This window comes from Balaenoptera acutorostrata, chromosome 6 (assembly GCF_949987535.1).
Source record: "Balaenoptera acutorostrata chromosome 6, mBalAcu1.1, whole genome shotgun sequence".
NCBI classification, from domain to species: domain Eukaryota; kingdom Metazoa; phylum Chordata; class Mammalia; order Artiodactyla; family Balaenopteridae; genus Balaenoptera; species Balaenoptera acutorostrata.
In genome coordinates, this window is record NC_080069.1 from 109,001,449 (window position 1) to 109,145,627 (window position 144,179).

Below are 144,179 nucleotides of genomic sequence, written 5' to 3' on the forward strand. Positions count from 1 at the left end.
TCTAGCTGTAACTATCCCAGATGGTGAGAGCTTCAACTTCCCTTCTCCTTTCCATTGTCAAACTCTAAGCTAGAACCATACTGGGCGTGGGTTTCTAGGAAATGCAGTTTGTTTTTTTTCCCCCACGATGCAAAGGATACTTAGAAGCGGGTAGTAGTGATGTGAGCTGACAACAGTCATTGGAATATTACTCTTTTATTTCCACTGCCCTGAATAATGTGGAAGTGCAGTGTATATTTATGCATTCCAGTGATACTCTGTTCCAGAATACTTTAACCTGAGGTTTATGGACTTCTAGGAGGACAGTACTTGGTCTTTAGAGGGTTTGAATGGATGCTAATAACCCCCTCCCATCAGTGGGAGAAGACATGAAGATATCACTACGGTTACTGAAGAATTCCAGGATCCCTCAGAGAGACCCATCTTACCACTATGTCTGCTAGACTCTGTGCTCCTTCAGTGCTGAGGGCTTTACCTTTTTCATATACCTCAGAGCTTTGCACAGTATCTGACACAGAGTAAGCTTTCAATAAATGTGTGTGAAATCAGTAATTAAGGTAATGAACACATATAACATTCTTCACAGTTAAAATGCAGAATAGGCATCATTATTGTTTTTTAAATCCAGCTACCCATAGTTAATAACATACTCAAGTTTTACATCAAACCATTTCCAATATGTTCCTGCCAAATCTATCTCAGCACCAGGTGCTGAAAGAGATTAGACCATTGTGCCGATAACCAGGTAATGCCATCATTCCTGATAAAAGAATGCAAGGTTCAAAAGTCAGAAGGAAAAAGAGAGTAAGCCAGGGTCATAGACTGTGGCCCCTGCACTCTGCCCATAAGGTCATGTCTGCAGAGCTTCAGTCCAACTTGCCAATGAGAACTGCATTCCCCCTGACTATCCCTCCCTGCTCTCTGTCTCATGTATTGTTCTGCTCCCTCAATACCTGGGAAGTCCTAAAGACTGAGACACAGTGGCTGACTCATGATCACCTTAAGTCAAACCACGCTCGAGGGCCCTCTTAGCATCACTAGAATTTAGAACATATGGGTTCAAGTCCTAACACTGCCCTTCCTGTCAACTTCAGAGAACCACTTGACGTGTCTGCATTTTAGTTTTCCACTCTCTAAAATGGGCATAATGAAGGCTATTCTAGTAAATAAGCAGACAGATGCAAAATAGTTCAATTTATTATTATTACATGTCTAGAAAATGTAAACTGTTAACGACAGCATTTATCAAGCACACCCCAGGATCCTTATAGTTTGTCAGAGCCTGGAAAATTTAACTCTTGGCTTAAATGAGTTAGTCAACATCTAATTTGGAGATCTAAAACGTCAATAGTTACTGAATAGTGAGCTGAAACTAATATCTCCCCCACAAACTGTAACTCGGCCAACACTTTTTTATGAGCTTAATAGCTTCTGATTAGCTGGCTTTCTATTTTTCCCTTCCCAACTTCCTTTGCCAGCTAAAACCTAAATCCCTGAAAATCTGAACTGAGCGTGCCAGGCACAATTCTGATGGACATAAACAATCTTGGGATTTAGTTAAGGCCTCTTGTGTCTGAGCTAAGCATTCATCATCCTTGGGATTCCAGGAAGGCCCTAGAAACTCACTTCCTTCACCCCCTCAATTCTCTAATCTCTGATCTCCTTGAAGCAATATTACATGGTTAGCAAAGACCACAGTGTATACAGGGAGCCCACAACTATGCAAACAGGTAAATTTGCTTATTTTCCCTGTTCAGTCCATCATTTTGGCAAATCTCTCTCCAGACCTCAGTTTCCTTACCTAGAAAATGAGGATAATGGTTACCAGCTTGCCAACCTTAGAGGCTGTTAAGAGAGAATGAGTAGTTTTTCCTGGGACATTAGAAAATGTTTCATAGGTATGCCATTTTAGTTAGAATTTGAAGGATAAAAAAGAAGTGACCATTGGAGAAGGTGGGCAAGATTTTGCAAGATTTAGATATTTGCTGTTGGAGGTAAATCAAATATCACCACTAGAGAAGATCAACAAAAGAAATACCAGAAATCAAGCCATGAAAAGATGAAAATCTACAGCATGTTCAGATAAGAGAGAGAACTTTGATACACTTGGATTTTCTGGTGATTCAGGAGAGCAACTGAAGACTGGAAAATTGTAATTAAGACAACTGTGAAGGTCTCTAATGCCATGGTAGGTATACAGAATTTATATTGTACTGGAGAACTCTCTTTTTAACATTTTTTATAGTTTAAAAGTGTGTGTGTGTATATATATATATATATATATATATATAATTATATGTAGTCTTTAGAGAATTAATTTATCAGCTGTGTGAAAGATTCAATATAAAAGTATCCCCCAAAGTGTATTCTTAAGGCACAAGTTCAACTAGTTATTAAAAGGTGTCTCACCTACAAACCTACAAACACAACCACATGGTTATCACAGATAGTAGTTATACAAAAAAATATTTGTTGGAAGAATGAATGAGTTTAGGTTAGTAAATTTTAGGTTCAGCCAAGCTAATTAAGCTTTTTGTTATTGATTTTTCTTGTTTTGCTGATTTAGCTATTGGACTTTCTATGACATCTAATACACTGATATGCTTGATGAATCTCTAAGAGGAGAGAGAATAGGTTAGCTTTCATAATTTTACTTGTCATGGAACTTCTTTCATCATGTATCCCATGGGCACCAGTGTTTGATGGAAAACACCATGGGAAATGTTAGATTAAAAAGAGAAACTGTAGGCAATGAGCCCTTACAAGAAGCAATTTAGATGACTCAGGAGACCAAGCAGTACACCTGAACTACAACAGTGCCAGAAGGACTGGAGAAGAAGAAAGGCTTAGGGGCCACACTACGAAAGTAATCTGGACAAGAATTAATGATTCACTGATGTGAGATGGAAGAATCAAAATGATTCCTGAGTTTTTAATTTCAGGAAAATTGTGGTCTTATTCTATTTATATAATTTGACACTGAAGTAATTTATTTATGAAAATCTATTAGAGTTGAAGTGTTCCTTTTTCTTTTCATTGCTTTCAAGAAGTATCCAAAAGTGAGAAAAGTAAAAATGCCTTGAAATTGGCACTCACCTGCATGGTGTAGATATAGATAGATGACAGACGGGTAGATAGATACATAGATCGATAGGGTATAGATTTGTGTTTGTGTGTGTGTGTGTCCCAATAGTTCCTAAAATATGCATATATATGTGTAAGGTTATTGTAGCAATTTATTTATAATCTACAGAAATTTTTAAAAACCCAAATGTCAAAGAATAGAAAATTAAAATTGATTACACCAACACAATAGCATACTGAGAAGCCATTAAAAATCATGTCTTACGAGAAAACTTCAGAACATATTAAAGAAAAACCTCCCATGGTATAACTTAAGTGTGAAAAAGAAGAGGTGTTATAAATCAGAATATACTAACAAGAATTTTGTTAAGGAAAATATGTTTGCCTTATATGCATAGAAAAACAACCATATGAAAATACAACAATATTTTAACAGTAGTTTTATTCAGACAGCAAATTAGTTGTAACTTTTAGTTTTGTCTGCATTGAATTTTCCAAATGCCCATGTGGTATTTATTAAGCAGGCAAGATTTTTAATGGGACAATTTTTTTAGCATAATTTTGATTATTATTATTTCCAGAAAATACATATTAATTTTGTCATTGACTTTTCTATCCTTCCTTCCATCCTTTCCGCTACCCACGCATCTATCCATCCATACATATCTTTAATAAAGAAACACTGAGTCCACACTGTGTGCCAAGTTCTTTTCTAGGCTGCTAGGATAAATAGTTGAGTCCTCCATCTAGGCATTCCCAGACACTAAGTTACTGGTAGAGAGCCAGCATCAACCAGCTTAGTGCATTTCTGGCCCCAGGGTTTGCTCAAGGCAGGAAGCACATCAAGCTCAGGAGAAGGGACATTTGGCTCTCAAGAGCTAGCTGTGCAGAGACTGAAAACAGTCACAGATAAATCCTTCATATGTACAAAGTTGGGAAGGGTGAGAGCTAATATCTTTGATGTAGTGAGGAAGCAACATGTTGACAATTATAAGAAATTGGGATAGGTGCCAAAGGTGAGGGCTATGGGAACCTAAGAGAAGTTGTTATTAACTTGAAAAGTCAATGGAATCTTCAATAGTGTAAACTCTCCAGGGAATAGGGAGATATGGTTATTTGAAATTATGGGTCTGATGGAAATGGCAACCAGATGATGCAACTCTTCTTCTGTGCTCAGGTGAGACTGTGTATAGGTGGACAGCTCCAAATTAATGGGTTAAAAACTACTGACTTGGCCATGAAGAGGTCACCATGGAAATGTCATATATAATAAAGGCACTGAGTAAAACCTGTTACTCAGTAGAACTGAGTAAAAAACAAGAGGGTCTTTTTGTGGTGACTGTGGCTGCCAACCTGGTTTGTGGACACATGTTAATCCCTCTGAGAAGTCCCCAAAAAGCTAAGAAGCGGGGAGGGTGAGCTGGGGGCGGGGGGTGAGTCACTGTGAGACAGAAACTGAGCCACTGTAATTTGAACATAAATGTCAACGAGATCGCTATTGTCCTCCTAGGCTGGGAAAGACTCTGATTTATGAGCTGTGCATACGGAGAAGGACTGAGCCAAAGCTGGAACTCCTGTTCATTACGTGCCCCCACAGAGGCCTGCCTTCCCATGTCCCAAATATGACTCTTTTTCCACCATCTGCTCTTTTGCACTTGACAATCAGACCAAGTTAAGGGAGATCGTAGGCTATTAATTCTTTTTTCTTCCCACCACCAGCCCTTTTTATTACACTGGGAGGTAAGACTAGTTCTTTTACTTGTTAAAATTTTTCTCTCGTTGAGTTTTGGATAGGGTTTGGAGGTTGGGAGATGAAAGGAAGGAAATGGGATTAAAATGTAGGTCAACTGGGAAGTTATTTACAAATGTCTGGGACAAGAGAACAAAGGGATACTCAGCCCACTGCTTGGAGGGGGCCCAAAAGGTAGATGTAAGGAAGGACAACTGCTTTCTGTGCAAGAGTCACCTCTTTTGGGGTCAAAGCCACTTTCCTGAGTTGCTGAAGCAAATCTTTATTTTTTCCTAAAACTCAACAGACAGCGTCTTCAGAACCTAATTTGATTTTGATTGATTTTTGAAACTTGAAACACTTCTAAACTAATTTTCAGTATATTACTCTTGTCAACGCTTAAAGATTTTGTCAGGAGGAATTTGCTGAACAGACACAGTAATTTTGTTTCTCATTCTGGCGTATCACCCCTAAAGAGGAAACCCGGGGAGGGGGTGGCTCTGTTACTACAGCTGCTGCTATTAGAATATACATTGCAATTACTGTGCTGCTATTTTGGGGGCCTTCTGAAACAGTTCATGCTGCAACTCTGGGGAGTTGGAAGTCTTGAAATAAGAATCACGGAATCGTCGACTCCTCTTAGGTCAGACCTGGGATCTCTTGGGTCAGAGGAGGGACTCGAGGGCCGTAAAGGAGAAGGGATTCAGCCAAGGTCATAGAGCAATTTCGTGGCAGACCTGGGGCTGGAAAACACCTTCACACTTTTAGCCTGTTTCTCTCCCCAGTCCATCAAGAAGCACAGAAGCTAAGTCAGCCCTGCAGTGGTCATCGCCCACGTTGGGATTTATTAAATAAATACACCAGGGACAACTTCCATGGGAGAAGGAGCATCAAATTGCAGTCGATACACCAATCGATGGGCAGTAAAAGCCACTCAAAGCCCAGCACAGTGTCGCCCCTTACAAAGCTCAGGAACTGTGTTAACCCTGTCTCCCCTCTGTCTCACCAGTCAGCAGATCCATCGGCGGCCCATTGGAAATAGCAGTGACATTACGAGATAATAACCTCTGCTCACGCCGGCATTATGCTGGAAGGGCCATCGAAGAGTGGTTTCCTTTTATTGCTTTTCACCCGCCACCCAGGGTCTATGGCACACGGACAGATGGACGGGCTCATCTTACAAATCAGCAATGGGAACAAACAAGCAATCTTTGCTCAAGGCAGAGCCTTCCAAGTGCGCACCTGCGGTTGCCTGGGTAAAAACATTGGCAGATGCAAAGCAGAGAATTATTCAGGAGGGGGGCAGAATGTATAAAGGGTTGGCCTATTGTGTGGACAAACAGGTTCAAGGACTTTCGTCTGCTGCAAGAGTACGTTGATGCAGTGGGGTGGGGGTGGGGGGTTAAGTGTAAAGAGAAATGGCATTAGGAGCAGAGGAGAAACTGGAGATTCTAGAGCTCTGTTTTAGCTGTTTAAACGTGTTTCTCAAGTTACAGTGGCCTTTAGATAGATACAAAGAGGTCAAATTAATATGCATTTATTTATTAACACATTCCCAATACATTTCTACTTATGTAACAAGATGACCATGGGTGAAATTGTACCCCCACATTTTTGGAATTCTGGGTAAACAGAGAATGAAAAAGGAATGGGGTCATTGATATTTTAAGAAAAAAGTGGTTTTTAAGACTAAATATTAGATACTTGGGAATGTACTGATATCCAGCTACCCTATGACTATATCACTGGGGCCATGGAGCCAGATCATTCCTTTTGGGTAGAAGCAAGGCTTTCCCTGAAGGAATTGGCTGTTTCTACTCTCAAAGAGTGCTGAAGAGAGGTGGAGACAGGAATGCAAGAACATAGGAGGTGGGATGGAGAATGCAGTGAGGGGGAATGGTCTGTCTTTCTCTGGATCTAGGAGTCCAAGCTGCAAAGAAAACTGGATTACTTCCAGTGGCAGGACCTAGCCATGTGAAGATTCAGTGGGACCAAGGCAGAAGGCCAGGACTGTAGTATGGGTCTGGGCCTGTGCTGTAATTGTAAATTAATCTCTGCAGTTACTTCTTTTCTATATGTATTATCCTTTAGATAAACTTCTAAATACATTATAGCCTAATCTCTACCACTGTAGAAAATTAAGGAAATGGCTGGGCCTAATTATGGGGCTCTCCAAACAAAGGAGCCTGGAATTTGGGGGCAAGTCTCCTCCTGAGGCCAGAGTGACGAAGTACTGTGGTCACCCTCAAAGGGAAGGGTAGCTGTGTCCAGTGGAAGGTTAATCTCCCTAGGACAGCAGCTGTGTGGTGACAGGTGTGCTATCTACGGGAAAAGGATGCCTGAGAGCTGCTCCTTGGCACCCTTTAGGCAGAGACTTAGGGAGTCCTCAAGAACCACCCAGGAGATGTTTTGAGGGGGTTACTTTGGGGGCAGGTGGGTGCTTAGACCAGTGTCAGTAATGGTAGAAAAAGATCTAAACATTCATCAGTCCAAAGCCTCAGGAACTTCCCAGTTTCTCTGGGAAGGCAAGGCATGTATAAATGAAAAGATTTCTAAAAATATTTACATAAACACGCCAAGCCTCATAGGAATGGTAGAAAACTCTCAGTGGTGTAGCGGTTCTGGGAATTGAGAGATCTCTGGGGTTGGGTTTGTTGTAGATGCAGCCTAGAATATATGGGAAATGGGCTAAACATGATAATGTAGAATTTAGGTGGGGTAGAGCTCCCCTAAGTAGTGTCCTGGGACCTGCAACATCAAAATCACTGGGGAACTTGTTAGAACTGAAAATTCATGGGCCCCGACCCCTCGGTTCTACTGGATCAGGAACCCTGGTCGGGGAGCCCAGTAATCTGTGTTTTAAGAAGCACCCCCCGCCCCCAATTCTGATGGCCATTCACATTTGAGGACAACTGAAGCATGGAATGTGGTATAAAGTGGGGTAAAGAAGTTTGGGCAAAAGTGCTTTTGCCATCAACTGTGCTGCAGCTATAAAAGAGTCAAACAATGGAGTTAGTAATTACCAGAGTTTAATACCAATAATAGAATTTGCTTTTATACCTTCCTGTGGCTCAAAAAATATTCTACTATTTGTATTACAGGTACACATTACTCCAGTTTTATAGATGAAGCAACTGAGGGTCAAAGAGTATCGTTACTTGTTCAAAATCACAAGAGTGATAAGCAGGAGAGGAAAGAGAAGCCCTGGACTTCTGACGGTTAATTCAGTAATCTTTCCTACACCTCGCTGTCTATATCCTCCTTTCCTGTTGATGAGATGTATTCAGGAATCTCCTAAATTTTTAGAATTTCCCTAGCATGAGGCTAGCATCTTGCATGACACCTCTGAAGACTGACAGTGACTTCTGGAACGCTCTGTTGAGAAGGATTCTCAGCATGCTCTGGAGTCAGTGGGAAAGAGTGCTGTTATGGATTAATGATGTCTGTTGTGACCATCATATGGGAGGTGGCAGCCTATGTGCAATATGTATGAATATCCCCTGCTTACAAAGTCATCTTGGTCTGGGTTTCACTCCATTTTTTGGTTAGGACCTGGGAAGTACAACTGCAGAGGAGGAAAATCTGGTTATGAGGGTTAAATAGGGATGGGCTGATGAAGGGAATGATCATTCTCACCTGTCTTTCTATTATCTCATTAGCCATTATGGTTCATACTAATTCCAACCAGCTTTCTCCAATTTGGAGAGAAACTATCAAAAAACCTCACACTGTGACTTCATCTCAGAAATCTATGCCTTGAAAATGCAAGACATGTTCTAAATGACACATTTTTTATGCCAATTTTAGGGAAAGATTCATATGTGCAATGTCTGCCAGTCCTCTTGAAAAGCCCCAATATTGTCCTCTTAGGAATGAGTGGAAACCTTCCATTTTGCTGGCTTTGTTCTACTAACCCACCCCTAAAAAAATTAAAAAGCAAACAAATAATCACACAAAGACAATACAATCAACCAACCAAAAAAAAGCATCAAGTGCTTGGGAACATCTGATTGTTATTGTTGGGTGTGAGTTGCAAGCTCAGGCTCAGTTTTAAATTGCTCCCAGTTGCCACTTTGCACTGAACAAACAGACCAAACCTTTGTCCAAATCATGTGTGACAGAGCAATATTTTCATTCTCTATAAAGCCAGCAATGAACATTAGCTTTCCCTCTGGCTCTTGCTAATTTCCAGGGATTTTGCTGCAATTTGGAGAAAGGCTTCTCTCCACGGAGGCCATGGTTTCCAGCCCCTGTTGGCTTCCTGGCACTGCTCTCCAATCATCCTCCTACCCTTTGCTAATATCATATCTGCAATCATTACTCCATTTTGCTGCGATTTTAATTAGAGGACATGTGGTATCTTTTAATATTCTTCTGCACATTGAGGCTCCTGAGCACTTGTTACCAACCACTGCCTCAATATAATTTAGAAGCTGTGGCTTCGTAAGCAAGTCCTCCAATCTTTTGATATTAAATTTTCAAGTTAATCTCTGCTGTATGCATCACTGGTGATTATCTTGGCCTAAATTATACATCCTTCTTAAAGTTGGAAAACAACAGTCTTTCCCATCTGACAGTGGATCTATTCAGATACCTTTATCTCTAAGAAGTTTGTTTTTAACCCTCTATGGTTATAAACAGGGATCTCTGGGTGTTCAGGCTTGTTTGCTCTCATCCCACATGTGGCTACCACAAGAAAAAAAACCGATCCTGTGAGTCCCCTCCTGGTCCCTCTTGTGGCTTCCCATTGTCTCCAGGAAAAACCTACACCCCCATTTATCCTTCAAAATATACATAGTTTAAATATCAAGTGAGAACGATATGACTATAACTGTATTATTAGGAAAAATGTATGTAGTTAACTCATAATTGCGTTCATGTTATTCCTCAAAGGGAGATTATATGGTACAGTGGGGTGCACACAATCTCCGGACTCAGAAGGACTCAGATTCAATTCCAGTATTCGACATATTCTACTTGCCCCACTTCTAGCAAATTGCTTCCCTTTTCTACACCTCAATTTTTTATTGTCAGAACTCACAGGGTTGCTATGCCAGCACGTACTAGTTCTCAGAGGCAACCTTTCTTTCCCTCTAAATTCAACCCTCAAGGCTTAAATGATTGAATTTAAATATGGACAATCAGGCAAAGTAAAAGAAAAATTCTTGGAGCTTTTGTAGTTTTATTTCTGGAAGCAGGGTTGAGAAGAGCAAATAACCTTCATGGATCAAGCATAAAGAAAGAAGGTGACATTAGATAATTTATCCAATACCCTGTATGTGGTTCTGTGGGATCTTCCAAACTGGGGACAGGATCTGTTCTCTTGGTTTCATGTGGGCCCTTTAACTCCTGGCTTAGAAATGTACTGTACAATTATAATTCTTCTCTTAGCTTTGAAGTACCCAAGTGAAGCCACTGTCCCATTAAATGATACAACAATCTTCCAGCAAAAAAAGAACAAGACAATCTGCAACTTTTCAATGTCTAAAAAGTGTGATAACATAGCAATCAAATGTAAGTGGAAATCTGGATCCATCAAGTCTCCAGACAATTATGGTTTATCATTAAGCTCAGGCCAAAGTATGACCAAAAAAGGGGGGACTGAGAATTCAAACCAAAATCATTCCCTGTCCTTGTATTTGACAATACTAGAGATAGTCATACTTTCCTCTCTCTGGGCTAAACAACTCTGGGATGTTGTATGCTTACCTGTTTCTTTGCTAAACAATTCTGAGAATAAAAATAATAATAATAATTTAATTGCTTGCTCCAGGAAATACACGCTCATGGAAGATAAGACTGTGAACCAACTAAACAGCTTACTTTTCAAGATTGATACCCTACTCATCAAGAATTACTTCAAGACCCTCACTTCACTGTGCCTATCAATACAAATCTATGATGTCACAATCTCTGCCCTAACCCAGCAGATTTCCATCTTGCAAGACCTGCCTTACAGTCACCCACCCCAGGCCCTAAAACCTTATATACTTCTATTTTGAAAACAGCGCTAAGACTCTGTCTTCTTTCCTGCACTAAATCTAATAAACTTAGCTTTTCTTGATCAATTGACTTTTTTTGTGGTCTTGTGGGGAATGAAGAGTTGACTCCGTAAAGTACTTTATTATAAGACTAATTGTTTTTAACTTGTAAAAAATGTGTCTTCTACTTTTTAAACTTCTCATTTATTTCCCCGAGATGTATTTTTTTTGAGTGCCAGGGATGACCCTAGATATGGAAAACAGACTGTCCCTGCTTTTATTCTGCTTACTAGCATATACTTTCTGATAAGGAAATAAATATATTTTTTAAAAGATGATAAAAATAATTATATCATTACAATTGAATTAAGTATGTTAAAGGGAAGTTGCAGAGTGCTAAGAAAGCATGTCAAAGGGGAACCTCCTTTAGTTTTGTGTGGAGGTGTGTGCTGAAGAGGAGGGAGAGCATCCCTGAGCAGGTAGCATTTGAAGTAAGACAAGAAGTCCAAGTGGAGAAGTACCACTGACAGAAGTGATAGGATGTCCAATGGCTCAATGTCAGAACAAGCTTGGCTTGGTGTAAAGACAGGGTGAAGGCCAATCGAGTGTACCCATAGGCAGTGGGAGGGAACTTCACTAGAGGTCATATTAATCAGAATTGTCAGACATGGAAGATATTTATACTTGTATGTTAGTTGGTGAAGACTGTTCTGTCAATTCTAGCAAGTCTGTGACTCTAAGACATGCAACATTTCACATCCAACATCTGGAGATTTTGTCCTTGTTAGCATATTTTTGTTTTCTCTTCTGAAACTGTCTGGTCCCTCTCTCTACCTTTACCTTCTTCTCATGCTTTACCAAACTTCTTCAACCCCCTGTATTTGTTCTGTTCCCTTTGCTATACTTTATCTAGGACAGGATCCCAACAGCCAATATTCCACCTTATTTGGAGCCTCTTGGGGACTAGAGGAGTTCTTGCCTCCATGGTGTAAGTCCTTTGAAGACAGACTTTAAAAGGACATAGTCAATGAACTCTTTCTACAGCTGAAGTAACCTAATGCATTATTGACTCTTTCCAGACGTGAGGTCCCCACTGCTGCCAGCATTAATGAAGGAACTTTTCCTAGTTCACAAAAGTTAATGGGCCTCTGACTTTGCTCAACTTCTTCCTGGAGTGGTTTCCTCCCTGGGGAAGTATGATTGCCTCAACTGCATCTTAAGTTCGAGGTGACTTCCGCTGCAGGAACATAAAAAGAGTGTATGTTTGTAGAATGATTGTAGCTGTTTGGAATTTGTTAGGTGCTCATGCCATTGGACAATGAGATTCATGTTCTTCACACAAAACCTCAATGTTTTCTATTATAAAATTTAATGCAGGATTTTAAAAACTTTATTTTAAAAAGGCTGAAACCTATTCTTATTCAGAAGCCCAGCATAAAAAACAGACAAAAGCAAAGCAGTTCTGCTGAAAGCAAGGGAAGGACTGAGAGCCACCATACTACATACCCCTTTAGTGCTGCCAGCTGCCCAGAACCACAGAAGAACCCAAGGTTGAAACAACCCTGCTTGACTCTGGGTTGGGGCAAAATAGTTGACTGCAGAAACCAAAACCCATCAATAATGAACACTTAGACATTCTCAACCAAATGATGCAAATTTTCTTCTAAATGCATAGCCCAGCCTGTCAGAAAAAAAGGGAAATCTCCCAGTGCCATGAATAAAAATGGAACTACAAATGAGAGTAGAAATGCAGGTGCTAACACCACAGCTGGGAGTGAGTGTGGTCCCTAAACTAGAGGCTAGGGAGTTTAACACATATTCAGAGACAGCAGATATGACCTTGGGCTCACCAGGGGTAAAGATGAGAATTGATTCTAAGTTTCATTAAACTGGGACTCCCTCATGAAAAGAAGAGTGTATTCAAAACCATCCTTCAGCATAGTAAAAATTTAAGAAAACATGTCCGTCTGTCACTAGTCTCTGGATGGAAAAAGCATCTTCCAAGAATCTGTGAAATTAAAATCATAACCCTGTTTCACTTTTGGGTGTAGGGTTTGAATTTAAACATCTTTATGATTTGTGAAGCCACAAGCTTAGCTATTAACGTACTAATGATCCCTGGTCTTTGGTCTTATTTGGGTACCTGGAAAATTCCTATACAGTTCCTTGCTAGAGAGATATGCTCTCAACTCAGACTGCAAAGGAAGAGGAGTTTAGAACTTCAAATTACAAAACACAAGAGGAAATATTCCAGCATGAACAGGAGGCAACAGATAAAAGAAACAGCTGATATAGATCTGCTACCATTTCAACTAATAGAAACATATGATATAAAGTATAAGTATGTTTTTTAAATAAGGGTATACAAAGGGAATTCAAACCATAAGAAATTACCAAAATACATGAAAAATAGCAGGAAGATTAAAAATAAATATTAATATAGTCATTTGATAGCAAATACTTATCACACTAGTAGAATAGCAGCTTAGACATAGCCAAAGAGAACTGATGAACAGGACTTTGGCTCCTTATCTGTCAACTATGAACCAATCCCTAGAATGCTGTGCCAGTTTCTCCCATGGGCTTGAAAATAACCTGGGCCAAGGAGACATAGATTAAAGCAGATACTACTTCCTGTGTACATTCTTATAGGACTGTCCTTAATCATCCATTTAGCAAAATAGCCTTGAAATTCTTTGATGTTAGAAGGATTCTACAACTTTTCCTCAGAAACAAGTGCCCATTTGCTAACAGACTCTGAAATTTTAAGGTCTGCTCTGGCTCGGATAAGATTTGGTCTTTTGTTCTGACATTTCTGACTTTGGAACATAACATTTCCTTGTTTATGACCTGGTCTGCAACCTTCTTTAATGGACACAAGATGCATTAATACATTTATGGACAAAGCATTGTTAGCAAAATTCCCATTCTGGGATAATAATCTAACTCATGCAAAAACTGATCAACCCTGTCAATTTTCACGCTTTCCTGAAAACTAGCAGTCTCCTAAGCCAACGGAATAGCAAATATTCTTCACTATTTCTTTTAATCTTAACTGTAATCTTCATAAATAGGTACCTTTTTTTTTTCATTTTACAGATAAGGAAAATGAGGCCTGCAGAGGCCAAGTGGATTATTCTAATATAAGCAGATCCCAGTCTTTAACAGCAAAGCTCATGTGCTCAACCATTATACTTTCCTTGAATTCTGAATCATGATTAACGTTTAAACAGGTTTAACATTGAAATTCTGAGCATCCATGCTGGAGTGATAAGAACAGCTGCCAAATGAATTCGAATGTTTTGTTTGTTTTGTTTTGTTTTATTTTTTACCAAATCCAGTAGTAAAGAACAGAAACTAACAGGAAAATTCAAACCTACCACCTCCTACTAGGGTCTGCTGTTCTATTGAAACACAGCTGCTGGAAACCCTCAATTCAAATTTGATCCAAGGTTCAACTCAGGGAAAAAATATGTCTCTCCCCAGGCTCCTCCAAGACCTCCTTAGCTACACAGAACAGTGGTTGTGTTTAACGACACTGAGTTCATCACTGAGAAAGAGACAGTCGGGCAGCAAGGACATAGGGATTATAGAAAGCAACTTCCTTGTCAGGGTAAATACAAAATAAGTGTCAGAAAGGAAATAGAAAGCATCGCAGGACATGGGTGCAGAGAGGGCTCCACCAAAGGAACAATAAAAAAAATTGACTTTAAGGGGTTTGTCTATCTCTTTTATTTTTCTCCACAGCAAACCTTTTTCTGGGTCTTTAATCTCACTCTACTACATCTCTAGGATCAAATAAAGGAAAAGTGAAATATCCATGTGCTTACAGCTTTATGGTCTTCTAGGTCTCCTTTTTGTTGAGTTTCTGTTATTAATACTAATTTCATTAGGATAATCACTGCTTATGCGGCTACTATTTTCTGATCCCTCTGCACATTGCTGGTACTGAGCTAGTTTCTTTAGTTGTATTAGTGCATGTGAATATAACAGTTCTGCAAGATAACCGTTAATGTTTCCCTTTTATAGATAAGGAAGTGAAACTGAAAGAGGTTAACCTGTAGATGGAAGGACTGGAAATGGTCCCTCTTTCTGTGGTCCACGCTCTTAATTACCAGGATATATTATACCTGTCCACATCAACAGGTGTCAAGTAACCTTACCAAAGAGGGTGCTATGGTAAACAGTTTTGGGAAATGCCAGGTTAATAATAATTAAACTGCTTAAATATGAAAATATGCATGAGAGATCTCCCAAAGGAGGAGTGGATGTAGAATTACTTGCCAAATTTATTCGACTACTGGGTCTTTTTTCACAGCACATCTCATAAGACAACTGTTCTGCAAAACACACGTTGGGAAATGCTGTTACAGACTGATAGTTCAATGGAGTAAACTCTACTTAATAATTATTTCTAAAACATAGGTTCTCACAGTAGGCAAAATCAGGCAATCAGCCCTCTTATAGAACATTATCTTCGCTAGACTTCTTTCTGCCTGCATGTGCTGTTAGTTTCACTGAACATCTGGAAGAGACCTGTCTTCATATAACTCCATGCTGTGTGGGGAATGTTAATGGCACTCACACTTTACCCTGCAAGAAATTTCATGATTCTCTTTCTCACTTTTTTTTTCTCAAACATTAAGGGACATTTTTATTCAGCCAGAGACATTTAACAGAGCCACTCAATTGGTATCTTTCAGAGTCCTTTCCGTGAACTCAACTTTCAAAACTAAAACGTGTGAAGAAATTACCAAAAAAAAAAAAAGCAAACCACGATGTGACATAATAAATTTTATCAAACAGTGAAAAAAAAATCTTACCAAGCTTCTCACAAGTGGCCAGCCATTCCTAAAATGGTTTCCCTGACCTGGACTAAGCATACAATTGACATTCACAACTTGCTTCTGCCCATATTTCCCTCAAGCTATCGGTCATTACTATCGTGGAGATAATCAATAATGAAATGGGAGAAAGATTGATTGAATGTGGAAAATGGAGAGTCGTTCTCTGACAGATGTGGAGAAAGAGGCCCAAAATGTTAAAGGGAAGTGAGGATGCTGTCTTTGTTCAATATTGGACCTAGGAAACAGCCTGTGGGATTTTCCAGCTCTTCAACAGTCTATGTTTGTGGAATAAGAAAAAAAGAGGGAGAATTCTATTCACTCTGCCCTTTGAGACTTTGGAGTTCTTACAAATAACACAGTCACTCCTGCACCCTGGAATCATAAAATGCATGAGTAATATGACCCTGAAGATCGTTAATACAAGGATTTTAAGCACTGTGTTCCATGGAGCCATAGGTGAGATGCAAAGAGACCTCTGGAGAGAAAGGCTTCAGACCTCCCCATCATTCACTTCAATGAACACGAATCCATGTTCCTACTGGGGAAAAAATTGAAATTTCATTAAGGTGGGACTTCTAGCCAACATGGTGTTTGGGGTTCATGCCATTTTCTCCATAATCTGTTTCAAATACCCGAAATGTCAGAAAATAGGTTTTTAATTGAATTATTACAGAAGCATATTCAAAATAGAGGCTGGGAGGAATATGGGAGGCTGAGAAGAGGTAGGATTTGACCAAAGGAAGCAGAAGCTCCAGAGACTTGTAGGTAAATACCGATAGCACTAGTAGGCAAAGGGGCAGCAGTAGGGGTGTTTCATACCCCTGGATGTGAATACCAAGCACGCATGGGAAGGAGGAAATTGATAGGGGCTGAAAGGTGGCCAGGCTCTGTGAAACATCCCTACTACTCCAGGCCTTCAGATCAGCTGTGGTCAGAGGAACCATTTCTAGATGGGAGACAAGGCAGAAACAGAATAGTCAGCAATTCCAGAGAGACAGTGGGAGAAGCTCTTCTCCTGCTGCTACCTATCACCCAATTCTTAATCTTACTGGAAACAGCAAAGGAAAGACCTCAGTAGAAGCTTCCAGCCTTAGAAGAGTCAGCTGACGGTCTTGAAGTTGAACTCAACTGTGAACATAAGCTTGTAGGCAAGGATTACAGAATATGTGAGCACTAGCACTATAAAAGGGAAACAACAGAGAAACACAGAGCTGATAGGAAAAGCAGAAAAGAAATTTATAATAAGCATAATTACCATTCTCAGTGAAAAAAGAAAGTAGAGCTCACATGAAGCAAAACCAAGAGACTGCATAAAAGAGGAAGCAGGGGATCTTTGTAATCAAATGAAAATGGTTATATAATGGAAATATTAGTAGGAACGACAAGAGAGATAGACTGAACATTAGAATATACAGAGTCAAGGAGAAATTGGTGATCTGGAAGCTGTAAAAATCTCCCAGAATATTTCTCTGCTATGTGAGATGCACACCCAGATCCCCTTCAAAAAGGATTAAAAGTCCAGCTGTAGGGGGAGTGCTTAGCTGACTGTCTTCAGTTGTTGGCTTCATAAGTGGCTACCTCGGCATTTGAGTCAAGGTCATGCTATTCTCAGACCAGCCCCCAGCCAATGCTTTAGCAAGGCAGTGGTAATGTGGGGCTCCTTTTGAGGAGCAGTTTGCTCTGGAGTACCTTTTGGGCTGACAGGGACTGTCTGGTAAGTACAGTATTCTGACAGCTCCCCCCTTTCCCCTGATCCTACCATGCCCTTTTGATATCACAGGTGTAGTGTAACTCCTCATTAAATTTTTTGCACTCTTAATTTCACCACAACATCTGATTCCTGGAAAACCAAAGCTGCCACAGCATCAGGAAGGTGTAAGGAAATGGAAAGTATAAAAGAGAAGCTAAGAAACATGGAGCATGAATATACAGGTGTGGTAGGCAGAACATGTGAGTATATTACAAAATAAATTTAAATAGGAATGATACATCCAACTAAATTATAATTTAAATATGAGAGAAAATAATGATATTTACAGACAAACCAGGACTTAGGAAATTACCAGCAAAAATATTTCTAAAGAATGATTAGAGTATATACTTAAGGAATAATGAATACAGAAGGACAGAATGATAGGTAATGAGTACTTATGAGAAAAGAAACTAATGACACATTGGTGCCTCCACTAGACATGAAAAATATACATATATACATATTTACTGTAACAATCTGGAATTAAAATTCCAATGATTCCAACTACATAATGAGAGTTGGAGATGAAAGCATAACTAAATTTTGTGTCTTGGATACATGGAAGCTGTAGACACTGATTAACATTAGATGTTGTTAGAAAAAATAAATAAAATGCTTAGTAACAATTTAGGGAAGGCACAAAAATAATAGAAACAGAATATGTAACTTTCAAACTAGAAAAGGGAAAAATAGAAACAGAATATTATCAATTTAACAGAAGCAGGAATTTTTTAAAAATAGAATGGTAAAGAAAAAAATTAATAAAAAAGAGATCCAGTAATATGGTACTTATAAGAAATATTTCTTTCAAAATAAAAAGAAAACACATATACACCATGACATATAAATTTTAAAAATGGCTTGGATAGCAATATTAATATCAGATAGACTGAAATTTAGGGCTAAAAAAGTGAGAAAAGAGAATATTTCATATTAATAAACCTAACAATACAGCCAGAAGACGAAACATGTATGACCTTTGTCTCCAGCTAACAAGCTTGACAGATAAAGGCCAAATGAAGTTTCTGCAAATTCCAAAAAAATCGTACATTATACTGACATTCTCTGATAAAGAAAAAATAAAATTGGAAATGAGATAAGATGGTCAGTAAAATCTTGATATCATGGACAAAAATTCTTATTATCAAAAGTGTTTCTGTTGTCAAGAACTTTGAAAAACAATGCTTTGATCTCGTATTAGTGGTAAGGGTCACTGAGAACTGCAGACACTCAAGTGGTTTGGACAAGGTCCAACAATATCGATATAGTCAAGCACCCAGGTGTTCAAGCCCAAACAAAACAGCAAAACCCAGCTGCTGAAATGTCATATCAACAATATCCAACTGGAGAAAATATTTTGCTTTTTCTTTAAATATAAATTGTGGGGGCTTCCCTGGTGGTGCAGTGGTTGAGAGTCTGCCTGCCAATGCAGGGGACACAGGTTCGAGCCCTTGTCTGGGAAGATCCCACATGCCACGGAGCAACTGGGCCCGTGAGCCACAACTACTGAGCCTGCGCATCTGGAGCCTGTGCTCCGCGACAAGAGAGACCGTGATAGTGAGAGGCCCGCGCACCGCGATGAAGAGTGGCCCCCACTTGCCTCAACTAGAGAAAGCCCTCGCACAGAAACAAAGACCCAACACAGCCATAAATTAAAAAAAATAAAAATAAATAAAAATTAAAAATATATATATATAAATTGTGTAAGGGTGAAACATAAAACGAAATTAAACAAGCAAATGGAACACAAACAGAGAAGATCCAGATTCTGCTCTCAGTGCTGTGTCTCTCATGTGGAATAAGGGCCTCTGATTTCAAAGTGAGTGTCAAGAAGGCTGGGAGAAAATTAAACCCTAAAAAATCACCAGATTTCTGGGATAATCCTGAATAATGGAAACTGACTAGGAAGATGTAGTGTTCACGCTCAAGTTAAAGAATCATTTTACCAGTGTGCAATGCTACAAAAGCAGGCATTTTTTCTTGTTAGGCTTCTTGGTAGTTTACACCAGTAAATTTGTATGCTTATTTTTTTCCTTTAGGTGCAACTTTTCCCATGTAAGTTTCAAATTTAGAGAATGGTGTGGTTAGGATGATCAACAGTGCCACATGTTCTAAAGGGCAAAATAAACAAAGAATAGAAAAAAATTGCCTTTACCAGTGGGGAACTACTGCTATCTTGGTGAGACATCAACATCAGAAAAGACCAGGCATAAAACTTGCCTTGGGGAATTAGAGGAATTAAGTGGGAAGGATGTGGAAGCAAACTGCCATATATATATATACACATACACACACATACATATATATATATACACATATATATATATATATTTTTTTTTTTTTTGGAAAAGTTAGGCCAAATAAGGGATAAGAGAATAGAATAATAACTCAGGGTTATAATGAGGTCAGATGAAGTCTTTTGAAAATAATTAAATGACTTGTAATATTTTTGAAGGATGAGGGAGAAGACATGATGGATAGATTGGTTTAATGTGGAAGCCTCTGGAGATGGGAGGTACCAGTAAAGTTGTAGATTCACCTGAGGAAGGTTTAAAGGATGTAAGAGAGAACCAGGCATGTGACTCAGTAACAGTGTGGCCATGATGATTGCTGACGGAGACCAAAAGAACCTGGTTTTCTGTGGGGTCAAGAGAATTATGTAACTATGAATATTCAATATTTATAGGATCATTACCATCACCATGATCATCATTGATACTGATATCTTTGAGGAAAGCAGAAGGCCTTGGCAACCTGTAAGTTGCTGCTGATGTCCTAAACTTGGTATAATTGGGAGGGGACCTCACACACGTGCTTGTGTGTGCATACATGAACACACACATACATACACACACACAATAAGGCTGCAAAGAGAATGGTATTTTGGCTTTCTGGAAGTGAAAGACGTAAAAAACAATCTCTAACGCCCCACGCCCTTCTTTCTGTCTTGGGAAAAATTAGGTAAGACATGGTTCAGGGTAATATACAGGGATGCATTTCTAAAATAGCAGCCTGATATATGTATGGAGTGAGAATAAGCTGAAGGCAGGCAGATGGAAAAAAGAGTTGTGTGGAACTCTGGGAGAAGGGCTGTTTTAATAAGGTGCTATTGAATTAGAATTTAAGAGTAGTAGTCTAGTCCTGTTACTTCCACAAGCTATGGCAAGTCACGTATCCTCTCTACTTCAGTTTCCTCGCTTGAAATAGAGGAGCCTGGCCTGACTCATCTCCAAGGTCCCTTGAAACTCATTCTACTCCCAGTACCACTGCTTCATTAATTGTATAGCTTTAGATTCATTTGGACTTATTATGTAACCATTTTGGATTTCAGGTTACACACACATACACGCACACACACATTGACTTTGGTTCTATTCAGCATCAAAATTCTATGAGGTGGGGCTTCCCTGGTGGCGCAGTGGTTGAGAATCTGCCTGCCAATGCAGGGGACACGGGTTCGAGCCCTGGTCTGGGAAGATCCCACATGCCACGGAGCAACTGGGCCCGTGAGCCACAATTACTGAGCCTGCGCGTCTGGAGCCTGTGCTCCGCAACAAGAGAGGCCGCGATGGTGAGAGGCCTGCGCACCGCGATGAAGAGTGGTCCCCACTTGCCGCAACTAGAGAAAGCCCTCGCACAGAAACGAAGACTCAACACAGTCATAAATAAATAAATAAATAAATAAAAGAACGTGAATTTCTTTCAAAAAAAAAAATTCTATTAGGTGCACGTATCTTTTCAAATTAACATTTTTGTTTTCTTCATACATATACTCAAGAGTAGAATTGCTGGATCATATGGTAGTTCTATTTTTAATTTTTTGAGGAACCTCCATACTGTTTTCCACAGCAGCTGCACCAGTGTACATTCCCACCAGCAGCACACCAGGGGTCCCTTTTCTCCACGTCCTCGACAACATTGGTTATTTGTGGTCTTTTTGATGACAGCCATTCTGACAGGTGTGACGTGATACCTCACTGTGGTTGAGATTTGCATTCCCTGATGATTAGTGATGTTGAGCATCTTTTCATATGCCTGTTGACCATCTGCATGTATTCTTTGGAAAAATGTCTATTCAGGTCTTCTGACCATTTTTAATCAGGTTGTTTGCTTTGTTGATGTTGCACTGTATGAGCTGTTTATATATATTATGGATATTAACCCTTATTGGTCATATCATTGACAAATCTTTTCTCCCATTCAGTAGGTTGCCTTTTCATTTTGTCGATGGTTTCCTTTGCTGTGCAAAAGCTTTTAAGTTTAATTAGGTCCCATTTGCTTATTTTTGTTTTCATTTCCTTTGCTTTAGGAGACAGATCCAAATAATACTGCTTAGATTTATGTCAAAGAGTGTTCAGCAGCATTATTTACAGTAGTTAAGATATGGCAGCAACCTAAGTGTCCATTGATAGATGAATGGATAAAGAAGATGTTTTATATATATATATATATATATATATATATATATATATATATATATATATATATAGTGGAATACTATGCAGCCATAAAAAGAATGAAATTTTGCCATTTGCAATGACATGGATGGACTTGGAGGCTATTATGCTTAGTGAGATAAATCAGACAGACAAATACTGTATGATATCACTTATATGTGGAATATAAAAAATAAAACAAACTAGTGAATATAACAAAAAAGAAACAGATTCACACATAGAGAGAACAAACTAGTGGTTACCAGTAAGGAGAGGGAAGGGGGAGGTGCAAGATTGGGGTAGGGGATTAAGAGGTACAAACTACTATGTATAAAATAAATAAGCAAGGATATATTGTACAGTACAGGGAATATAACCAATATTTTATAATAATTATAAATGGAGTATAAACTTTAAAAATTGTGAATCACTATATTGTACACCTGAAAATTACGTAATATTGTAAACTAACTACACCTTGATTAAAAAACTAAAAAATTGAATACCATGAGGATGTCATGTACATCAATTATTTAATGAGTGCATTATATGCCAGTCAGTGTACTAAGCCATTACTACATTTTTAGTTTTTTTTTTTAATTCTGAAAACAACTCTGGGAGAACTTTGGAGACTGATATTACTACACCCCTTTTTAAGTATGAAAACGTAAAGTTCAGTGCAATCTGCTGCGCAGGCAAGCTCTAGAATTCAAAACTGTATCTGCCTGGTTCCAAAATCCATCCTTTAAACCACTCACAATGTTAGTCTGTTGGGTCACAAAATAGGATGAAATGTAATTCCTTTTCTTGATGTATGTTTCAACCCTAACTGAAGACAACTCAGTGACCCAGACCTTTTCCTTGTTCAATTGTAAGAGGCCTGTGGTGGTATATCAGTGAAGGTGAATAGAAAAAAACAGGGAAACCTTCATAGAAACATTTATCTAACAATCCAGCTTGCAGTATATTTTCCAGACACGTGTAACAGATAAATGTATCCTCTCCTCTTAAATGAGAATATCTATTGAAAAATATCATTAGTGCAATCATTGGACTAAATGAAAATTATACCAAACGGGCTCAGATTTATATGGATGCATACATTCAGCAATTTCATGGAAAATTGCTTCCAAAATTACATCCCTAAAAGGGACCCCCATTAATAATGTTCCTTGAGGCCACATAAATTCCTCCAGGATCTTTTGCTTTGTGCGATTAGATGCACTAGAAAGCATCTGGCTGCTTAGACTTAGACTTAGTTAATAAAAACAAAGTGGGATTTTTTAATAATGACTCCAAGTTTGCCATGACACAGTAGATGCTCCCACAACCAAAGGAAGACGTGTCTCCACTGAGAAAATTTGACCCAAATCTATAAAGACATGATAGGGATAATGATAATAAATATTTAAACAGCACTTTACTGTTTACTAAATGTATCCAACTCCATAAACTCTTGAAATCTTCAGAGCAACTCTGAGAGGTGGATGAAATGTCTTTATCATTCTCTTTGTAGCAATGAAATAAAGTCTCAGAGATGGTGGTTGATCTGGTCAAGGGTAGTACTAGTATGTAGTATAGCTGGGTTGAACTTTCCTAATTATGAAAGGAAAGGAAATGAAATTTTTAAAATATTTATTATGGATCCAGAGCTGGGTCAGAATTTTACATATTATTTCATCCAATGCTTCACATTATTTTAATAATGGGCTCTGTCATAAGGACAGAGAGAGAGAGAGAGAGTGAACACACAAGAGCAAGGATGAGTGTGAAAAGGAGAGTGAGAGATAAAGAGAGTTGTCCAAGGTCACACATTCATTTTCTAATAAATATTTATTGAAATGTCATGAGGTGTTCTTGGTTCACGGGATACAGTGATAAGTTGAACACATGACACATGTTAGTAAAGGTAGGGGTCAGAATTTAAACCCCGTTCATATGAACAGAGAGCCTTCTTTTTCCTTCACTGACCGACAGAGATCTACTACGTTCCTTTGCATTTCTTAACTACAAGTATAGCATATCCTGTGGAAGACCACAGATGGGTATTTGCATTTCTGCAGCCTGTCTGGAAGACCCAAAAATGTCAAAATTCCTAGTCATGGCAAAATAGTGGTGGCATTTAAAGCAGGACTTGGGGAATAGAATTTGGGCTGAGTGTGTCTTGTTTGCTGTTTCCAGGTTGATGACTTCCTCCTCATTGGTTGGGCTGGCAGGGGAGCAGACTTTTCTTTCTTCCCTTTGGATTAGGTACCTGAACATAATGGCTGATTCCTTTTCAGTTCAAGTGATAGACACATGACAGCGATAGAGCAAGATTGTGATGACAGTCCAGAAAGAACTAGGCAGAAAGAGATTGTGGTTGGACTTTGTGTCAGTCTCCTTGAACCTCCTTGAACGCAAGGTGTCTTTTTCCGGTCAGAGGCCTCAGAATCTGAAGGTATCATTAGTAACAGAATTCAAGAAACTTCAGGGGAAAAAAAGTGTCTTGTACATTTCTGCCTCATTGACTTTCCATCTCATTTCCAATCTCATCTGAAAACATACCTTTTTCTCTCCTGACCTAATCTGCTACTTGCCCTCGTCTACGGCTATTATTTAACTGGAATATATGTGATCACTTTAACAAAGGTATTTAACTTCACGGGGTTTTTGAGATGTTGTTTTTAATAGTTTTATGTTGAAAATGTAGGTGGCTGAGGTTCTTAACCAGGAAGGGTCTTTACGAAAGCCCCATCAAGCTTTTATCTAGGAGAGAGTTCCCTAGTCTTTTAAACCCAGGCCCCCAAGGAGATTGGCTGAGCTTTAAATTTATACCTTCTGTTATGAAAATAAAAGGATTTCATTTTAGTTTCCAAATATGCATTTGTAATATTTATTATGCCCTTCCAAATTATACCACGTTTTCCACCCCACCTTCCTGAAAAATTACATCATGACCCACCCCCCAACCCAGTTGCAAATCTTAGCTTTACCACTTTATAGTATTGTGAACCTAGACAGGTTACTTAAATACACGAAGTCTCAGTTTTCTCACCATCAAAATGGGAATTATATATTTATATAATTAATATAAAATTAATTATTTATGGGAGGGTTCTCCCATAATTAAATAAAATTCTGTCTAGAAATCTCCTTGTATAATGAAAGAGTTGAATTCATGTTGGTTCTTACTGAGTGGAGGAGCATGTAGGATTCTTGCCCAACTTAAAATCAGACTAGTTCTTATTATAATAGAATGTAAACTCCTTGAATAATGAGTCACTGTCTGTTTAATGCTATATCCCCAGCGCTTAAAATTATGAGGGGCGCATAATAGGCAATCAGACTCCTGTGAATGAATGAATATCTCTCACCATTACACAGTTGCTTTACAACTTACAAAGCACTCACAAATCTATGATCTCATTTGATCCCCTCAGCAGTGTTACACACAAATATGGCAAATCATTCTAAGTGCACCAGCAAAAAGGGATAATTCACTATAAATCCTGTTGCCTTGGGATTCTGCCCAGAGATCCATGCTAGAGTCTGGTTCAACCATGATGCTGTCCTTCTCATCATCCATAGTCAGTAACCAAGTTCTAACAGTTCTGCCTCCTAGTTTTTTCTTAAAATACTACTGTTGCCACTGACATAGATCAAGTGGTTGTAGCCACCTGAACTGCTGCAGCTAGTTTTGTTGTCTGACTGCCTTCTGGATGTCACTGCCACTCACTCAGTTGCTCATTCTGCAAGTATTTATGAAGCATGTACACTGAGAAAGGCACTCTGTTAGGTCCGCAGAGGCAGTGGTAAACCAGATATGGCCCTTGCTCTTATGCATCTTCTTATATTCTAGTGGGTCTTGGACATTAGGTTGGCCCCTCTCTATTGTCTAGTGACCACCCTCATCCAAGTGCATACAGGATTCCTGGACATGGAATTCACAGTCCTTCACTCTCAGTTATCTCTTCACCTCTCCAACATCATCTCCTTAACAATCTATTGGGCTTTCTGCCATGCATCTTGACATGTAACACTCAATTCCCTAATTAACTGTTTTTTTTCTATTCCAAGAATATGCCATGCTTTTCCATGCTCCTGAATTTAGCGTTTTCTACATATGGAAACACTTCTGTTCAAGCCACTCTTGCTGCTTCTCTATCAGAAGTAACCGTAACAGTAATAGCTACACTTAGATTTCTCTCTGAGAAGCACAAGGCTAGTATTATATGTGAGTGTATGTAGATACACCCACAGACATAATTTAATCTCATTTAATTCTTAAAAGACCATTTTATTTATGAGAAAACTGAAACGGAAAATGAGAAATTAATTAACTTACCCAAGGTCACACAGAGAGCCAGTGGCAAGAGTATTGTTCCAAACCTGGTCTGACTCTAAAACCCATATTCTTAACTGTTCTGCTTTATGACAAGTGAGCTTCTAGTCATCCTTCAAGGCCTAATCCAAGGGCACCTCATCTCTGAAATCTTCCCTGACTCGTCTAGGCAAAGAGAACCATTCTGTCCTTTACATTTACTTTACATGTATCTCTATGGTGGCACATTTTCCATTTATTGTATATAAACATTTGCACTCATTACCTGCTTAAAAGTCTATTTCTGTTTGAAATCATTAAGTTAGATGTATTTATCCCCATAGTCCATGAGTTTAGTACAGTATACAGTCAGTACTAGGTGCTCAATAAGTGGATGAAGAATGAACGACTGGCTGAAGCAGTACTTCCTGTTGGGAGCGGAGAGTCAATAATAGAGAAATCAGTGGGAGAGGTAGGTGGCTGCAGTGAATGAAGGCTCTGACTACCAGGTCATCATGCATGAGTTTGACCTGATTTGAGAGAAATACCCAATCAAAAATTGCTTGTAACAGTGGAGACAAAGTAAAATCAAAAACAAAACTTCTGCTCGTTGCATTTTACATTTTTCATCCAGTTGTTTTGGCATTGCACTGACACTCAGAGCTACAGGTCAGGGCTAAGTTCACCTGGGCTTAATTGGAAACTGCATAAGCTTGTTTTGGAAATGCTCTAGGGAGCGGCTGACCAAGAGACCTTTGCTATCAACTTGAAACATAGCTGCATGAGGGAGGATTTAAAGAATAAAAACTCACTGTGTTTTTTAGCAATGTGCCTTCCATTTCCCTTGGCTGTGTTTGGTAGTTTATTTTTTAGTTAAAGACATCAAATGGAGACAACATGCACTGATTTGGTTTAAAGGCTGTTTTAGGAGTAATGCAAAAGCACATAGCCCATCAGCAGAAGACTGATTACACTAATGGCTCCAACCCTTTGCCCCTCAAATCCATACCCTTTGCCCCATAGCTTTGCTGTGCCTCCCACTCTGTCTCTGGACCTTGTCGTATGACTGGGCGGGTGAGCAACCATCCTGTCTTGCCCTGCACTGTTGTTAGCTTTGAAGATCTCACATTCTGGAAATTTCTTTCATCTCAGGGAAATCCCTCACTCAGAAAAATCAGGATGGTTGATCACCCTACTGGCCAAAGGGATATGCCACAAGCAGAGACTAGGAAAGACCTCGCTAAGTAGGCTTGTCTTCTCTTGTGCCTGCTCCATCACCATGTAAACATACCCAACGTATCCTGCAGGAGAATTAGAAACACGAGGGAGAGCCAAGTTATTCCAATGACCCCTGACCAGGACAGCCTAGGTTTGCTGCCAACCTAAGGACTCATAGGCCCTGTGAATAACACAGAGATACATTAGATATGGATCCAGGCCACAGAGACAGTTAAATATGCAAATATAAGCAAAATAATATGTAGCATATAATTTCTGCCTTCACATACCTGAAGGACATCATTAGAAGAGAGAGCACATTCAGTTTGTTCTATGCTAGCTGGGTGAAATTATGACCAGTGTGTAGAATGTATACAAAGACAAATGCAGATAAAATTAGATTTCTTCATGAGGAAGAAATTTCTAGCAATTACAGCTATTCAACCCTGTCCAAAATTGGCTCCTTAGTGAAGTAATGAGTTGGCCATCGGTGGGGACAAGGATGTAGAGGCTGGAAAGTGAGATGACAAAGCTGCTGTAAAGTATTCAGCTCAACTGATATTTATTGAACGTCTCAAATGCATTGAGCATTAAACCAAGCTCTGGGCTGTTTTCAGCACAGGACTTGTGCACAGGTCTCGTGCCCATAAAGCCAGTCCTGGCTGAGGGTAAGATATTCCAGATAGAGGAATTAGTTCATACAAATGCATGGAGACATGCAGAGGCCTGATGTGTTTGGTATCTTGTTAGATTATGCAGTGTGTACATGGATACAGTGTTTATATGGGTTTGCAGGTGCTACTATGGAGATGGGCAACAAAACAGAAGAGATGGTGATTTTGTATTGTGTCAATTTAGCTAAGCTGGTACTGAATTTCCAAGGATTCCCTTCCCTGAAAAATTCAGGGTTACTGTGGGCCACAGGAGACATTTTACACAACGTTTGAAAGGAGGAAGTGAAGTAGTCACCATATTCTGTTTAGACCTAGAAAGTCTGTGCAGGACACCAGGGGCTGTGGCCAACCATCCACATTGTTGCTTATCTCCTAGTTTATCCTGAGGCAGCAGCAGCCCTGCAGCTCCTTCCGCTCCCATCAGATCTCCTTCTTCAGCTTCTCCAGCTTCTCATAAGGAAGGGCACCGGCTTCTCCTGCAGGTTACGCACACATCCCATCAAATTTGGAGAGCTGGAGGCACTGAGAGCCCAACGTAGGTTCCACGTCATCCTTGTGGGTCCAGGTTGCCTTGCAGGTTCCAGTGTGTCCTTCCTCTTCCCCGCTTCATGTCCATTTTTTCTTTCTTGACTGCCAGCCATGCAGACCTCAGGCCACTGTACCATGTTCCAAAGAAACTGCCTTTCACAGACTGTATAACCAGCATCCAGACCTATATAAGGTCAGCTTCTTATAATAACTCCTTGATTCCAGATCACTTCTAGTGGTTCTGCTTCTCTGATCAAACCTTGATTGGTACTTAGAGGCCCCAGAAGGTAGATTGCATGAGAAAACCTTTTATTTAAAAAAAATTTTTTTTAACTTTTTTATTTTTTATTTTATTTATTTTTGGCCTCATTGGGTCTTTGTTGCTGTGAGTGGGCTTTCTCTAGTTGCAGCAAACAAGGGCTACTCTTTGTGGCAATGTGCGGGCTTCTCATAGCGGTGGCTTCTCTTGTTGCAAAGCACAGGCTCTAGGTGCGGTCTTCAGTAGTTGTGGCATGCGGGCTCAGTAGTTGTGGTACACGGGCTTAGTTGCTCCGCGGCATGTGGGATCTTCCCAGATCAGGGCTCGAACCTGTGTCCCCTGCATTGGCAGGCAGATTCTTAACCACTGCACCACCAGGGATGTCCAAGAAAACCTTTTGAAAAGGCAGCCAACACATGGTTAAAAGCACAGGTTATGGAGTCAGACCTAACTTGAGTTTGTAAATCCAACTCCTAACAGCCTCTTTACTAGTTGTGTCACCTTAGTTTGTGTGACAGGCAGCCTGCAAGATGGCCCCCAATGTCCTCTACCTTCTGGTAAATACCCCGTATAGTCCTCTCTCCTACTGTTTCAGGGTTGGTGTGTGTCACTGACAGAGAATACTGCACAAGTGATGGTATGTCACTTCTGAGTCGAGGTCATAAAAGACACTGCTCTCGATTTACTTTCCCTCTTTTGGTTTACTTACTCTGGGGAAAGTCAGACATCATGTTGTGAGGAGAGGCCCATAGGGTGAAGTTAGCCTCTTGCTAACAACCATGTGACTGGATTTCAAAGTCAATCCTCAACTCCAGTTGAGCCTTGAGATGACTTCAGTGCTGAGCAACCTTCACTGAAAACTCATGAGAGACTCAGAGCCTGAACCACCTACCTAACCTGCTCCCAGATTCCTGACTCCCAGAAACTGTGTGAGGTAATAATTATTATTTGAAGCTGCTAAATATTGGGGTCATTTGTTATGCAGCAATAAATAACCAATAACCAATTCAGTAAATAACCAATTAATTTCCTCAAAAGTAAAGTGGGGATAACTGTAATATCCACTTCATTGGGTTGTTATCAAGATGAACAGCAAAAATATATATACAGTATTTAATGTTGTATTTGGCATGTGGTAAATGTATAAATGAATGTTGTTCCTACTGTTACTGCTGTTAATGTTATTATTATTATTGGTCTCTCTTCCAAACTTGGCATTCTAGGATTCCTTCACTGCAGCCTATATTGATGGGTGAAGCCTTCAGGGAGGAGGGGATAGTTGTATTGGATCTGAAAACATACCCTCTCATAAATTTATGGTGCCTGCCACCTGAAAATCACTGTGGGTATGGTGGGGGATAGGCATGGAGAAGAACAGTTCTATACCTGGGTTCTGCTAAGTTTTTTTTCTCAGTGCAGGAAGGACCCACATAGCCTTTATCTCAAAGAGCCCTAACTTGGATTCAGATGGCAGCCGATAAACATCAGCTCATGTAAGTCCACCAATGGCCCAAGGGCTGGAGAATATTAAAGGTTGGGAATTAAAATCTGAGCCTGCTTGCCTGGGAAATTAACTCAGTTGGTGATGGAGAGTTATTGGAAAGTCACAAGAAACGTGGACACCTTTCCAGGACTTGATGGTGCAGACAAATTGAATGGCATTTAACATATCTAATTGTTAATGAAATGGAGTATTAATTTTGGAGTGTTAATTCCTTCCCTTCAGCAGTAGCTGCTTGCTTTGACTGGAAGTATTTGCATCCAAATAATAAAACACTGGGACTTAAAGAGGTTTTCTAGATGAGTTCAGCCCTCTACTTTTACAAATGAGGAAACAGGATTGGAAAAATTACAGGTACAGAGATAAATAATAGTGCTGAATCCCCTACCTTATTCTTTCCTGAAGGGACCCTGGGTGGGGGGGGTGTTAAGGGGTGGAAGGAATGTGGAGTTTCTTTGACTTCTTAGTATCACTCAAGAGTTATGAGCACAGATAGATGTGGAAATCACACAGGACTGGGTCAGATTTCACCTTCACTGCTGGCTGACCACTTCACTGCTTGCTTACTGATTTTGGATGAGCAAACTTGCCTTAATAAATTTTAATAAAACTTAATAAACGTATTTTCTCTAAGTCTCAGTTTTCTCATCTATAAAACAGGAATAACAACATGTATTTTGTCACAGAACATTATGAGGATTCAAGAAATGCTGGGCCCACAGGATGTGCCCCATATTTATAGATTTAACATGCTTTATTTAATATGTGGATTCTCAATATTATAGCCTGCATACTAGGCAGAAACAGAATATGTGAATATTGTTGAGGATGTCCTTCGGAATTAGAAGCTTTGCTTAAAATTTTTCAGTGAATCAAGTCAAATTGCAAAGTATCAAAAGTGATAACATTTCCTACAACAATCATCACTTTTTAGTTTTGTAATCCTTGAGGGCCAAGCCACCTTTTCCCGTGTTGATTTTTTTTTTAAATATTTACTTATTTAGTTGGTTGCACCGGGTCTTAGTTGCAGCAGGCGGACTCCTTAGTTGTGGCATGTGAACTCTTAGCTGTGGCATGCATATGGGATCTAGTTCCCTGACCAGGGATCGAACCCAGGCCCCCTGCATTGGGAGCGTGGAGTCTTACCAACTGAGCCACCAGGGAAGTCCCCCATGTTGATTTAATACAATAAAAGAAGATAAGTTCAGGGGCTCCTTAGGAGGAGAGGGATATCCATCAACAGAGATTGAAGACCACCTTCCCCATAATTAATAACATGTACCCAGAGTATTTATTATTCTGAGCGCTTGATCCTCAACAATTTGAGAATTAACTCTCCCTTGGTTTTCTGAATCCTACCATCTTTACTTTGCTCTTTTTCCTTTGGTGACAAGTCATCTCTCTAAAGAGCTTGGGATCTTTATCCTATCAATGTTCCCCCATTCATGTTCTTATTCTTTAGGAAATAACCAAAACTCAGGCCTAGCTCTCTAGTGTGAAGGAGTAGGACGATTCACAGAAGGCAGGAAGGACATGAAATAAGGCAGGTCCAGAAGGATAATAGAGAAATAGGAGCGGGGGGCTGGATTTAAGCCACTGAAAGGATTAGTGAGAAGAAGGCTGGATCCAATGCAGAGAAATTGAGTCCTAAATAATTTGCTAAAGCAGGGGCTCTAAAACTAGGAAGCAAACAAGGTGGAATTGCAAGATAGGGCTTGGGAATATGGACAATCCATGTAATGACCCAAAACAGGACAAGCCATGACTGCTTTGTAACCATTGCTTTTAGCTACTCCTCTTGCGGGGAGGGGAGATTCAAATGGACCTTGTTGAGTGAGGGCTCAACATATACATGGAATATTATTTGTGTTACTTGAATTTATTCATCAGAAAACTTGAAGTAGGCATTACTCTTTCCATTATCCAGTTAATAAAATTAAAGCTCAAAGTACTCGATTCCCTACTGTTCTATAATTAGTGAATACTGGAGTCAAGACTTGAATGCTGGACCTATATCTGTATAAGTACTAAGCCTGGATTCAATCTGCTATGTAAGGATATAAGTGGAGTTCAATTAGAATTGCAGATAGGAATTAAGTAGCTCTAGTTTGATACCCATGTGCAGTGGTATTGGGGGCAAGTAGAATGAGAACCAAGATGGTCATCTTGTAGCAGGTTAACAAGCCTATCTTTGGTACCCTTCTAACATTGTGATGGGAAGACTGTCCATCATTATTCTGAGTCTTGAGAATCTGGAATGAAGGCTCACAGTTCATGGCAAGACTTTTATCTTTGGGGAAAGAATAGACTACATTCGAGTTGAACCCAGTACAGTTTTGTTCACAAACTTTCCCCTAGAAGGTGGAGAAGTGGTGAAGGGTGTTTAGAACGATTTTAAACAAAGATTAGATCAAGACAATTTAACTTCACTCTCACTGGGCAAGTGATGAGAAGGATAATTGGGAAATTCCCTGGCAGTCCAGTGGTAAGGACTCGCACTTCCACTACAGGGGGCAAAAAAGAAGGATACTTGAATAGTTTCAAAAGTCCTGAGTTTGAATCTTTGTTCTGCCATTAACCAACGGTGTCATTTGCAGCCCAGTTTCATTTCTCTGTACTTACCCTCTTCTTTGAAAGGTGGAACATATCTGCCCCACTTAATATCACAAAGTTCTTATGAAGAAATAGAATGGAGTGTTTGTGAAATAATTTTGTAAACTCACTGTGCACATGTAGAGGTGACAACTTTCCTTTAATAATAACACCCAAGGTCACCATTCAACTAGAACTAGAGGATGCCTAGGAAAAAGGAAATCAGTACTTATACTCTATATCTAGAGTCAAGAAGACAGCAGCATTGCCTGTGAGAACTGTGAACTGAAGGTCAAGGTGTCCGAGCTGCCTCTCATCTTGTCTACTCATTAGCAAGGTGAGCCTGGGCAATCATCCCTTCACCTCTCTGATGCTCACTTTCTTAAATACAGGGGATCACCTAAAACCTAGAAGACTGGTTCTCAACTGTCGATGAAAAATGTTGCCTGCTGTATCAGTAAACAGAGGATGTTGCAGCCATCAAGCTTTCAGCCACTACAGCCGCCTCAACTGTGCACCCTTAGGGAATACAGGATGGAGAAAAACAGGATACTTATCGGCCCTAGATAGCTAAGGTGCATATCAAAGGAATGATTTCAATGAGCCCAGATTCTTGCATCTTCCCATACAGAGAAAAGTGCTAAATTCATTAACTTGAGATGTCTGTTTCTTTTTTCTTTTCTTTTTTTTTTTTTTTTTTAGGCCGTGCTGTGAGGCATATGGGATCTTAGTTCCCTGACTAGGGATTGAACCTGAGCCCCCTGCAGTGGAAGATCAGAGTCTTAACCACTGGACACCCAGTGAAGTCCCAGGTTTTCTTTAATTAACAGTAATCTTTTGACTATCTGGGGGTTTTGTTGCAAAAATTCCTATATATCTTGGCTCCTCCCTTACTTCTTCAGACCAGTCCCTTAGAGCTATCTCAGAGGCTGTCTCCCAGCCATAAGCCCTCAGTATATCTGTCTAATAAAATATAATTCTCAACTTTTAGGTTGTACAATTTTTTCAGTCCACACAACCTTGGCTGCAAATTAGACCCCCGTGGTGCTTTCAAAAGCCTGATGCCCAGGAGGAACCCCGGACTAATTAAGCCTGAATTTCTGAGGATAGGATAAGGCATCGGTATTTTTGAAGCTCCCCAGGTTTCAAACATAACCCTGTTTAAGAACCACTGATCATCTGATGATTTTAAATTCAGAGGACTTTCATGGCTAATATTCTAGTATTTTAAGAGAACTTCTGGATATCTCCAGGTTGGTCTATCTCCAGTTTCTTAGGAGAGTTCAGTTATGTCACTGAGAATCACACACAACAGTTGTAGTAGTTTCCTAGACCTGCCATAACAAAGCACCACAAACCAGGTGGCTTAGACAACAGAAATATATTGTCTTACAGACCTGGATGTTAACAGTCCTAGATAAGGTGTCAGCAGGGGTGGTTCCTTCAGAGGGCTGTGAGGAAGAATCTGTTACAGGCCTCTCCCTTTGTTTCTGGTGGTTCCCTGGCAATCTTTGTCATTCCTTGTCTTGTAGAAGCATTGCCCAAATCTCTGCCTTCGTCTTCACGTGGCATTCTCCCTGTGTATGTCTGTGTCCAAATCTCCCCTTTTTATAAGGACACCAGTCATCAGCTTAAGGGCTCAACCTACTGCAGTATGACCATATCTTAACAACATCAACAGAGACTCTATTTCCAAATAAGGTCACAAGCTGTGAGGTACTGGAGGTTAGGACTTCAGCTTGTGAATTTTAGCTGGGGGGAGCACAATTGAATCCATCACACCAGTACCTGGTTTTCAGCAATGGGGAAGGACCTGGATGGTGGCAGGTGACCTCTTGAAACCTCCATGGCTGGTTCCTAAGGAGGACTTATTCTCAGGCACAACACAACACACTCTTAACCTCTCCCAGAGCTCCAGCCCCCCACCCTTGCTAGGTCCTTAGAATACTATGCCCCCTGACTGTCCCCTCGTGTCTTGTCCAGTGATCCCTTGCCAGCCAGGGAGACCCTGGCCCCTTCATTTGCCAGTTTAGGAATTTTCCTTTAAACATCTCAGCCCCCCTGCCAACCACCTCTAGTTATTAAAATGCAGCTCAGGATGTCTCACTCTGGCTGTTACATTATCATTCCTCGTTAGAGACTCCTCCGGGGCCTGAGACATTCCTGCACTGACTTTATAATTACAAAGTCAATTTCTAAACAGACATTTGCAAATAAGTCAATTTAAATACTGAGATTTACAAACAATAATTAAGCAGTAGCTTCCTTTTTAAAATATCTTTATATATAATTAATGCCTGTGGGCTTTTCATTTTACCTTGCAACTGGGTAGTTTGCAATTGTTTGTTGAGCTAAAGTGTTCTCTGAAAGCAAATCAAAGCACTGGGGAGATTTTGGAAGCAATTGAGGAAAGGGTTTTTCCTCTTCCTTCATCCCTGCTTCACCTGATTGGCTGTACTTCCCATCAGTTGGGAATATGATGGGGGAGGGAGGGTGGAGAAGAAGCATTTTCTGCAGTAACAACAGCAACAACAACACAGGGTTCTGGTCCAGCAACAGACTGACTAACACGGCTTCTTAAGATATACAGTCAGGGAGTCTCTTCACTCTGGAAATCTCAGCTCTCTCTAATTTTGGAATTATCTACACTGAGAGAGCTCTCTGTAGCTTGACAGTGCTTCTTCTGGCTTTAAAAAATCTATAATGAATCCCTGGCACCCGTAGTATAATGTCCTGACCCTGCCATTCATGGTCCTTCACAATCTGGTCCTACTCTTTCTTTTAACAAGATTTTTGAAAACCTACTAGGTGCTAGGGAAAATACCAAGTAACAAGGACATACTGGTAAACAAGGCACAGTCTATTTTAAGGTCAGAAATCCTGAAAAAAATACTTTTATGATGAATGTTACAAAAAGGGAAGTAAGAGGAGATCTAGGCTCGTCTGGAGACTTCTTTTAAGAAAGTGATATTTAAGCTGAAGTCTCAAGGATGAGTTGACATAAACAAGGTAAAGATTGAGGGCAAAGGGTTATTCAAGGTAGAGAGAAAAGCCTGTTAGAACTCATAAAGATGAGAGAACAAAAAGATTGCTTGTGAAACAAAAAGTGGGCTTGAGAGGTAGCTAAAGTAAAGAGAGGATAGGAAATGAGGTGTAAGATGAATCTAGACAGAGAAGCATGGAATAGAACCTTGAAGGCCTTGTTGGCCAGGAAGGAATTTGAACTTTGTCCCAAGGACAAGAGGGAGCCATAGAAGGGTTTCAGGAAGTGATGTGACCAGTTCAGCTTATGCTGCCCAGCTGTGTGCTCAAGCCATACTAAACAAGCCTTCCAAGACAGTAGGAGAATCCAGAAACTCTTGAGTTGTCTGTCTCCCCAAGCTTTCTTCCAACGAAGATGTTCTTGCTAGTATTTTCAACCCAGCTAAATACCTCAACATCCTTAATTCTCATTCAGAAGTCACAGGCTCTTTGAAGTGTCTTTAATACCACTACCGCTGCCCTATAGAATGGATTGCCTAATCAGTGCTTCCAAAACATTTTGTTCAACTCGCTAATTTAACTTATACTATGCATATTTATATATGCACATAATAATGCAACTCAATGAATACATATATATGCAACTCTCTCATTCAACTTCTAATATGCATGTTAGTGGCAAAAACATCCATTATTTTCAAGTTAGTATAGGTATACAATACTCAGCAAGATATTAGCAAATAGTAAACACTTACACATGGTTTATTACTATCATCATCAAATGTGACCAACAGATAAAACCACAAGAATTTTTCAGTGAGAGTTCCCATAGGTGCTGGGACAGGAGCTGGGATGTTTTGCCTTCAGAATATCCTCAAGCACAGCCATAATTTCTCTTACTCTATTGGCAATCCCATTCAGTTCATGGAAAAAGAACTTCTGTAAAGCTCCCCCTCAGATAGAATGAAGCTGATGGAGGTCAGCATTCCCCAGAAGAGAGGTTGAGATTCAAGACTCCAGAGTCTATGACAAGTCAGAGTCACTGATAGCTCTTATCAAGGTGTTGACATTCTCAGCTTAAAATACAGGCAGGGGAATCCCACTGACCAATAGGACCCTGTTTCACCTCTGTCTCAAAGATAAATGTCTTTCTCTTTTCCCAGGTCCATTCTTATTAGAAATTCAGGTACAATTCAGGTTTGGGATATGGGCCCTAGAAAAGTCAGCTCCGCTCTACTAAGTACAAGGCCACCCTGGGGAAACTAAGGGTATGACCCACAGAGGGATTTCCACTACCTCACTGAGTCTGTCCCTTCTTTCCTTCCTTCCTTCCTTCCTCCCTCCCTCCCTCCTTCCCATCCTTTCTTCCTTCCTTTCTCCCTCCCATCCTTCCTTCCTTCTTTCCTCCCTCCCTTCCTTTCTTCCTTGATGCAACTGTCTGGGACAATCAGATATTTGTTCTGATTAAGATCACTCTGAAATTTGTTCTTTAATCTAGGTAAACAGAAACGTATTAATCTTGATTCCTACCCCAGACTGATTTAACAATCAGAACCTTTGAGGGTAGGCACAGGCCTGGGCATTTTTTACATCTCCTGAGGTGATTCAATGATCAGGATGAGACCCACTAGTCTAGATCACCATTCACTGAAAATTAGCTTTACTCTGATTCAGTCTCCTGTGCCACGTACAGTAATCCAAGCTGGGAATCTAATGCAGACAGACAGACTGAAGACCTCATTTTGGTGACCTCTTGTCTTTGTCAGCCATTGAAAGACTCAAGGAAGTGCTCAAGACAATGAGGGGAGAACAGGAGCAGCATTCCAGTTTCACATCATTTTTGGCAGTTTTGAACCAGTCTTGCCACATCTGAGCGAGCACATTCTTCTGCAAGAATCCTACTGGCATACTTTTCAGTCCTTCTCCCTTCCCCACTCTCCTCCCTCTTAGTCATTCTTTTCTATCTTCCTTTCTGGTTTCCTTCCACTGCTCCCAAGAGCCCAAAGGCACCAGAATGGGGACAGAGAGTGTGGACAGATCATTATGGTTGTGGTCATTGCATGCCACTGGAAGACTCACTTCATTTTTCTGCATCTTCCCCCCATATTTAGTAGATTGGATTAGATAGGATTATACCTCCCTTCCAACACTAACATTTTATATCATGCTGATTTATATTTTGTTATTTTCTATTCTTCTTCTTCCCTCTCCTTCACCTCCTCTCTCTGGTTAAGCTTTTGAAAATTGAATTTTGAATAAATGGAGGATAGCCATTTCAGCCCTTTTTGTACCTACTTTTGGTCCAACTTCAAAGGTTCACAACAAAGCAGAAAACTATGGTACAGAGAGTCAACACTCATAGCTAAATGGAAATGTCCCATTTCACTCCATTTACTGGGATTTCATTTGTATCATCTTCCCTGTTGGGTATGGACTTCCATTTTCCTATCCCTTCACATTCTTCTCACCTTCATCATCCAGCTCAGATTTCTCTTATACCATGAACATTTCTTGATCATTCAAGCCCTCTTTGAACTTTCTTTCCTTTGGCCAACTGCATCTCTTACAACTGAACCCTAAAACATAACACTTAAATACAGTTTCCTATCCCTTTGTTTGGTGTTGTGTGTTTGTGACACTATCTAAGCCTTGTGAAGGTTAATTATGTTATAAGATGCTGGAAGATAGAAACTTCCTTCTTTTCTTGTTTTCATTTCTCAGATGTCAAGCACAAGGTTAAGCATGCAATGTGCACTTAAGACAGAATTCATGAATATTACAAGTTTCTCAACTTAGAAATAATCTATCTCAATCCCCATAATTTACACACAAAATAAGTCTCAGAGAGGAAAAATGACTCTAAGTGAGTTAATGACTGAGTTTGACTAAAAGCAAGGTCTCCTCCATCCATTTCATTTTCTATATTATTTATTGTTTGTTTTATTTCTGCAATACCTGGGGGGCATGACCCAGGTCCTCAAAAGTACAGGTCACTTAACCCATTGTACTTCCACTTTTGTATACCTTAAAAGAGATATATCTCACTAAGATATATTTCTGATGCCCTTCAGTAAGTCCATTTTAAATTAATGTGTTAGTTTAGTGGTCCACATAGATACCTCCTTTGTTAAACAGGCAATAATGGTATAACAGGAACTTTCAGCTTAGAATCTAAAGATCTGCTTTCAGTTCTCTGCTTGTTCATGACAAACTTTAGAAGCTTAGGCACATTACTTCACTTCTCTGAACTTACATATCCTCACCCATAAAACAGAGCATAAATATCCTCATTTAACAAAATACTGTAAAGTTTGGATGAGGTAATATTTGTCCTTTGTTAATGGTGATGAGTCACAGAAATATCAAATATGGTTCTTTTCACTATTATTAATAAATAATAATAAAGTATAAAAATATGTACACCAGTTAGGGAAGCAGCACCCTAATTTTGCTTCTTGAGACTTTACTAAGCAGGCAGGAAGCCATCATCAATATTGGAGACAATTACATATACCTCTTTTCTTCTCCTTGTGTGTGTGTGAGACCCATAACTTAAAACACTTGCTGCTATTCAGCACAAAAACAAATAGCAAAGCAACTCTGGCTGTGATGTATTTCACAGCATAACTTAGACTTGCCACCATTCTGTTAAATTATGAATATCTATCACTTGATGGAGTCAATGCTTTTATCTGGAATGAGGAAGGAGGGAGGCAAAGAGGTTGGGGTTGGAGAAGAAAAAAACATAAGAAGATGCAGTTGCTATAGCGATTAACAATGGGTATCCTTCCAACAGAGTTTAGGGATGCTGATGCAGCTAAAACAAATGTTTGTGTTTGGACACAGTGGAGACTGTGACGGATTATGGCGCCTTGGCCTTGAGACTTGATGTAATCCAATTCTAAATACATCATAAATCTAAGTGTAGACTGGTAAGGCAAGAAGAATACCAATTCAGGCCAAGCAGCAGCAAGCGGGTAGTGGTGGCCAGGATTGATTATGTGGTGTGAAGCAGGGAGGGGTGTCAGGAGGAGGACCGTGACCAGCCTGCAGGGATGTACTTCTCTTCTAGCCTTAGCCAACCCCTGACTGAGCTGCCAGGCCTCAGTAGTATGAATGAGAGATCACTGCTGAATTAGCCACAAGGCCAGGCATTCTGCTGCCTCCTAAATTTTCTTGGATGAAAGGATTTTTCATCATTAAAGGTGCTGAACTGCTAATGTTTGGGCTAGTTTCATGAGTCCCTCACTTGGAAGGACCCAAAAGTCAGCCTGAGAATTTCTCACCGGCCTTGGAGTTAAGACCCTTTTATATGGAATAACCATTTACTTGTATGAAGGGGTTACAGGAACAAAGACAATTGTTAATGTAATGCTGACATCCTTTCTCATTTTCTGTTTCCTAAGATAAAAAGGCAATGAGTGAAGGGTGAAATGGAGAACCCACATGCTAGCTTTATGGACACTGGAAAGACAGAGCTACTCTTGGGAGAAAGGGAAGGATCTAGAAGGGTGGGTGCAGAGACTGAGAACAAGATGAGCCATCACGGGCTGGGTGAGTTTGAAAGAAGAATTTTAGCAAGTTTGGAGAGTGGAGGGAATAGTTAACAGTTGATGGAAAAGTTAAAGATTTGAGATTTATGGAGTAGCCAAACATTATTCGGTTTCATTCTAGAAGACACATCTGGGATTTGGCATTAAAAAGTGCAATATTCAGATTCAACTCAGATTAAGTCATCACCCTGCAACTGAGCCAAGAGTGTATTTTCTTTGTGGCTGCCAAGTTAATGCACGTATGGTACATGGGGTAGATGTGAACCAATATGGGCAACAGTGGTCCTGAGGATGCCTCCTCATTGACAGAGGGATACTGCAGATGCCTCTGTGAGGTCAGAATTATGGTATATGGGCAATAGAGTTTAAAAGTGGAGGTTCACTAAATTGAGGAAGTCTAAAGGACAGTATTGTGGAACAGCAGATGCAAAGACAGGGTAAGATGTGGGTAAGGCAGGGTAAGAGATTTACTGGGGAAGAAATGCCTATGAAGGATAAAGGGGAGGGGGCAGGAGAGGGCAGGGAGAGCCTTCAGATTGGGATGGAGGTATAACACCAGGGCAGGAGGAGAGGCAGGAAGGAGGGTTGGGTAAGAACAGTCTCAGATTGCAGTTGTTTAAGGAGGTTTCCAGAAGGGCCCAAATCACCCATTACAGGAGTCCTGCATCTCACAGGAATGGGGTAGCATTAGTACCTTCATTGTGTGCAGTCACTGGCTGGGAGCATCCCATGGAATGTGTGACCTCTGAGGTGATGGAGCCAGTGTGACAATGGCCGAGGCCATCTGTCAATTAGGTTCCCCAAAGCAGGAGATTTGGGCCATATATTTGCATGGCTACCACAGTGAATTTAGGTTACACATATTTATTGTTTTAACCTGGCTCCTATGAATGTTCAATATCTTAAAGAATTATAGACCATTTTTTCAAAAGGGAGAGGTGGTCAGTAGTAGACATAATGGACTAACCCAAGGCTTTTCACTGGCCAAATTTTGAAGACAAAATCCCTGAGAATTAAGCTCCATCTCTGGGGTATTCCATCAAGCACACTTTGGAACCAATATTACAAGCTACAGTATAGTAGCATTTTATGTGAATTTGAATTTTGCAAATTAGAAATACCATCACATAAAGTATCAGTGTCTCACTTTATGCACAATATTTAACACTACATGACTTGCTCAAATTAAAAACAATTCATCAAGAATTTCATAATTTCAAAGTTGGCTTAGTGAGTTATAAACTGTGTCTTTGATAGGGCCACCAAGCAGCATGACTTTTGCTGTTAAACAGGAAGGCCTAACACCCTTTAATCATGACCTAGCATCTTTAATTATGTAATGTTTCTAAAGTTACAGTGCTTGTACAAAAAAAAAAAATCTATGCATCTTCTTTTACTCCAAGAAATTTAACAATGTACAGGGATAACTAGAATGCATGTGAGAAGAAAAAACAAACAAATGAAACACTGAGTTGTACATAAAACTTGCAGTGAACCAAGAGGTGGAGGAAGGAGAAGAAATCATGGCAATTAAGTGAGTCTACAGGGTTTGGGATTAGGATTTATTTATGCACTCTGTGCAATCTATTTTGGCAGTGGACTGCCTGACTGAACCTCCTAAAATGAATGAAGAGGGGCTGGGATGTTTGTGTCTGGTTGATAGCTGCACATTGTCAGGAAAGAGACTTAACGAGCTGCATACTCTTCCGAACTGGAGGGACTTCTGCGGCTGGTAAATGGGCAGCAGGTGGTGGAAGATGGCTTGGAGGAGGATCAGAAACTCCTAGATCAGGTCAGTACAGTACCAATTTACAGCCAAGAGTTACACAACTATTTCAGACTTCACCACCTATATGAGATGCCTGAATTTGTGCTGTTAGTAAAGCTAATTAGAGAAAGGGGAAAAGGGGGGGAAAAAGGTGATCATAATGTCTCCCTGGGAACAAGTCAAGTAAGAGAACTCAGACTGAAACTCCAGATAATATATAAGAATCTGGAGGTGCTAAAGCCTGTTGAATTTGGATTCCCTAAAATGTGACCCAGGTAGACGTGGATATGTGGTTTCAACTCCATCAACTGATGCCACAAAGACTGCCAGAAGCTCCATCTCCTGAATCATTTCCACTATGGAAAATTGGCCCCAGTGGAGAATGTTCCCTGGCATACTGTAGACCCAAGCATGGATGGGAGAATGTCAGGGATAAACTGGAGATGCAAAGGAACACCAAGTCAGCCATGGTAACTGGGGGACAACAAAGTTGACAGACATTCTATCTTCCTTTTCTAAGGAGGAATAGAACCAGGATTGGGAGGGGACTGAATCTGAAAGCCAACATGGTTGCTACTCTGGACTTGTCTAAGTTATTCACACCTCAGTTGGTTAGACATGACTTTAATGGACACAGTCAATGTTTATCCCTTAGAAAACCTCACTGGACCCTGTAGGAGAATGAGAAGAAAGGCCAGGAAGGAGGGGGTTCAAGCTATGAATGAGAAAATGGATCTACAGGTGGCACAAGTAGACATGTTCCTCTTTTTGAGGAGGTTTTTGAATATTTCACTGAAGGTTTATAATAAAATGTGAGTATTCAGATGCTATCGTCTTTCCTGCCTTCTATGAGAGGGATACTCAGGTTTAATGGGTGAAATGAAGAACTGGAGGAAGCGGAAAGATCAACTTGTTTAAACAGGAAGGGCAGAGAAGTATTCTTAGGATAAAATGATAGATCCATATAAGAGGTGTAAAGTTCAGCATGGGCTAAACGTTAAAGATTTTGCGGCTTTGGAAAAGGGAAAATATTTAGGGACTATCTGTTACTCATTTTAAGTATAAGAAAAATGCGTTGAGAAAAATTACTTTAAGGAGCTCTTTTCCTCTAAGTATTTATTTTAATTTAATTAAATTTATTTTTTATACAGCAAGTTCTTATTAGTTATCAATTTTATACATATTAGTGTATACATGTTAATCCCAATCTCCCAGTTCATCTCACCACAACCCCCCACACCCACTTTCCCCCCTTGGTGCCCATACGTTTGTTCTCTACATCTGTGTCTCTATTTCTGCTGTGCAAACCAGTTCATCTGTACCATTTTTCTAGATTCCACATATATGTGTTAATACACGGTATTTGTTTTTCTCTTTCTGACTTACTTCACTCTGTATGACAGTCTCTAGGTCCATCCATGTCTCTACAAATGACCTAATTTCATTCCTTTTTATGGCTGAGTAATATTCCATTATATATACATACCACATCTTCTTTATCCATTTGTATGTCGATGGGCAGTTAAGTTGCTTCCATGACCTGGCTATTGTAAATAGTGCTGCAATGAATATTGGGGTGCATGTGTCTTTTTGAATTATGGTTTTCTCTGGGTATATGCCCAGAAGTAGAATTGCTGGGTCATATGGTAATTCTATTTTTAGTTTTTTAAGGAACCTCCATACTGTTCTCCATAGTGGCTGTATCAATTTACATTCCCACCAACAGTGCAAGAGGGTTCCATTTTCTCCACTCCCTCTCCAGCATTTGTTGTTTGTAGATTTTCTGATGATGCCCATTCGAACAACTGTGAGGTGATAGCTCATTGTAGTTTTGATTTGCATTTCTTTAATAATTGGTGTTGTTGAGCAGCTTTTCCTGTGCCTCTTGGCCATCTGTATGTCTTCTTTGGAGAAATGTCTATTTAGGTCTTCTGCCCGTTTTTTGATTGGGTTGTTTGTTTTTTTAAATATTGAGCTGCATGAACAGTTTATATATTTTGGAGATTAATCCTTTGTCCGTTGATTCATTTGCAAATATTTTCTCCCATTCTGAGGGTTGTCTTTTCGTCTTCTTTATAGTTTCCTTTGCTGTGCAAAAGCTTTTAACTTTCATTAGGTCCCATTTGTTTATTTTTGTTTTTATTTCCATTACTCTAGGAGGTGGGTCAAAAAAGATCTTGCTGTTAAAGAGTGATCTTTATGTTAAAGAATGCTCTTCCTGGGGCTTCCCTGGTGGCGCAGTGGTTGAGAGTCCGCCTGCCAATGCAGGGGACACGGGTTCGAGCCCTGGTCTGGGAAGATCCCACATGCCGCGGAGCAACTAGGCCCGTGAGCCACAACTACTGAGCCTGCGCGTCTGGAGCCTGTGCTCCGCAACAAGAGAGGCCGTGACAGTGAGAGGCCCGCGCACCGCGATGAAGAGTGGCCCCCACTTGCCACAACTGGAGAAAGCCCTAGCACAGAAACGAAGACCCAACACACCCAAAAATAAAGAAATAAAAAAAAAAAAAAAAAAAAAAAAAAAAAAAAAAGAATGCTCTTCCTATATTTTCCTCTAAGAGTTTTATACTGTCTGGTCTTACATGTAGGTCTTTAATCCATTTTGAGTTTATTGTTGTGTATGGTGTTAGGGAGTGTTCTAATTTCATTCTTTTACATGTAGCTGTCCAGTTTTCCCAGCCCCACTTATTGAAGAGACTGTCTTTTCTCCATTGTATATCTTTGCCTCCTTTTTCATAGATTAGTTGACCATAGGTGCATGGGTTTATCTCTGGGCTTTCTATCCTGTTCTAGTGATCTATATTTCTGTTTTTGTGCTAGTACCATATTGTCTTGATTACTGTGGCTCTGTAGTATAGTCTGAACCCAGAGAGTCTGATTCCTCCAGCTCTGTTTTCTTCCCTCAAGTTTGCTTTGGCTATTAGGGGTCATTTGTGTCTCCATACAAATTTTAAGATTTTTTTGTTCTAGTTGTGAAAAAATTGCCATTGGTAATTTGATAGGGATTGCACTGAATCTGCAGACTGCTTTGGGTAGTATAGTCATTTTCACAATATTGACTCTTCCAATACAAGAACATGGTATATCTCTCCGTCCGTCTCTGTCATGTTTCATTTCTTTCATCAGTGTATTATAGTTTTCTGAGTACAGGTCTTTTACCTCCTTAGGTAGGTTTATTCCTAGGTATATTATTCTTTTTGTTGCAAAGGTGAACAGGATTGTTTTCTTAATTTCTCTTTCTGATCTTTTGTTGTTAGTGTATAGGAATGCAAGAGGTTTCTGTGCATTAATTTTGTATCCTGCAACTTTACCAAATTCATTGATTAGCTCTAGTAGTTTTCTGGTGGCATCTTTAGGATACTCTAGGTATAGGATCATGTCATCTGCAAAGAGTGACATTTTTACTTCTTCTTTTCCAATTTGTATTCATGTTATTTCTTTTCCTTCTCTGATTGCCATGGCTAGGACTTCCAAAACTATGTTGAATAATAGTGGTGAGAGTGGACATCCTTGTCTTCTTCCTGATCTTAGAGGAAATGCTTTCAGTTTTTCACCATTGAGAATGATGTTTGCTGTGGGCTTGTCGTATATGGCCTTTATTATGTTGAGGTAGGTTCCCTCTATGCCACTTTCTGGAGCGTTTTGATCATAAATGGGTGTTGAATTTTGTCAAAAGCTTTTTCTGCATCTATTGAGATGATCATATGGTTTTATTCTTCAGTTTACTAATATAGTGTATCACATTGATTGATTTGCATATACTGAAGAATCCTTGCACCCCTGGGATAAATCCCACTTGATCATGGTGTATGATCCTTTCAATGTGGTGTTGGATTCTGTTTGCTAATATTTTGTTGAGGATTTTTGCATCTATATTCATCAGTGATAATGGTCTGTAATTTTCTTTTTTTTGTAGTATCTTTGTCTTGTTTTGGTATCAGGGTGATGGTGGCCTCACAGAATGAGTTTGGGAGTGTTCCTTCCTCTGCAATTTTTTGGAAGACTTTGAGAAGGATGGGTGTTAGCTCTTCTCTAAATGTTTGATAGAATTCACCTGTGAAGCCATCTGGTCCTGGACTTTTGCTTCTTGCAAGGTTTTTAATAACAGTTTCAATTTCATTACTTGTGATTGGTCTGTTCATATTTCCTATTTCTTCCTGGTTCAGTCTTGGAAGGTTATACCATTCTAAGAATTTGTCCATTTCTTCCAGGTTGTCCATTTGATTGGCATACAGTTGCTTGTAGTAGTCTCTTAGGATGCTTTGTATTTCTGCGGTGTCCATTGTAACTTCTCCTTTTTCATTTCTAATTTTATTGATTTGAGTCCTCTCCCTCTTTTTCTTGATGAGTCTGGCTAACGGTTTTTCAATTTTGTTTATCTTCTCAAAGAATCAGCTTTTAGTTTTATTGATCTTTGCTATTGTTTTGTTTCTGTTTCATTTATTTCTGCTCTGATCTTTATGATTTCTTTCCTTCTCCTAACTTTGTTTTTTTTTTGTTCTTCTTTCTCTAGTTTTTCTTTAGGTGTAAGGTTAGATTGTTTGAGACTTTTGTTTCTTGAGGTAGGATTGTATTGCTATAAACTTCCATCTTAGAACTGCTTTTGTTTCATTCCATAGGTTTTGGATCGTTATGTTTTCATTGTCATTTGTCTCTAGGTATTTTTTGATTTTCTCTTTGATTTCTTCAGTGATCTCTTGGTTATTCAGAAACATATCGTTTAGCCTCCATGTGTTTGCGTTTTTTACGTTTCTTTCCCTGTACTTTATCTCTAATCTCATAACGTTATGGTCGGAAAAGATGCTTGGTATGATTTCAATTTTCTTAAATTTACTGAGGCTTGATTTGTGACCCAAGATGTGATCTATCGTGGAGAATGTTCCATGTGCACTTGAGAAGAAAGTGTAATCTGCTGTTTTCAGATGGAATGTCCTATAAATATCAATTAAATCTATCTGGTCTATTGTGTCATATAAAGCTTGTATTTCCTTGTTAATTTTCTGTCTGGATGATCTGTCCATTGGTGTAAGTGAGGTGTTAAAATCCCCCACTATTATTGTGTTACTGTCGATTTCCTCTTTTATAGCTTTTAGCATCTGCCTTATGTATTGAGGTGTTCCAATGTTGGGTGCATATATATTTATAATTGTTATATCTTCTTCTTGGATTGATCCCTTGATCATTATGTAGTGTCCTTCCTTCCCCTTATAACATTCTTTATTTTAAAGTCTACTTTACCTGATATGAGTATTGCTACTCCAGCTTTCTTTTGATTTCCATTTGCATGGAGTATCTTTTTCTATCCCCTCACTTTCAGTCTGTATGTGTCCCCAGGTCTGAAATGGGTCTCTGGTATACAGCATATATACAGGTCTTGCTTTTGTATCCATTCAGCGAGCCTGTGTCTTTTGGTTGGAGCATTCAATCCATTCACATTTAAGGTAATTATCGATATGTATGTTTCTTTGACCATTTTCTTAATTGTTTTTGTAGGTCCTTTTCTTCTCTTGTGTTTCCCACTTGGAGAAGTTCCTTTACCATTTGTTGTAGAGCTGGTCGTTGTTGCTGAATTCTCTTAATTTTTGCTTGTTTGTAAAGCTTTTGTTTTCTCTGTCGAATCTGAATGAGATCCTTGCCAGGTACAGTAATCTTGGTTGTAAGTTCTTCCATTTCATCACTTTAAATATATTGTGCCACTACATTCTGGCTTGTAGAGTTTCTGCTGGGAAATCAGCTGTTAACCTTATGGGAGTTTCCTCGTATGCTATTTGTCATTTTTCCTTTGTTGCTTTTTATAATTGGTCTTTGTCTTTAATTTTTGCCAGTTTGAATACCATGTGTCTCGGCATGTTTCCCCTTGGGTTTACCCTGCCTGGGACTTTCTGCGCTACCTGGACTTGGGTGGCTATTTCCTTTCCCATGTTAGGGAAGTTTCTATAATCTCTTCAAATATTTTCTCGGGTCCTTTGTCTCTTCTCCTTCTGGGACCCGTATTATGCGAATGTTGTTGCATTTAATGTTGTCCCAGAGGTCTCTTAGGCTGTCTTCAGTTATTTTCATTCTTTTTTCTTTATTCCATTCTGTGGTAGTGATTTCTACCATTCTATCTTTCTGGTCACTTATCCATTCTTCTGCCTCAGTTATTCTGCTATTGATTCCTTCTAGTGTATTTTTCATTTCAATTATTGTATTGTTTATCTCTGTTTGTTCGTTCTTTAATTCTCCCACATGTTTGTTCTTTAATTCTTCTAGGTCTTTGTTAAACATTTCTTGCATCTTCTCGATCTTTGCCTCCATTCTTTTTCCGAGGTCCTGGATCATCTTCACTATCATTATTCTGAATTCTTTTTCTGGAAGGTTGCCTATCTCCACTTCATTTAGCTGTTTTTCTGGGGTTTTATCTTGTTCCTTCATCTGGTACATAGTCCTCTGCCTTTTCATTTTGTTTATCTTTCTGTGAATGTGGTTTTCGTTCAACAGGCTGCAGGACTGTAGTTCTTGTTTCTGCTGTCTGCCTTCTGGTGGATGAAGCTATCTAAGAGGCTTGTGCAAGCTTCCTGATGGGAGGGACTCATCGTGGGTAGAGCTGGGTGTTGCTCTGGTGGGCAGAGCTCAGTAAAACTTTAATCCACTTGTCTGCTGATGGGTGGGGCTGAGTTCCCTCTCTGTTGGTTGTTTGGCCTGAGGTGACCCAGCACTGGAGCCTACAGGCTCTTTGGTGGGGCTAATGATGGACTCCAGGAGGGCTCATGACAAGGAGTACTTCCCAGAACTTCTGCTGTCAGTGTCCTTGTCCCTTGCCATGAGCCACAGCCACCCCCTCCCCCCAACCTCTGCAGGAGATCTTCCATCACTAGCAGGTAGATCTGGTTCAGTCTCCTATGCGGTCACTGCTTATTCCCCCTGGGTCCTGACGTGCACACTACTTTGTGCGTGCCCTCCAAGAGTGGAGTCTCTGTTTCCCCCAGTCCTGTCAAAGTCCTGCAATCAAATCCCACTAACCTTCAAAGCCTGATTCTCTGGGAATTCCTTCTCCTGTTGCTGGACCTCTAGGTTGGGGAGCCTGACGTGGGGCTCAGTACCTTTACTCCAGTGGGTGGACTTCTGTGGTATAATTATTCTCTAGTTTGTGAGTCGCCCACCCAGCGGTTATGGGATTTGATTTTATTGTGATCGCGCCCCTCCTACCATCTCATTGCAGCTTCTCCTTTGTGTTTGAATGTGGGGTATCTCTTTTGATGAGTTCCAGTGTCTTCCTGTCGATGACTGTTCAGCAGTTAGTTGTGATTTTGGTGCTCTTGCAAGAGGAAGTGAGCACACGTCCTTCTACTCCGCCATCTTGAACCAATCTCCTCCTCTTAGTTTTATGCTTGGCATCATTTTTTAAACATTAAAGATGGCTTTTAAAATTTTTAAATATTTGTTTATATGAAATTACAGTTTCTTCTGAATGTGACACTGTGCTGAGGCAGGCTCTGGAGTGTTCTAGCTTTATCTTGGTTATGCTGGCATAGTGTATAGTTAGGCATCTATCTTTTTTCCAATGAGAATTATATTGAAGTGTAAATTATCCACATTCCATTCTTAACTGGAAATGTTCACTCTAAATTAAGGGGAAGTCAAAATATTGGAGAAGCAAGTCAGCTGTATAAAGGCTTATAAACAGGATTGAAATGGAAAATCGTAGGGGTTACCAGGGATTTTAATTCAGACCCTCAGGATTGGAAAGGGAATCATAAAATCATTAAATTCAACCACCCAACCAATCAGAATTTGCTTCTGCAATGAACATGACAGATGGCCACCTAGCCTTTGCTGGAACCATTCCATTGGTGGAGCCATGTCCACTAGGGCAGCCAATTCTTGTTTGGACAACTCTTATCATTATAATGTTTCTTGTATTTAACCCAAATTTAGTCTCTGTGACTCACTGTTATTGGTTTTTGTTCTACTCACTGGATACAATAGAATGTGGCTGAAAAGAGAGGCCTGACCATTTACTGGCTGCTGACTTAGGGCAAATTTTTAACATGAATAATAAATTTCTGTACTTATATAATAGACAAGATTACTCCTAAATCATAGTTTTATTTTGAGGATTAATGTGATAACATGTAGAATGGATTCAACATAGTGCCTTATACATGATATGTTTCTTTAAAAACGTTAAAAAAAAAACTGTATCAATGTTACTAATAAAAATGTTACCAGAAAGTCAAGGTTTATGTCGCAGGAGTCCAGGTTATCTCTTTCCTATCAAAATGTACCTTTCTGTTCTTATGTTGCTTCAAATAATGAGTCTATATCTTGGAATGAGTCTCTGACCCTCTTAATTCTGATTGTAGGTGTTAATGTCCTGGATTTAGAAATCTGGCTCTGACCACTTGAGTCCCCATGCTCTCTCTCTGTTTTGTATAATCTAACACTCCAGTTCTCATCACTGTGCATCTAACTCAGGTCTGGTAAATGGACAACTCCTTTCTGGTTTCACTGTGTCTGGGTGGGGCATGAACAATCACAATTCCAGGGTAATCAGTGAGAACGACTGAGACCTTTCAACTGATGTACATATCAAGAATGCTGTATAGTCCTTTTGTTTTTTAAGATTTTTTCTTTTTTTTTTTTTTTTGATGTGGACCATTTTTAAAGTCTTTATTGAATTTGTTACAATATTGCTTCTGTTTTATGTTTTGGTTTTTTGGCCACGAGGTATGTAGGATCTTATCTCCCCGACCAGGGATCAAACCCACACCCCCTGCCTTAGAAGATGAAGTCTTAACCACTGGACCATCAGGGCAGTCCAAAGAATGCTGTATACTCTTTATGTTCTTCACAGATAAGCTCTCAAACTTGTGCATACATAAATCCAATATGAAGGCAATGGTTTGTTTTCCTTGTGGGAATAGGGCTCAGATGCTTCTGGAAGAAGAGTTAGACATCACCCAAATACCCATGTATTTTTTTCCATCCAAAGAGCTGCATGAGGCCATTTTGTTGGGGGTCGTGATAAAAAAAGCCCAGATACCCCTGCAAGAAAGGAGTGGCTGCCAGGTTTCAGGAAGCATTGTCTGCAAACATCCTCCAGCTGTCATCTTCTTCAGAGTCAGCCTCGACTGCAGAGAGTCACCTCAGTGAAGCCATGGCCTTCCTAGGGAAGTTCACATGTAGTGACTGGCTTAGACAGGTGTAAATGCCTGACCATTTCAGCCCACTGTTGGATCTCTGATGGTGATGCTCACTCTAGAGCTCTCTGCCATGTAGATAGAGACTTTGCTGGGTCTGCATTGCAGTTCACCTTCTCCCTCTACCCAATTCTGCTTCCACTCTCTTTCTTTCACAGATGTTAATTTCTAAGAAAGATCATGCTCCCCAAAACTCTGTCTTAGCACTTGCTTCTGGAGAAGCCAAGCAGTGATGAGGGCTAAGTGAATAAGGAGGGATTTGTTGTTTTGGGTTTTGTATATTTTTCCCCTAAAACCTTCTAGGAGAAAAGGACAATAGAGATGGCTTGTGTTCTTTCCACCTTGTGAAGGAATTGGATTTGAACTCCTGAGGAAAGAGTATAAAGTAGAGGGAATGGTTTAAGCAAAACTTTTAAGACTCTGAGCTACAGCAACTCTGCTTTGAAAGCCTCCTGATGAATTTTGAAGTATGGACAGATCCCTTTTCCCCTAACAGACCACAGTCGACAGAAGTGCAGCTTGATCACTCTCTGTGCTTGGGTAATTACCAAGTAAGAGTAACTATACCCAATGAAGCAGGTACAGTGAGAAGACACCTTGAAGAGGAGGGAGAATTAGTAGACTTTCTCCTAAACCCATATGAGACATCACCACTCAGGTGATGGAGGGGCTGGAGTAATACAGCAGAATAGGCTTGGAGTAATGGGGATCTGGGCACTGATATCAGTGTTGCCACATGTGTACAGGTTAATTGATGGAGTGTGAGATAATCGGGTTACAACGATAGAAATTAATGTGCTCTGTAAATATGCTGCATAGTTGAAAGCAAGTAAACGTAAAAGTAACAATAACAAGAAACCAATAGGCAGATTAAGTATATAAATGCCAAGGATCTATTGTTTAAATCAATTCCAGGGATCAGTAGCTTTCAACAACTTGCTGACAATTTTCTGAGGTCAGTCTATCTTCCAGGAAATCATTTACAACTCTGCATCTACTGCCCCAAATGGGTTTGACTGAGGTTTAGAACAAGGTGAAAACAAGTTCAAAAGAAGACATCTATGAGACTCAGAAGAATGAAATGAAAGATCTATGGATTTCCAGTCATTAAATACAAATTCTCTGATGTGATATACTTTTTCAAGTGTTACAATGGCATGGCGTTGTCTTATTGCAAACATTAGAAAACAATCTCTTCTCTAGAATTAGGAATCATTACTAACCACTATAGTAATTGTAGAGATGCCAAAGAAGACAGTGTGTATGGTCTGCATAGCCTGATTAAATTATCTTCAAGGACACAGAAATAAATGCATTGTGATCTGTCCTCTGCAAAGGGCCTGTATATTTAGATTTTCATTAAGATGGGCTCGAACACAAAATGTCTTCAGTTATCCAGGAATGTAATTAACCACTTCCTAAGATTCCTACTTAATCAATGCTATTTTCCTCCATATTTGGTTAATTGAACTGTCAGCCTCTACTGTGGTCTGGGGTATGTGGATAATTTGGGCCAGCAGCATCAGGGACACTCAAACTCAAGGTCATTTCCCCATTGAAACAGCCTCCTTACATTGAATGTGAACTCTCATCCTCTGTGTGAAACACATCTTTAGTCAACAGCCACACTCTAAAAACATATTTTAAAATTTAAGATAAAGAATGCTGAAATAGTGAGATATTTACTGAAAAAAAATATGAAAATGTTTTAGAGTCGGAAAGACCTAAATGTGAATCCCTGCTCTTTTGGGCAATAGCTAATTTTGGGAAAGTTATTTCTCAGTTTCTTTCTCTGTCAAATAGAACTAATATTAATTGATACTTTATAGTACTGCTGTGAGAGACTAGAGGTAATGTTTGGATAACACCAAACACATAACAGATATGTAATAATTAGTTGCTATTATTACTCTTACTTTTATTATTGCCACTATGTTTATTCTCAGTTTTCTAGATTACGGTCAAGTATCAAAAAATCTCATAATTCCAGGCATATGAGATGATCTCATGACTCCCATGGAATATTGATATGTCTATGTTTCAAAAGTGTATTATCAAGTTGGAGAGCCTCTGACTTGTAGGGCCAACATAAGCAGGATGGTCTGCAAAGCTCGTTCCATCTGCTCAGCCTCTCCTCAAATACAACTATGCTGACCCTACCCAAGCATTTCTGGGGACTTCACTATAAGGTCCATGGACCTTTGAGTCACTTACTTCAGCAGATGCTGTCATTTGCTCCACTACCTGAGCAATGACAATGGTATAACCAACCTTTCCTTTCTAGATACCACTATTCCTATCACTGAGTAGGGAAAGAAAAGTGCATTTGTCCATTCCTTCATCCATCAGATTTCCTGAGGGTCTTCTAACTGCCCAGCACCCTGCTGTTTTTGGGGAACACATCAATTAACAAGACGTAGTAGTCACCCTCAAAGAACACACAAACAAAGGTGAAAGACAACAGGATTCAATAAACTAAAATCTGTGTTTAAAGGACAGAGTTTGAAGTCAGACAGACCTGCAGTCTAATCCAGGTTTTGCTTTTATTTAGCTGCTTGATTTGGACAAGTAATTGGACGAGTAATGGGAAGAGTACCTACCGTGGGTCATCAGGAGGACCTCATGCACTAAAGGAAATGAATGCTCAGAGCAGTGTTTTGTGCATAGTGAGAGTGCAGTAAATATTAGTTGCAGTAGTAATGGTGAAAAATGATTATAACATTAATTACTATTTGTATTATTATCAGTTCAAAATGTCAGAAGCAGACACCACAGGGATGGGGGAGCATATTGAAAATGGAGGCAGAGAAGTAGGCAAAGGCCAGATTATGAAGGGCTTTGCGGAGCCCGAGGGGGCAGTGAGGATCGTTTCAGAGTTTTATAAAGAGGAGTTTTGAGCAGGAGAAAACAACCTGGCCTTTCAATTCCAAAAGATTGCTTGCCCCTGGGGTGGAATTGTAAGTGTCTGCAAGCCCAGGATTGGTCCATTCCCATGAACCACAGGTGTCCCCCTCCTTGATGTGTCGTGAAAAATTAAAATGAGGACAGTTCAGTCAACAGAGTGTCTGTGAAATTAATGAACCCCTTCACCTTCAACACCTGGTAATTATATCTTTCAATTAAACCAACTCTCTTGCTGTCTACGATCTTATAAATTAACTCACAGCTTTACATCTTTCCAGCCAGATCTTTCCAGGACTTAAGCCTATGAGGCCAGAGATGGAGAGTGAGCTCAGAGAAGGCAAATGCAGGACCTCATTCAATACCCGTCTGCTTGTCCCTTGAGTCTCTTCCCACTCAGATTGGCCACCAGAACCAAAAGTGTACTTTTTTGTGTAACTCATAATCACTATGGACTGTATTTGAGCATATCTCATGACTCACTGAAAAGGAAGAATTGAACTAATGAAGTCTGTTGTTGAATCTAGTTCATATGAATTCATTCATTCACTGAATTTTTGAGAGCCAGGACATTTTCTAGAGATAAAAGAAATGATCCTTTGCGGGGCATGGGTCATCTCTGTCATGAAAAAAAAAAAAAAACCCACATGACTTAAAAAAAGTTTAGTTCACATGTATATTTATTGATTCTTCATTTAGAAGACAGTTTTCCAGTTTTAAATATGTGCGAATTACCGAACATTTGATAAAGAAAGTATAGGAAGATTTAAGAGGATATAGCAGAGGTTCTTCAACTGATCAAGGACTCAGCAAGTCAGGTCAAGAAGCAACCTTTCCACTGAGACCCGTAGGGTTGACAGAATAAAGGTAAATGTATTAGGAGAATTACATTGTAGGCGAGGGGGACACAGAAAGTACATGGAACAGAGTTCTGTAGAGCTGGAGCGTAGAGCAAGATGGAGAGATGACGTGATGAAAGAAGGAAGGGTCACAACATGTAGGGTCTTGTAATGATGTTCAGGAGTTTTGGATTTTGTCTTAAAAGCTAACAGAAGCTGTGTACGGATATTAAGCTATGGGTTTTCATGAGCCTCATAGACATGGTATTTTTCATGTTATCATTAAATGATCACTCTACTTGCAATGTAAGGAAGTGTCTGGAAGGTAGTAAGGCTGGAAATAGAATGACTAGGTTGAAGATCCTTGTGAAAATCCTAGAGGACTAGGAAAGGAACAGTGGAGACAGAGATGTAGATATAGAAAAGGAACAGTGGAGACAGAGATGTAGATTTTCATAGAGTGGGTGATTGATAGGATGTGTGTGATCAGAAAAGGGGAATTTTAAAATGAGGACTGACTAAAATAAGTCAGAGAAAGGCAAATACTGTATAATCTCACTTATATGTGGAATCTAAAAAACAAACAAACAATAACAAAAACAAAACTCATAGAAACAGAGAATAGATTGGTAGTTGCCGGAGGTGAGGGGTGGAGAGGCTGGGGAAAATGAGTGAAGGTGGTCAAAAGGTACAAACTTCCAGGGACTTCCCTGGTGGTCCAGTGGTAAAGAATCCACCTTCCAATGCAGGGGACGCGGGTTCAATCCCTGGTCGGGGAACTAAGATCCCACGTGCCACAGGGCAACTAAGCCCGTCTGCCACAACTACTGAGCTCGTGCGCCTCAACTAGAGAGCTCATGTGCCGCAAACTACAGAGCCCATGCGCTCTGGAACCCATGTGCCACAACTACAGAGCCCATGCACCCTGGAGCCTGTGTGCCACAACTAGAAAAGAGAAAACCTGCACGCCACAACTAGAGAGAAGCCCCACGCGCACCACAACAAAGAGCCCACGCATGACAACGAAAAATCCCACATGCCTCAGCTAAGACCCGACACAGCCAAAATAATAATAAATAAATAAATTAATAAATAAATAAAAATATAAAAAAGGTCCAAACTTCCAGTTATAAGATAAATAAGTCCTGGAGATGTAATAACAGCATGGTGACTATTGCTAACAACACTACACTGCATGTTTGAATGTTGCTGAGAGAGTAGATCTTAAAAGTTCTCATCACAAGAAAAAAAAATTAGTAACTATGTGAGTTGATGAATGTTAACTAAAGTTATTTTGGTAATTATTTCTCAATATATGTATATATCAAATCATCATTATGTACTCCTTAAACTTCTACAATGTTATAAGCCAGTTATATCTCAATAAAAATGGACAAAAATTTTAAAATGTTAAATTAAAATTAAAAATGCATACTAGCTTCCTGGTTTGAGTTACTGAGTAGTTGCAAAGCATTTTAGCTTCTACTGAAAAAGGGTCCCAAAAGTAAAGGTAACAGAGCTCCTTAGAAGGCAGGTGGCTGTTACTTATTGCATGTCTATCAAATGGATCATGGTGGCAGGGTCTTCTTTGATAATCTGAAAATTGAACCCAAGCATTGGACCTATTGGGTGCAGACTTTAGTCTTCTGTCCAGTAGTATGTAACATGTATGAATAGCCTGAGGGATTTATATAGAAAATAGAAATAGTATTTTCATAATCCTTACCTCCTTTTCTCACCCTAACAATGCTCTAACCCCTGATTCAGAGGTGAGAAAACAGAAGTTAAAGAGTTAATGAATTGGTACACATGAGGTGTTAACTAGGTCTGTGTTTGAGTTCCTTGATCTTTCCAAATGAACATGGAATTGTCTCATTGGCCACAGGTGTTTAGGGAGCACCTACCATGTCTGTAGACCTTCTACAATCTATTAAGTTTAGTTTTGTGAAAGCAATGATTTTATCAGCTGATCAGTTTTCAGAGCTCAGAGACAAAAATGCCCTTGAGAGGAAACACGTTGGAACGATCATTTGTTTCTTTCATGCTTCCTACAGTGATGTGAAAAAGACAAGTCTTCCTGGAGTAAAAATTCTGAAAACAGCATTTATGGCCCTGCAATCCCATCCTCAGAACACTGTGACATAATTTGCTCTTATTGCTGGGACATTCCAGTGGCCATATCTTTTCCTATCACTCAGGGACTGGCACAAAGAAATCTGATCTTTAGTCCACTGACCCCAACATCATTCTCTATGTCTCTGGGCCCTCCCTGACATTTTTCATTCTACTTAACTCTCCAGCATTGTCTAAGCTCTAGTTTCCGTATCAGGCTTCTGTTTCAGGAAAAAACTGCATCAGCCCAAGTTTTATGACTTCTTGAACTTCACTGCCAATTAGACAGAAAACACAACAAATGTTTTTATTGTATTTTATATAGCCCAAAACTTCCTGGCACAATGTGTGGTCATCCAGATTCAGGACTCATATTCTGACTACTTATCTAGATTAAATATGACAATAGCAGAAAGGGATCTGGGTGAATAAAAACACTTGATAAAGCTCCAATCTTCATTAAAATCAAAGACTTTGAAGTCAGCCATATCTGGGTTCAAACCCCACTTCTTAACTCTAAGACAACAGGCAATTTATATAACTTCTCTAAGTCTCAGTTTTCCTATTTGTAACACAGAATTAATAAAGAGGACTCAGTAAAATAATGTGTGAAGCCCCGATATAATATCTAGCACATACCTAGCATGATAACAGAAAGCTAGTTTTTCCTGTTTGCTCACAATTTGACTTGATCTCTGCTATCCAATATTCACCAATTTTACCCTTAACAATTAATTTGTGAATTGTAGCAGTCATAGTGGTTTACTTATAAACTTGTACTAAATTTTGCTGTGAGTGAGTTTAATAATATAACAATATAATTTGGCTGGCATTTGTTGAGTATTGAGGATATATTGAGTATTTACCCCGTGCCAGGCACTACACTAAAGGTTTCATATGCGGTCATCACTAGTAATGATTACAATAAAGAGGATGCATAACTGCAATTATCTCTCACCCCCTTGTTTTTAAAGATGAAGAAACTGGGTCTCAGAGGTGTCAAATGAATGATCTAAGATCACAAAACTAAAAAATCCAGAAAATAAGATTGAAAAACCATAGCTGTTTGACTCAGCAAATTTACACTATACAGACTATTATTAATTTTTAATGTCCTTCAAAATAATATCACATTTTTCTTTAAAAATTTCCCATAAGTAGGACTTGTCCCTAATTCAGACTTTATTTTTTTAGATTGGAGATTTCACACCCTTCAGTGCAAATCAATAAGCATTCTGGAGAATACATTGATGAGGTTCTGAGGAAGGTACATCTTGTGTGTCTTCCATAAGATGGAGGGGATGGCTGTATGATTACTTATTTTTCTTAAAGAAAGGTAACATCTGCGTTTATTCTAGGACAATATCAGAAACTAGTTACCTTACAGGACATGTGTCATGTGCAGCCACAGGTTCCAGAAGCAGATGGCATGTGCTAAACAGTGTATGTATGAATTAGCTCTGGGAATAACTTCTACTCAGGGTATAAAAGAAATTAGGAGGTGAGCCAAATTAAAATTAGGCAGCAGGCCTATGCAAAATGGTACTCTTTTGCCTCCTTTTCCTACTGTGTGTGTGCGTGTGTGTGTGTGTGTGTGTGCGTGCGCACACACGTATGCATGTACTGAATGTACACACCACACACACATACACATTCCTACCCATATGTCTTGTAAATCCACTCTATAATCCTGAGAAGTCAAAACGTTTTTTCCTTGACATTCAAGGCCCTGGACTAACAGACGTAGTGGTAGGTTTTCAGTTCCGTTTGAAGGCACCTGATGGATGTAAGACCTAGAAAAATTCATTTAACACTTCTGGGTCAAATATGTCTTGTAAAACAAGACCATAAGGAAGATTATCTTTTCTTCCTGTTGTACCTAATATTGGGAGTACAGGATTCTATAAACCTAATACTACCTAATACTGCAGAATCAGACTATATTCACATAACTAATCTCAAACATTTCCTGATCCTCCAAGCTACAAACAACATTCCTGTCTACAAAGCTTTAAACTACTGGCTGAATTAATTAGCAGACTGTAGTAGTGTGCTATAAAAAATATAATTGTCATGATTATTCAGGCTTTCTGTATCTAGACCCTAAGAAATTTTACTGTTTCACTACTCCTTGAATCTGAACTCACCTTGTGACCTGTTTTAATCAATAGATTCTCATGGAATTGACATGGTGTATCTCCCATAGCCTAGGCATCAAAAAGCTTTGTGTGTTTCTACTCTCTCTCTCTCTGAAACCTGCCAAGCTTCCAGGAAAACAAGCTCAGTATAACATGCTGGAGAACAAGAAGCCACATGGAGCAGAGTTGGGACATTATAGCTGAAGTCATCTAGACAAACCAACCCTCAGGCCATTGTGGGCAGCTGACCACACTGCATAAATGAGTGAGCTCAGAGGAGACCAGACTAAATTGCTGACCCATAGAATTGTGAGCTAAATTAACATTTAGCTGGAATGGTTTGTTATACAGCAAAAGCAAACTGATACACGGAGCTGTCTACCGGACTTATGAAAATCTTCACACATTCACAACTTGCTTGGATTCCATTTCTTCATAAAGTCTACTCATCATGTCAAGCTACATCGAACATATTCATTCACTGAACAAACAGTGACTGTTCATTAGTATTTTTACTGCTAGTAAACTTTGGTTCTTCATTTATCACATTAAATACTGCCTGTATCAGGCTATCTGTTAGCATCTTATCACATGATAGGCCATTTCCTCTATCATAGCAACTGGAAGGCTAAAATCCACATTTCCTAGACTTTTTTGTCAGCCTATTCCAATTTAGGTTTTTACCAGTGAGAAGTACTGGCAAGATATTTGGAAAGTGAGAAAGAAAGAGAAGGCATTCACACTCTGGCAGCAGTTGATTCTAGGCTTAAACACAAGGCAGATGTGACGTTTTTGTCAGTGACTTGCATACATTCTCCTGTAAATTACTTACTTCAGTGCTCCCAGCAGCTGATATAATTGGCAGAAAATTATCTGAGATTTTTGTACTTCTTGGATCCCCAAGTGGTATCAGCATCTTCCCTGACCATTTCTATCCCTGTCCTTCAAAATGTTTTGTCAGAATTTAATTTCCTGCATTAAATTCTCTCCTGTTTGAAATATTTAGTTTCCCTTTCCCACACTGAAACTTGAGTTTTTAATATGTACTTTTTTCATTTATATAATTATATTATTTAGTGCTAATACTGGGCAAGTAAGTAACCATAAGAAATGTGGTTCATCACCCCGATTTTTTAAAAAATGAGTAGATTGAGATCCAGGGAAATGAAATGACTTATCCAAAGCAATCATAATTTACTGTCAAAGCTAAGATTGCTATGATCATTGATTGGCATAATCAGACCTGCAAATTTAAACTTAGAAAAAACATGGAGTCAGACATTTATTTAGTAACAGTCCAGGTTCTGTGGGGGGCAATGAAGTAGCGTTAGGGCTGGGGTGGAAAGCAGGGGGCAGTAAGAGTACAAGGCTTCCAGGACACCTAACCTCACTTAAAGCAGAGCAGCTTCATTTTAATCTGCTCTATGTATATGGCTTCCTTTTAATATTTCATTTAAAGATAGGTAATATGGATTAAAATATTTTTCCAACTGTTGTGTTAATAAGGGAATCTGTTGATTGTGGCACTAGAAATGAATGACAATAAAGTAGGGAATACGTTTTTTCAAAACATTTCTCGTTTTTTAAACAAATTGTGAGGAATAAATGACATACAATAAGCTGCATATACAATTACATAGTTATATACAGTTGCATATGCACATGTACCTCTGAAACAATCACAAGAAGATAACAAATATTTCCATCACTTTTCAAAATTTTCTCGAGCCCTTTGTAATCAATCACCCCTCTACTCCCACTCCCATGAAACCTGTGATCTGACTTCTGTCACTATAGATTAGTCTGCATTTTCTAGAATGTTATATAAATGAAATTATGCACAATGTACATTTTTTCTGGTTCCTTTTATTCAGCATAAAGTTTTTCAGATTCATTGATGTGGTTGCACATATCAGTTTGCTTTTTTTTAAAATCACAAAGTATTCTGCTATATGAATATACAAAAATCTGTTTATTCATTCACCTGCAAAGGGACATTTGGGATGTTTTCAGTTTTTCAGCCATTACAAATAAAGCTGCTATATACATTTGTGTACAAATATTAGTGAGGCTGTATGATTTCATTTATTTGAGGTAAATAGGTAGAAGTTGAGTTTCTGGGTCTCATAGTAGGGTGTGTGTTTAACTTTGTAAGAAACTATAAAACTGTTTTCAAGGTGGTTGTACCATTTCACATCCCATCAATAGCTCGCAAGAGCACAGCTGCTCCACATACTCGCCAATACTTAGAATTATCACTCTTTTTAGTTTTAGCCACAGTAGTGTGTAGTTAATGGTATCTCACTTAAAAATAAATAAAGACCATACTTTATTCAGAGTTCCTCAGTTCTCACCCAGTATCCTGTCTGTGCATGTGTCCCAGGATCCATTTCAGGATAGCACATTGTATTCAGTCATCCCATCTCCTTAGGCTCATCTGGGCAGTGACAGCTCCTCAGACTTTGTTTTTGACCTTGACAATTTTGAGTACCAATCAGGAATTTTGTAGAAAGTTCTCCATTTGGAATTCGTCTTGTGTTTTCAAAAGTTAAAAATGGCATTTCATGATTAGAGTGGAATTATGGGTTTTGAGGTGGAAGACCATAGGGGTAAAGCATCATTCTCATCACATCACATCAAGAGTACATACCATCAGGTTTCCCTGGTGGCACAGTGGTTAAGAATCCGCCTGCCAATGCAGGGGGCATGGGTTCGAGCCCTGGTCTGGGAAGATCCCACTTGCAGCGGAGCAACTAAGCCCATGCGCCACAACTACGGAGCCTGCATTCTAGAGCCTGCGAGCCACAACTACTGAAGCCCGCGCGCCTGAAGCCTGTGCTCTGCAACAAGAGAAGCCACCGCAATGAGAAGCCCGCGCACTGCAATGAGAAGCCCGCGCGCCGCAATGAAGAGTAGCCCCTGCTTGTCGCAACTAGAGAAAGCCCGCACGCAGCAACGAAGACCCAACACAGCCAAAAATAACTAAATAAATAAAATAAATAAATTTTTTAAAAAAAGAGTACATACCATCAACATGATTTATCACTACTGATATTAACCTTGATCACTGGGCAGGGGTAGCTTTCTTCTTGATGAGGTTATATTTTCCCCCCTTTAATACTGTACTCTCGGGCTTCCCTGGTGACGCAGTGGTTGAGAACCTGCCTGCTAATGCAGGAGACGCAGGTTCGGGCCCTGGCCTGGGAGGATCCCACATGCCGCGGAGCGGCTGGGCCCGTGAGCCACAGTTGCTGAGCCTGCGTGTCTGGAGCCTCTGCTCCGCAGCGGGAGAGGCCACGATGGTGAGAGGCCTGCGCAGCGCGATGAAGAGTGGCCCCGACTTGCCGCAACTAGAGAAAGCCCTCACACAGAAACGAAGACCCAACACAGCCAAAAATAAATAAATAAATTAATTAATTAATTAAAAAAAAAAAAAAAAAAATACTGTACTCTCTGGAAAGAAAGCACTGTGTGCAGCCCATACTTAAGGGGTTGGGAGTTATGCTCTACCACCCTGAAAGTGGAGTATCTACATATTTTACAGTTGACCACTGAACAACATGGGAGTGAGCGGCACCAACACCTGTGCGGTTGAAAATCCACTTATAACTTTACAGTAGGCCCTCCCCATCCATGGTTCCACACCCATGGATTCAGCCACTGAGGATCATGTATTTTTCGAAAAAAATCCGCATATAAGTGGACCTATGCAGTTCAAACCCATGGTGTTCAACTTTAATGTGAATTCTTCTGCCAGAGCCATGAGGAGATCTTTCTCGTATTTTCACCTTGAGAACCTGGTGGGGTTCTCAAGGTAAAGGCCACAAATGTGTGGAGATGCCCCTAAGACTGTAGCAATCAGAAGTTTCTCACTCTCGTGCTCATCCATACTATCTCTAGCTACTTATCAAAATTACCATTTATGTGTTCCTACCAGTTTATGGCTCTCAGCAGCTTCTGCTCTAGGTAAGCAGAACTTGGTTCTCTCTCTCTGTATGAGCCTGTCTCTCCAGATTTCAGGGTGCAGATTTACCCTGCAAATTCCATTCTCTGCTAATTCCAAGAAAAGTCTTTGATCTTCAGTTTGATCTTCAGTTTGTTTATCTTGTTGTTAAGAATGAGTGTTGACTTCCAAGTTCTTTACATAGTGGAGTTGAAATCCAAAGCTTCCTCTCATTATGGTTTTGAATTGCATTTCACAGAAAGGAGTTTTGTATTTTTAAGGAACTGCTGTGTTGGGTCTGTGATATTTTTTGTTATTTTTCCCTGTCTGTTTTTGTTGCTAAATGCTACCAATGGTATGTAATTTCAATGAGGTTTCATGGTGGAAGCTCACTTTAATTATATATCTATCCCTGATATCTAACATTGTGCATGTCCTTGATAAATTTATATTAAATGAATGAACTAAATCCAGAGAAAGAAAAGTGTCTATTATTAAACTCAAAGTCCTACTGAGGTAAAAGCAAATCTTTAGTATCGAAAAGCTTTCAATGAGATACTGACTTGAATACTAATAACAATGATGCAAATAGTTGCACTTTTTGAGCATTTACTATGTGAAAGTCACATAGTAAATGTGATAAATTTGTGATATATTAACTCAGTTAGTACTAGCAACCCCCATCATACACCTGAGGAAACTCAAGTCTAGAGAAGTTAACGTTACAGCAGGTTAATAGCAGAGTCAAATTTCAATCCCAATTCTGACTTTCTTACAAACTCTGCCCTTAACTATTGCCCGTTAACAACAGTGTTTCTGCTACTAGTTGGTAGTAGCAAATGCATGATAATAAACCATGGAAATAATATTAACTGAACCAGCTGAAGTCTTTAAGACCAAAGAACTAGATTAGAACCAGGGTGTACTATGTAACGGCTCTGTGAAATTATATAATAGCCTTCAACTTGTCGACTCTTGAGGTTTCATCTGGAAAAATAAGGAAAATAACTTTTTATGTCCCTATTAGGACTAAATGTGGTTTACTGCATTTAATTAATAGTAGTTTTCTTTCCTTTTATTTCTTATAGTGGCTTAGAGAAAATGGAAATCAGTAAGGCTTTCTGCCCTCCCTTTAAACATTTCATTTTCTTATTTTTTTCTCTGATCTTTTTTGTTTGGTCTCCTGGGAATGATGGTCCATGAGACGCCAAATTCTGTCTGGTTGGCTAAAGAGAATGAAATGGAATTTATTAATGTTAAGCTTATATTGATCCCATAACTTCCCTGGATGATCTGGAAGTAACTATTGGCCCTTGAGGTCCATCATTATGAGCCACAAAATTTGTTCTTAAGTAGAGAGAACATCTTGATAATAGAAAGTTGCAGTTGATAAAACATGGTCATCATCTTTAACTGCGGTTTGGTGTGGTCAAATGAGGCAGTCCCCTAGAGTGTTTGAGAGTGTGTAAGTCAGCAATACCATTTCCTCACCTGTAAAACTGGGATTAAAAGCAACCATCTACATCAAAAGAATCTTATACATTTACAGATTTATTCAACAAATATTGATTGAGTCCTCTTCTAGAAAATTAAGATAAAGCAATGAACAAAGCAGACAAAAACCCCTATGGTTAGGAAAGGAGGAAAATGAAGTTCATAAGCCCAGTTGCTTGTAGGTTGATAGATACAGTGGTGGGATCTTATGGACATTCTTTCCTGATTGTGGCAAAAAGTAAATGTTTTAAGCAACTCTCATAATCAGGATAATTAATGCTAGGTTCTATAATAAACAGTTCCAAAACTTTAGTAGCTTAACACAACAAAAGTTTATTTCTTGCTCACAACCCATTCCAACATGTCAGGTGAGCATGGGGGCTCTGGAGAGGAGAATCTGATCCATAACATCATTCAAGAACCAAGAGCTGACACAGGAACTGTAATCTTTAGTGGTTCTCAGTACATGACACCAGAGATCCATTTGAGCATTTCTATCCTTCCAGCTAGTAGGCAACAAGACAGAACATCATGCAGAGCATTTCATGGGCATTCCTGGATAGGACAGTATTCAATTACATGACCCCAATTTACTACAATTAAAGTGGGAAATGTACCTTTGTTTGTGCCCAAAAAGAAAATGGAACACATTGGGTAAACTCACAGCATTGTCTGTATCTCAGGAACCAAATGGGATAATGTTTGTAAAGTACCTGGCCCGGCCTGGCACATAATACAACTTCAATAAATGGTAGCTATTACCACCACTGGGATTTTAATTTGTTAGACTATAACACACGTTTACTGAAATCAGGTAATTACAGAATGGAACTTTTCGTTCTGTGTCAACCCATTTGATCATAAGAATAGCGATGCCATATTACATTTGCATTACATTTTATTGTTTATGAAGCACTTACACAGATATGATTTCATTTTGTTTCCATTTTTTCTTCTCAGTACCACATGAAATAGGTAGATAGTATTCCTATTTTAAATATGATCAAATATGCTCAGAGAATGGTGTATTATGGCCAAGTTATTGCAGCTAATAAATGACAGAGACAGGATTCAAATCCAGATTTTTTTTTTACTCTAAGGTCAAGGTTTGTCTCATTACATCATGCTGCCCAAATTACTAAAATCTACAACTATACTCTATTGTTGAGGGTTTGACTATGATGCCAGCAAAAGCTGGGCTATCTGTGAGTCCCCAAGTTTGTTCTTCCATATGATCATGGAGTACCCTTCCTAAATTTCTAATAGTACATTTCTTATTTCAGGAGGATGCAAAGCTCTAAAAAATTAACTGCTCATTTACCTTTAACATTTTGAATACCATATATTAATAAAAACTTTTAAAACCTGGCTCAGGTTCAGAAAGGAAAAAAAAGTAAGAGCATGAGAAGATCTGGAAATGATATTAAATAAGTGATTGGTGGTAAATTGTGCACTTATGTAGTAGAATAAAAGATCAAGAAAAGACTCAGATATTGCGTTCCGGTATTTGAAGGACTCCAGAGGAGGTGTGTCCTGCTTTCCCAATAGTTACAATCATTTTTGCATTCCACATCTATGAATCATTTAAGGATATGTTTTCCATTTTTAAATCCTCACTGCTTCGTCTAGTGCCTGGCACAGAGAAGGGACTCAGAAAATGCTGGGAGATGGGCAGAGTATATTTTTGATATATAGAATAAAGCCATCTGTTAGACATGGCACAGCAGCAAATGCCAGCTCCAGGTTGGACAGAAGGTGCTGTATGATAATGGGAGAGAGTAGTTTAGGAGGTAGTGAGCGTCCCTTCTCTGAAAGTACAGTAAATGCATATTCATATTCCTGCATGAAGTAGCAAATTGCTAATCAATCTCTGAGACCCTTTCAACTCTTAGACTCAACATTTGGACACAAACTATAATTTTATGGAAGATACACGGGTGGCCATACGGAATGTGATCCTTCCTTCATGCATCCACACACTCATTAACAACATCCAACAAACTTCTCTAGAGCAAAGCAAGAAACCTTCCATCAGATCTTCCTAGATTGTCTTATTATTCGCTTCTCATGTTCCATCTTTGTGCTCCCTTATATCTTTCTCACAAAATACAGTTTATTTTCCCCAGGGAGCCATCTAATTATTTCTTGAATGTCCCTAGTGTTTCTCTATATATTTTCTTGGCTTTAAAGACATCTCCTGTTAGATCTTCTCACATTGTTATGATTCTCTGTGTGACAAAATATATTTCCATTCCATTTTGAATGACTATTTCCTGAATTTCTCATGTTCACACCTTCACTTCCCCTATTACTGCACTCCCACATAGGTGAGAATAAAATTTTCTCTTGATATATTTAAGCCATTGTCAATTAAAATATACCTTCTCTGGCCACATATTGCCATTAATAATTATTGGGTTCTTATCACAGTTATATAACATTTTCCAAATAGCCTCCATACGTATTATCTTATTTCCCCTCAATAGTCTTGTAAGTCATGCAAAGTAAGTCTAATTATTCCCACTTGACAGATAAGAAAACTGAGTGATCATTCACCAAATGAAGCAGAGTGAAGTTGAATGAGTAATCCAAAGTCATTCAGCTCATTACTGGAAACTTCAGAAATATAATCCACATCTTATTTCTGCCCCTGTACTCTCTCTAGCTGCATGCTACTTTCTGGGGTTGCTTTCTCTTTATCTCCATGCTACCTGATGACATGACTTGCCTCTGCTTACTCCTTCATAAAGATTTTTCTTTCTTTCCTTTTCCTGTCATCCTTTAAGTTGGGAAACACTGCATATTGACAGGTGAATGGAAACACAGAGACACACTTCACACCCTGGCTTGAGAATCTGAGCATTTCTGTTACAAGTCCCCGGAGTAATGATGTATTGATGTAGATGAACCTCAGATACTCTCCACAATCAGCTCCTACCTATTTCATGAAACTCCTCAAGCTAAAATGTATACCTACCCCTAGAGTGTAGCCATAAAACAGGCTGTGAATTCTTAGGAGAAAGAAAATGAAAACTCTTAAACTGAAGAAAAGGACCTGACTCTAGAAACATGGGCCCCTTACTGCCCAGGGGATGGCATCATGGATTAGGCTGGCAGAAAATTTAGTACGCGGTAGACAAAGGGCAATGGTCTCATTAAGACCTGTTGTGCTGTCCATGGTTCTGACTGAACATCAACCCTGGCATTTGACCTGTTGTCTTAAATTCTATTCATTGATGGAACCACAACTAATTTTTCCACTGATTCTGTCTTGGCATTTGCTTATAATGGCTCATCACATGTCCAAATAAATTAAACCCTTTTGTTATTTCACCATCCGTGACAAAATCTTTAGTTTGAGTCCAATCTTCTTTGTCTAGACATGTCTATCATTTAAAACTTGAGCTTCTTTATACTCCACTTCAGCCCCAACTTAAGCATATCTCTTGATTGAACCATTGTATCATTTGGAGAACGATCACTTGGTATCTACCATGTGTGAGACATAAAGCTAGAGGTTGGAGGTCTCATCCCCATTCACTGCCTCCTTATGCAAAATGGAGCACAGCATATTCAAGATTAGATTTATTGTGCTACCTAGGATTCTCTAAGGTGATTAGTATTTGGAAATTCAAAACTAAAATGATTCATAGATACTCTAGGCTGAAATAAGCTTTTACTTTATTTTTGTCTTCTGTGCACATTCACATAGGAGTCTCTCTTAAAACAATCATGAGCTAAGACAATGGGGATGAGAAAACAGGGTTTGGACTCAGACAAATAATGTCCTAGGTATCAATTCTGGATCAATCTCTTATCATCCTTGTAAACTTTGGCAATTTTGCTTCCTGTTGCCCCAAATTCCTCCTTCATAAAAGAGCTATGCAATATTCACTTGGTTATGTTTAGTGACAGTTAAATATGATAATTAATGGAAAGCGCATAGTGCAGAGTTAGGCATATAGTAAGTCCTCAAAAATGGTAAAGTATTATTATATATGACTCCTTCACTATTTTTCTTCTTACTTCAGATAGTCACAGCCACTCCAATATTCATAGTACACAGTCATCATGCGCTTCATTATTTCCCCTGCATTTTACATGTTATTTCCCTCTCCTGATGGGGACCAATAAAATTACATCTTATTTCCCTCTCCTGATGGGGACCAATACATTTTCTATTCAAGTATTTATTTCCTTCTAATATACTTTAGTATATTTATTTACATATATAGAAGTCTGGAATATATATGCCTTGCTGAGTGGTTGTATGACATTTAAATTATGATAAACTTTATTATATTGTAAGTATTGTTTCTATAATTTTTCCCTTCACATCATATTTTGGGGAACAAACCACACCATCACATGTAGATACAATTCACTCCTTCTGATCACTGCACAGTATAAATCTTATGCAATGAAAAGAATGTTTCATTTTATTAATCTGCTTTCTTATTGATAGAGCATAGATTGCTCTCAACTCTTTACTACCATGTGAAAAAAGGGCAGATGTACATAGTGTACATGGCTCATTGTGCACCAGTAAAAGCTTCTCTGAGACCTATCACAAGAGCAGAATTGCTATATTTAGAGTATGGGCAAAACTAATGGGATAAATGTAACACGATTTTTTTCCAAAGTTAGTTTATGTCCTATCCGGAGTTCATGAGGGTTTCCATTTTAACCTATCATCACAAGCGTGTGGGATTCGTGTTTCTAATTGTTGCCATTCTAATTGTGTAAAATTATGTTTTGTGACTGCTGTAATCTGCATCACTCTGATCAGTGTTGAAGCTGAGCGTCTCTTCCAAGTGAGTATTCTTTCATGTTTTTCCTCATGCGCTATTCAAGTAATTAGTCCATTCTTTTCAGGTTTCATAGTGTTTTCTTGCTGTTTTGCAGGAATTCTAATTAATTCTTTGTCAGTTATTAATTTAGCAATTATCTTTTCTGAGTCTGGCACCTGTCTGTTAACTTTGTCTATGCTATCTTTTTTGTTAAACCGTTATTTTAATTTTGACCTATTAAAATCCATTGATGCTTTCCTTTGTGGTTTGTGATTTTAGAAATCCTTCCTAATCTTAAGGTCATAAAGCTATTCCCTGTTAAACTTTTATTAATTTATCCTTCCCATTTAGGAACTGAATCAGCCTTGGATAGGGTGGGATGTAAAGTCATGGTACATTTTTACATCGTTAAGGTCCTTGGCTTTGTGCCTCCTGGTTGTGGGAAGAGGTGCATGGCAGATAGTGTGGATGGATAGGCTATCCATCAGGTAAGGGTAAACTTTTTTTTTTTTTTTTTGTAACTTAACCTAAATCTAATTCAGTTCCGATATCCAACTAGCTTTTACAATCTCAGAGTTTTCTTTATAATTTTTAGTACTTTTGTATCCCTTACCATTCATGTGGATAAAAAGGGCACTGAACTGAAAGTAAAAAATCGGGCCCCCTGCATCATCTTGGCCACTAGTTATCTTTTTTTTTTTTTTTAAGTTAGGACACACATGCACAAACACACATTTATAATACAAGATAAAGAAGCAGGTGAGAACACAGATTTTTAGAATCAGAAAAATTAGGACTTAGATTTAAATTCTGATTCAGCCCCTCATTCCTGTAACCTTTGGCAAGTATGTCTCTTAGGCCTCAGTTTCCTCATCTGCATAACAGCTATAAAATACTTCTAACATTTTGTAACAGTTGGACAGGCTTCATTTATTTATTATTGAAACTGTACTTCTGTTATCAGGCACCATATCAGACTTTTTCATCATTATTTTCCCGGCAGGTATACAATGCCTAGCTCATAGTAGGTTTTCAGTGTTTATTTTTTGAATCATAAGGAATACGTCCATATTCTAGACTGTATTTCACTTAAAATATTTTTCTTCTGATTTTCCTTTTAATAGTAATACTAGCTATCAGGTATGAAGGCTAAACTACATGAAAGACACTGCTCTACCTCCTTTGCATGATTAATTTGTTCTCATAGAAACCCTCTGACATAGGTGCCAAAAATAACAGCATTTTTACAGATGAGGAAACTAAGGCAAGGTGATTGGATAACTTGCCCAAAGTTTCACAGCTAGTAAATGGCAAAGCCCATATTGAACCCAGACACTTTGGCCACCATGGTTTATGTTTATGACCATTTTGCTTGACTACTTCTCTTAAGAGTCTGAATACATCCACAGGTTTATGAAGGGCCTATAAGTTGAGCTTGAATACCAGCTCTGCCTCCCACTAACTGTGTGATCATAAGTCTTTTAACCTTACTAAGTTTTGGTCTTATTTTTTGCAAAATAGGAAGACAAATCACCCAGTCTTGTGGAGTTCTTGTGAGGGTTAAATGAGAAAATCCACATGAGGCACTTAGCACAATGCCTGGTATATAAGTATCTAATACACATTTTTAATACTAGCATTATTATAACTATATGTGTATTTTATTTTGCCTGTAATTGAAATAGCTAAATAAAATATTGCACTTTTTTTAGCATTTAAAAATGACAAGGTATATTCAAAATGTAGCATGATGAAGTACTTTGTAGGAATTTCAGATCTGCCTCATGATGTAATATTTCAAGAATTATCCCTATCCCATGATCTCCACTCTGAATATGTCACTGAATATATTGGTATCTAAGAAAAGACCACTCATTCTCCCTAGAACTTTGTAAAGGAGTGGAGTTAACTAGGTTCTCTTTTTGTCTTGTATTGACTCTGACCATCTAAAAGCCTGTAATGTAGAAACACAGAGTATCAGGCTAACTTGGTGAGAGGTTTCTGTGGTTAAGTGGCAATGGTCTTGGACTATTTTAATTCTATTTTTACTGTTACAAGAGTAGATCTCAATGTCTCTCCATGCTGTTTCTTTCTCTTCTTCCCTGCTAACCCTGACCAAGGTCATCTTGCTCTCTTTGGAGCCCCAAGCCTCCTGCCACTGGGTCAATGGCTGTTGCAAGCAGAGAGCAAGATATGAATGTGAAGTGTCTCTCAGCCACTAAAAGCTTGTGAATTAGTGTTTCCTGCCTCTGTCAGGCAGCATACTTCTATCGAGAAATAGCTTATCCTTGTGAAAGGGCTGACCTGTCACTAATCTGCTCTGCTAATGCCAGGCCCAGCAACCCTTCCTCATGACCCCCAGAGAGAAGATGTCCTGTCTGTTCCAGGCAAGATGCTCTCAGGGTCCTGAGTCACATTCAGGCTTCTCTCAAGTCAGAAGAGGTCTTGAAAGGGAAGGTTATTCTCTACTTCAAAACATCTAAATTTTGTACCAAAGAGCATCCCTAACTTGCCTGCACTCAGGAATCTTGTACATTTGCACATTCCTCACCCTTATTCTTTTGCCTCCTTTATCAGCTTTACTTTGGGGCTCTGTGAGTCTGTTCTCTCTCCATACAGAAGTGCTGAGAAACACATCTGCTCTTAGTTCTTTATGCCATTACGACCCCATGATAGCAGATATGCTACAAGTCATTTGCACTCCAAACTATGACTTCAATTTATGGTAGGATGGGATTTGCCTCTTGTTAAAAAAAAATTCAGTAATCATTGAGCACTTGCAAAGGGTACTATGTTGAGAGGAGAACATTGATTATTTGAAGGATGACTAGCTATCACATCTTTGTTTGCAGTCATGTAAAATCCTATAAAACTTTTTATAATAGTTAGTAGTTTTCCAAACATTATCCTTTCATTTTCTCAATCTAATCTCACACGATCTGTTGTTTCTTGAGAAATGCTTGAATAAAGTTTTGCTGTCCCCATTTTCTAGGTTTATAAACTGAGGCTCAGAGAAGTGAAGTGACTTAGCTCATAAGTGATAGGTACAAGGACATGATCCCAAGTCTTGAGTTACCCAGCCTAGGGTACTTTATTTCTACAAAAAGTATATTTGACAGACTCTGCCAGAATGTGTTACCTTGTGCCCCGTGAGCTGACTATCTCTTAGGCAATTATTACAAGTAGTAAAAAAAAAAAGTAAGAATTCATAGGAGAAGCAAATATCTTAAGTTCTTTCTCTGTTTTGGGGGATTTTGGGTGCCACTGGAGGCAGGATACAACACTTAAGAATTTAGCATTTCCTGTGGAAGATCTCAGAGCGCTTTCAATCCAAGTACAGATGTCTTTCTCAGTAGAACAGCAGTTAAGACCAACCATGAAAAAGCACTGTGCTGGACAAGGTGCTGAATTAGTCCATGGAGTGAGAGAGCTCAAAAAGCAGTGAGCAGAGTCGCCCACTCACAAGGGCCTGAAGGGTGTACCCTTAGTGTAATTAGGGGAGTGGTGTAAAGACAACCAACCCCATGCATTTAAGTCAAGTGAAATTTCACCAGTGGCAAGCCACTCTTTTGTCTTAGGCCAAACAGTGATGAGATCAGTCCTTTTTTTACAAGACATAGCACAGGATGTCAGGAGGGCACTAGGAGAATCCACCCTGACATGGTTAGGGCTGAGGGTGAATTTGTATCTTCTGATCTGCTTTTGCTGTTAATATTAACCAAATGCTTCTAGGGCTACTGCCCTTTGAACTGCTGCCAGTCTTTGCCCTATATCAGAATTACCACAGTCAGCTGCATCCCCTTGCAAGAATTTAGCACTGGTTCTCAATCTTATTTAACAGGCGCACACAGGATTGCCTGTTTAAAAGGCAGATCTTGGAACCTATTTCCAGGCATTCTTTTTCATGTTTACTCTGCATTTTTAACAAGTGGCCCAGGTGATTTTGATGCAGACAGTTCATATTACACACATTGAGAAATAATGCTGATCTTGAATTATGTGACATATTTGGGCAGGGAGAACAGAAGCTTGTGAAACTAACAAAATAATATTATTTACTTAGCACTTTATAAAGTACTTTAATATACATTTCTCTTATGTAATCCTCACATCAACCACATGAGTTTGGTAAAGTGAATATTTTTATCTTCATTTTGTTTTTCAAGTGATAGCTCAGAGAGATTAAATATTATGCCCAAGGCCACCCAACCGGTTAAGTATTAGAGATAAGACAAGAATGTAGGAGTTCTTTCTCTAAGGCCAGTGTTGGCTGTATGTTTATGTTGGCTATATGTTTAGAATCACCTAATGAGCTTTTAAAATATGCTCATACCCAGACTTAAACCAGACTAATTGAATCATGGACGCGTTTTACTCATGCTTTGGTGTTTTCTAAAAATCTTCCTGCAAATGACTTTAAAACCAGAGGTGAGAATCACTAGAGTTTAGCAGATGGCCCCATCCATTTAGATCCATGTACCTAATACTCAAGAGCAGGGATCTTCACCATGAACCCAAATCCACTGTTTTTGGCAAAGACCAAAGACTCTGGCTAAGACTGAGCATAATGAAGTGACATTAGCTCTAGGGACAATTGCTGACACAACCCTCATCCGGCCTCTTTTTGCAAACTTCATTAGCTGTAATTAAAGCAGCTGCTTCTCTAACTCAGGGAATTCCAGGCACGCAATGCCCCACTGTCTCACCAGTGAGTACAACATTTCCTGGACCCCCTCTCTGTGCCTAAAAGATGACCCCTCCAGAGTAGGACTGGAAGGGGGGTTATCTTTTCACTTCTTGGGAAACTAGAGCACCAGTGGAATTTCTATCCCTGCCTTTTTCTCCATTCTTATTGGAGCAGAACCATCATGGCAAAAGGTCCATCCACCAGTGGGCTCTTCTTTCACCTTTTTCTCTAAATGAATTTATTTGACTTTTCTAATTATAAAAACGATACATGCAAACTCTTTTTGAAATGCAAACAATTTGGACAAGAAAATAGAATAAATGTAAAATTTGTCTCCCAAATCCCATACTTTTATCATTATATGAGAAACCCTTTAGATATTTCTCCCACTGTGTGTGTGCACACAAAATACTTGTGATACAGATTTGATTGCATCAGAGCAGTAAACATTCATTGCATTTATAAATACATGTACATACTTACCTGTAACCTATTTCTCCACTTATCAAAAATTCTATTTTTGATTCTGTTTCTCCACTTATCAAAAATTCTTAAACATCCATTTTCTTGCATTTACATATACGTGTACATCATTCTTTTTTTAAAAACCTTTTAAATCCATTGAATTGATTTGTCACGGTTTACTGAACTAGTTTTCTAACTGAATAATATTTAGGTTGCTTTCAGTTTGTCAATATTTCAATCTCTCTCTCTTACTCTTACGCAAACTCCTTCTTATAATTTACTTCTACAGCAGGATCGTTGGGTTAAAGGATCCGCACATTTTCAATTTGATCTATGTTGCCAGACTGTCCTCCAGAAATTCTCCCCCGCATTTACACTCCCACCAAGATGTGCTGTCATTTTAAACACTTTCTGCTCCATCATGCATCACAGCAAGGATACCCAGTGGGTTAGAGGATAAGTGGATGTTAAAATCAGTGTCTTTCCTCTCAGTTTGCCCCTTTAAAGCAACAACTCAGAGAGGTTCCACAGGAAGTTGTTATATCTTTCAGGTTCAGCTAGTGGCCACTTAGAATCTAGAGGGTAAGAAAACTAAAACTCTAGGATTTGGGAACCCGTGCTTTGTAAAAAAAATGATTTCCACCACTCTGAACCAACTGTAATCAAGCCTGTGTGTAGATGAAGGAAAGAGTGCAGTGACAGGAGATTGGGTACATTGCATTTTTTCATGAAAATTAAATTCAATTATTATGTGCATTACGTGATGGCTTGAATCAGAATAGAAAGGAAGAGGAATCTACCAAATAGCAGTTTGACCATGGACAACCTACTTAAGCTTGAAAACAATTTGTGCATGAAAGTAGCAATGGTTTTCAGCAAGGCCTTATGAAAATCTTCCATGGTGAAGCTCTCTTATCTCTTAGTCTTCAGGCATTGTGGTAGAGTAATAGAGCAATAACTTCTACGGTACAATGATCTGAGTTCATGTACCTGTTTCTAAACATCTTTTCTATTAGATCTTGAGTCATTTACTTAAATTCTCCAGGCCTTTCTTTCCTTTTTCCTTATCAGGGAAATGAAGGAGTGTTAATACACACCTCAAAAAGTTTCTTTCAAAGCTTCAATTAGGTGAGGCACGTAAAACCTTAGAAGAGTGTTGAGCAAATACTGAAGCTGTCAATAAATGAGAGGTATTATAACTCATGTGTTAAGTAATGTGTATACAAGGGCATTGCACTTGAATTAGAAGGGCTTAGTTGGAGTCAGAGCTTTATCACTTACCAGATGTGTGGTCTTTAGCAAGTCATTCTGTTGAGAACCAAGCAGAGTCAAAGAAAACTCTGAGTCCTTATTTCTCCTCTTCCGTAAATTGGCATTAATAGACCATTCTCTATCCACCTCAAGATACATTTGGGAAGTTGAGAACTGAAATACATAAAATATGCAAAAGTCTGTTAAACATATAAATCTCCAAGGGACTATGAAAAATTTAGAATTGCATTTCCAATATTACTACTGATGGTTCCTTCCAGCTCTACAGTTCCAGGATTCCCTGATTCTAAGATGTCACAAGACGATGGAAGGTCTAGCCTCACCTGTGATTGTGTGTGTGCAGGCACACTTGTGCACCAGAGAGATGGAGAGAGCAGAATGTCATGGCTAGGAGTGGGGCTGAGTCTGGGATTCTGTCACTTAGTAGCTGCACAAAAGTAGATAAGCATCTAAATTTTCTCAGTTTAAGTTGTTTCATCTAGAAAAAGAAAGTGATCATGGTTAGTGAATTCCCACTACCATATAAAGTTATAATGATCACAAGCATAGAGCAAGCCCTAGAAAGATACCATTTATTGAGCATAAACTATGTGCCAGACAGTAAGTTAAGCACTTGTGTATCCCCTCATTTAATAACTCATAACTCAGTGCGGCAGGTTATAATTTTTTTTTTCAGTAGGATTCATTGGGCTTCGATCACTTGGCAGATAAAAAGGTATTCTCAGGTGTGAATAAGCTAATTTTAAAAAAAGACGTCCCTTGCTCATGTACTTACTCAAGGATTTGCAACATCAAATCACTGTTTAAAACAAGAGAAATGGAAGAACACAGGACAAGGGACCCATGATAAAACAAACATGTGTTTGTGGGTGCCAAGCATGTCTCTGGAAGAAGAGAGAGAGGTCAGGAGCAGTTGTTGGTTTTATAAAAAGGGAATGGGTACCTGGGGAAAAGAAATGTGAATGAGAATTACTCTGATTATTTTAGGATTCTGTACAACTGCATGAGAATTAGCTATAAAAAATAAATAAGACATTTAAGGGAGGAGCAGGCAAACTATTGCCTATTTCTTTCTTTTTTTTAAAATTTAATTTTATTTTTTTTATACAGCAGGTTCTTATTAGTCATCAATTTTATACACATCAGTGTATACATGTTAAACCCAATCGCCCAATTCATCACATCCCCCCAGTCCCCCACGGCTTTCCCGCCTTGGTGTCCATACACTTGTTCTCTACATCTGTGTCTCAATTTCTGCCCTGCAAACTGGTTCATCTGTACCATTTTCTAGGTTCCACATATATGCGTTAATATACGATATTTGTTTTTCTCTTTCTGACTTACTTCACTCTGTATGACAGTCTCTAGATCCATCCACGTCTCTACAAATGACCCAATTTCATTCATTTTTATGGCTAAGTAATATTCCATTGTATGTATGTACTACATCTTCTTTATCCATTTGTCTGTCGATGGGTGTTTAGGATGCTTCCATGAGCTGGCTATTGTAAATAGTGCTGCAATGAACATTGGGGTGCATGTGTCTTTTTGAATTATGGTTTTCTCTGGGTATGTGCCCAGTAGTGGGATTGCTGGATCATATGGTAATTCTATTTGTAGTTTTTTAAGGAACCTCCATACTGTTCTCCATAGTGGCTGTATCAGTTTACATTCCCACCAACAGTGAAAGAGGGTTCCCTTTTCTCCACACCTTCTCCAGCATTTGTTGTTTGTAGATTTTCTGATGATGCCCATTCTAACTGGTGTGAGGTGATACCTCATTGTAGTTTTGATTTGCATTTCTCTAATAATTAGTGATGTTGAACAGCTTTTCATGTGCTTCATGGCCATCTGTATGTCTTCTTTGGAAGAAAATGTCTATTTAGGTCTTCTGCCCATTTTTGGATTGGGTTGTTTGTTTTTTTTTAATATTGAGCTGCATGAGCTGTTTATATATTTTGGAGATTAATCCTTTGTCTAATGATTCGTTTGCAAATATTTTCTCCCATTCCGAGGGTTGTCTTTTTGTCTTGTTTATACTTTCCTTTGCTGTGCAAAAGCTTTTAAGTTTCATTAGGCCCCATTTGTTTATTTTTGTTTGTATTTCCATTACTCTAGGAGGTGGATCAAAAAAGATCTTGCTGTGATTTATGTCAAAGAGTGTTCTTCTTATGTTCTCCTCTAAGAGTTTTATAGTGTCCGGTCTTACATTTAGGTCTCTAATCCATTTTGAGTTTATTTTTGTGTATGGTGTTAGGGAGTGTTCTAATTTCATTCTTTTACATGTAGCTGTCCAGTTTTCCCAGCACCATTTATTGAAGAGACTGTCTTTTCTCCATTGTATATCCTTGCCTCCTTTGTCATAGATTAGTTGACCAGACCATAGGTGCGTGGGTTTACCTCTGGGCTTTCTATCTTGTTCCATTGATCTATATTTCTGTTTTTATGCCAGTACCATATTGTCTGGATTACTGTAGCTTTGTAGTATACTCTGAAGTCAGGGAGTCTGATTCCTCCACCTCCGTTTTTTCCCCTCGAGACTGCTTTTGCTATTCGGGGTCTTTTCTGTCTCCATACAAGTTTTAAGATTTTTTTGTTCTAGCTCTGTAAAAAATGCCATTGGTAATTTGATAGGGATTGCATTGAATCTGTAGATTGCTTTGGGTAGTAGAGTCATTTTCACAATATTGATTCTTCCAATCCAAGAACACGGTATATCTCTCCATCTGTTGGTATCATCTTTAATTTCTTTCATCAGTGTCTTATAGTTTTCTGCATACAGGTCTTTTGTCTCCCTAGGTAGGTTTATTCCTAGGTATTTTATTCTTTTTGTTGCAATGGTAAATGGGAGTGTTTCCTTAATTTCTCTTTCACATTTTTCATCATTAGTGTATAGGAATGCAAGAGATTTCTGTGCATTAATTCTGTATTCTGCAACTTTACCAAATCCTTGATTAGCTCTAGTAGTTCTCTGGTGGTATCTTTAGGATTCTCTATGTATAGTATCATGTCATCTGCAAACAGTGACAGTTTTACTTCTTCTTTTCCAATTTGTATTCCTTTTATTTCTTCTTCTTCTCTGATTGCCGTGGCTAGGACTTCCAAAAGTATGTTGAATAATAGTGGTGAGAGTGGACATCCTTGTCTTGTTCCTGATCTTAGAGGAAATGCTTTCAGTTTTTCACCATTGAGAATGATGTTTGCTGTGTGTTTGTTGTATATGACCTTTGTTGTGTTGAGGTAGGTTCCCTCTATGCCCACTTTCTGGAGAGTTTTTATCATAAATGGGGGTTGAATTTTGTCAAAAGCTTTTTCTGCATCTATTGAGATGATCAAATGGTTTTTATTCTTCAATTTGTTAATATGGTGTATCACATTGATTTATTTGCGTATATTGAAGAATCCTTGCATCTCTGGGATAAATCCCACTTGATCATGGTGTATGATCCTTTAGGTGTGTTGTTGGATTCTGTTTGCTAGTGTTTTGTTGAGGATTTTTGCATCTATGTTCATGAGTGATATTGGTCTGTAATTTTCTTTTTTTGTAGTATCTTGGTCTGGTTTTGGTATCAGGGTGATGGTGGCCTCATAGAATGAGTTTGGGAGTGTTCCTTCCTCTGCAGTTTTTTGGAAGACTTTGAGAAGGATGGGTGTTAGCTCTTCTCTAAATGTTTGATAGAATTCACCTCTGAAGCCATCTGGTCCTGGACTTGTTTGTCGGAAGATTTTTAATCACAGTCTCAATTTCATTACTTGTGATTGGTCTGTTCATATTTTCTATTTCTTCCTGGTTCAGTCTTGGAAGGTTATACCTTTCTAAGAATTTGTCCATATCTTCCAGGTTGCCCATTTTATTGGCATAGAGTTGCCTGTAGTAGTCTCTTAGGATGCTTTGTATTTCTGTGGTGTCTGTTGTAACTTCTTTTTTCATTTCTAATTTTATTGATTTGAGTCCTCTCCCTCTTTTTCTTGATGAGTCTGGTGAATGGTTTATCAATTTTGTTTATCTTCTCAAAGAACCAGCTTTTAGTTTTATTGATCTTTGCTATAGTTTTCTTTGTTTCTATTTTATTTATTTCTGCTCTGATCTTTATGATTTCTTTCCTCCTGCTAACTTTGGGTTTTGTTTGTTCTTCTTTCTCTAGTTCCTTTAGGTGTAACGTTAGATTGTTTATTTGAGATTTCTGTTGTTTCCTGAGGTAGGCTTTTATAGCTATAAACTTCCCTCTTAGAACTGCTTTTGCTGCATCCCATAGGTTTTGGATCATCGTGTTTTCATTGTCATTTGTTTCCAGGTATTTTCTGGTTTCCTCTTTAATTTCTCCAATGATCTCTTGGTTATTTAGTAACGTATTGTTCAGCCTCCATGTGTTTGTGTTTTTTACGTCTTTTTCCCTGTAATTGATTTCTAATCTCATAGCATTGTGGTCAGAAAAGATGCTTGATATGATTTCAATTTTCTTAAATTTACTGAGGCTTGATTTGTGACACAAGGTATGATCTATCCTGGAGAATGTTCCATGCACACTTGAGAAGAAAGTGTTAATCTGCTGCTTTTGGATGGAATGTCCTATAAATATCAATTAAATCTATCTGGTTTATTGTGTCATTTAAAGCTTCTGTGTCCTTATTAATTTCCTGTTTGGATGATCTATCCATTGGTGTAAGTGAGGTGTTAATGTACCCCACTATTACTGTGTTACTGTCTATTTCCTCTTTTATAGCTGTTAGCTGTTGCCTTATGTATTGAGGTGCTCCTATGTTGGGTGCATATATATTTATAATTGTTATATCTTCTTCTTGGATTGATCCCTTGATCATTATGTAGTGTCCTTCCTTGTCTCTTGTAACATTCTCTATTTTAAAGTCTATTTTATCTGATATGAGTATTGCTACTCCAGCTTTCTTTTGATTTCCATTTGCATGGAACAACTTTTTCCATCCCCTCACTTTCAGTCTGTATGTGTCCCTAGGTCTGAAGTGGGTTTCTTGTAGACAGCATATAGATGGGTCTTGTTTTTGTATCCATTCAGCAAGCCTGTGTCTTTTGGTTGGAGCATTTAATCCATTCACGTTTAAGGTAATTTTCGATATGTATGTTCCTATGACCATTTTCTTAATTGTTTTGGGTTTGTTTTTGTAGTTCCTTTTCTTCTCTTGTGTTTCCCACTTAGAGAAGTTCCTTTAGCATTTGTTGCAGAGCTGGTTTGGTGGTGCTGAATTCTCTTAGTTTTTGCTTGTCTGTAAAGCTTTTGATTTCTCCATCGAATCTGAATGAGATCCTTGCTGGGTAGAGTAATCTTGGTTGTACGTTCTTCCCTTTCATTACTTTAAGTATATCATGCCACTCCCTTCTGGCTTGTAGAGTTTCTGCTAGGAAATCAGCTTTTAACCTTATGGGAGTTCCCTTGTATGTTATTTGTCGTTTTTCCCTTGCTGCTTTCAATAATTTTTCTTTGTCTTTAATTTTTGCCAGTTTGATTACTATGTGTCTCAGCATGTTTCTCTTTGGGTTTATACTGTATGGGACTTTTTGTGCTTCCTGGACTTGGGTGGCTATTTCCTTTCCCATGTTAGGGAAGTTTTTGACTATAATCTCTTCAAATATTTTCTTGGGTCCTTTCTCTCTCTCTCTTCTCCTTCTGGAACCCCTATAATGCGAATGTTTTTGTGTTTAATGTTGTCCCAGAGGTCTCTTAGGCTGTCTTCATTTATTTTCATTCTTTTTTTCTTTATTCTGTTCTGTGGCAGTGAATTCTACCATTCTGTCTCCCAGGTCACTTATCCGTTCTTCTGACTCAGTTATTCTGCTATTGAATCTTTCTAGTGTAGTTTTCGTTTCAGTTACTGTATTTTTCATCTCTGTTTGTTTGTTGTTTAATTCTTCTAGATCTTTGTTAAATATTTCTTGCATCTTCTCGATCTTTGCCTCCATTCTTTTTCCGAGGTCCTGGATCATCTTCACTATGATTATTCTGAATTCTTTTTCTGGAAGGTTGCCTATCTTCACTTCATTTAGTTGTTTTTCTGGGGTTTTATCTTGTTCCTTCATCTGGTACATAGCCCTCTGCCTTTTCATCTTGTCTGTCTTTCTGTGAATGTCTATAATTCTGTTAGTCCTATCTTTCAGATGACAGTAGTGAAGCTAACGAAAGATAAATGACTTGTGTCAGGTCATAAAGCTGGAGAGTAAACATAGATAAGACTAATCCTAGGTCAGTTTGATATACAAGTTAGTGATCTTAGCCATTGTACTTCTAAATAATGTTTATAAATGCAAAGCCTCCTTCAACCATCCACTTGTAAAGTAAAGCCTATTTCAGAATACCCTTAACTTTCCCATGTGTTCCTTTCCCATGCTACAGCTAGTACAATCCATATGTGTGTATACGAATGTATGTGTATGCGTACACAGACACACATATCTGACAAGCCTACACATAGGTGATTTCAGGCAGTACATAGCAATGCCCTGTGAATCCAGGATTGGAGCATAATATATAGAACCTAGAAATGGAATCCTGGAGCATAATATATAGAACCTAGAAATGGATTAATCACAAGAGTTGTCAGACTGGGCTTTCCTGGTGGTGCAGTAGTTAAGAATCCGCCTGCCAATGCAGGGGACATGGGTTCGATCCCTGGTCCAAGAAGATCCCACATGCTGCGGAGCAACTAAGCCCATGCACCACAACTACTGAGCCTGTGCTCTAGAGCCCACGAGCCACAACTACTCAGCTCGTGTGCCACAACTACTGAAGCCCACGCACCTAGACCCCGTGCTCCACCACAAGAGAAGCCACCGCAGTGAGAAGCACGCGCACCTCAACGAAGAGTAGCCCCCACTTGCCGCAACCAGAGAAAGCCCACGTGCAGCAATGAAGACCCAATGCAGCCAAAAGTAAGTAAATAAATAAGAGGGTTAACATAAATTATACAAAACAAAAGACAGAACTTAAAAAAAAAAAGAGTTGTCAGACTATGAAAGGAATGTTACAAGGTTTATGGAGTTGCTTTAGATGATGATGATGATGACTATAATAATTTCTCTGAGAATTATTGAAAAGGTTCTTTACTGAGTCCCAAGCTCAGGACTTTGCTCAAAATAGATGTCCCACAAATATTTACTTATTCAATGACTAGATCTTATATCTTGAAGCACATTTAAGACTACCAATTTAAAGGCAGAAGAACTACTGAAATCATCTCTCAAAAGGATTTATGATTTCTAGAATCTTTATCCCATTTGCCCTTACTCCTAATAATCATTGTATTTCCATGGAATAAAAGGGAACTTGGTGACTGGGGAGGCAACTGAAGGGGAGTATACAGTCATGAAATAGCCTTGGCCATTAGAGAGAAAGTAAATTTGAATAAGAAAAATAATCAATCCCAGAAGCTTTAAAAGTATTTAGGTGGTTTTTCAGGTGAGGAAAGCTAAATAAGTTAACCAAAATATCCCTAAGTATCTGATGTATATACAATTAGCCCTCAAAGTTCGAGAAGCATTTCCTTACTCAACCCCTCTCCTTGCAGGGCACTGAGACCCCTGAGTAACAGCTTTTAGGATTGTAGAATGTAGGGTAAGTACACATACACATTAAAATTTTTCTTCAATAAATTCATTCTCCTGGTCTTTTTGATCTAGGTCTTTGTAGAAGTTGGAGTTAGAAACACTAACTGGAAAAACTAGGTTCTCAATCCTATAGCATTCCCTTTAAATGGCCTACTATCTGTCTTTGAAATGTGGGGATTCTGAGCACCTATCAGAATTTTTCTGATCCTTGGTATCTCAGACAAAACTGAGATAAAGAACATAAAATTTTTAACAGCTCCTACTAACAGTTGTTGTGTTGTGAGTGTTTTGAAGATCTATTATAGTCTATCACGAGGCTCGTAAATGGATTTTAAGGAGGACACTTAGGTCATTGCTCTACTTTCCAACTAAATAGTTATAAACTCGGTGCTTTCTAACTTATTAGAGCTCAGGAATCTCTCTTGAGAAAGTGATGAAAACTATATGGATCTACTGTGACCACTTAGAGGTGTGGGATAGGAAGGGTGGGAGGGAGATGCAAGAGGGATGGGATATGGGGTATATGTATACATATAGCTGATTCACTTTGCTGTACAGCAGAAACTAACACAACATTATAAAGCAATTATACTCCAGTAAAGATGTTAAAAAAAACAAGACTATATGGATCTATACCCTGGGGAAGCAAACATAAGCTCTGATTTTTCTGAATATTTGCGGGGTGGAGTACGTAATACAATGGCTCCGCGAGGTCCATCCATAGACTCTACACATAGACTTTGGATCAAAAAAAAAAAAAAAAAAAGAAAAATCCCTGTCTTGGCTGCTCTTCTTTTCTCTCAACCTCTTCTCTCCCTTCCATACCCTTTCCTCCCATCCTCCTTCCCTAATTTCCTTCCTTCCATACTCCCTTCCTTTCTTAATAATTGTCTTAACAATTAAGTCCTTTCTTAATAATTAAGCCCCCATTAGTTGGGGGCCATGCAAGGAAGACATTTGCATGAGATAGCAGTGGTGGCTGGGCAGATACGGACAGCCCAGATGAGAAAGGTGGCCCAGTGGGCTTGGGATTTATCCCAAGCATAATGAGAGCCAAGTTTCTCAATGCTGGAAAAAGGAGCTACAAATATGGAAAGAGGTAAAACTGTAATAAACCCTGTGCTGTTAGACTGGAATTAGTGGAATCAGAATAAATTCCTTATATTCGTTTTCTATTGTTGCTGTAACAAATTACCGCAATCTTATATTTTGTAAGTCAGAAGTTCAATATGGGTCTCACTGGGCAAAATTAAGGTATCAAAAGGACTAGATTCCTTTCTGGAGGCTTTAAGGGACAATTTTTTCCCCTTCCTTTTCCAGTTGCTAGAGGCCACCCACATCCATTGGTTCGTGGCCCCTTTCCTCTATCTTCAAAGCCAGCATCTGTGGGTCACGTCTTTACATTGCATTACTCTGACCTTCTGTAGTCACATCTCCTCAGCCTCCCTTCTTCTTCTGCCTCCCTATTCCATTTTTAAGGATCCTTGTTACTACATTGGGCCCATCCAGATAATCCGGAATAACTTCTGTATCTTAAGGTCAGCAATTAGCCGTCTTAATTCCACCTGCAAATATAATTCCCCTTTGCCATGTAACGTAACATATTCATAGCCTCCAGGGATGTGGATATCTTTGGTGGTGATGGTGTGCGTTTTCTCCCTACCACATTCATGATGTTCAATAAAAAGAGAAATAGATGTAGATAGAGGTATAGGTAGAGGTAAATGCATACATATATTCCCTAGCTCTGTTCGTTGAGAGGGTCTGGGCACAGCAATACTCAACATCTCCTAGGGTTGTATTCCCCGGAAAGCAGACTTTGAACATTTAGTAGGGAGTGCTTTGGGAAATTATCCTTGTGGAAGGAAGAGAAAAGAAGCAGGACTGGGCAAAGGGAGAAATTAAGCTGGTATGCAGACCCCATGAAGGCCTCAGCTGACCCCACAGGAAATGGGATAGTAATTCAGAATATTCCTAATTTGGAGCAAGGAGCCCAAGCCTTTAATAACAAGTCATTCATTGCAGGGACACTTCTAACAGCAAACATGACCTTGGGCAAGATAGATTTCTTCAGTTGAGGTGACAGCTAAAAGGGTTTGACAGACAGAGGCTGTTTGGGGACAGCACTCCCAGAGCAGCTAGGATCTGTGCAGTATATTACATCATCCAGCACAGTGAGTACATCTTATATTCATATCTTAGTTTCAAAATACCATCCTCCACTAAAATGAACAAGGAATCTTTGAAAAAATGGCTGATGCCAAAGCTCTGGGGAAAGAGAAGTACAAGATGAGCCTAGAACATCTTATTGTGCCAACAGTAAAGCAGAGCTCAGAGAACCATGGAAACATGTTTAAAAAAAAGGAGAATCCATCTTCAATGGGATCCTTCCTACTGGCCAAATCTAAGATAATTTAAATAAATAAAAATAATAACAGATTATACTACTTTACATAAAATAGAAATCCATGAGTTCATACTGGTACAACTTAAAGGAATAAACAAATGGGAAGAAGAGAAAGCATCTCATTACAGCAAAATGCCAAGCAATACATTTCAAACAAATGATGGAATTTTTTAAAACACTATTTCAACCATCAGAGTAATAATTAGATCAGGCAAATACAAAATAAATTGACGCTAAGACTAGTGGATGAAAGTCTGAAGATAAATGGGATGTTTATATATATCTTAAAATACCTCCCCACAGAACACTTACTCATTTCAAAGAGAAAAAGAATAGTTCTGCAAAAGAGAAATTTGGCAAAAATCATGTTGATCGAGTGATTAATATCACCAGTAATGGTTCAAATTGAAACTGTGTACCAGTCGATAGAATGCAATAAAAAGAACACATCATTCTGTCATATTTCTGTCCCCCAAAAGGCTTAACTAGAATCTAATTATCAGAAAAGATCAGACAAGTCCAAATTGAGGGACATTCTATAAAACCATTGGCTTTAATCTTCAAAAGTATCAAGGTTATGCAAGTCAAGGAGAAACTGATGAACTGTTCCAAATTGAAGGAGACTTAAAGGGACATGTGGACTAAATGATCTTAGATTTAATCCTTTTGCTACAAAGAGTATCACTGGGGCAACTGATAGAAATTGAATGTGTTCAGTGGATTTGGTAGCAGGGAGTAGATAGTATCAATGCTAATTACCTAACTTGTATCATCATACCATAACTATACAGGATAAAATCATGGTTGTAGGAAAACATGCTTAAGTATTTAGGGGTAATGGGGCAACATGCCTACAACTTATTCTGTAATGATTCAGTGAGGGGAGAAAAGTTCTTTGTTCCACAACTTTCTAAAGTATTTCAGAATAAAAAGTCAAAAAGAAAAATTTGTCTTAAACATTTCTAAACAGATAAAACTCAGTCATTTCTGATACTCTTTTCAAGAGGTCATTACAAATGTTAACATTTCTGTTTACAGAATGGGGAAACCAAATGGAAAATATTGATAACTTTACCCAAAGTCAAAGAGTAGTACTTGTCAGACCTGGAATTACAGCCCTAGTTGCTAATATCAGGTTGGCCAAAAAGTTTGTTTGGTTAGTGAATACATTGTTCAATAAAATTCTTGGTGAAAATGAAAAATGTGCCTTTTTACTTAACACCGAACGAACTTCTTGGTCAACCCAATACTTTAAGAAAGACTTCTCTTCAGACATTACCATGTTAAAAATAAGAAAAGAAGAAAAGAAAAAAAAAAAAAAGGAAAAGGAAAAAAGTGAGAATAAACTATTCTCTTCCCTGTTTAACCTGATATGAAAAATGACATGTTCATTTTGTGGTGGCTTTTCAGGTTATGTTCAAGTACAATGATAAAGAGAAGACACTGATGAAATGTGAAAGTATTTAGTAACAGTGTTTGATTCATGCATCACCCTCATCCCCCATGCTATAGTTGGAAGGGTAATTACAGCCCATTACCAAATTACTTGCAGTTATCCCTTGATCTTGTAGTTAATACAGTGAACCTTCATTTGCATAAATGCTATTAGCATATTTCAAACCACATTCTGATCTTTTTTAGGAGTGACTGTTGCCTAGTTAAAGTATGTCAACTTGGAATATTTTTTTTTCCTTCCTTCCAGTTATTCCTGGGCAAAGTTTAGCTTTCAGACTTGGTAGCAGATTCAGAATGAGGGAAGTGCTATAGCAACTTTATACTCATATAGGAATACGAGCTGCTAAACTGTGAGTTTTTTAAATTTTTTAAAAATTTTATTTATTTTACTTATTTTTATTTTTGGCTGCGTTGGGTCTTTGTTGCTTTGCGCAGGCCTTCTCTAGTTCTGCGAGTTGGGCTACTCTTCGTTGCAGTGAGCGGGCTTCTCGTTGCAGTGGCTTCTCTTGTTGTGGAGCACGAGCTCCAGGTGTGCAGGATTCAGCAGTTGTGGAACGAGTGCTCAGTAGTTGTGGCTTGTGGGCTCTAGAGTGCAGGCTCAGTAGCTGTGGCGCACGGGCTTAGGTGCTCTGAGGCATGTGGGATCTTCCCGGACCAGGGCTCGAACCCGTGTCCCCTGCATTGGCAGACGGATTCTTAACCACTGCACCACCAGGGAAGCCCTAAACTGTGAGTTTTTTTGAGGCTAGAAAGTTACTTTTATTTATCTCTGTGTTCGCAGAACCCAGCATAGCACTTGGCAGAATTTGGTCCACTGCGTGCCATCTTCACCTGAAAATCTCACTGACATCACAAATCGTATATGTCTAATATTAACTCATTACTTTTATGATTCCAAAACCTTCTCTTCTTTGTAAGGGCACCAAATCAACCCACATATTCAAGCCCAAATCCTGGAAGTCATCCTCAAAGTATCTGTCTCTCTCTCTCACCAACCACCTGCTGCCATATCCTATCAATCCAAACTCCTGGATATCTCTCAAATCCATCCATATCCCCATATACCAGCTTAGTCTGTGCTACCATCATTTTACATGTGAACCACTTTAATAATATCCCAACCAGTTCCCCTACATATGTATTTGTTTTCTTCAATCCCTTCTTCATAAAACAGTTATCCTTTTGTAACACAAATCTGCTCTAGTGGATCCATAGCTTAAAGTCCCTTCAATTTCTTTTCAATATCTGTCAAAAAAAATATGAACTTTTAACCGTGTCCTGTGTAATATGGTCCCAGCCTATTCCTCCAACTTATATTATACTTCTCACTTCCTTATTCTTATCACTTTGGCCACACTTTGTTACCCTGTTGAAGTCTTCTTGTATGGTGTTCCTGCTTCTTGCAATGTTCTTACCCATACTTCCTATACTTTTATTCACTAACTTGAGTCCTACTTATCCATCAAATCTCAGATTATCAATTACTTACCTTTCCCCAGCTACCTTAGGTCAGTTCCCCTATTTTATTCTTATTGCAAATTTTATTCACAAAAAACACACTGTAATTATTCTTGTCAGGTTTTCCAATAGCCTCCATATTGCCAAATGCAATGGTAATTTCTCAGTCTTTGCCTTGCTCTATTACCTGGACATAGTTGATTACTCTTTCTTCTTGATATATTTTCTCCCTTTGGATTCTTTCTCTTGGTTTTCCACCTGTCTCACTGGTCATTTTTAAAGTCTCCTCTTTGTCCTGATCAGTAAATACTGGAATTCCTCAGGACTCAGTCCTTAGACTTTTTCTCTGATCTATTTACCTAACTCTGTAGCATGTGTTTCTATGATCCTATAGTTTTAAAACATTTCTGTAATAAATCTTTCCCTATCTAAATTATAATGTATATAAAGTGACAGAGATGTTCAATTTTATCCTTTTCTATATGAATAACCATTTTATTCTGCTTAGTTGGAAGTAGTCTCTCCTTTCTCCACTTGTCTGACACACTATTCGTGAGCTGAAGTTCTGTATATTTGTATGTTGTACATTTGCAAGACTTAAGAAGAGACAAGAGATACACACAAATGTTAACTTTTGGAGCAGAGTAAACTCATGCACTAGTAAAATATGGCCCAGTGAAAGCCCTGAATTCTGATCAATCATATCGACGTGTTTTTTTTTTCCCTCTTTGGAGAGGTGCTGATTATTAGAGAGTTGGAGGCAATAAACATGAGAAGAGGGGCAATGAGGCACCTTCTTCACGGCAGTAATAGTTCAGAAGCAACAACCTTAGTACATCTATACGCACTTCATTCCCAACCTCTTCTTTCTGTTACGCCGAGACCATCTCATCTAACACTTTTTGTATTGGTAATGGGTCTAAGCTATTACCAGCGAAGAAGGAAAAAAAGGAAATGTGTGATGGAGATGGGAAAAAAAAAAGAAATATAAAAAGTCTTGACCATTTACGGGACTATCTGAGAGGATTTTTTCCTTCCTTGGTTCCCAGATTGCAGGGGCTTTTCAAGGGCTTTCCCATGATATGAACTTTTCTTGCTCATATGGTTCTCTTTCTGATTCAAATGTATTACCCTGGTTTCCCCATCCCCTTTAGTGCAACCTAATAAATTAGTTCATGTTCATATGTTAGTAGCTACAGTTGCCAACCTCAAAGTGAACAGTGGGCAGGCCCCAGACTAGGAGTCGGAAGACCTGAGTTTATGTTCCAACTTAAGCCCAAAGTTGGGACCGTGCTACGCAAGTCATCCGATCTCTCTGAGCCTTAGTTTTCTCTTTCCTAAAATGGGAATACTACTCTTAGCTATTTCTGTGAACACTAAATGAAATAATAACCGATGTTAAATGGCTCTGCACTCCACAAGAGACTTTTAAAAGTTCTAAACCCTAGTTACAAATAAAAAACATATAGGGAGCTTTTAAAAATATACAGTTTTGAGCTTCACCCCAGACATTCTCCACAGATGGTATGTGGGAATCTGTATTTTTATAACAAGTCTCCCAGGTAAGCAAGGTGTGTCTGGCCTGTAAAATTTGTTGTTTTAAAAAAAAGCGTTTTAAAAAGTGTGCTATAAAGGCTTGAGAAATGAGGGTATTTGAGGGTAACAACATGAAAGTTTGTTTCTCCGTCAGCTGGCATCTTTATAAGAGATTTTTGAGTTTGGGACAGCCTGTTTCGTATCTCAGAAGAGGTGACACTCCAAGGCCTGCTGTCATTTCATGGGATCATTCTGGAGGTCCTGGAGGCTGATCTTGAGACCAAGGCTGAAAGCATCAGCTTGTCCTGAGCGTAGAGCAGAGCCACAGGACTGATGTTATCTTTTATAGTGTTCCCAGGTTTGAGACAAGCTGTAAGACTTTTAATGGACTTAAAAGCTTGGCTCTGATAAAGTACCACTTAACACAAATTAACAGGATAGACAAATGATCTCAGAGAAACAGCCTCTTCACTTGGCTTTTGATAGACTCAGAAGTTGAGAAACATGAACAGGGAACATCAAGGGGGAGAGGTCAGCTGAGATAAAACTCTAATCCAGTTGTTCCTGTTTTAGCTTGTCTCTCTGATAATAGTTAACAGTCATTCACTCAACAAACACTCACTGTGACTCTAATCTAATCAAGGCATGCTTTTAGCCATGGAGGGCTTATTCTTTGTCCTCAAATTGCTTATAAGCTAGTCAGGGAGGGGAGGCATGGGCATACATGCTTTTAACCTACCTTAAGAAGTGATAAGTATTCTGAAATGGCTATTTTAAGGGGACGATCACACCAGTTTGGATGGGTGGAAATCAGGGAAGTTTAGCCAGAAAGTAGGAATTTGAGCTCTTTGAAGTAAGTTTTATAGTAAGTTTTATAATACTCCCAAATCTGTCTCAAGTAAAAAGTAAGGATTTTAAAATGCAGAGTTACAGAAATATGCTCCCCAAGGCAGACAGGGAGAAAAGAAAAGTTACTGAAGCTTCTCTTGGGTAAGAGGAGACAGGGGTGGTGCTGGTGGCTGGGGGATGGAGGAATTTGAAGAAGACTCAGGAAGAGTTTTAAAGGAAGAAAAGAATGGAATTTAGTCTGGACTCAGAGATGCGAGTAAGATAAAAGCCAAAGGAATTTATTTATTTTTGGTAGAGTAGATAAGAGGAGGAAAATTAGAGATGGAGTAGATATGTTGATATCACTATAATTTTTCATAGGATAGAGGTCATGGTTTGAAAAAAAAAAGTCTTTTATTCAGTAATATACCTAGATAAGTAATTTTGCTATGCCTTGGCTTATCTTCCTGATACAGAAATCCTTTTTTAAAAAAACAGGAAATATATGATTTTAACAAATGTGTCCCTTGGTGGAAAGCCTCCTGCTACTTCCCTTACTATCATGGAATTGGTAGGCTAAACAGGAACAATTTTTCTCTCTTTAACAAGCTTAAAATAACTTTTTCTAAGTGGCCCAGGGTAGGAACCTGAGTCAATGAGAAGATTTGGCAACATCAGTGGTGGCCTGGTCACTGAAGTGGGAGGAGTATTTCTCCAGCATGGTGATGAGGCTGGGGAGGGTGAAGACAGTGGCAGATTGTGGTGCCGGTGTTAGGGAAGCCGATCAGTATCAGAGCTGCACTGGCAGAAAGGGAAATTGAAAAAGATAACACAGAAGTTACACAGAGTGAGGGAGGCCACTGGATGATTTAAGAGCTGTAGACTGGGACAGTCTAGATGGACTTTAGAGATTACCTAGTCCAACTCCCATAGTTTCTGAGGACTCTCAGCACCAGAGGTTAACTTACAAAATTAAAGTCAAAGAGCCAGTTAACCATACCTAAACTAGGACCCAGAGCTACACTCTGTCAGTCCAGCATTCTTTCTACTCTGGGTTCCATGAGAAGAATAAGGTGGAGGAAAATAGGACCTTTTCTGGAGACTTAGACTGACAGGGCCAGCTTCACAAGCATGTCACCTGTGCAGGTGCACAGGATCCCACACTTGGAAGGTCCCATGCTTGGTTTAATGCTCCATTGTTGCTGTCTTGAAATTCTTAGTAATTTTGAAACAAGGTGCCTCACATTTTTGTACTCTGCAAATTATGTCAATTGTTTGACCTACCAATTTGACTCAATGGGACCCAGAATGTTGAGCTTGGATAAGACAGTCCCAGTATGTTGCTGGCCAAGAATGCATGTACTTGCCCCTGCAGGTTAGGAATGTGGGGAGGCAGCGAGGCTGAGGCTCAATCATAACTTAGGAAAGACTTGTCCACATCTTCTTTATCCGTTCATCTGTTTATGGACTATACAATGGATATGACTCAGCCACAAAAAAATGAAATATTGCCATTTGCAGCAACACAGATAGAACTACAGATTATCATACTAAGTGAAGTAAGTCAGACAGAGAAAGACAAATACTATGTGATATCACTTATATGTGGAATCTAAAAATAATACAAATGAATTTATTTACAAAACAGAAACAGATTTATAGACATAGAAAACAAACTATGGTTTTCAAAGGGGAAAGGGAGGGGAGGAAGGATAAATTAGGAGTATGGGATTAACATATACACATTACTATATATAAAACAGCAACAAGGATTTACTGTATAGCACAGGGAACTATATTCAATATCTTCTAGTAACCTATAATGGGAAATAATCTGATATATATATAACTGAATCACTTTGCTGTACACCTGAAATGAAAACAATAGTGTAAATCAACTATACTTCTATTAAAAAAAAAAAAAAGAAAGAAAGAAAGAAAAGCCTTGTGTAATTTACCAAGGTCTGGAACAAATATTCATGGCTAACCATTGCTCAGAAAAAGCTTTGGGCTACGAAACCAAAAGACCTGTGTTAATTGAGATTCTGCTAAGTTGTTTTATACAAAGTAATTTAACCTTCTGAGCCTGAGTTTGCTTTTGTTTATTTGTTTTTGTTGGTTTATAAAAGGGAAAATTAAGAAAAAATAGTCACTGGTTGCAATGAGAATAAAAAGAAGGCAGTAATATTGTAAGCTACAGCATTTGACATAATATTGTCACTGAAGGCAGCTGATTGCTAACATCTCTGTGGCATTATGAAGCTTGGCAGGTAATGTAGTCATTAAGGGTCCAAGATTTGGTATCAAAGAAACACAAATTTAAATCCAGTCTGTCATCTGATAGCTGTGACCTTGGGTTAATGACGCAAGCAGTACAGTTTCATTTAGTTGATTCATCTGTAAAATGGGAACACAACCTACTACCCACGAAGGTTATTTTAGGAATTAAAGTGAGATAGTTGATGTCAAGTGCTTGGCATGGTTCTAACTCATAATAGGACCCTAATAAATGACAGTCATATTACTACTAATAAATCAATGTGTTTGATCTTGATTCATCTCCTAAGTTTTGGAATTCATAACCCTTTCTTCCAGGAGTCTTATTCCTGGGCTCTGAAATATTTCTCAGACATTCTAGAAAATTTGGTAACTATTTAGAGTGGAGGGTGGGAAGAGGAAGGAAGCATTTGTTTCTACCAAGTGGGAGCCATTCTCTTTTCAGATCCAGGATTTTGCCCAGCAAGACCTGCTCTGCCTATTCACAGCATCCAACAGCTTGTTCTGTCATGCCCAAAAGATGAATGATTACACAGGCCCCTGGCACTCCACTCACAAGCTGTCCATTCCTATAGCAAAACCTGCTTGGGACTGTGGCAGGAGGTACAGGGGCATGTTTAGGATTGGGGGGAGGCTGGGATGGAAACAGATGGTGATTAAAACACCAGATATCTGTTTTAATGAATTGGCCACCCAGCAGATAAAATGCTGCAGTAGTGAGTCCCAGTCTTCTTAGGCCGTAATTACAGTCTTATTTACAGAGTGTGTTTGCTGCTGGCCAAGCCATGCATTTTCCACTGTCCCCTTGAATGTCATGGGGTGTAGAATTATAATGGAGAGAGAAGACATTTAGAAAAGCAAGAAGAAACAGATCGATTGGTTCCTTCCAAAGGTTGTACCAATCTGGAAGATCCACCGAGCAGTCAAATTTTCTGTATGACCTTTGTTGAGTCACTTGACCTTTCTGGGCTTCCTTTCCTCTGTTAGGAAAATGCAGCTGGCAATCCCATCTCCTAGCTACCTCATGGTTAAGTAAAGATGAAGAGGGACTTCCCTGGTGGTGCAGTGGTTAAGAATCCGCCTGCCAATGCAGGGGACACGGGTTCGATCCCTGGTCCGGGAAGACCCCACGTGCCGCAGAGCAACTAAGCCCATGTGCCACAACTACTAAGCCTGCACTCTAGAGCCCATGAGCCACAACTACTGAGGCCCACATGCCACAACTACTGAAGACCGCGTGCCTAGAGCCCGTGCTCCGCAACAAGAGAAGCCACCGCAATGAGAAGCACGCATACCGCAACAAAGAGTAGCCCCCACTCTCAGCAACTAGAGAAAGCCCGTGTGCAGCAACAAAGACCCAACACAGCCATAAATAAATAAATAAATTAAAAAAAAAAAAAAAAAAGATGAAGAGATGAGGTTCAGGTCATAAGTCACTTTGGAAGAAAGATAATACGGTAACCATTAAACTGTGTTGTAAAGTGACCAGCAGGGAACCAAAACAATCTGATACGCAACTGTTGACCTTCAGGCTGAGAATGATTTTTATGCATTTGGAAGCTAATATTTCCACCTGCAAATTAGGACTATTATGTGTAATAATGACTTAATGTCCTCCACTTAGCAGGAGGACAAGAAAAAACCCGCTGACATTTCCCTGCCTGCAAAAGCTAATTTGGAGTTGTATATTAATTAACTGTATTGATGCAGAACAAACCAATTGGAATTAAGAATCCCAGGTTAATGACAGTCTTTCCAATTTGGTGGCTGAGGTAATTCTCCCTGGATTTGTATATTTCTAATTTTGTTCTTTCTTTTTTAGGCACACTAGCCTTAGAATGATAAAATTGTCATTAAACACAATTTCTCATATCTCCAACATCTCCTTTATGAATCTCAACTTCTTTATCTGTAAAATGGGAATTACTGAACATATTAAAAGATTACTGGGGATCAAGTATAATAGGTGTGAAAACACTTGGTAAATTATAGAACATTATAACCATACTAGTCAGTCATTATTACAATTATTATCAGGTTTCCTTTTTGTGAATTTTAAATGAGATTGAGTGAAAGCAAAGTATTAAATAACTATGTTAATATTTGAAGTTACTTTTTTTTTAACATCTTTATTGGAGTATAATTGCTTTACAATGGTGAGTTAGTTTCTGCTTTATAACAAAGTGAATCAGCTATACATATACATATGTCCCCATATCTCCTCCCTCTTGCGTCTCCCTCCCACCCTCCCTATCCCATCCTTCTAGGTGGTCACAAAGCACCCAGCTGATCTCCCTGTGCTATGTGGTTGCTTCCCACTAGCTATCTATTTTACATTTGGTAGTGTATATATGTCCATGCCACTCTCTCTTTGTCCCAGCTTACCCTTCCCCCTCCCCGTGTCCTCAAGGCCATTCTCTACATCTGCATCTTTATTCCTGTCCTGCTCCTAGGTTCTTCAGAACCATTTTTTTTTTTTTTAGATTCTATATATACGTGTTAGCATACGGTATTTGTTTTTCTCTTTCTGACTTATTTCACTCTGTATGACAGACTCTAGGTCCACCCACCTCACTGCAAATAACTCAATTTTGTTTCTTTTTATGGCTGAGTAATATTTGAAGGTACTTTAAAAACATTACTCGATAAAAAGCCAAAGAAAATGCCACAAATATTACATGATAAATGTATAAATTAATCTTCTAAATGGTAGTACTGTGGTACACTGGTAAGTCTTGATCTATCTTGAGGGTATTACAATCAGTGACTTAATAATAATAACTAAGGTACAAGAGTTTGCAATAACTTGCTTTTTATGATCACTTAGACTGAAGTTTACACATTATACTGCCACTCACTTGAATTCCAGTATGCTCTCTTGAGTGGGTGGGAAAGAAGTGGATTTATAGCTAATTGGGTGGCAATTTCACACAACCTTGAGTAAGGCCCCAAGGATGTGTTTCATGTTAACATTGAGAACTCATGATCTAGTCAGTTAAGTGAGTTACATAACTCTGAAGATTATTATTTTCAATTAAAACACTATAAAAATTCTAATGGGTCTATTAGGCTGATAGGCAGGCTTTTTCTGAGAATAATTTTGATGTCGTCTTCTGCATAACAATCGCTTGAGAACAAAGGTAACTTCTAGCTCATAAATCATAATGGCCCTAAGTCACAACTGATATTTAGGATGCTTTCTTAGCAGCTCAATATTTAGACATATTAGCTTCACAAAATTTAAAAAACAACAGTAACAACCACTAAACTTAAGTCAAATGACTGAAAATTGCCCCTCAGATTCATTGCTTTGTAGTTGTGTGACCTGAAGTTACTTAATCAATATTTCTGAGCCTTTGTATTCTCAGTTATAAAAGGTAAATTATATAAACCAATGAGCAGGATTTTGGCACAAATTAAATATTAGAATATGGGACATTACAAACTGTAACAAAGTACTGATGTCATTACCGATAACATGATTATGTTTTCCAGTGATATGTTTTCAGTGAATTGGGTGTAACTAGGAGAGGCATTGTTAGGGGATATTGTGGGGAAAATGGCTTTGATATTTACCAGAGAGGGTGGTGATTTAGAGTGAGGATATACTATCTAGTGCTGGCTCTTCGGAGGTGGAATTCAAAGTGTGTTTGTAGAAATTTCTTATTTTAGGTGACCCTCGTCTTTCCTCAAGGTACAATTGCTCTCATAGGTTCAATTAAGCAATAAATCTTCTAGTCACTCCTGGAAGAGAAGTGAGATGGATAAGAGAAATTCAAGTATCCTCACCTGTAGCTGTTGTTGTTGTTGTTTAGGATGTTCTCTTGTTCCTTTCTAAGCTCCAAGAAGAGGGGATTTGGTTTAACTAGTGATGACTCAGTGGTTGTAAATAATCTGCCTGGGTCCTAAGAATTTTTTTCAGATAATCACCCCCTCCTCTGTGATATATTTCTAATACATTCTTATTTATAATATATTATAATTGCCTATTAACATGACTGTCTTCTCTATTAGACTATAAGCTCCCAGAGGCATGAGCCATAATTTAATTATCCTTTTTTTTCAGTGCTTACAATAGCATTTGTAGTATAGTGGATACCCAAATCTTATTTGCTGAATGTAAATTTATAAGATTGAGCATTTGCTAGCTGTCACTCAAAGATCACTGGTATTTTGAGACAGAGACAAATAAGAGAACTGAATGGGACAATTCAAACATTTAATATCGGCTGCAATATCTCCTGATATACTTAAATTGAAAATAGAATTAGCTTGCTCTAGCCACAGATTTCAAAATTAATTAAAATTATTTCCCACTTTTTCAGGAAGAGAAACATAATCTTGTAAGCTGCGTGTTCAAAGCATTGTTCACTAAATATGTCAGAGAAAGCCATGAGATAAGAGTAGTAGGTATGTAAGAATTTACCAGCACCTGTTATCGAGTCAGATGTAATGAGGAGAATATCCTTTAAGAGGGCTCCCCAGGTTAAGTTTACCTGTGAAATACTAGATATAGTGCATCGACTTCTCAGAGAATCATAGTCCACGTTAAAGACCCAGTGAAGTCCTGCATTTCCTACGCATTTTTACTGTTAAATCAATGTTTTCAAGTAATGAACCAAGGAGATTTACAAACCAAATTTAATAATGAGAAAAATCGAGCCAACCATGAGTAAGTAACGTGTCCATTGTTACTCACGCTATAGAGACATAGGGGTAACGTAATGTGTGTGTGTGCACGCGGGCACACCCTATGTTATGGAAGCTGCGACTCCTGGATTTAAAAAAAAACTCACAGGGGTTATGGTCTCTTTGTATAACAAACAGTAAGACTGAAGAAGAGAAACATGTCAATAGGTCTAGGGTGATGTTCCTGAAAGTTGTAAAAATAAGTTTTTAAAGTGCAGCATGAGGTCAGTACATCTTCTTAGAGATACAAGGCAAAATCCTCTAGAGTGCCAATTCTAAGACCATCTTCACTCTATCTGCAGGACCTATTACAGTGTTTGGTGTGTAACAGCAACTCAAGAAATATGTGTGGAATGAATGAAAACATACATTTAGGGCCATTGCATTCTGTGGTCATAAAGGTGCCCACTTATCCACCAGACGAAAACTTAATTATCTTCCAAGGTCCAGATCCAAAATCGCATTTCCTCTTCTAGTACAGGGGGAGGAAACAATAAATAACTTCTGTATGATGAAAAGAATAATAGGGGCTTCCCTGGTGGCACAGTGGTTGAGAATCTGCCTGCCAACGCAGGGAACACGGGTTCGAGCCCTGGTCTGGGAAGATCCCACATGCCGCGGACCAACTAGGCCCGTGAGCCACAACTACTGAGCCTGCGCGTCTGGAGCCTGTGCTCCGCAACAAGAGAGGCCGCGATAATGAGAGGCCCGCGCACCGCGATGAAGAGTGGCCCCCACTTGCCGCAACTAGAGAAAGCCCTTGCACAGAAACGAAGACCCAACACAGCCATAAATTAATTAATTAATTAATTAATTAATTAATTTAAAAAAGAATAATAAAAATGGTTATGGAGACTATGTATTGAGCCACCAACATGTGCCAGCCTTTCTAAATAAAGTCCCTCTAATTCTTACAACATACAGAAAACAGACCGTGTTGTTCCTGTTCTCCATTTGGGGAAACAGGATCCCACAAAGGTAAATAATATGCCCAGGTTTACAGAGCTAAAAATTGATAGATCCAGGATGGGAAAATGGTTTCTCTGCTTCTCTAACTATGCCATGCTGTTTCCCACACTTTAAAAAAGCAATGTAATACACTATTTAAAATAGGCATTATTTGAATTATTGAGCAGCTGTATGTCTCCCCAAATTGACGTGTCTTCCATACTGCATGGAAATAGTGTCTAATCCATATTAATTAGAAATACATAACCCTGTGTTTTAAATACTGGCTAGTTGATGAGTAGTGCTGAACTAATTTTTTAGTAAGTGATGACGGTTAAAACTTTTGACAGGCAATCATATCTGAGCAAAAAGCCCAATATTAAAACTCTGGTATTTAAAGTCTTGAAGGGACCTTAAAAATATTTGGTCCAGTGTTTTTTAATGAGAGTGCTGTTTGAGTTTTGGGAAGAGTGGTCTTTGTTGTGCAGGCCTGAAAAGGGCTCAGTATTTAGCATCCTTGCCTTTTCCCCTGAGCAAGGCCAGGAGCACTTCTGTCATTATGACAACCAAAAATGACACTTCACATGAAAATAAGTCTCCCATGCATTTAAAATGCCCCTTTCTGATTGTCCAAGTCCATCCTGTGTGGAGCCTGTGGGTATAGAGATTATCAGTGATCTATGCAAGATCACACAGTAATTAAGGAACACAGTCAGGACTCTTCCATGTAATAAAAACATCTACCATTTACTGAGGACCTGTGTGCCGGGCCCTGTACTAAGGAATTTATGTTATCATCTTCTTTGTTCCTCATAACAACACAATAAGCACATATTGTGCTTACAAGTAAAACAAGCACGTAAGTACCACATCGTGATTTAAAGCTTGGGCTCTGGAGTTAGAGGGTCCAGTACTGTCTCTACCACTTACTAGCTGTGTAAACTTCAGTTAGTTGATTTCTCAGTGAAGCATTTTCTCTGCAAAATGAGGATAACCTCCTAGAGTTGTTAGGAGGATTAAATTAGTCAAGCATAGAAAACAGTTAGACTAAAATCTAGTTCAAAGTCCTGGGCAGTTCATCTGGCCTCTGATAACCACTGTATTGTTTTCCTAGCACTGTACTGGAAGACACCGGAAATAGAAAAGCAGCAGAAGAAAAATCTCTAATGTTGAGTTTACATTCTGTTGGAAAAACAGTAAGAAAATAGTTTTTAACTAAAACTATGTAAGAACTCACCTGATGAGACAGGTGATTTTGAATCAGCTGTGTTGAGATGACAGCTGTCAATAGAGGCTAGGGAGATCAGAAAAGGCTCTTTTAAAAAAGAGCCAGAATCTTACCTACGCCTGGAAATATGGGCAAGAGGTATATTAATGAAAAAAGGGAAGAAGATATTGGGTAAATAACAAGAGCACAGGTATTTAAAATCAGTGCCTGGCAAGACAGGTGTGTGTGTGATGGAGTGGCAGGTGGGAAACAGGTAACATTCATAGCAAAGAGCAACATGTAATTGGATAATGGAACACTAGCTACTATTAGAATGTACTACAAAATTGCGGCTGACTCCAGGGAATTTCATTTGCCTCCTTGGAGGAAAGAGCTTATCCGTTCACGGCCCTTTAACCATAATCCCAAGAATAGTAAGTGAAGAGTGAAACTAATCCTGCAATACTGAAAGGCACTAATTGTTTTAGTCATCGTGGCTGGTAATTTGGGGGTTAGTTAAAAGGGTTAGATTCCTTTGCCTAAGAAAAAAAGGAAATAAAAGAGCAATGTTGGGCAGAGATGTGATGTTAAGACCTGAAAAATTTAAGCGATGACAAAAAAACCCAAAGGAATTTGGGTGAATTGGCCCAGAAGAAAATATAACTTGGGGCAAAGAAGGTAGAGAGTGGGAAGAGGAGGGGGGTGATGAAAACTAGTGTTCAGCATATATTTCTTTGTGCACGATGCATATCACTGTCTATGGCGGTATGGAGAGTGTAGAATGATGTGGATGTGGTCTCTATTCTTAGGAAGTTTACGTTTTTATAGAGCTTATATAAAGGATGGAAGTAAATCACTTGACTAAGAGGGAAGAAGTGATAAGTGCTCTGGTAGCTTAGTGGAGGGAGAAACTGCACCCAGGGGGAGGGAGCAGGATGGGTCATCTGTGCACTGAGGACACAGAACAGCACTGGGTAAGAATATACAAAATATGCATTCACATCCTGGTTCTGCTCTTCTGCAGCTCCTCTAGCAGATATTAGGCAGTGTTTCCCTTCTCTACAGGTTTTTTTGGTTTTATGTATTTTTTGTGTGTATGTGTGTGTGTGTGTGGTGTTGTTTTGTTTTGTTTTAATCTCTGGTTACACACTACATTGCTCAGCGAGCCTTTAAAAAGTACACTGAAACTTCTCCCAGAACATTTAAATGAAACTTGCTGTAAGCTGGACTTGGGCACAGGGCACGTGTATAAAAACTTCCCAAGTGATTCTAGGGAGCAGCAGGTTTGCAGCCCCTTTGCTTTAGTTTGCAAAGGGGCCGCAAACCTTCTGTTTCACTTCTCATTTCTCAATTGCGCCATTCTGTTCATTCCATCTTCTCATTTCCAGATGACCTTCTCCTGTTGCAGGTGAAGAGACTGAAATTTAGATAGTGGATAGAGCTTTCTAAAGGCAGGCAAGTCACATAACCAGAGGAACAGAGTCTGAATGAGGACCTTGCTTCTGCTCACTAATTCTGTGCCTTCCTTCCCTGTCACTTGGCCAGTCTTCCTCCCAGATAGATTCTGAGATTGTTACCATGGGGAAGAGCTTGGTTAAAGGCCTAGAGACTTTATGAAAATAAAATATGTAATTGTCTGCTCTCTAGAAGTGGAGTTTGCATCAGTGATAGCCACACAGGGTTAGCAAACTGAAATCCAGGTAGCAGTGTGATCTTCTCATTCATCCCCTCTCGGATGTTTCACCCCTGTTTGAAGAGGCACTCTAAATCAGGCATGCATGCGTCAATGCAGCTAGGACTCAGGGCACAAGTCAGCAGAGAAATGTCTTGCTGACCCCTTGGTTGAACAGTAGAGGGAGACAAACCTCAGAGATTGCCCTAATTGGTTTTTTGACCACCAAGTTCTGCTTTTTATGTTCTCTGAAATATTGTTTTTATGAAAAATATCTATAAATGACCCTCACCTTGGAGTTACAAGAAGGTTAGATTAAAAGTGCTGCAGGAAGATTTGGGTGAGTGATCTCAGAGTAACAAACTCGGGAAGGGAGGAGGAAAAAGGAGACTTCGACCCAGCAGGGATCAATCACCAAAAGTGAGTGTGTGAAGGTGTATGTGCACCTATGCAAAGGGGACAGGAGGATGTGAATGATGGAAATGAACTGGGATTTGGCAAATATGTTGTAACATCTGACCTCGTGTTTTGGGGCTAAGAGAACAATCCTTCATGGCCACTCAGAGTCATTCTGGTTTTTCTTTCCCTTCTTCTAGCTTTTCTCAATGAAACTTCTTATAACGTATGCACTAAATACAGGGTTATGAGTTTCAAGAGGGCAGGGCTGTGTCTGATAGGTCCACTCCAGTGTGATAAGGATCTAGCACAGTGATTGATCCACAGTAAATACTCACCATATATTTGATTCCGTTGAATCCATGTGTAAACACTTACTTACTTAACAGCCCAGGCAGCCTCTCCTTAACAGTATTCTCTTAAACCACCTTAATATTTATATATCGCATCCTCACAGGTAAGCAAATTATGTATTTGCCTGTGTGGTAGCAGAGCTTAGCACAGTCTGCTTAATAGCACATGGTGCTGGGTTCTCCTATGGTGCTTTTTTTGTTCTTAGTACTTGTTTGATGCTGATCTCTGCTTAGTGTGCCTCTCATCCTCTATGATCCTGCAGACTGTGCTTTGTCTAAAGAAATCACCTTTATTCTAGGCAAAAATGGCTCCTAGATATATTGCCAGTGTTTCAGCCAGCTCATGTTAATTTCCACAGCCTCTAAACAACTGGCAAAATAACTGCTGATGCAGCAGCTGCTGTAATGCTTCCAGGCAATTCCGGTATTTTTGCATGTTATTTGTGCATTGATGCTGTTGTTTCGATCTATAAACAGCATGCAATTCACTCATTCATTCATTCACCAATCACTGATTGCAGGGTACACCTTGATATTTAAATTTACTTTTCTGTTACTAAAAATATTGCATTTAGAAACATTAATTATAAAATATAAAATAGTCACTAATAAAAAAACCTTCACTGAACAACTAGAGGAAGGCTTTGTAGCAGACCAGCCATATATAGGTATTGCTTGTTTATTGATTTGTTTCTGTTTTATTTTGCTTTGCTTTACCCAGGAGAGAGCTGTGACAGAAAGTCAGCATGCTCACATTTAGGACAATAAATTCATTTTGAGTTCATGAAAGCAGTGTTCTCCTATTCTCCCCACAAATAAGACCTTAGAAAGGTGTGTACAGCCCCTGGAAGGATGTGTGTGGATTTGCATTATCTGAGAAAGGGGATGAAATAGTACTGTTGAGATTGCAAAGGTTGGAAAGGTGATACAGCTCAAGTCTTGGTGGACCCCCTAGAAAAAGGAGACAACGATTCTTATTCTGCAAGGGACAAAAACTTATAGTTATTTAAAAGGCCAGCTTTCCAAGGCATGGTGGTATATGGTAATAAAAGCAGCAAATACCCAAAAGTACAAATTTAAGAACTCTAGTAAGGAGTACCTATGTCTGGTTTTAGCACTAAAAAAGTAGAATGAGCCTTCCTTGAAGAACCAGGGAATTGGATAAGCAGTTGACTGACGGCATTCGTGGGGCTGAATCTCTTGTTCTCACAAGACTGTGTGTGGCAATGACGGTAAACAGTAGTAGCTGACTTCTGTTAAGGAAGCTGGGCTCTCTTTTGAACTGCAAGGCCTCCAACTTTCTTCCACAATTCTGGGGAAGTGAGAAGCTCTGAATGGAAAACATTGGTGGGACTTACTGCTAATCTGTCAGTGGTGGCCTGACTCTGTTTTATTTGAAAATTAAAAGACTGGTTTGTACACACTGGAATCCTGAGTCTGTAGAAGAATTCATATTGGATACAGGCAATTTTATAAGCAGTTTAGGTAAATTTAAACTTGTATTAATGAGAGTGAGATCATATTTCTGTCTCTCAGTGTTCTTGGAGTTGTTATAATCTTATTGTTCCTCAAGTATTACTAATGGTGTCACCATTTTATCTGTAAGTCCTCATCTTACTTCACTTCTCACTCATTCTTTAAAAATTTTTTTTGGTAAATTTATTTATTTATCTTTGGCTGCTTTCTCTAGTTGTGAAGAGCGGGGGCTACTCTTTGTTGCAGTACGCGGGCTTCTCATTGCGGTGGCTTCTCTTGGTGTGGAGCATGGGCTCTAGGCACTTGGGCTTCAATAGCTATGGCTCATGGGCTTAGTTGCTCCACAGCATGTGGGATCTTCCCGGACTAGGGCTTGAACCCGTGTCCCCTGCATTGGCAGGCGGATTCTTAACCACTGCGCCACCAGAGAAGTCCCCCATGTTTGTTTTTGACGATGGCATTCTCCTTTATGAGATATTTTCACCCTTTGGCTTTTGTGATATCAAACTCTCTTGGTAGCTATTCTCTCTTCCTTGCCTCTCCTCATTTTGCATTATGAGTCTTTCACTGCTACCCAACCTTGAAGTTGTCTATGGCCATCTGACTTGATTTGGCCAATGGAATTGTGTATCTTCTAGCCAGCAGCTTTTAGAACCATGCACAATAATTGGCAGAATCCAGGTGGCAGTTCCTCCATCATTCTGGATACTAGATTGATGATGACATGAAGCTGAGCCCTCAACTGACCTGAGGTGGACATGGAACATGAGTGAAAATACATTTCTTGGCTTTAATTCGCTGAGAGTTTTATACAGATTGTTACCGTAGAATAGCCTCCCCTATCCTGACTGATGTAGTAGAAGATACCTAGAAACTCTCTACTGCTGCAACAAAAACTTTGAAATATGTGGCATTGGCCTAGTAATTGTCTGACAGGTGGTAAGAAAACTGATCAGAAGTTGGAAAAATCATATTCTCTATTTTGCAGAGGCAAATCATTTAGTAAAACCATTATATGTGGTAACCTGGGAAGAAAATTATGTACCTTATGAACTTGTGGGTCTAGGAGAAATGGCCATGAAAGAGAACTTAGTACTTCTGACTCCATTTGGCAATGTATTAATAAAGAGATAGTTTCAGAAAAGTGTTGCCTAGCTTGTAAGTAAAAATGGAAGGGAATAGAGAGAGTTCATTAATTCAGGGATTTTCAGAACTAGAAAAGGAAATTATTTCTCAGTACCCACCAGTAAAGAATAAAATTGAGAAGGCTTCTAAGTAGTAAAGGCTGATTAAAATTCAGACTTGTAGTAAGGATAAACTTAAAGATATGAACTTTGTACCCATTGATATAACCTCTGAAAAGATGAAATGTTTGAAAGTTATAAGACCAACTAAAGATGTTATGCACAGTAAATCCATTCCACTGAATGCACAAAATGGCTCAGGAAATAGAGCGTGACTCTAAGAGGCCCAGAATACACATGATTAAGTTGAGAGAGAGGAAAGAGGAGAAGAGAGGGTAATATGGAAGTGAGAAAACAAAGTAGATTGTATTTAGCAAGTGAACCTGTATATCTAGAAGGAAACTGTGTATGTTGCTATTGGCACATAAAACTGATTGTAATTAAACAGAGTTTTAAAAATAGTTTTTTAAAGGGTTGTACTAACAGTGAGGAACCTTGCTTAAAGCAAAGAAGATAGCTATGATATTATACATAATTTGAACATATTAAGAACTGGAATTTAAAGAAAGCATCATTTGTATAAATAGATTCTAGAGTCTATTTTCCATAGAACAATGAGCACATTTGACTACTAGCACATGTGAACTCAGCATAAGAAGACTATTTCTTTCTTTTTCTTTTTTTTTTATAAGTATATTTATTTATTTATTTTTGGCTGCATTGGGTCTTCATTGCTGTGCTCAGGCTTTCTCTAGTTGTAGTGAGTGGGGGCTACTCTTCATTGCGGTGCTTGGGTTTCTCATTGCAGTGGCCTCTCTTGTTGCAGAGCATGGGCTCTAGGCACACAGGCTTCAGTAGTTGTGGCATACAGGCTCAGTAGTTGTGGCTCATGGTCTCTAGAGCACAGGCTCAGTCATTGCGGCACACAAGCTTAGTTGCCCCGTGGCATGTGGGATCTTCCTGGACCAGGGCTCAAACCCGTGTCCCCTGCATTGGCAGGCGGATTCTTAACCACTGCACCACCAGGGAAGTCCCAAGAAGACCATTTCTCATGAGTGTTCTCCAGCAATTGAACGAGTTGCCCTGAAAGACCTGAGTCATCTATCATTGGCTAAACCAATGCTGACTTTATGGTTTGGGGAAATGGAAGGGAGTAGTGTACAGTACAATTCATTGGATGAAACTTTAGCGGAGTTATTTGTACATTTCATATATTAATACTATATTAATATACTTATTAGCCAGGCACAGAGCTAAATTACTTCACATATATAATTATTATATTTCACTGTAAACATATGAGATTCCTATCTACTTCATGTAACTAGTAATATTCAGAGCTAAAATTTGAAACTAGGCTTTTGAAATCTTCCAACCCATGGCATCCATGAGTCCATTATCTACAACTTCTGTTTGTTGATATTTTCTTCTCCAGCTAATGGTTTGTTTTAATGAAATGGCATAAAGCATTCTTATCCCTCATTGGACAGTGCGTCTCAGTAAAAATGTGGATGGATCTAGTAGAAGGAATTTTGGGATCCGAATGAAAAGACTTACATGCTTGGGCTAACCACACTTTACTAGATAGCCATGGGCTAAAATCTGAACCTGTGTTTTGGTTCTCTCTTTCTTAATTTGGAAGAAAGACTCTACCACCTACCCCTGCTTTCCTCACAGATTTCCACTGAGGATTTGGATCATATTTCATGAACAGATTCTTTATAAAGAGAATGTAATTTGCTGGCAGATGTTTTATTTAAAATTTTCATAGCTCACAATGGAAATATTTCACAAGATGTACTTGTGATATGAATTCTGTGTCTGTCATGCTTCAGCAGACCACTTTTGCCCTCATTTCTTCTCTTCAGCAAAGCAAGGTACAATCCCCAAGACTCCTCAGCTTAGGGAGGGGGATTCCTCTTCTGTTTCTCAGTATAATCCCTTGTTCACTTGCTTCTTCAGCAACATCCGTCAAGATTCTCCCCTCTGCCAAGGCCTCATGTAAGTTCTCAACCCACCTCGGAAAAGCTGGCACTAAAATATTCCATTACCACTAACTGAGCAGTTTGGTACTGGGCATTTTGATAGATTTGAGTACACTGGTCCTGTAAATTAATCCTCACAACAAGTATATAAATTGGGCTTTATCTTGCAAAGGAAGAAATCAACACTCAGAGAGATTAAACAACTCTTCCAAAGTTCCACAACTAGTAAGTATCGGTTTGACTTCAAAGCCTGAATTATTTCTACCATGGATGGACCCCTCTCTCTTCTTCTTCAGCTAACACACACCTACAGCTCTATTTTCTGTGAGCACTCTCGGTGATCATACCAAACTCAGAGATCATATCACTGTAAGGACTGTTCTTCCCTACGTGGTTACTCTGGTAGGGAAGAAAACACCAATAACTAATCTTCATCTTTGTATACATTATATGATTCCTACTCAATATTCAAAATTTAGTTCAAAGTTTAATTCTTCCATTCTCAAATTCTCAGTCTGAAGCATTATAGAGTTGGTGTCTTACTTTATTTGGGGTGCTGTGACAAAAATACCATAGACTGAATGGCTAAATAACAAATATTTATTTTTCACGGTTCTGGAGGTTCATGGATGGCTGTCTTGTCACTGTGCTCTTACATGGCAAACAGGGAGAGAGCTCTCTGGGACCTCTTTTATACGGGCACTAACCCTATACGTGATGGTTCCCAAAGGGTTCCCTATACATGATTTAATCCCTTCCCAAAGGCTCCACTTCCTAATACCATCATACTGGGCGTTAGGATTTCATTATATGAATTTGGGGAGACAGAAACATTCAATCCAAAATGGTTAGTGAATACATAAAATTTCTAATAATAGATTGACTTCTATGGGCTTGGAGGTAAGAAGTAGCAACACACTTGCCAAATATTAGTCACCATTGAGTTCCTCTCTTTAACTTTATATTTGAAAAACTTAGAGGCAACAAGAAGTGATTGTCTCAAGATCATACAGACAGCAGCCAGTTACTGACAGGAACAGAAAGAAATCCAGGCTTATATCCTCAATCCAAGTTCAGTATTCTTTCTACTTGTCTTAAGAGTAATGGATTATAAAACTTCAACCCTTTTGAGTGCTAAAGGCTAATTATTATTTTTAAATGCATACACAGATATATCCATATCATATATTTCCACAGGCTACCATGTGAGAAAGTGCAAGTGGGAAGGAGTTTAGATAGTTCACTGGGAAGACAATCTTTCTGTATATGTGATGAGGATGGTAAGGATGCAGCTAATAGCAAGTGCTCCATTTTTTTCTGCACTGCCTGAAAATCCATGACAGACATGGTAGCTGATAAGGCTGAGGAGCAGTGGGAATCTGATCCAGCACGTTTGAATGAAAGGATGAAACAAATGAAACAAACTTTTTTGAAGCCAGAACAGCAGGAATCCCTCTTGTGTATGGTTTAGTGAATTTGGCCTCTCAGATATAGATTTGTAAAGAACAAAGTAGCAGCCCGTGGATGGCAAGGGAAAACTGGCTTTACAAGCAAAATCTCAGAAGGAAGGTGGGGAAAAGGAAGAGGAGGGATGCCGTGTGGAGGATGGTTTGGGGTGTCTATTGTTCATCGTTTTTGTTTCCTTACATACAATTCTATTGTCCCCATGGTATATTTTTAGAAGGATGATAGTATACTGCATATGAAAATAGTAGGTTACAAAGTGCTACTTTTAAGATAATAATGTCTTACATATGAAAATGTATCGGTTACAAAGTGCTATTTTTAAGTTACATCCATTATCTCATTTGATTGTCACAACAATACCATGAGGAAGGTATTGCCCTATTTGGGTGGGGGGGGGCAGATTTTTTACTTATCCTGATGTTAAAAAGGAAGAAGCTGAGGCAAGAGCGTGGCCACTGGGGTAGGGCAAACACAACAACACAAATTCAACCCCAGTACTCTTTCAACTGTGTTGTAACGTGGCACCAAACTAATGGTTTCCAGATCTGATCCTGTAAGAAAAAGGCATTATTTTAACTGGTTCCAAAAATGTAAAATTGGCTTTTGCCTCTCTCCCTTCTTCTATTCCTCACTTTCTGTCTACCCTTCTCTCTTTCCCTCATCTTCGCTTACACATGGCCTCTGTCTCTGGTCCTCACATTCTTCTTTTCTCCCTCTGTCTCTCTCTCATGCTTGCTCTCAGTCTGGCTTCCTCTCTATCTTTTTAGTTTCTCTTCTTCTCAGTCTTTCTACTTCCACTGGAAGAAATTAAAGGATAAGATTTTTGCTTGATCCAACTTTAAATGATATTATTTGAAATTTTAAAAGGTTAAAGGCTTCTTCTAGAAGTCCAGAAACAAAACAATATATAGAAAAGACAAGATTTCCAGATGTGTTTATGTCCTGTAACATGTGATAATAATTGTGATATTGTATTCTTATGTCACAATTAATAAAGGGAACTAGGTATAATATATACAGAATCACACACAGGCAAACTCCACTCAGAATGGAATGGTTACAAAAGGAGGGACATAATGAGTCCCAATGAAATAAGGGGAAAAAGACTCTGGGAAACCAACGGTGCCTAAAATATAAACTGATGTTCATTTAAACACATTTCTAATATTAAGTTATTTTAGGTTATTGTTAATAAAGTTTGTGTTGTGTTTCTGCAACTGTAGGTTCCTGCTGATATTTTGATCAGTTGGAATGGCTTCAAGAGCTAGATTTAGTTCACAGTCTATAAGTTCCTTATCAAGAAGTTCAGATAACTCTGACCTGTACTTACAGAACTAAAAGGAAAATAGAGAAATAAAAATAAATGTACTGCATGGTAACATATGTGAAATCTTAAAGAAAAAGTCAAACCCATAGAACAGAGAGTAGAAAAGTGGTTGCCAGGAGCTGGGGAATGGGAGAAATAGGGAGAGGTTGGTAAAAGGGTACAGCTTTCAGCTTTAAGATGAATCAGGTCTGAGGCTGATGTATAGCTGATAACACTGTATTGTAGAATTGAAACTTGCTAAGAGAACAGAACCTAAACGTTCTCAACAAAAAAAAAACCTTTTTTAAAAAAAATGTACCACTGATTTCTATTGGGTTGGCCAGAAAGTTCCTTCAGTTTTTAAGTAAAAATAAAAGGCACATTTTTCGTTTTCACCAAGAACTTTACTGAACAAGGTATTCACCCTTTTGTTCCACTACCTTCTGCCATTTATCAGGCAATTTCATAATTCCACCTTCCCCAAATTTTTTATCTTTTTGAGCAAAAGAACTCTTCCAGGTGCCTTTTACACTCTTCCAGGGAATTGAAATTTTTTCCATTAAAAGAATTTTGTAAAGACCGAAATAAATGGAAATCCGAAGGTGCAATGTCTGGTGAATACGGTGGATGAATCAGAACTTCCCAACCAAGCTGTAACAGTTTTGCCTGGTCATCAAAGAAACATGAAGTCTTGCATTATCCTGATGGAAGATTATGCGTTTTCTGTTGACTAATTCTGGATGCCTTTTGTGGAGTGCTGCTTTAAGTTGGTGTAATTGGTATCAGTCCTTGTTGGAATTAATCGTTTGGTTTCCCAGAAGGAGCTCATAACAGAGGACTCCCTTCCAATCCCACCATATACACCACATCACCTTCTTTGGATGAAGACTGGCCCTTGGTGTGGTTGGTGGTGGTTCATTTCACTTGCCCCACGATCTCTTCTGTTCCACATTATTGTATAGTATCCACTTTTCATCTCCTGTCACAATTTGTCTTAAAAATGGAATGTTTTCGTTACAGTTAAGTAGAGAATCATATGTAGAAATGCAGTCAGGAAGGTTTTTTTCTGCTTAACTTACGTGGAACCCAAACATCAAAGCGATTAACATAACCAAGCTGGTGCAAATGATTTTCAGCGCTTGATTTGGATATTTTGAGTATGTTGGCTGTCTCCCGCATGGTATAATGTTGATTGTTCTCAATTAATGTCTTGATTTGATTGCTATCAACTTTAACTGGTATACCGAACCATGAAGCATCGTCCAGCGAGAAATTTTCACAGCACAAAACTTCGCAAACCACTTTTGACATGTTCGATCAGTCACAGCACCTTCTCCATACACTGCACAAATCTGTTTTTGCATTTCAGTAGCACTTTTACCTTTCTTGAAATAATAAAGCATAATATGCCGAAAATGTTGCTTTCTTCCATCTTCAATATTAAAATGGCTACACAAAAACTCACTAGTTTTGATAATTTTTTTAAATGCACGCTGATATGACAGCTATCACAATACAATCTAACAAAATTGTTTCGAATGAAGTTAAAGACAACTAAGCACTAGTAGAGCCATCTTACGAAAAAACCGAACAAACCTTTTGGCTAACCCAATACTTCTGTTCCTTTGGCTTTACCTGGAAAGCTGGGCCATCACTGGAGGCAACTATCCAGGGCTTTAAAATCCAGTCATGCATTTGTATAACATCACAAACCCTAAAGAGCCAAGAAATAAAGTTTGTAATTTGTGGCCCAGGGACAAGGAAATGTACTTACAACTTGTTTACTGTGATGCAGACAGTTTGGGGTTCTCTTCCTCAATCCCTGCAATATATGCAGCTTCATGGCTCCTGCCTGAGGATTAAAAAAAAAAAAAAAAAAAAAAAAAAAGTAGCAGCTGGAAGAGACTTGTCCCTAGTTCTGAGCCTAACTTCTGCTCAATTGCCATTTGTAAAATGAACCCAGGTATATCCAAACTCACGGTCAAAAACTATGTCTGCAACATGTAGGGATTTTACACAGACTCACAGGATGTGACCAAAGTAGAGCAGATATGAATCTAGTGCTTCACGGTACAACAGAATTTCCAAAAGCAGAAATAGATACTTGCTTAGTGGAATCTGTGGGTCACCAGATATGATAACTTTCTAGTCAATTCTTATATCACATCTTCAGTTTCTACTCATTTTCTCCACCAGTGACATGCAAGATCTTTTGGGTGGTGGTTTCACTCATGCATTTTGAGTTGTCACTGCCAGCTTGTTTCTCCTCCCTATATCATCCATGACTTGGAACACACACTCTGGTAAGAACACACTATACCTAAGGAAAGAGCTGCGGCCAGTTATAAGTATGTGGACAAGATTGCAGCCTGAACTTTGAGAGCTGTTTTTATTCCACAAGCTGCTGTTGTCTTAAGTACTTACGTTGTGGCCTGAAAAAGACAAATAGTCTTCTGAAAATATCTCTACAGAAAGAGCCTTTTCCCCAGTACCTATAAAACATTCATAACACCTTCATTGTGCTGTAAATCCTTAGCAGGAGTTGATAACAGTGTATGAATTTTTAATGTAACATTTATAAATGGTTATTAAAACTATCCTTAAAGTAAAGTGTCAGTTTATTTTTAATTAACCGTTGGCTATTTAAGCTCCCAGATGGCCTGGGGAAAGACCAACAGGCCCACATGTCAATTATCCTCCCTCCTGCCCCATCTTCAACCCCTTGTTGTCTGCTGTCATAAAGGCCAATGCATGTAAGCTCTAACAACTTTAATAAACTTGCAGATGTGGTCTCAGGAACAGTATATGTCTTATAAAATAGTCCTGGAGTCAGCTACCATGGCTGCCAAAAAACTGTGAGGTAAGCACCACCCATTCTGAATCCTCACAGCCCAAACCAAAGTCCACATACCTATGCCCAGTAAGAGAGAAAATTGGGGCAAAGATGGGTAGATCTAGAACACTAGACCTGAGACTTAGGATACCAACTCAGGCTCAGTGGCATTCTATTTGTGTGGTCCTGAGCAAATTTCAGCTTCCTGGAATGTACTTCATGTGTAAAGGTAGGGATGGTGCAAACTGCTCTCTCTCACAATGTTGTAAGCATCAAATTAAAAGCTGGGCATGAAAATATTTTATAACTATGAAAAGCTATCCACACATATGGGCTCCTCTTTTATCATCTTCCAGTTATTGGTAATGTCCTTATGGTCTCCTGATATGAACTTCCTCCAATTCTGAGTCTGTCATTTCTTTCCAGAAGCCAGAAAACATGGGAACGCATTTTGTCTGTATGCTTTAGAGTCCCTTTTCTTCCTAGAGTTGGAAAGATTATTTCACCCAGGGTACAAAATCTTTCTGCATTATCCCCTGAGAATGCCCATGTAGCTTCGAATGGCAGTCCCAGGAGCAAGGAGCTTACTTCACATTATAATTAGACAATCCAATTGTTAGCAAGATGGGGTTGGTTCCTGTGGGGCCTCAGATTCCCCAGATATGTGCATTCTGCTGATTCCCACCAAGATGTGTGGAACAGACTCTCAACTGGCTATCCAGGTTGTGACTCTTTGCCTATGTTGTATCACACATCCTGACATCTCTGCCTTTCCTTCATTTGCTTCCAGATAACATTACCTAGTCCAACGTAGGGTATATAAAAAAATCCAAAAGTGTGGCCATCACAGGATACATGTGAGTGTGTGTGTTTGTGGGTACATGTGTTTAAGTGTGTGTTTGTATAAACATGCAAGTGTATAGTATTAGACTGGAAGACTTTTTTTTTTTTTTTTGGCTGTGTTGGGTCTTCATTGCTGCACGCGGGCTTTCTCTAGTTGCTGAGAGCGGGGGCTACTCTTGGTTGCGGTGCGCGGGCTTCTCATTGCGGTGGCTTCTCTAGTTGAGGAGCACGGGCTCTAGGCGCATGAGCTTCAGTAGCTGTGGTGCATGGGCTTCAGTAGTTGTGGCTCGCAGGCTCTAGAGCGCAGGCTCAGTAGTTGCGGTGCATGGGCTTAGTTGCTCGCAGCATGTGGGATCTTCCTGGACCAGGGCTCGAAACCTGTGTCCCCTGTCTTGGCAGGCGGATTCTTAACCACTGCACCACCAGGGAAGCCCCCTGGAAGACTTCTTAATGTTCTTTAACAAATGGAAAATTAAACCTTCTGGGCATGCACCCAAATTCCTTACAATAGCAGTAAAAGCCCTTCGTGGGTAGCCTGGGATGCGCATCTGGTTCATTCTCCCATCAATCCAACCCTCCCACTCTGGGCTCTAGAAAGACTGAATGACTCACCATTCCTCTCAATGAACCACACATGCTTCATGCTTCGTATAACTTGCACATACTGTCTCTACAGCTAAAAGTGTTCTTTAATACCCAGAGAATGTCTAACCATTCTTCAATATTCCACTCAGGTGCTATTCTCTGGGAAGTCTCCCCTACCCATATCACCCCTGTGCTCCCTTCCATTATGGCATTTATCACATTACATGGCAATTTCTTCCTTACATATTGTTTCCTTCATGAGAGTGTGAGCTCTGTAAAGGCAGAGTAAATGTCTTATTTGTCTATCAGCCAGTGATCACACAGGAGATACTCGGTAATCACTTGTTGATTAAGAAAGGACAGATAGGTTCCAATAGACGCTTTGCAAGTTCTACTGATCATATTTAAAGGCAAAATGATTAACTCTTTTCTGTATTATGTTGTTGAATATTAACCAAGAGTTTATTTTGTGGTCAGGAAGGATGATGAGTTCATCTTAATTCAGATCCAATAAACTTGAGCTGTTTGCAAAACGTCTGAGTTCTAACTGGAAGAAAACTGTACATTTAATGGAACTGATTTGGGCTGTGACTGTACATACAAGGTGTCTCTGAGCACAATGTGACAAAATGTCTGTGTAAAGAAACACAGAATATGGAAGAGAAAACTATGGACTTGGAGTTAAACACAGTAGATTGAACACAGACTTTTCCCCACTCTTTTTCAAAGCCTACTAAAATGATAGTGATGGACCAAAAAAGAAATAAATCTATGACATAAAAGAGAATGAGAGAAGAGTTGATAAAAAGAAATGTCAGTGGAATTATAATAGTAAAAGCCTATGGGTAAGTAGTGACTGACTGAACCCATCAGAGAAGGCTGAGTGATTGGCATCATGGAAATCTGGAGCAGTCAGGTGACATGCACCTCTGAAGTCAGGAACAACGGGTACAACTGGAAATAAGAGGGTTGGTTGAATGTGTGTGCATTGAGCAGTTAGACCCTCAGAAAAACTCCTTCAAAAGGCTGCCACTCTTTAAGAAGTAAGACAGGAGACTTAGTACCTTAAATGTTGACTTAGAGGGACTCTGGTCTCAGGAACACTTGGCACAAATGAGGCTAGTCAAAAGGCAAGGCATGGAAGACAGACGTATTGATTGGAAGTCTGCCCCTACTTGTCTTCCAGAATGCTGGAAACAAAGCTTATGTTCTCCAGACATTCACTGCTGGGGAAAGTGACTGGTCCAATGCAAGAAACTTATGTTAGCAGGCATCTGCCAATCTAAAGGCCAGGTTCTGGCTCAACCACATTTCAGTAGAGCCCACCAGTTGACAAGTTGCACCCTTATACACTGCTCCATGGACACTTCTTAGTGAGACAGATAGATACATTAGAGAGATAGTAGATAAAGATAAAATACAGATATAAAATTAAAGCTCATATGAAAGAGATCAAAACAAATACATATTATAAAAGGAATTCCAAGGAAACAGAAATAATGTAAATAGCAAAAAGGAAGAAATGTCTGGAAAAATGTAATTATTCCTTCGAGAGAAAAAAAGATATTTAATCAATGAAACACACAAAAAGTATGTTGCAAAAATGTTATAGAGAAAAGGAAAAAGATCTTGAAAATTGAAAACATGGTAGCAAAAATATGTATACATATACATGTACTCAAAAGAATGATGCAATGTTAAGGTCAAGAAAATCTCCCAGAAAGTAAGTAGAAAATAGATATAAAATAGGAAATAAAAGATATAGGAGAGAAGGAAATATAGAAGGAAATAGGAAAGGAGATTAATACAGAAAGTCTAATATCTGACTAAAGTAAGTTACAGATAACAGACAAAATGGAAAGAAGGTATTTACCAAAGAAATAATTCAACAAGGGCCCATGGAATGCCCAGCATATCAAAGCATATTATTATAAGGTTTCAGAACATGACAAATAAATCAAATATTCTTAGAGCTTCCAAGAGATATAAAACAAATCATATATAAAAGGACTGGGAATCAGAATGGCATTAGGCTTTCTAAAAACAATATTGGAACCTGCCAGATAGTAGTGCAATACCTTACAAATCCTGAAAGAAATTCATTTCAAACCTAGAATTCTATACACAAACCATTATTTAATATTAATAACCATATTTCAGACATCCAGGGAGGAACACAAAAGCTTAACCCCTATGCACACTTTATAAGGAGGATGTATGCCACCTAAAAGAGAAGGTAATCCAAGAAGGAGGAAGACATAGGCAAGAAATAGGCAATCCAACATGAGAGAGGTGAAGGCAAGTGCCAGTATAATGGTTGAGGGGTGTCCTAGGTCAAAAGCTGTGAGCAGCTTTTGTACTAATAGTGCTGATTAGAGGGCTCCTGGTTCAAGGCTCCAAGACAAAGGAAAGGTAAAAGAACCAATGCACTGGTGTTACCTAATGTGTTTCAGTCATTGAGAAAAATGTTTGAGATTGAATTAGTGGTAAGAACATGGAAAAGTAAGCCAATGCAAAAAAAAAAAAAAAGTCCATTTTAATTTCAGGAAAATTTATATATATATATATATATATATACACACACACACACACACACACACACGTACACACAAACAAAACACAAAGCACATAATCACAGTATGCTATGTGCTTCAGCTGTGAACAATGTTTATAGTGTCGTAATAATATAAACTATAAATATAAAATTGATATAAATATATTAGAAGAATGGACAAAATAATTTTAATTGGCACATCATGTCAGAAAACCAAATTATTTTCTTTCATAGTATGACTTCAAGACAGCTAAGCATTTTTATAAACAAATAAAACAGCATACCCTTGTGTCTTAGAAATATAGAGATAAATACTTGAAGAAACCACTAAAAAATGTTGAAAGAAGTTAACTCTGGGGAGAAGTGGAGTGGAGGACAGTTTTTTTTTTTAAGCTTGAATTACTGACTTTTTAAACTACAAATATTTTGTTTAAATACGTTAATAAAAGAAGGGGGGGCCTTGGGGAAAAACATATCTAGAAAGGTCCAGAAGATAAAAATAGGATCATAATCAAACATTCTTGTGGTAAGATGGGAGAGGATGGAATTCCGAAAAATGGGGGGCAGGGGGAGGGCGCAGTTCAACAGTGAGAAATGCTTCAGAGATTCAAGCCAGGGTGAAGACTGAGTAAATGTTACTGAATTTGACCACTAAAGGGCCATCGATAGCATCAAGAGGGCTGTTTCAGAAGGTCACCTGTGATTGCCCCAGATTCTGCCTGGGAAAGGTTTTTCAGATAAATCAAGGATGTAAACCCTCTCACCTCAGACCCTTCTACCCTGGGATCACTATTCATCTGATCAACTCAGCTGTAGTCAGTCTCTGATGGGAATTTTTTGATCTTGTAAGTAAACAAAAAGGGAAATAAGAATCCTTCCCTCTCAGGCCAGGGAGCTGCAGTTTCTCCCAGGGATCAACCCATCAACGAGTGTTTATTCAGCTTCTCCGGTGCTTTGTGTACTGGATGCAGGAAAAACAAAAACAAAAATATGCTTTTCACTCTCATGGGATATATGCTCTATTTAAAGCAGATAGGTACCATCAGACATAATAAAAGAACTATAGGTGGGCATGAAGAGTCAAGTGATAAAATGTGTAATTCAGACTTGACCTATTATAAAGGCTCATGAGAGCTACAATAGTTGAGAATCCTCATAAAGGAAGTCTAGGCCTGAACTGAGGACTTGACGGTGTGATGGGGTGACAGAGGAAAAAGGGGATGAAGGCAGAGAAAGAATTGCTGTGGGAGGTAAGGTTAGATGTGTTTCTCCAGGTACATACTCCAGTATTCAGACCCCCTTTCTGGGTAAATGTGAGTCTCTCCTTCTGTCTCAGCTCTGGCACCTAGCAGTAGAATGAGTTTGGACTAAGCCAACTTCCCTAGGTCCAAATGACAATAATTATACCTGCCTTAGGTGATGGCACCGAGGACTACATCATAGAGGGACAGGGTATTTCTGAATTGTAAAATGGAGCAAAGAAAGCAAGTAGTGGTGGGAGTTGGGGTATTAGACTTTGTAATTTTTGATTCATCATTTGCTTGATTCAATGGATTCACTCAGTTGACGCATGTATAATAGGTCAGGTTTTGAAGGGAAATAAGACAGGCATTATACCAAGTAAGATAGACATTGTACAACAAACTATACAATGAATTGTTTAATTGGGACATTAACATGGCCCATTGGGGTTTGCATCATCTGCTGTCCATCTCCTTCAACCTCTCATGTGCCAGAGCTCTGGGGGAGTCATCACTCAGACATTCTCTCATTCCATGAACATGCTCTGCTTCTTCTCTGTGCTCTTCTCTCTCTGTTCCCGTTCCTCTCCACTCTTTCTCCCTCTCCAGATCTTAGCTAACATGTCCATACCTCAGGGAAGCTTTTCTTGAAATTTCAGTTGGGGTCAGGTTACCCTGCTGTCATAGGATCTTATGACTCTCTACTGTAGCAGTAATCACAAGTGTAAATAGGAATTAAATATGCGATTTAAGTTCTGTGGTTCCTTGCTAGAATGTATTCCGCAAGAGCAGAAATCTTTTCTTTTTTACCATCGTAACCCTAGGACTTAGTATGATGCCTGCCCATAACAGGCCTTCAATACACATTTTCTGAATGACTGGTCAGATGTACGTAAAAGCTACTTTCAGAATGTTGGGTTATGGGCAGCAATTTATCCTGATGAATCTCTAACTTTCTTAACAACCTGTTACAGATCCATCTTCTCCAGGTTTATCTAGCCATTTCTGATTCTATTTTTATACACTCACAAGTTCTTTAAGTTATCTCACAAATGTCAGACCCGGAACCAAATTACATAATCTTTGTCCACTGTCACCAGGCATCAAGGCTTTTCTTTTTCTTTATTTTTTAATTTGCTAGTAAAATCAGGGGGTGAGAAGGAAGGCTACTCTATTATGGGCATTTATTGCAGTATAGAAATAACTGGTAATTATGCTCTCTAAATGAACTTGACTTTATGGCTGGTGTCAGGTTTTGCTAAGTGCCCTGGGCCCAACTGAGACTAATTAGGCCTGCATTAAATATTAAAGCTTTCTGACACCCAGGTTTTGACGGTGACAGAAGAGAAAAAATCCTGTAACTTAATCTGCACCCAACAGGAGTAATTTATGTTTACTTCTTATAACAAAAGAAAATCCAATTATGTAGCTGGCTGGAAGACATATTTAAAGGAGAAGTTAATGTAAAAAAAACTGCATAAACACACACACAGAGTACATAAAATAACAAAAAAATGTCAACAGATAGTTCCTGTTTGCCACTGACTACATCAAATGCCTGTTGATTGTTCCCCTATAAATTTGTGTTTGTATGGGAAATAGCTTTTTGCCTATAAATGTGTTTGATGTCGTGTAAGGGCATGGAGTCAGCATGGACCTTTGGGTGGTAAAAATATGATAGTGGCATTTTACTTAGGAAAGTTCTATTGTGTGGAGACCTCATTCACAATCCATTACAGGACAACACCTTTTTGTTCTTTCAATTATTGAACTTGTAAAGGGGCAACATGCTTTTTCTCACAGGTGAGGGACAGCTCAAGGTTAGGAAATATGGTATATGTGCCAGCTCTGTACCTAGTTGGATGCATGATCTTAGATAAGTCATAGAGTCCTCTGGGCCCTTCTGTTGTCCTTTCCATAAAATGCAGCTTGTCATGCTGGTGACCCCCAATTCTGAGAGTGTTGATGTAGCACAGTGGTTCTCACCACCCACAAGTAGCAAAACTGCAAACAAATCTTACTTAGTGTCTGGATGCAGAAACAAAACAAAGCAAAACAAAACCAAACTCAGTATTTTACTAGTACAAATATATTTTATAAACTCAAATTATGCTGTTTACTTGTTTTGAAGCCCCTCAGCGAGAAAAAAAAATTGTTTTTAATATAATGTTTGTATAATGGAAAAGTTCAAAATAAACCCCCAGGAACTCATCACCCAGATTCAATAATTGTCAACTAATGGCCAATTCTGTTTCATCCCTCCTCTTCTGCAACCTCATTTTTTGGAAGCAGATCCCCCCTCACTATATCATTTCATTTGTAAACATGTCATATGTACATTGAAAATAGAGGGCTCTTTAAAAAAATGGTGACATCAAATTAAAAATTAATGTTAGTTCCTAGATGAAAAATGGGTTATTCTGACAAACAAAAAAATATATAGGAATAAGAGATTTTAAAAGATCATTATTTGGGGGTCAACCTCAGAATCCTTTTTGTTTTTAGTTACATTTTTATGGTAGGATATGAGGTCCTGAGGGCATAGAAAAGTACTTGCAAATAGTAAGTCTTTCAGCAATGCACCTGGCAATATCAAAAATATTTTTCACGTGAGCAGGATTAAGAAAAGAACTTGATAAATATTTTACATTTATTTCTGAAATAATGTAATAAAACTTCATAGCAATTAAAAAAAAAAAAAAAAAAAGAAAAGAACTTGAATGCTACCTTTTACACTAAAACAAGTTAATCTAGCACCCGGGGTTAAGAATCAATAGTTTTCTCATTTTGATAAAATGTGACTTACAACATTTGGGGTGCATGTTACTTATTATTCTTCCTGTTATTATAGTTTGCAATAGATTATTTGATGTTTCCTAAAGGCCTAGTACAGGACTCTAGACAGAGTATGCCCTCAATAAGGATTTATTGAGAGAAAAATGAACAAGTAAAAATGATGTTTTAATCAAATATTTGTGAAACGGTGAGACATCTGTTGAAAACTCAGAAATCAGTTCTTAAAACCAATGAAATCCTAGATGAGCACAACGTCTTAGAACAATGAAATAGTTCAATAAATGTAAGGTATCACATTATTATTATTTTATTACTTGTTATTAAAGCTAGATTACTGGATATATACCCATCCCCTTCAGTAAGCTATTACCCATTAAATTTACCAAAATTTGAAAATAAAGAGAAACTGTATGCAGGGGACAAAGACAGAGAAGAAGTAAACAAGATTGTCCAAAGGAAAAAGTATAAGAATATTGTATTGCAAAGCAGGAGACCTGGGTTCCAGACCCTCCTTAGCCATCACTGACCTTCCATGGAACTTCCATCACTTCTATCCATGGAACTCCAGTAATACAATTAAAGATTGAACAAGATAATTGTCCTTGCCTCTTTCAGTTCTTAATTCTGTGATTCTCAACATATGGGTGGTGGAACTAATTAAAAGGCATGAGGAAGGTACATCATTTGGGAAAATAACTTTTCAATAGCACTTTAAGGACCTGTCCAAATACTTGGGGGCAACTTAGAGTTGGCGTCAGCCCATCTCTCCAAATTGGGCTGCCACACTTGTGTTAAAGAGTAATTAGAATGTGGGTAGTCCTAGAGTTCTTTTGAACCGCACAGTAAGGAGGGCCTTTTTGAGTTTTTTGGAAGGGACAGTGATTTCCCTATGAAAGGGTGGTGTAATCATACTTGGAGAATATTACAACCCTTCATTCCCTGGTATGAGTACAACTGCCTTCAAAGCCAGACTTATTTATTTATTTTCCCATTTTCTTTTGCTGCCCCCTCCACTGAAGCACATTATGAAATTATGGAAAAGCCATTTTCTATCCAAAAGCAGCTGGTTGCCATGGGTTACGAGAGCCTTATCTGTCCCCAGGGTGACTTTGCTGACTGAAACCATTACAGGAGGGAGGGGCTGAAGAGAAGGAGAGGGAGGCAGGCAGGAGCAAATCCTCCAGAGATGGGGCTCTCCTGGATGTCTTAGGATGCTACCTCTGAGGCCCAAGTACCACACACAGGCCTGGCATGGAATGTGAATTTGTCTGAGGCCAGGTAGCTGGGGGGAAATGGGGCAAAGAAGTGGTCTGTAAAGTGCCTGGAAATATATTTCAGATGATGCGATGACTAAAAGGTCACAGCGTGTTGAAAGATTATCTCATTATCTCTAATTATCTCATTAGAGACTGTCTATCTCTCGCTTTCTCTCTATTTCTCTCTCTCTCTTCCCCCCTTTTCCACACCCCCCAATCTGTTAAATACTGTTATTTTAAAATAATAGCAAATCAGATTTAGAAGTCAGTATAGTTTTCTATTTGGTATTGAATTTCTTCTACATCCTACTACCCCCAGTAAGAGCTCACCCAATCTCTGTTTGAAGTCCTAGATGGACGGGAAGCTCACTCCCTTTTAAGCCTAGTCATTCTATCGTTAAGGTTATTTGCATTAACATTGATAATGAAGTCAAAAGATAATTGCCACATCTTGGGCTCTGGAGTAATTGCTCTCATTTTATTCTCACAACTAATTAATGAAGTTGATATACCTATTTCTTAGATGAGAAAACTAAGGCACACGGTCATATATCAAGAAACTAGAGAGGTTTAAATATAAATCAGTGTTTGAAGGATTCCAAAGCTTTGCTCTTTCAATTGTGCTGATATGTCTATTGCGTGCTTTATGTTCTCTTTCTTAGAGTATGCATCTCTATTACTCCAGTTTCATGCCTTCATTACCATCACCTTCCTGGTGACTTTCTATGTCTTCTCCCTTTGTAAATGTCATCCATGTATTATCATACCCTGAACTGTTTACTTAGTCTGGATTGTCTGATCACGTAATGGAATAGCCTCTCTTCCATTCTCCGATTTCTACTTCTATTAATTCATTCCAAAGCAAATATTTTTTTTTCTGGTCTCCACATGTAGTATATTCCTGAAACCTCTGAGCCAGCTGAAAGCCCCAAGCCTATTTCATCCCTGTTGAGTTTAACTTATGTTCTTCCTATACTCTATATTTTTTATGTGAACAGTGGCAGGTGTTTACATTTCTTCATATGAAATTTCATCTGGTTAGTTTTCTCATTCCAGGTTATGGAAACCTCTTTACATACTCATCTTTTCATGCAACATATTTGATTTGACCAACAAACTATGACTCAATCCATGTCACAAATTAAAATATGATGATAATTATCCAGAATGTAGACAAGGATGTAATCTCATGTACAGAAATCAAGAATTGACATGAGTTATACATTTTTCCTTCCAGATTATCAAGTAAAAGGATATTGTAAGAGGACACTAAAGGAACATATGCTTTAGGGAGAAGACTGGCTAAAAATACCATCAGTTTCCAGCTACATGATTGCTGGTGGTAAGTAGGGTAGAGGAAGGTATTCGAGGCTCAGAACCTAAAGCTGCAAACATCAAAGCCTCTACGGACACTGGCTCTGCTTATATCTAATGCTAAGCATGTTTATTAATTACTTTAAAAATCAGATAAACATTAATTCAGCTAGCAAATAATTAATAGCCCCTACCAGGTATGTATCAAAAGATGTTTAAAAAAAAAGAAAAACAGTAATTTATTCCACAAATTTGTATTGTCATAGTTGTTGCCCTGCCCTCATGGAGCTTACAGACTAGTGAGGGGATAAAAGTAAATCCACAAACTGATTGTAAGAACTATAAAGAAGCATAATTGAGTTTCAAGAGAGAAGAGACTAGGTGGAATAATTTAGATTAATAATTACAGAATGCTTCTCTGAAGGAATAACCTTTAAAGTGAGACCTGAAGGATAGATAGTCTTATTTGGGCAAAGAATAGAAAAAAAAAAAAAAAAAGATTATTTCTGGTAGAATGCTTTGAGGGAAAAAAATGGAAAATTTAAGGAACTAAAAAAGGACGAAAAAAATAGCTCAAGAGCAATGAGCAAGGAAGCTGGTGAGTTGTAAAGTGTGAAATGCAGACAGGACCAGGTCACATAGGGCTTTGCATAAGGAGTTTGCATATTATTCTAAATCTAATTAGAGCCTATAGAAGGGTTTAAGAAAAAGATAACTTAATTAGATTCATATTTAAAGAAGATAGTTTTGGATATGATGTAGACATAAAGTGAAGGAAGTTAGGAATGAAAATAAGGAGATCAGTTAAGGAGTGCTGCAAGGTCAGAGAGAGATCAGGGGAGACATGATGACAGCTTATATTTGAGTAGTACAGTGGAAAAGCAAGCAATGTTGAGGCTCTTTTGCAGGTAGGTTCTATGGGACTTGGTTTTGGATTTTACGTAGATGGTAAGAAACATATCAAAAATTATAAAATTCCAAGAGTCACAGGGTTTTTTCCGGGAAGAATTCATAGCCTTAGCAGGGAGATAATATGCACACAAATAAGAGAGATACATCTACAGAGGTTTGGGGAGCACAGAAGGAGCCTAGTTTGTAACAGAGGATCTCAAGTAAGGCTTCACAGAGGTGGTGGCATTTGAAGCATGTCTTAACATATGGCTACATTTTAGGATGCAGAGATGGAAGAGTGAACACAGTTATAACTATGCAGATATGTGAGTAATTCCACCTCTACAGATTTTTATGTAGTCATGTATTTGGCACAATATACTAAATGCCGACAACATGTCAAGAATTTTATACATTGTAATGCAACATTTAATGTGCAAGTAGATATTCATTTTTACCCATTTTATAGAAAAAGAAAGTTATATAGAGTTTAAGTAAGGTACTCAGTAGTGCACAAGTAGTATATATAACTGAGCCTGTTTTGAACCTAAATCTGAACTTAAAAATTTTAAATTCATAATTGCAGCATCTATCCCCCAGCACTCTATGCCTTATTTTTCTTCATAATACTTATACTATCTTTGTTTTGTTTTTTGTTTTTTAATACAATTTTTAATACAATTTTAATTTTAATACAATTAAAAAAATTTTAATTACGATTTCAATAGTATTATTTTATTACTGCGCTTCTACTTGTACAAGAAACTATTGTATCAAGAAGAGCATATCAAATACCTGTATTGTCAAACCAGATATGTCTCCCTCCACGCTTATATGTGCAGAGTAAAATTATTTTAAAAAAAAAGAAACTTTTGTAAACATTTTACATGTATTAACTCATTCAGCTCCTACAACAATCTTAGAGGTAGGTATTATCATGATCACTATTTTTCAGATGTGTAAACTAAGACAAAAAGTGATTAATTTTCCAAAGTCACATGCTAGTAATTACAGAACTAATCATTCTGACTCAATGCTCAACAAAAACCTGGTTACAATTTAACTCCCATATTTTACAGAGAAAGAATGAGTGGGTCAGACAGGATATCTATTCACCTTGTTTTTTTTTGTTTTTTGCTTTTTTTAGTATTTTTAATACATATTTTAAAATTTGCTTTTATTTGCCTCTACCACTAGAATATTAATCCCTCTGAAGGTCAAAATTTTCCTGTTTTGGGGACTTCTCTGGTAGTCCAGTGGTTAAGACTCCATGCTTCCACTGAAGGGGGCAGGGGTTCAATCCCTGGTCTGGGAACTAAGATTCCGTGTGCCACAAGGTGAGGTCAAAAAAAATTTTTTTTCCTGTTTTGTTCACCACTGGATCCTCACACCTGGGTAGAACCTATGCTCAAAGTTACTCAGTGGGAGGAACGAATTGGAAAAATGAATGATTCTAAACCCATTTTCCTCCCACTAACCAAGATCTTCTGTCAAATTCAAGTATATCAGTTTTTAATGTTATAGATCTAGTTTTACCAACACAATCCACATTTGATATTATCCTGCTTTCTTTTTATTACCCACCAGTCAATCAAAAATAATTTATTGACCCAGGTGCTAGGCTCCAGGGTGACTATGAAGACATACAAGACAGACCATGCCCTCAGGGAGCATGTGATATATTTGAAGACACATGACATGAACTTTTGAAAGGTTAAATAATACTAACACAGTGATATAATCAATATGACAAGACTGCATTAAGACAAAATTGAAGTGCTAAAGAGAACAGTAAGGATAATTAATATTATGGCAGATAAGAAGACATTATTGAGGATTGAGTTGATCTCTTTTGGTTTCATAGAGGAAAAGAGCTTTGACTAAGTTATTAAGGATAGGTAAAATTTTTCTTAGGTAAAGAGAAAATATGAGGATGACCCAGACAAGAGCCAAGTAGAAGCAAAAACATATAGGTGAACTTAAATAAAATGGAAGGACAATGTATAGAAAGGGATGGCTGGATCAGAGAATGAGAGAACATGAGTTTCTGGGATACTATGCCCCAAATGTGAGAACTGGAATTAAATGAGGTTTCCAAACATATCTTAATGTTAAGTCATGACTTAAGATGACCTATAAGCTTTATTTTTAAATTCTTCATGATGGTAAGGTGGGTGAAGACAAATACCCCAATGTCATACATTAAGGGATAAGGGGCAGGTATTACCATGGAAACATACAAGCCAAAGGTCAGAAATATCCCCTGTTCTGTGAGCATCATGCAGAGGAGGGTATGAGGCTTGAATGATCTGCTGGAAACATAACTGGTTTGAGTCTTAAGTCAAAGGCCTTGTTCCGTTGCTACTCTACATTGGAAGAGAAAGGACCATTTTGAAAGAGCGCTCCTTACCAGGCAGTTTGGACACATGCCAGCTGTGCAGGAGCCTGTTGAGAATGGCAGCCTCCAGCACCTACGACCTTGATAAACTTTAGATTTGAGCTACAGGCCAAAAGGGATTCCCTGGCCCCTTGTGAAGCTGGAATCAGACACCTTTTTCTAAGCAATCTGAGTCTTTAGGGATAGCCTCCAAAGCAATCCTACTTATCTCTCTCACCAGCTCGTTGAGGAATTGAGCATCTCAGATATGCTCTATTGATTTAAAAGAACGAGTACTGATTGATTCATTTATTTATACAAAAATGTGTATGTTGTACCTCCGGTTAAAAGCAGTGTAACTACTAGTGTCAGAGCTAACCTAGGCATTAATTACACATCAGTGAACAAGACAAAGTCCCTGCTCAGGGGTGATAATGCTGTGATGAGAGCTATGAGAGGAGCAAGCACTGGATGCTGTGGGAAGGTAGAGGAAGGACACCTGAAGTATAGTGACATCTAAACTGAAATAAAAAGACGAGCCAGTGGTGGGCTCTGGGAAGGAAGGGCTTTCCAGACAGAGAAACTGGCATGAGCAAAGGTGTAGAGGTGTAGAGAAACCAGAGCCTGTTCATAGGGCTGCAAGAGAGTCAGTGGGGCAGGAGCATAGGGACAGATGGAGAAGCAAACAGGGCCCAGATCAGAAAAGTCTTCAGGTCATGTTAGGGAATTTGACGGCTGTCTAAGGAACCCTTGAAGGCTTTTAATCAGGGGAATAGAATGGTCAGATTATGTTTTTAGAGGGTCTGCCTAACAGCACTTTGCTAAAAATATAATGTGAAGCACAAATACGAGCCACATACGTAAGTTTAAATTTTCTTGTAGCCACATTTTTTAAAATAAAGAGTTGAAAATAATTTTAGAAATATATTTCATTTAACACAATGTATCTAAAATCTTATTGTTTCAACATGAATCAATACAAACATTGTTAAGGAAGTATTTTATATTCTTTTGTTTGTACCAAGGCTTTGATATCCACTGTGTATTTTATACTCACAGCACATCTCTGATCGAACTAACCACATTTCAAGTGCTCAATAGCCACATGTGGCTAGAGGCTATCCACCTCTAGAGATAGAGGCTATCTCTAGGCAACGCAGGCCTAGAGAGCAGTGGATGGAAGAGAGTTTGGTGTAGAGAATGGCTGAGGGTGGGGTGGGGAAAATTTGAAGGACTTTTGAAACATAATGCTTATTGTGAGACAGATTCGGGCATGGGTGGGTCCACATGGAGTTGATCCTGGGCCACAGACCCAGTTAGGATGAAGCTCAGTTGCTGGGCAGGACTAAGTAATGGACAGGGACAGAAACCAACAAGATGCAAAAGAGAAACAATTTTTTAAAAATATTTGAGTACTTAAGTGCCAAATCATGCAACCAAAATATAACCAGACAGATCACAACAACCTATGCAGATACGCCTGTGAAACTACTGCAATCCCTCTCCTCAATCAGCTCAGTACAATTATGGGTCCCCATTGTGGTCCAGCTTAGTCATTCATAATAAAACTTGAAATCCACTGTGCTTGCTGCCCTCACATTGCTGAAGTGCAAATCCTGATTTCATAGGCCCGGATGCTTTCAAACCCTTCCTTGCTGCGAAGGGAGAAGGGAACCACCACCTTCCCTCTGTGTTGTTTTGAGTTAGAGGGAAACACACAGCAAGGTTGTGCAGCTGCAGAGGAGTTCGAATTCATGCAACATCTCTTAGCTGACAGGTGTAGCCCTTTCTTTCCCAGTGGGCTCCCATGCTGACAGCATGCCTTGGCAAGGGCAGGGTTAATTAAGAGTCACGACCCTCTTGATAGAACCACTTCACTCCGCTCACCTTCAGACCCTATTACCCAATCTCTCTAGATTCTTTCTTCCCTGATGAATAGAAAGGAATTTTCTTTCGCAGGAGACACGTAGACCCTCCCTGTGATTTGCCTGTTTCCAGTGTTCATCTTTCTCCATGCCCACTGGTAGTTTTGTAAATATCTCAGAGGACTCACAGCTCCCATGCAAACCCATGGATCCAAATAGATGCTGTGTGGATGGAAACTGAAATAGGACCCTCAGCTTCAAAATTCAGAGAAGTTTTAACCCCAGTCTTGCTCCAATCAGAACACCTGAATAGACTTTTATTATTTCACTAATCTACCTTTCCATTTTACGGATGAGAAAACTGAGCCTTGAGATCATCAGGCAACCTGTCTGATACAAGAGTGTGGCAGAGCTGGGATTCAAACCTAAGTCTGCCTTATTCCATTGTCCATTATTTTTCTCTTGAACAAGTCTGCCCTGGTATTTGATACACATGGAACAAATCAAGGATCCAGTCAGCAGAAGTGGGGCACATACAGTAATAAGATCTAAGAAGCCAGTTAAGGTTCAGGGCCAGAACTGAGCTTCAAGGCCACGGCAAAAAGAACAGGGAAGGAGGCACTGGATGCCAAGTCTTAGAGCATACAATTATACAACCATCCTTCTACCACCAGATGAAGTTTAGGAGGATCAGGATGGTTACAACCTCAGCTGCCTTCCGAGGCTGGACTGTCTGAGTTTGAGTCCTAGTTCCACCACTTGCTAGCTGTGTGTCTTGGAGAAAATTATTCAATCTCTTTGTGTCTCAGTTTCCTCATCTTTAAATACAGATAAAATAGCACCCACCTCATAGAGTTGTTTCAGGATGAATATCGTTAAAAATTTGGGAAAAATACCTAATGCCTGTGCAATGTAATTCTGACATTAACTCCCTGGAGTTATTGTGGACTTCACAGGCTAAGGGCACAGGGTTCTAAGATTGCCCTCACTTCAGACACCAGCTCAGGTTCCTATGCCGCTCACCCTTCAGACCAACTGGCTACAAATTTGGGAGTTTCCACTACCCCCTCAGGTTTGATAATTCGCTAGAACAGCCCACAGAAATCAGAAAAGTGCAATAGTATGATTACGGTTTTTTTTATAAAGGATACAAATCAGGGCCAGTGAAATGAAGACCAACATAGGGTGAGGTCTGAGAAAGTCCCAAACATAAAACTTCTGTGTCCTCAGCATACATCCCCCTGCTGGCAATCTAGAAGCTCACTACAGCTTTAGGTAATCACATGTTGGTCTTCCCAGCATGCCAGCCCCCATCCTGAAACCACACTGGAACCGACCATAAGTCGCCTCATTAGTATAAAGTCAAATGTCACTGGAGAAGCCCACCATAAATAAATTCCAAGAATGTAGAGGCTCCCTTCCAAGAACCAGAGACAAAGGCCCAAAAAATTCTTTATTATATAATAACCTGGTATCTAGCAAGTGCTACATGAATATTAATATATGCCAGGGGTTGGCAAACATTTTCTGTAAAGAGCCAAATAGTAAATACTTTAGGTTTTGTAAACCATATAGTCTCTATGGCATATTCTTGCCTTCTTTTTTCACAGCCTTATAAAATGTAAAAGTCATTCTTAGCTCATGGACCCTACAAAAACAGGTCACGGGCTGGATCTGGTCCACCGGCCTTAGTTTGCTGATCCCCAATATATACCACTGTTAAGTTAATGTATATTATTAATAGATACTATATAATAAGTGATTTTATTGTTATCGGACTGATGCTGTTGCTGTCATCACCATCATCGTCATCACCATCATCATCATCACTGAAGCAGGAAATAGGTTTTCAGACAACACGGTAGAGAGGCTTGGGGAATTTAGCCAATGATCTCATTTCAGCTGTTGAATTCTTTGTCATTGTGTGAATGGTGTCATTCCAGCCACGTGAAATTCTGGGTCGTGTTCTAAGACTGCCTCAGCAATCGTTTGGAAAAAAGATGTGTAAAGAGAAGTAATTTGTTTCATGCGTTGTCTGACATTTTATTTCTTGTTCTGTAGTGTTGGTTCACTGGGTAACTCCAACTAAAAGGGAATGGCATTCCACAAGTGCTGTCTGTATTGTCAAAAAATAATTTTTAAATTCTCTGATTACCACTTTGGCTGAGAGGTTCTTCTCTTCTGTCTTTATTTGCCATTTCCCGGAGTGCCTTCTCTGCACTCACTGTTTCCTGCCGAATAAAAGCTGCATTTCCCATGTTGCTCAGGTGAAAGGAGAAATAATCATCAATTAGACTCCTGCGTGTTTCCTTCTTATGATTTCTGTGGCTAGAATTGGTGCAACAGAAACATTAGCAATCGCTTCCCTCAAGGCTCATATAAATTAGCATTAATAATGAAGAGGGAGGAAAAGGAATGGTCTTTGAGATGCACAGACTGCTCAAAATTTTGGCACGTGACTCTACAATATTGACTAATGAGCAAGAACCAGGGAAATCATTTTAAAGATTTAAACCACTTGTGTTTTAATTCATGTGAGTGTCAGTCTCCTTTCATTCTTAAATATTTGTCCTCCATCCCAGAAGCAAGATTTGCTTCAGGAGCAGACAAATTATGTGGCATTTGTCTAAAATGATAGGTCTAATTATTGCTCTAAAATCCTGAAATATTTTTGAGCTCTCACTAAAAAGTCAAACACAAGGAATTCATAATGATTTTAAAATTGATTCGAGGCCCCATTTCTCTGTGCTGAGCCTGAGAGTGGGAGGATCAAAAACTAAGCAAAAAAAGAAAAGACTTCTTCCATTATGTTACCTCCTGAGCTTTTTGGTGGTTGGATAAGAGAATTTGAGAGAATAGAGAATGTAGTATAGAAGGTAGGTGACTTTCAGTAAAAGACAAACAAATACACACACACACAGAAAAGAAATCAGACTGATTCTGATTAAGCAAGAAAGATACAGGTAGAACCTTAAAATATATGTCTCTGGAATATTTATATTTTGCAAATGTAACTTAAAAATATGTAAAAGGCAGGTGAGCCTCCCTTTAGTCATTTCTATAGAAATGAGAGTAGCCATCATTTTATAAGTTGCACCACGTGCTCACCCCATCATGAGTGCATCCTATGCTGAACCCCGTGGTGATACTTTTGGTAAAGCAAATGAATATTTTAAAACGTGGAGAACCAGCTCTATAGTTTATTGGTTGGTAAGAATTACCTTCTGTGAAGAAGAGGTTGCTTAACCTGAGAAATAGCTGGGCAGTTATCACTGAAGGCAAAGCAACTAATGCCAGCATGGGGACAGACCAGGGCTTAGAGGTGTGGGTGTGGGTGGTGGATATATCAGAGGCTACTGAGAGCAAGGAGGCTTTCTCAAATCTCTATGTCTTTACATAGGCTGTTTCCTCTACCTGAAATCTCCGCTTTCTCTCCACTTCCCCAATATGTAATGTTCAACATAAACACGTCCTTTAAGATTTATCTCAAGCAACACTTCCCTTACAAGGCATTTTCTGCAGCCTCCAGCTTGATTTGTGTCCTCTTCTTCCTTTTACTTTCTATTAGCACCCAGTCCACGCCTCCACTGTGGTGCTTATCACTGTACTGTGTCTGTTGATTTCTTGTCTATTTCCTTCTCCAGCCCGCTTCCACGATTGTAACCAAATGTGCTATATAATACAGTCAATGCTTCATGAATATTAAATGAATGTATGAAAGGATGGATGAAAGAAGCACTGAATGGATGAAGGTATTCTTCTACTCCCTCAGGCAGTACTCTGAATCCTGGTAATATGAAAATAATACTTCTACAAATGAGTCCAGATATATATAAGGAAAAGTCTATGGTGTATCTATTTCCAGAGGAATTGATACCCATAGCTCTAAAGTTCTGTTTTGGACAAACTGAACCATGATATAAGTATTTTATACACATTATTTCTCCAACTTTGTTATCCCCTTTTAGTCCCTCTATAAAACTTCTTACCACCCAGGCATTCTTTACTTTGTCAATGTTCACTTCTCCTCCAGCTTTCCAGCAGAGTTTTGTTTATATGAGGGAATATCATAATGCCATGTAGCCATTCCTTTTTTTTAATTTTTTTTTTTTTTTGGCTGCATCGGGTCTTAGTTGAGGCATGCGGGATCTTTCGTTGCTGTGCGGGCTCTTCGTTGTGGCACACGGGCTTCTCTCTAGTTGTGGCGGCGGGATTTCTCTTCTCTAGTTGTGGTGCGCAGGCTCCAGGGTGCATGGGCTCTGTAGTTGTGGCACGCGGGTTCCAGAGCGCGTGGCCTCTGTAGTTTGCGGCACGCGGGCTCTAGTTGAGGTGCGTGAGCTCAGTAGCTGTGGCGCACAGGCTTAGTTGCCCTGCGGCATGTGGGATCTTAGTTCCCTGACCAGGGATCAAATTCGCGTTCCCTGCATTGGAAGGTGGATGCTTTACCACTGGACTACCAGGGAAGTCCCCATGTAGCCATTCTTAAAAGTTTGGGTCTCAGGAGTTTATTGACCTCCTGAAGCCTATATGCAGATTTGTAGATTTCCAGATGTCAAATAAAAAACACTATAATATAATTTTTTAAAAAATTATGAGATTCTCTTTCTACTGAGATTAATACATATGCAAGTATATATTTATATTTTATATATTCACATATATAAATAAGTGTATATTTATTTAAATGGAGTCAATCTTATTTACATGGAGTCAGTCATATTTTTACGGAGTCAGTCTTAGATAACTGAAATGTCAAAGCTTTGCTATTTATGTAATTGAATTAATCCTGGGGAAGAGAATCGTAGAGAGGATTCAAGTAGCAGGCCACCTGGAGACATTTTTGGAATTCTTCTCTCACCAAAAACAAAGGCAAAAAAATAATAGCAGGTGTTTTTATAAGTCTAGCTTATGGATATTGGATGGCAGGAGAGTTCTCTTAAAGAAACCAATTTAGTACTAACATTTATTTCTCTTCACTGAGCCTCAGTTCTGTTATCTATAAAATGGGAATGAAGTTTTCTTTTTTTTGCCTTGAATACCTAATAGACCTATGGAGAGATCCAATAATGAATGTGAAATTATTTTGTAAACTGCTAGATGCTGTATAGCATTTCATCAACTGCTAGATGCTACTGAGACTGGTAGAATTATTGATTTAAGTTCCTGTTGTCTGCCAAGGAAACAATAACCGAAATTATGTTCAAGTAATAATAGATATCTGTTGTGTTCCTGTAATGATAGATGCCAGGAGGCTCACAAACAATACTATTCCCAACACCAGACAAGTTATAAAGGGCATGTCCAGATAAAATTAATGAATCACCAACATGGAGTGAACTGCTATCACAGAGGTAGTGATAGAGACATACTAAAGGATCTGCTTTTCATTCTTTTGGTTATGTGAGGGAGAGCAGAGATATTAAGCTCGCTTCCAACCCTAAGAGACACTGAGTGGCTTTGAGTGTGCAGTTTCCACAGCAGGAGGAAATCTAATTGAAAAAGCTGGGGAAAATCCTCCAACTTTTCAATCTCTAAATTAGGAAAGTGGGAGGAGGTCAGAGGATGCCACTGAGATTCTGATTAAAAAGATGAATCACTTCCACCCCCTCTAAGAGTTCTGTACCTAACTCTACCATGGCAGGGTTGTGGTTCCTCACAGCAGCAAGCAATGCTCTGACACCAGCTAGGTGGCCTATAATTCAACACAGTTCTTTTACTATCAACCTGGAGATAGCATCAGATCCCACAGGTGAAGGGCTCAGTCTTATAAGACTGTCCCCCTGCCCTCTACTTCAGATGTCAATCACAAGTCCAGGTTGTCACCTAAGCCTCTAACCACTGGCTATAGATGAGAGGTTCCCATGATCCCCTCCCTGGATTTGATTAACTTGCTAGAGCAGCTCACAGAACTCAGAGAAACATTTTGTATACTAGATTACCAGTTTATTATAAAAGGATATAATTTGGAAACAGCCAGATGGAAAAGATGCATAGGGCAAGGTATGGAGAAAGGGCACAGAGCTTCCATGTCTTTTCATAGTATGCCACTCTCCCCAAATCTCCATGTGTTCACCAACCTGGAAGCTCTTTGAATCCCATCCTTTTGGGATTTTATGGAGGCTTCATTATATAGGCATGATTAATGAAATAATTGCCTTTTGGTGAATATTTCAACCTCCAGCTCCTCTCCCTTCACTGGAGGTCAGGGAACGGGACTGAAAATTTCAACCCTCTAGTCAGGTGGTTGGTTCCATTGGCAACCAGCCCCCATCTTTAGGGTCTTTCTAACCTTACCTCATTAACATGACAAAAGACACCTAGCTCATTGTCAGCACTTGGGAAATTCCAAGGGTTCTCTGTGCCAGAAATGGGAACAAAGACCTAATATATATTTCTTCTAATAAATCACATTACACTCTCAAGAAAAATCATCACATTCACAAAGTTTTCATATATTTTCAGGGCATTTGTAGATTCTTTAGAGTCTTTGGAAGCCAGATAAACAGTCCCTATGTTCTATTTTAACTAGTGTTCAATTTGATGAATGGAAGCCACAAGATATTGAGTGCTTCCTATATACTATACTATATTTACCATGTATTATATCTCATATAATCCTTGCAACAGCCCTAATAGATAGGCCTATTATTTCTCACAAATTGCATATGAAGAAACTGAGGCTCAAAGCAGTACAATTTATCTAATATCACACAGTTAGAAGGCTGGGAATTGAAGTAGAATTAGCTGTTTCCAAAGTGAATGAGGCAGAGAGGATTTCTAACATGATTTTATAAATCCATGTTGCTGCTGGACAGAGTGGGCATAAGTGTCCCCACCATGGGGAATGAATAGCATGAGGTAAAGTGCCCATTGCCCTCAGCCCAGGAAAACAGACTTCAGAGTGACTGCAATGCACATCCGTGCTGCTCACAGTAACACTCCCAGGGACTGAGGCCTGGGTCCTGCCTTTGCTCTATTTTCCCTCAGCTATGGAAAGAGCTCAGAAATGTAACTGGCTTCATTAGTTGTCTCTCTCTGGGGATGTGTGACAGCCCAAGGGTTGTGACTGTGGCTTGGGAGCAACAAAGTAGTCAACCTCTGAATGTGAAAGGGGCAACCCCTGTGTCTCTGTGGGGCCCACAGGTTGCAGGTGGCACTAATTTCACAGCAAAGCAAGGTGTTTGCCAAAGGAAGGACAGATGGTTCCAGTCACCAGTTATTTATTTCTATAATTAGCTGCATGCTGTGATCTCAGATCATGGAGAAATTACTACTTCCTATGGAATTCCTCCCATCATTAGGAAAGAAATGGGAATTAGAAGCCAAGGAGAGGATATGTGTTGAATGGTAAATTCCCAACTCTCTGGGCTTGCAGCTGTGCTGGGAAGGAGGGCATGGTCTAGAGAAATAATCTGAATCGGTCAAAAGGATTGAATTTGAAGTCCAACTCTACCATGATCATGTGTTGTCACATAGACCTTACCCTTTCTATGTCTCATTGTCTTGATCTAATTGAGAGGAATATTTTGAGAAGGAATTTTGACCATGGATGTGATAAACTCCTATTTGTTACATATGACTGGCCCTATGAAACATATTTAGATTTTAAATATCCGTGAATTCAGAATATTAGACAAAGAGATGTGAATCTGAATCAAGGTACTTCTACTTATTAGCAAGCAAGCTCTTAACAAGTGACTTTAAATCTCGGACCCCCACCTTCTCTGTGTGTGAAATTAAATTACTGTGTCTGTCTAGCAGAGGTATTGTGAGAATTAAATGAGTATATACTTGTAATATTCCTAGACCAGTAGTTGGCATAAAGTAGGCACTCGATAAACAGGCATTAATTTTATTATTTTAATTTAGCAGACAAGACAGCTCTAAAAACAAAATATTTATCTAATATGACATAGCCTAAGTCTAGTGCTAAATTGATCTGGGGTAATTCATCTAAGATGTTGAGGATAAGGAAGGAATAATTAATACTGTTCATCTAAGACGCTGAGGATAAGGGAGGAATAATGAATACTGATAGCATTCTCTGGTCTACTTCTGAACAATAGGTTCTTACCCTGTAAAAAAATCTCTTGTAATAATGCAGATTTCTGTGACAAGCCTTGTGGATTGCTACTTATACCCAAATTGTCATCCCTTTCAGTATCCTCTGGTCTTGCATTCTGCCTTAGAACTGGGGTTAGAATTTAGAACATCTTAGTGGCTACATTTCTGATATTCTCCTCAAAATGAGCCCCTCACACATCTTGCATCAAACAACAGGGCTTGTACATGGGAGATAAACTGAACAAAAAAGAACCATCCGTTTTATGGAAGCCAAGAAAGGGAAACAGACTCACAACACAACAACAGCATATTTGTCCACTTATTTGTTTATCTTAATTAATATTTTCAAGGCAGTTCTCCTCTAAAGAGCCTCAGGCACTCTGCATGCATTTGTTTCAAAACCTTCCAATGACTCTGTGTGGTGCATAAGAAAAAAAAATTTGTCCTTGTAACAGCACCTATATTCATATGACATTTATATTGCATAGCCGTACATATTTTCTTCCTTAAATCACAATGACCCAACTAAGAGGGTGTAGGTAGAGTGAGAAGAAAATTAAGATAATATAGAGCACAACAGAGATTGGTTCAAGATGGCGGAGTAGAAGGACGTGCACTCACTCTCTTGCGAGAGAACTGGAATCATGGCTGACTACTGAACAATCACTGACAGGAAGACACTGAAACTCACCAAAAAAGATACCTCACATCCAAAGACAAAGGAGAAGCTGCAATGAAATGGTAGGAGGCGCACATTCACAATAAAATCAAATTCCATAACTGCTGGGTGCATGACACAAAATGGAGAACACTTATACCACAGAAGTCCACTCATTGGAGTGAAGGTTCTGAGCCCCACGTCAGGCTTCCCAACCTGGGGGTCTGGCAACAGGAGGAGGAATTCCCAGAGAATCAGACTTTGAAGGCTAACAGGATTTGATTGCAGGATTCTGATAGGACTGGGGAAAAGAGAGACTCCACTCTTGGAGGGCACACAAAAAGTAGTGTGCACATCAGGACCCAGGGGAAGGAGCAGTGACCCCATAAGAAACTGAGCCACAACTACCTGCTATTGTTGGAGGATCTCCTGCAGAGGCAGTGGGTGGCTGTGGCTCATTGCGGGGACAAGGACACTGGCAGAAGAAGTTCTGGGAAGTACTCCTTGGCATGAGCCCTCCTGGAGTCAGCCATTTGACCCACCAAAGAGCCTGTAGCCTCCAGTGATGGGTTGCCTCAGGCCAAACAACCAACAAGGAGGGAACTCAGCTCCAGCCATCAGCAGACAAATGCATGAAAGTTTTACTGAGCTCTGCCCACCAGAGCAAAACCCAGCTCTACCCACTACCAGTCCCTCCCATCAGGAAGCTTGCACAAGCAACTTAGATAGCCTCATCCACAAGAGGGCAGAAAGCAGAAGCAAGAGGAACTACAGTCCTGCAGCCTGTGGAACGAAAACCACATTCACAGAAAGATAGACAAAATGAAAAGGCAGAGGACTATATACCAGATGAAGGAACAAGATAAAACACCCCAAAAAAACTAAATGAAGTGGAGATAGGCAACCTTTCAGAAAAAGAATTCAGAATAATGATAGTGAAGATGAATCCAGGAACTCGGGAAAAAAATGGAGGCAAAGATTGAGAAGATGCAAGAAAAGTTTAACAAAGACCTAGAAGAATTAAAGGACAAACACGTGGAAAAATTAAAGAACAAACAGAGATGAACAATACAATAACTGAAATGAAAAATACACTAGAAGGAATCAATAGCAGAATAACTGAGGCAGAAGAACGGATGAGTGACCTGGAAGACAGAATGGTGGAATTCACTGCCGCAGAAAAGAATAAAGAGTGAAAAGAAATGAAAACACCCTAAGAGAACACTGGGACAACATTAAACACACCAACATTCGCATTATAGGGGTCCCAGAAGGAGAAGAGAGAGAGAAAGGACGCAAGAAAATATTTGAAGAGATTATAGTCAAAAACTTCCCTAACATGGGAAAGGAAATAGCCACCCAAGTTCAGGTAGCGCAGAGAGCCCCAGGCAGGATAAACCCAAGGAGAAACACGCCGAGACACACAGTAATCAAATTGACAAAAATTAAAGACAAAGAAAAATTATTAAAAGCAACACGGTAAAAATGACAAATAGCATACAAGGGAACTCCCAAAAGGTTATTAGCTAATTTCTTAGCAGAAACTCTACAAGCCAGAAGGAAGTGGCACAACATATTTAAAGTGATGAAATGGAAGAACTTACAACCAAGATTACTCTACCTGGCAAGGATCTCATTCAGATTCGACAGAGAAAACAAAAGCTTTACAAACAAGCAAAAATTAAGAAAATTCAGCAACAACAACCAGCTCTACAACAAATGCTAAAGGAACTTCTCTAAGTGGGAAACACAACAGAAGAAAAGGACCTACAAAAACAAACCCAAAACAATTAAGAAAATGGTCATAGGAACATAGATATTGAAAATTACCTTAAATGTGAATGGATTAAATGATCCAACCAAAAGATACAGGCTCGCTGAACAGATACAAAAACAAGACACATATGTACGCTGTCTACAGGAGACCCACTTCAGATCTAGGGACACATACAGACTGAAAGTGAGGAGATGGAAAAAGATATTCCATAGAAATCAAAATCAAAAGAAAGCTGGAGTAGCAATACTCATATCAGATAAAATAGACTTTAAAATAAAGAATGTTACAAGAGACAAGGAAGGACACTACATAATGATCAAGGGATCAATCCAAGAAGAAGATATAACAATTATAAATATATATGCACCCAACATAGGAGCACCTCAATACATAAGGCAAATGCTAACAGCCATAAAAGAGGAAATTGACAGTAACACAATAATAGTAGGGGACTTTAACACCACACTGACACCAATGGACAGATCATCCAGACAGAAATTAATGAAGAAACACAAGCCATAAATGACACAATACACCAGATAGATTTAATTCATATTTATAGGACATTCCATCCAAAAACAGCAGATTACACTTTTGTCTCAAGTGCACATGGAACATTCTCCAGGATAGATGACATCTGGGTCACAAATCAAGCCTTGGTAAATTTAAGAAAACTGAAATCATATCAAGCATCTTTTCCGACCACAACGCTATGCGATTAGAAATAAATTACAGGGAATAAAACGTCAAAAACACAAACAAATGGAGGCTAAACAATATGTTACTAAATAACCAAGAGATCACTGCAGAAATCAAAGAGGAAATCAAAAAATACCTAGAGACAAATGACAATGAAAACACAATGATCCAAAACCTATGGGATGCAGCAAAAGCGGTTCTAAGAGGGAAGTTTATAGCAATAAAACCCTACCTCAAGAAACAAGAAAAATCTCAAAACAACAATCTAACTTTACAACTAAAGAAAGAACTAGAGAAAGAAGAACAAAAAAACCCCCAAAGTTAGCAGAAGGAAAGAAATCATAAAGATCAGAGCAGAAATAAATGAAATAGAAACAAAGAAAACAATAGCAAAGATCAATAAAACTAAAAGCTGGTTCCTTGAGAAGATAACCAAAATTGATAAACCTTTAGCCAGACTCATCAAGAAAAAGAGGGAGAGGACTCAAATCAATAAAATTAGAAATGAAAAAGGAGAAGTTACAACGGACACCACAGAAGTACAAAGTATCATAAGAGACTACTACAAGCAACTCTATGCAAATAACATGGACAACCTGGAAGAAATGGACAAATTCTTAGAATGGTATAACCTTCCAAGACTGAACCAGGAAGAAATAGAAAATATGAAGAGACCAATCACAAGTAATGAAACTGAAACTGTGATTAAAGACCTTGAAACAAGCAAAAGTCCAGGACCAGATGGCTTCAGAGGTGAATTCTATCAAACATTTAGAGAAGAGTTAACACCCATCCTTCTCAAACTCTTCCAAAAAACTGCAGAGGAAGGAACACTCCCAAGCTCCTTCTACGAGGCCACCATCACCCTGATACCAAAACCAGACAAAGATACTACAAAAAAAAGAAAATTACAGACCAATATCACTCATGAATATAGATGCAAAAATCCTCAACAAAATACTAGCAAACAGAATCCAATACCACATTAAAAGGACCATACACCATGACCAAGTGGAATTTATCCCAGGGATGCAAGGATTCTTCCATATATGCAAATCAACCAATGTGATGCACCATATTAACAAAATGGGGAATAAAAACCATATGATCATCTCAATAGATGCAGAAAAGGTTTTTGACAAAATTCAACACCCATTTATGATAAAAACTCCAGAAAGTGGGCATAGAAGGAACCTACCTCAACATAATAAAAGCCATATATGACAAACCCACAGCAAACATCATTCTCAGTGGTGAAAGACTGAAAGCATTTCCTCTAAGATCAGAAACAAGACAAAGATGTCCACTCTCGCTACTATTATTCAACATAGTTTTGGAAGCCCTAGCCATGGCAATCAAAGAAGAAAAAGAAATAAAAGGAATCCAAATTGGAAAAGAAGAAGTAAAACTGTCACTGTTTGCATATGGCATGATCCTATACATAGAGAATCCTAAAGATGCCATCACAAAACTACTAGAGCTCATCAATGAATTTGGTAAAGTTTCAGGATACAAAATTAATGCACAGAAATCTCTTGCATTCCTATACACTAACAATGAAAGATCAGAAAGAGAAATTAAGGAAGCAATCCCATTCACCATTACAACAAAAAGAATAAAATACCTAGGAATAAACCTACCTAATGGGGTAAAAGACCTGTACTCAGAAGACTATAAGACAGTGATGAAAGAAATCAAAGATGACACAAACAGATGGAGAGATATACCATGTTCTTAGACTGGAAGAATCAATATTGTGAAAATGACTAGACTAGTGAAAGCAATCTACAGATTCGATGCAATCCCTATCAAATCACCAATGGCATTTTTTACAGAACTAGAAATAAAAATCTTAAAATTTGTATGGAGACACAAAAGACCCAGAACAGCCACAGCGATCTTGAGGGAAAAAAAACGGAGCTGGAGGAATCAGACTCCCTGACTTCAGACTATACTACAAAGCTACAGTAATCAAGACAATATGGTACTGGAACAAAAACAGAAATACGGATCAATGGAATAGTATAGAAAGCCCAGAGGTAAACCCATGCACATATGGTCCACTAATCTATGACAAAGGAGGCAAGGATATACAATGGAGAAAAGACAGTCTCTTCAATAAGTGGTGCTGGAAAACTGGATAGCTACATGCAAAAGAATGAAATTAGAACACTCCCTGACACCATATACAAAAATAAACTCAAAATGAATTAAAGACCTAAATGTAAGACTGGACATTATAAAACTCTTAGAGGAAAACATAGGAAGAACACTCTTTGACATAAATCACAGAAAGATCTTTTTTGACCCACCTCCTAGAGTAATGCAAATAAAAACAAAAATAAAGAAATGGGACCTAATAAAACTTAAAAGCTTTTGCACAGCAAAGGAAACTATAAACAAGATGAAAAGACAACCCTCAGAATGGGAGAAATTATTTGCAAATTAATCAATGGACAAAGGATTAATCTCCAAAATATATAAACAGCTCATACAGCTCAATATTAAAAAACAAACAACCCAATCAAAAATGGGCAGAAGACCTAAATAGACATTTCTCTAAAGAAGACATACAGATGGCCAAGAGACACATGAAAAGCTGCTCAACATCATTAATTATTAGAGAAATGCAAATCAAAACTACAATGAGGTATCACCTCACACTGGATAGAATGGGCATCATCAGAAAATCTACAAAGAATAAATGCTGGAGAGGGTGTGGAGAAAAGGGAACCCTCTTGCACTGTTGGTGGGAATGTAAATTGATACAGCCACTATGGAGAACAGTATGGACATTCCTTAAAAAAATAAAAATAGAATTACCATATGACTCAGCAATCCCACTACTGGGCATATACCCAGAGAATACCATAATTCAAAAAGACACATGCACCCCAATGTTCACTCCAGCACTGTTTACAATAGGCAGGTCATGGAAGCAACCTAAATGCCCACTGACAGACAAATGGATAAAGAAGATGGGGTACATATATACAATGGAATATTACTCAGCCATGAAAAGGAACGAAATTGGGTCATTTGTAGAGACGTGGATGGACCTAGAGACTGTCTTACAGAGTAAAGTAAGTCAGAAAGAGAAAAACAAATACCTTATTTTAACGCATATATGTGGAATCTAGAAAAATGGTACAGATGAACCGGTTTGCAAGGCAGAAATAGAGACACAGATGTAGAGAACAAACATATGGACACCAATGGGGAAAAGGTGGGGGTGGTGGTGGGATGAATTGGGAGATTGGGATTGACATGTATACACCAATATGTATAAAATAGATATCTAATAAGAACCTACTGTAAAAAAAATAATTAAATTCAAAAAATATATATTAAGAAAAAAGATAATATAGAGCACATCATACCTCAAACTCACCATGACTAAGATCTAGCTACCCCTCTCCCTCTAAAATCTGATTACCTCCCCATCTCAGTTAATGGCACTCCCTTCTACCCAGATTGGCAAGCAACACATTTTGAGTCATCTTTGCTACCTACCTTTCCATCTAAATCACTCTGGGTGCAGTCTGTATAATGCATTAGAAGGAAGACACAATAAATGGTGCTGGTGTGGAATGTTAAAACAGAGGTAGATTGCAAAAGTCTAAACAAAATGTAACAGTGGCTAGGCTTTAGCATGCCAGGTTGCAGATGGAGAGAAATGGATACAATTGGAAGATATTGTGTAAGTGTAAATAGTGTTGCATGAAGTCCCACAGCTAAGGTAGGATAGAACTGGGAATCTAACTTTAGTCCTTAAACCTCATTCCAGTACAATTTCTTCTTGCTTTTTCCTTGTAAAAGCATACCTTTTAAATGGAGGCATACTTTGACAAGAGACTTTTTTTTTTGGAATATTTTCTTTTCTAATTTATTTTATTTTATTTTATTTATTTATTTCTGGCTGCATTGGGTCTTCGTGCTGCGTGCGGGCTTTCTCCAGTTGTGGCGAGAGGAGGCTACTCTTCGTTGCGGTGCGTGGGCTTCTCATTGTGGTGGCTCCTCTTGTTGTGGAGCATGGGCTCTAGGTGCATGGGCTTCAGTATTTGTAGCACGTGGGCTCAGTAGTTGTGGCTTGCAGGCTCTAGCGCGCAGGCTCAGTAGTTGTAGCTCACGGGCTTAGTTGCTTCACGGCATTTGGGATCCTCCCGGACCAGGGC